The sequence below is a fragment of the Drosophila innubila genome, assembly GCF_004354385.1.
Source record: "Drosophila innubila isolate TH190305 chromosome 2R unlocalized genomic scaffold, UK_Dinn_1.0 1_C_2R, whole genome shotgun sequence".
NCBI lineage: Eukaryota > Metazoa > Arthropoda > Insecta > Diptera > Drosophilidae > Drosophila > Drosophila innubila.
The window spans coordinates 10,095,917-10,237,180 of record NW_022995374.1 but is presented as its reverse complement, the minus strand read 5'-3'; the positions used below and the strand labels follow the sequence as shown (position 1 = coordinate 10,237,180).

Here is a 141,264-nt window from a genome sequence, read left to right as displayed (position 1 = left end):
GAAATTAATACATTGCTTGCCTAAATGCATACATTTTTTACTATTGCTATTAAGAGTACAGCTGTAGTCTTAACTAATAAGTATTACAGGTTTCATGAGGATTCTTTTTAAATATTTTGTTTTCTGAAAATGTTAAGACAATAAGGAAAAATGCAAGTAATGAAAAATTAAATGTTCATACAGTCAAGTCAAGTGTTCTTAAGGTCTTACAGTCTATTTTAATGAAATGTTGCATCGCGACAAAAATGTTTAGTTTTGTGACAAAAATGTAAACTTTAACTCCTATCTTATATATATATTTTTTTTTGTTTTGGTTGTTTTATTTTACCCATATTAAATAGTAACTCTGCTCTTTAGTCCGTTTATATTCAATTACTTGTAAATATGCAGAGATGACATAAAATTCCCTTGCTCTAAAGGACATCAAAATGTTTAGGAATGTGGGAGAAATATATGGTTATCTTGGATTATCATTTGTCACTTCCGCTGACCCACACAGAAATTGTTTTGGTTAGCTGATTTATGCCGCATCATGCTCTGGCCAAGAGTGCCACCACATTTTGGCGCCAAAAGCAGCAGCAGTCAACAGGCAGCGGGCCAAGAGCAACAGAGCCAGCAGCATAGCCAGTTGGCCAGGCCGACATTGCCTCATTTCATTTCGCCGGCTGAGCTTGAAAGTAAAAGTGGTTTGGCTTTCTTTTGTGGCACACGCTTTTGGCGCTGCTTTCGAAGACGGCGACAAGTTGCCGTTGTTGTTGTTGTTGTTACTGTAACTGTTGCTGTTGCTGCTGTTGTTGAGTCCAAGGTCAAGAGGAAGACTTTGAAAATGCCTCGAATGCGGATGAATAATGCAAAAGCAAACGCAAAAGTCAGGCCGAGACAATCAGCGCCAACTGTAAGAGTAAGAGTGAGAGTGACAGTGAGAGTGAGAGTGACAGAGAGAGTGAGAGTTGGATGTGCTTTTGGGCTTGGAGAGACAATTCGATCTCTGAGCAGCGTATGTACCGTTATGCGCGCCAGTTCCGGTTTATAACTGGTTGGAGCATCTCAAGAAATGTAGTTCATGTAACTGGCACAGCCGCATCAACGAGTTTAGAGTTACGTTCATCTCCATCTCCACATCTCTCTCTCTCTCTCTCTCGCTTCTGCTCGCTCTCCTTCTCTGTCTGTTGTTTATGATTACGCGAAAATGGATTTGACGTGGGTCTCAGTTTCCATTGATTGTGTCCGTATTTATAAATATATTGATGTCTGTACCTGCATCTGTATCTTTCTCTGTCTGTGTATCTGTATCTTTATCTGTCTCTATATCTGCATCTGTTGTCGCCTTGTTTGGGCCTGTTTATGGGCATTTAGTTGTTGGATTTGGCTTTTGACTTTTGTTTAGAGACAACGCATAACACATTTTTCACTCAACTCTTTTGCTTATGCATAATTAAGCACCGTTAACGGAACTGTATTTCATTTATTCATCTTTTTGGAAAATGCGCTTAATGAAATGACTTAGTTTCGGTTTTTGAATACTCGCATTTTGTAATACCCGCACTAAAAAAAAATAAACAAAACCTAAAACTAAAAATGAAAAATATGTAATACTTTGCATAGGTAGTTAAAACAATTAAATGTTTGCTTACGTGCCTCCTTATATAATGGGCCGCCCAGTTATTTAATTGCCACAAAATGTTTTAAACTGCAACTGCTTATGAAATGAGGTTGCCAGTTAGCCATTTGTTGTTGTTGTTTTTTAGACAATTAACTAGCAGCTTTGACTAAACAGATCTTATGGAAATGAGCCAGCAGACAACTAGACAAACTCTATAACTCCTTCAAATTGTAGGCGTCTTTTCCACGTGGGCGATGCCTGACATTTGATATTCCAACTCTGAAAAGTGCCAGAATTGGCGCGCCGTTTAATTGTTGTTTAAATTTGCACTTTAAGCCTGTCAGCAAGTCGACTACAAAGCTGTCTTAAAGCCCACACACACACACAGACACTCCACAGCACACACGCACAACAACAGTCTGAAAAGCGAAAGTTCCTCACTCGACACCTTTTCACTTTCAAGGCCGCGTAATCGATACACAGTTGTCACTAAATGGCCCAAACACACACAAACACATACACACACACACACACACACACACACACACACACACACACACACACATACACATACTCACAAATCCAAAACTAACACACCCAATCCAATCAAAATGCGGACTAGACAAACCTCACGCATGTGACCCGAAAATGCGGAAGACGGACCAAAAGAATTTAAAAAAAAGATATGCAGAAGTTTAAATACCCTTCAACTTAAATATGTAAAGATAAAAAGCTAATTAAAGCAATTATCTATAATTATTTAAATTTTATATTGAACAATCTTGTAAAAATCGTATGTTTCCGTTAAGTAGGTTAATCAATTATTCAAAATAAATTAACAAACTATATGAAAAAAATATTCATTAGTTAAATAAATAAATTATGAAAATTATGAAATGTAAATTATGAAAAAAATAAAAAACTCGCCAGAAAATAAATAATTATGCATAGAAAATTTATAAGCTTTTTTTTTGTAATAATAAATCGTAGAAAATGTAATAAAATGTAATAAAATAAATTGTAATACAAATTACCTAATATACTTCGGAAATTTGAAATTACAATTGGAAATTAGTGAATACAATATATAAATAAATGTATACTTTTATCCCTGAGGTTGATAAAAATTCTTGAATTCATTTTTATATGCCATCAACTGTTCAATAAAGTCGTGGTAGCTCAAGGTAGAGTATACTGAAAGTGAAACATATAAAAATAGTAGAAGCAAACAAATCCGAATTGTGATTGTAAGGCAGAGCACATCGAATTTGAGTGTATTGTGTATGCGATCAATGAGTGGGCATCGAAAGAAGCAGAAGGAGGAAGGGAAGGGAGGAAGGGAAGGGAAAGAGGGACTGATTGATAATGCGCTCGCTACACATTAGAATCATGAATGGGATGTGGGCTATAGTTGAGTGTATAGGATCCAAAATAGACAAACGCTTAGGCAGTGTTACATAACACATGTTTAACTGGCTGACAACTTAGCGAGATGGCTTAGGTCAGTTACGTAAAAGGCGTTAAAAAAAAGGAATGGAAATATAGCTACACAACTGAATACCATACACAGATAAAAACTTGACTTGCCTTCCAGAAATTGCATTTTCAACTGTATTTAAACTAAAATTTATGTTAATCATAAGCAGAATAGACAAAAGATCAAACCCAACAACACTTGCCAGATGATTTTTGGCACTTTAAGACGGAATACGTTTATATATATATATATAGATTATAATACTTGCATTATACGACTGTACATTTTATACTAATTACATTCAAATTTGATGCATTTATTGTTCCATTTTCTTATACATTCTGGCAGCTTCTATTTTATTCATATTGTTCTCTTTTCGTTTTGGCAAGAATGAGATAAGCAGAGGGAAGAGAAAACTGATTTTGGCAGCATTAAATGGGGATGAGAAATGCATCAAAATATCCCAGAGGCAAGTAGATTTATAGCATAATGCTTAAAGCGTGTCATTTTATAAGTATAAAGACTTATAATTCATGGGCCGAGCTGATCAAAGGATGGAAAATACAATAGGTTCAGTTTACGAAATTCTTTAAATTTAAGTGCAGTCAAGTTAAAATTATATGGCTGAGAACAATGGAGAATTAGATAGTTAGATATGATATGTTTGCTCATTGAATTGACCACACAAATTGCTAATGGCCGATTCTATTGGTCTTTCCAATGCTGACCTACTTAACAGTCAGTGTCTGGGCCTTTGAAGAGTTCTAGACAAGAGTAAATGCCTCAAGCAAAGATGCATAGAGATCATGTAAACGAATCCAGACACATTCTGCATTTCAATTCAATATCCAAATATCCATTCGCAAGCCCATTCCCATTTCAAATTCCCAATACCATCTACACGAAATTCTCAATTCCCATTCCCAATTTCATTTCATTTCCCTTGATGCACATGCTCGGTTCTGCCAGTTCTTCTCACCCAGCGGCACCCTAAAAACAAAAATTTCGATTTGATAGTTGGATCTGTTTCTTTCATTTTTTTTTTTTTTTTTTTTTTTTGTTCTTCATTTATGCGTCTATTTTACAGCTGCTGACCTACTTTTAGCTCAAAGTCAAGCGAACTGTATGATATTGTGCTTGTTCTGGTTCATGTTCTCCCCGCCCCCACTTTCCTCTTCTTCCGACACTGTTGTTGTTGTTGTTGTTGTTCGGGACAGTCATTTCTTCTTTCAGTGCGCCCAAATTGAAAGTGAATTCTGCTGTTTTGCTGCACCACAAGCAACCCTCGCCCCTCCCGACCTACTCCCCCTGTTGATCAGTGCCCCCTTCCAGGGCACAGGCAACAACAACTGCAAACAACTCAACAATGCCGCAAAGCAAACAAAAATTAACAACAATTCCAATTTCTTATTATTATTGTTGCTATTGCTCTTGTTGTTGTTATATTCTTTAAGGGAGCTTTTTCTTTATGGCTAGGGCATATTTAGGTTTGTTTGTGTTCCCTCTGTCTGTGTGTGTGTGTGCAGTAAAAAAAAAAATTGTGTTATTTTTTTTTTTGTTGAAAAAAATTGGGTCAATTTGTTGTTGTTTGTGCGTTTGCTTGCTTGCAACAAGTGTCTGGGCTCGCAGCCCTGCGCCCATCTCTTTCCGACGCGTCGGGTCTTGCCCTAAGATAAGTTAACCACTCCACTCCAACCCGCCCCGTCCCGTCCCGCTCTCTCCGCCATCCGTCTCCCTCTGCGCTGGCAGATTGATAAAGTCGGCAGCGACGGCGACTGCGACGCCAACGCGCAGCTGAAAAATGAAAATAGCAGCGCGCGCGCGACTTGTGCGAGTTTTTTGTGTTTTTTTAAGAAGTTTTCAAAAGGGCGCGCTGTAAATTTTGCCGCACCAACACAAACATAAACAAACACACACACACACGCACGTCTTGTTGACTAGCAGCACACACACACACACACACACATACACTTGCATACATTCCATGTGTGTTGGCGTTGAGATTATTTTCTAACATATATATGTTTCTTTTTTTCATTTTTTTATTGTATTTCCTACAGTTTTTTTTTTTTTATTTTGTTGCTCTGTAAGAAAAGTAGGGCAATGGGTCTTTGGGTGAGTGCTTTAGATTTAGTTTAGTTTTTCTTTCTGTCTGTGGCCCATGCCCATGCCCTTGCCAAAAATCAAGTATTACACTTATGCTGTGAAGCTTGACAATAATTAATTCATTCACTTCCGACAGCCATAAATTTGTCAAAACTTAACTGAAGAATTCGCTTTAAAAATATGTTATGAATATTAAAATATGTATACCGGTTAAGCTATTAATAAACAATTATTTCAGCGAACAAATACTAATTTTCTCAACATTTTCGCTCACATATTTTTGAAAATAAAAACACGTAATAAAATTAAAAAACCTTTAATTTTCTTTGTCAATTTCATATTAATTTCTTTTATAAATTGCATTTGAATATTGCCAAGCCGATTTACGACAAAACAAAGGGTATTCAGCGCTTCGTTGAGATTCATAGAAATATTCATAATATTCTATTTGGAGAACTATTTATTTCTCGCGATTTTTGCACCTCAGACATGGAACGGCACAGAGTCCAGGGCCTGATCATAAATTTGTATAGATAGTTTGTATGTATTATGTATCTGAAAGATACATTGAGTCTTTACGCGTATGTTTGGCCCTTTCTATAAAAACAATTGTTGTTTTCGCTTAGCATATAAATAAATTTATATGTTTTTAATTGTGCTGCTGTCGTTGTTGCTGTTGTTTTTTTTGTCGCTGCTGCTCTAACAACTAGATTTAAGTATCTTTTGTTGCTGTTATTGTTATTAACTTTTGTGCCGCCTGACTGAGCCGTAGAGTGAATAAATTCAATCCAGGGGATTGCATTTGATGCCAAATTGCGTAACTTGTCCGAAGGGATAGTCAAGGTATGAAGAAGGGGGGAAGAGCAACGGGGGGGGAAATGAAATAGATGTCTTTATTTTCTGCGTTGACGCTTGATTTATAACGGTGGAAAAATCGTTTAAACAACAGACATTAAAAACGCAAAACAAATTTTTGTAGGCCACGTTAATAAGCGCAACATAACGAACATAATATCTTAACTTGGTCATCAGCCGCACAACAAAAGAAAAGGCATCTTTAACAGCAACAACAGCAACAGAAACAGCAACAACGTCGAGACGATTACATAAGAGGCCCACACTCAGATGCACACTCGGAGACGCAGCAGATCTTTGGGGCCGTCGAAAAGAAAATAGTCAAAGCATTGTTCGGGAAAAAAAAAGAGGTGAACAGAGCAACGCCGTTTACGTTTTTTATACCCTGTACTCATCAAGTGCTCGAGTGAGGTATAGCTGAGAGAAGCTGCATTAAAGTTAACACTTAAATTAGTCACATTATCGCCTTTGCTCTTGCTGCTCGCAGTACTCAAAACGTTATGTTTTGGAAAGTGGCTGCAAATCTTAAAAATGTTTTATGTTCGCTTGTTACGTTTTTAGTGGGTATCCAGCAGTCATGCATACTCCACTAGAGCACTCTTACTTGTTGTAGCTGTTGCTGGATGCTTGCCTCATTGTTGTTGTTGTTTTTCTGCCGCTGCTGTTGGTAGATAGCAAAAGTCAGCGGCATAGAAAGTGAAACCGCGCTTGCCGCAGCAGTTGGCCACACGATCAACGCCAAGAGCCGAGAGCCGAGAGACGAGAGCCGAGTGCCAAGCGGGGATCAAAGGGGGGACTTGAGACGTGGCACGACGCTTGGCTTTAAATATAAGCCAAACAGCAGCAGCAACAGCAACAACAGCAGCAACAGCAAACTATTACTCAATCTGTGCTAAAAAAAACAAAGATAGACCGATAGATGCATAGATGTAATGCTGAGTATGGCTATTGGTATTGGTATCTTGAAAAGCAAGAAAATAAAAATGAAGTAACCCACTTTTTTCCGTTATAGTTTTTATTGTTGTTGCTGCTGCTGTTGCAGCTGAGGCATAAAGAAAAGGCAACAATGATAAAAATGTGTAACAGCCGAAACCGAAACTAAAGTGTAAAAGATAAATGAATGCAGTGGATGCTGCTACTTTTGCTTAAAGTGGAGCATTGATAAGAAACTAAGATATTCAAAGAAACGAATTCGTCACAGCAGATTTAAAAAATCAGAAATCTTAATAATCCTTTGAAAAATTTATTAAATATCAAACTGAAAACTATTTAAAATTTGATTAGTTTCTTATTTAATTTCATTTTAAAAACTGATTCTCTTTGATTCTTGGAAAAAATGAAATTTGATTACATATTTCTAAGCTTACAATTTTCAAGCATTATTTAAAAATCTGTTGCACAAAATTTTCAATTTAAAACCATAAAGACTTGCACAAAAGTCGAATAACAGAATTATACTGAAAACGTATATTGAAATTAGTATGCGAACAATTGTTTTATTTCAGGAAATTATTCAAATAAAAGTATTTATAGCAGTATATTAAAGATAAGAAGACCAAATGTTTCTTTAATGGATTTAATAAATATCAAACCGAAACTTATAAATAATTCGATTCACTTTGGCCTGATATACATTGCCACCGACTTCAAGGAATAACGGTCCATCCAAGGACCCCACCAAATGCTCCGTCTATCCCATGAATTGAACTCGTTAAAATACACTCCATTAAGATTGCTATGAATACAAAGAGAGTTAATAATCAATAGATAGATAGAAAATTTGACAGACTGACTGATTACTCACCTCTCTGTACAATTGTTGTGCCACCAACCACTTTCATAAATCTTAACGCAATTTCCATTAGCTATATTGTCATTATCCCTATCGTATGTGGAGAACTTGGCATTGACGTTGAGCCGTAAGCCGTCCCCGGCATCCCCTGCCTCTCCTAGATACTCGCCCAGCTCAATTAATTTGTATCCCTCCTCCTCGCTGCCTACACGGAAGTTGTCGTAATGGGCTTGAGTAGAGCGACCATCGTAAGCCTCCAGCTCAATGTAGAGCTCATGGGGCTGTGAGTTTGTCAGGCGATATAGTTTCTCCAGGCCAATGAAAAAGCTGCTCTGCAGATCCCCAAAACCCGCCCGATAGCCAGCCCAGTTCTGCTGGAAGCTAGTCCGTTGATCTCTTCGCCTCTGAATCATCATCCAACCAGCATCATAGCAGACAGCACGGAAGGGTCCAATGCCATCTACTTTAACTCTACGGATCACGACACCTAACTCAACATCTAAACAATTGCTGGGATACTCATATTCAACATCCGGATGTTTCTCAATGATTCTTGATTTAGGCACCTTAACTTTAATTTCATGTGTATTATTCGACGGCGCATTCTCATTCTCCGGGTTATTTAAAACTGGTGTGAAATGCCTTTTAGGTTGAGTACTTTCAGCTGATTCTATCTGATTTCTGAGTGCTTCCTCGGATATCTTACACTGAGAGTTGCGTTCTTCATAAACTGCCACTTTTATCTGCAGCTCGGCCAATTTATCCTTGAGCTCGGATATCTCCTGATCCTTGCTATGACACAGAGGTGCCATTTGTAGCAAAGGTTTAACGGCTGCATAGCAATAAGAAGCACAATCCGATTCCGTTCTTTTTGAATCTTGACAAAACTGCGTTTAATTAGATAATTATTAAGTTAGTCTTTAACTTTAACTTACAGACAGAGAATCCGCACTGATTACTGCAAACACTCCAGCTACAATAATGAAAACTGAAACACAAATTTTCATTTTACAGGCAATAACACAAATATTACGTATACGTAAATAAAAAATAAGCTTTAAAGAGTTGCAAAGAATATAGTAGCACTTTGCATGAATAACAAATATAAACTAAAAATGTATTTTCAAATTGAATTCGAAAGTAAGCTAGTATTTTGCTGAAATTTACTGATAAGCTTTCGCACAGAATTTCCCAGTTCTATAACACTTAGTGTAATCAGATAATTAAATCAATGCAAATCAATATAAAAGAGATGTAAGATTATTGATTGAAATTTGTTATTGCCATCCAGTAATAAAAAGTAATTATATTAATTATTTTTTATATGCCAATCAAATGTCTCTGCCTGTTAAATCTTTCTCGTACATATATCAGCACATAATTAACGAACGCAAAATAAAAATAAAATTGAAAATATGCATAATGCAAAATGAATTTATGTGCCGCTTGTTGCAAATTTATCACTTGGCGCTCATAACTCATACGCCGTGTGGTGCGAGTGCGAGTGCGAATACTTGGCGCTTAGTTGAGCAGTAATTGTGCGTCAATTTGTTGGCACAGCAATTGTTCAAGTGGCCAAGGGGCAGGATGAATTGATGCATGTGTCTCTGCGGCAGCATAAATGCTTCTTATGAGCTTGGCTTTAAGCATTTGACAAGGCAGCTGCTTTCACCTAAAGCGGCTTAGAACCCTTATCAAAGTCATGCTTCAACTACAAATGCTGCAAGTTGCAGGCAACGCGAGGGGAATGGGGAGGCAGCGACACCCACATCGACAATTTCACTTTTTGTTGGTTTTTCGGTTTTTTTTTTTTTGTTTCTTTCTAACTGCAATTGGAGGCTGCAATTAGCTGTCATCAATCAAAGTGCCTCATCAATGCAACGCTCTAAAAGCAACTGGACAGAGCAGTGCGGAGTGATGAGGGGTGAGAGGTGAGAGGGGAACTGAAGCGCCTAGACAAATTGTACGCACGCAGCTCAAATGAAAGTTTTATATATATTTTTTTTGTTTTATTTTTTTTTTTTCTTTATAATTTTGGTTTGAGCGCTGCCTCAGGTCTCCAAAAAGGGCTTAGCCCAAAACTTTTTAAGTGATTATCTGCCCGGGGCCGCAATGCATTTCAGTTGTTGTAGCTGTTGTTGTTGTTGTTGCTGCTGTTTGGCTTTCTCTGCGCGTTAATTTGTCTTTTTAGTTGCATTAATTTTGTGCTTGTCGTTTATAAATTTGCTTTTCGTTTCGGGTTTGTCTTACTGTCAAATTGTGTCGACGCCGCCTTGGCAATTGTCTGGGGTCCGTTCTGCACAAGCACGTGCCCCCAAAATGCCCCATCCCCTTGCCACAAGCCCGGGACAGCTTGTCGCCTGCCTGCCAGCCTGCCAGCCCATAGATCGCCCTGTCGCTATCGCCGGCCCATCAACAGACGGCAGTTGCATCTTTTGTGCTTACCGCCTAAATATGGCAGACATTTAATTCAACATTTTTTTGGCAACGCTTTTCATTTCTCTAGCCACCAATTGCGTTGCACCGACTCATTAGCCTCAAAGCGAAGCTCGGCATGGAAAAGTCGACCACATTTTTTAATGAAAAACGGCAGCATTTTTAAATTAAATGCAAATTACTCATATCAACATAATTAAAAAGTTCTGATTATTTTTTTTCTATACAAAGTTTATTAAAATTTATTTATATTTGCTTTACAGTGTGTTTTGTTTCTTTTGTCGTTTAGATTATAAATTAAAATGAGAACATTGCGTTGGCCTTACAAATTAATAGCATTTTCATCTACTTTGCTTACAAGCATTATTATATTTTATTTATATTCTGTTGTTGATGCTGCTGTTGTTGTTGTTCTTCTTCTTGTTGTTGTATGCATTCTCATTAATTTTTGCTAGATAACAATTATATTAATATACAATATTACTTATTTATTTTGGGTATTTTCTTTCTCGTTTCCTGTGCAACAAAAAGCAGTTGAAATTGTTTATTAGGTTAAGCTTAAAGCTAAAGATTTGCTAATAAAAGTTTGTTGTTGTTGTTGTTGTTGTTGTGGTTCAACAATTGGTTGACAACTAAAGCGGGGCGTGGCAGGGGCAAACAGAAGCATAGCGCGAGCTGCACACCAGTGTTGTTGTTGTTGTTTTTGTTGTTTTATATTTTATTACAAACATATAAGTATATATTTAAATAGATTTACATAAATAGTTTTTGTGTGTTTTTGTTTTGTTTTGTTTTGTATTTTTTGTTTTCTTTCCTGCTTGCATTATTTATACATACATACATCGATAATATTTAAACATTTTTATTTTTCTTTGGCTTAACTTATGCCTACTATGTTATATAATTTGTATCAAAATGTGCAAAAGTAATTTACAATTCATTAAAATTAAGTACAAAATAGAAGCAATGATAACAAAACACGCAAAATATAAGAAACGCCCAGCCAAAAAACTAAAGTAATGTACAAATTGAGGAATGCCAGAGGCAGCATTAGAAATAAGTAGTAAAAGAGGTAGAAGTAGTAAAGAACAAAATAAAGTAATAGAAGAAGTAGTAAGAAAGTTAAAACTTATACTAAGCAATAGAGAAATAAATCGAGTTGAATGCCTCAAACTAATTGCATATACATATATACAGTGATGGTGATAAGTCTGTTGATATTATTCACATTATCTTTGTTCAATTAGTTTGATTCATGCGATTCGAATCATTTTGCTTTGCATCCTGAAGCTTAGCTTTTTAAATAGAATCAGTCACACACATACGCACATACGCACACACACACACACACACTTATACACACTCGCGCTCTCTTATACTCTCTTGCACTCTCTTTCAGTCGGCTTCGGAATCACAGCTACAGCGCATGCTCGTTGGTGTTGAGAAAGCTCCGACAGACACGACTCACTTCGGGATTCGTGTGATTCATGAGCTGCATATAGATTTGCTTATGCAGCGAAAGCTCATTGGTCATCTCGCTCAGCTGACGCAGCAGCGCGTCCTTCTCTTTCAGCAGCGACTTGACGCGCTCCTCCACCTCCTTGGAGCGCACTTTTGCCTTCTCGCGACTCTTGCGTACCGCAATATTGTTACGCTCGCGTCGCCTTCGGTATTCCTCGGTGCCCTTGTCCACATGCTTGTTGCTGTGCTTGCGATGTTGCTGGTGTGCGTGCTGCTGCTGTTGCTGTTGCTGTGACTGTTGCAGCTTGCTGTGATGCTTCAGCAATTGCTGTGCGTTCGCCGTTAAATGTGGCAGATTGTGATGGGCCAGGACATTGGCTGTTGTCAGATTGGTGAATTGTGTGGTGTTTGTTGAGTTGTTATTGTTGTTGTTGTTGGCATTGTTGCTGTTGCTGTTGTTGCTGCTGCTGTTGTTGCTGCTGTTGTTGCTCAAGTTGTTGCTCTGATAGGCATTGTACAGCCCATTGCTGTTGTTGATGAACGCTGCTGCCGCCTGGCTGCTCACCGACTCCTGCAGATGCCTGCGATAATCCGGATCGATGGGCTCCTCCTTGATGGTGCTGCTGGAGTCGCTGCCCACGGAGCTGTTCTCATCACTCGAGTGATTGTTGTATGTGGCATTCGAGTGTACGGCTTGTGGCATGTAAGCCAATGCCGCACGTCCGTATGAGTGTTGTTGCTGGCGTGCATTGGCCAGTGATTGCTGCTGCTGCTGCAACACTTTGGCCGCTGCACTCACCATGCCACTGGGTGGCAATGTGGCTGAGAGTCCACCGGGACTGGTTACCATATCACTGAATATGCCCAAGGTTTCTGTATCCCTGAACTGATCGTCTATCAGATGTTGCAAGTCGAGTGTTATCTCCTGTGTGGTCAGTTCATCCAAGTCCGTTTGTGTGCTATATTGTTGCAACATTTGTTTCTGCAGCAAATTGTTGCTGTTGTTGTTGTTGAGCTGCATTTGCTGCATGGCATGTTGCTTAACCAACAATGCTGCATCCTGAACTGTTGCATTGTTATTCGCATCAGTTGTCACCTGTTGCTGCTGCTGTTGCTGCTGCTGTTGTTGCTGCTGCTGCTGTTGTTGCTGCTGCTGCTGCTGCTGCTGTTGCTGCTGTGCAGTGGACATCGCCGTCAGCGTAATCTGGCCAATTGTTGCCTGTTGCGGCAACGGCTGCGGTTGCTTCTTGAGGTCCAGCTGCGCCAGCGTCTGCACCGCATCCGCGTACATCTGAGGCGATTCCATGTTCAGCATTTTGAGTTGGGCGAATGAGGGTAAAATTTTGATGCCTTCTATTTTTTTGCTTTATTTTAACTTTCAATTGAGTTCGCGTTGTGGGTTGGGGTTGGTAATTCTTAATATTCTTAAAAATTTGTTTTTATATTTTTATATTCTCTTTTTGCAGCCACTAAAGCATTTTCAGGGCTCTTCTTTGCGCTTCTTGAGGTAAACTGTTCTTTGGAAATGTTTGCAACAATTTTTAAAATTTTTGTGTACAATTGTTTTGCTTTACATTTTTTAAGCGGCTGCAACCAGCTTTAATTTTACTTCCAAATTGTCACTTTTTGATATTTATTTTATATTCAATCAAAGCACATTTTTAAAAAATTTAGTATTTTTCACAAGAGTTTTTGAAATTATATTTTTGCCGCTTAAATTTGTCACTGCAGCTGCGCGCACTGCTTTGCGTATTATTATTATTGTTGTTGACGTTGTTGTTGCACGTTGTTGTTTTTGTTGTTGTTGTGGTCGCGGAAAGTGTTGCCTCCACGCACGCGATTCAGCGACTGAAGTGTTTCAGCAATGATGCAACAGATTTTATATGCGAGTATTTCTTTATTTACAAGTCGTCAACGCTGACGTCGTCGCTGACGCTGACGCTGGCGTTGACGTTGACGTTGACGCGGACGCTTTGTATTAGAAGGCAGCTCCTGAAGAACCGTTATGCGCTGTGCGCCTTTAGCCGAGCGAGCTTTCTGCTTGTTGCGCGTTCGCGTCCGCTGCTTACAATTGGTAAATTGTAACTGTGACAAAAAGTCTTTAGCGCAGCAGCAGCAGCGCAAAGAAAATGAGACGCAAACGCAACTGCGACGCTAACAGCGCAGGCGACCGAAAAAAATAATAACAACAACAACAATAACAGCAAGAAGCAACTCAAACACATTCACACACACACAAACACGCAAACACAATGAGAGGCAAAGCGCCATAAAAGCCCCAAAATGACTTCGTCGTCTGCGTCGCGTCGCGACGTTGACTGCGCTGCCTTTACAGCAACTACCTGTGGATGTTGGTCAGGCCAAAGCGCAACACAGAGAGACAGAGAGTGAGTGACAGAAAGAGAGGAAGAGGGAGAGCGCGAGCCCAAGAAATTGAGAGCGCATAAAGAGCGAAACTAACATGCGATCGACAGCAAAAGCAAAAGTTTTTCCCAATCACTTTTACTCTCAACGGAACGCCAAAATCCACAGTGGCAGCAACAACAACAAACAAGCAGTGCAAGGCAGTTTACTTAGCATGCAAGTTGTTGCTGTTGTTTTCAACAGCACTGACTTGTTGTATTGTGTGCGGAAAAGTCAAAGTGCTGTGACATAAAATATAAATTTAACAAATGACTAAAAATAATTATAATATATGTGAACAGTTCATTTTTTTTAATGTTGACTCAAATAAATAATATTAAAATGTCTATGCACTTATATGTACATACATACATATGTATAATGTTATATTAAATTAATCTATGAACTAATTCAAAGAGATTATAATCTTGCATGTGATTCATGTCCACACATAAATCATTGTTTGATACAGAGTTGAGCTTTTCTTAGTTCATTACGCTTTGAGCGCTTAATCACTTGATTATTCTATGTCAGCTCTATAAATGACACAGCAATTTGCCTTTCTAAAGTATGTGACGTCACTGCAGTCACAATGCAAAGGCAAAACCAAAAGCAAAACAACGAAGCTGCCGACGTCACGACGTCGCGTCGCTGCGGCCGAAACGACTTTGAGTTTGTGATCGCTCGCTTTCATTTTCGTTTGCTGCTTTGAGAGGAGTGTGGGACCCAGCAACAACAAAAATAACAACAACCAGAAGAAGAGCAGCACCACACCCGCATCATAGTCGCCAACGCACTCCCCCCACCACACCACACCACCTAGCGACTGCCTTGCGCACTTTGATTTGTGTTTAAGCTGCCTGTTGCTTAGAAGAAAATAAAGTTTTGGCTGCACTGCTTTCTTGTTGTTGTTGTTGCTGCTGCTGCGGCTGCTGCTGCGCATGCGTGACTGAGCGCCAGAGAGCGTGAGTGTGAGCTTTCACGTAATAGTATGCAGCATATGAGCTGTTGTTGTTGTCTTTTGCGTTTTATTTAAAATAAAATGCTGTTATGAAATTCATAAAAATTAGCACGCTTCGTAGTTTTGTTGATTTAAATGCAGCGATTTGTAAAAGTAGTCGCTCAGTCTCGCTCACTCACTCGCTCTCTCGTTCTCGCTCTCGTTCACTCTCTCTCCCTGTCGATCTGGCTATTTAGGTCAAGTTGCGTGCTTTTTACTTTTAAGGTGTGCGACTTTAACATTTGTTTATACTTAACGATACTACTCATACAATACGCAGTCGCCGCATTTGCACGATAAGCGTTCATTGCTGCCACAGGCAGCAGGCGAGTCACCTTATCAGTCAAATCATTGATTGCAGCAGAATCAGAAGCAGCCAGAAGACTGAAGACAGAAAAAGACAGCACAAAAGCACAGCACTTAGATATCGATATCGATGACTGCATGTTCAAATTGTGCAAGCTTCTCAGTTGCTTCCTTGTGCGAATTGCACAAATTGCAACAACGAAACTCACCTTTGTGTATTGTTGTAACATTGACAAATGCCAATGATGATTTACCAATCATCAGCAATTGATAAGCGACTGCTTGATAAGCAGTGCAAACTTGCTGCTATTACCATAACAAAGCACAGCTGATGCAATAATCTCACACACCCACATCCACACACACACACACACACATGCACATGTCAATGTTTGCAACTAAATATTAAATATTTACTACCAACAACAAAAACAGCAACAAACAGAACAGTCAGAGTCTGAAATTAACAATTATTAAGTATTATTATACATACTTCTTTTGGCAAATGACAGATAAGTAAACCCAAAACAACAACAACCATTACGCGTGCAAGCTACAACAAAAACAAATACCAGTAAAGCAGTACAGCAAAAAGAACATAATAATAATAATAATAATACGTTAATTGAGCGTTCGTTGCACTCGGCCAAAGCAGAAGCCAAGTTGGCTGACACAGACAAAAATCAGTCTACGATTTTTATTTATTTATAAACATGTCCAAAATACAATTGTTAATTCATAATTCAAATTTATTGTAGATACTAATTAGTAGTAAATATGTACTTAACATATTTCATCAAAAACAACTATTTTGCAGTCATAAATCTAAGATCCAAGTAAGAATTTTAGTAGATGGAAATGTTTAAATATTGCCAAATCATAGTTACAATTATTTTAAAACCAATTACATTTATTACAAAAGCAAGTGGTATTCCGCAGCTTTTAATAAATTAAAAATTGTGTTGGACTTTCTTTCTAATTTTATTAATGATAAATAATAATTAAAATTAATTTGTATTCCTAAAATTATAAATCGATGTTTTAGTTTTTAGAATATTTGAATTGTAATATTTTTTTAAGTTAAATTTTATTATCATAAATGCTAATAAGTCTCAAATCAAGTAATAATTCCAATAAAATGTTGAAATATGGCTAAATCATATTCAAACTATGCTTCCAAATTAAAAGAGTAACTGCTAGTCGAATAGTATTCTACTTGCATTCTAATTGGTTTTCCGCTATTCTAGGCAATTTGTTTTATTTTTTGTTTTTGTTTTGCTTTTTTTATACAATGTTAGTCACCGATAAGCGACGAGTTTTGTGTTTTGTGTTTTGGTTACTTCCTTAAATTCGAACTGGTCGCATTGAACCCGATGCGGGGCATTCATATGAGTATAGTACATATACGTATATCGCATATCTGGAGCTGTTAAAATTCTCACGGCACTGCAACTCGACGACTTTCGATTGAAAAATTGTTTTCAATTTGATTTTCGTCGGGCAGCAGCGAAAACTTTTCGCCGAACCGAGCGAACAGACAACAAACTTTCATTGTATAATCCCGTAGAATCAGCAGTAAAAATTCGGCGTCATCAGGTAGAAAAGCTACGGGAACGTGCTGCCTGTCTTCTTCCATGGAAGAAGCTCTGCAAATGCAAAAAGAACAAAACGCCGCTAAGAGTTCGACGAACCTTTCCATTTATTGGTGTTAAATACACTGCAATTAATGAGAAATTATTGATATATGGCACATTTTCATTATTTATACAACTTAATCATTCGAATTAAAATAAAATTATACCTTACGCGAACAGTTAATATAATTGATAATACATATCTGAATAACTATTATTTGGTGTATTAGAATTATTCAAACAATATACCTTTTTTTATAATTAATAATAAATTGTATTCTAAAACGGCGCCAAAAAACCTAATTTGTTTTACGACCAAAAAGCGCCATCTATTCCCTATTTATATCTTGAAAGCAGTTTGTCAAATCGTTGCACTGCCTTCCGTGCTGAGCTGCTTGCCTGTTGAACTGCTTATCAGACAAGCAGTGCTGTGTATATAAGCCGCCATCTATTGTTCAATTCTTAACTTAAGGCAGAAACCTGCTTGTGGTTACACTTATACAACAAGCAGGGCAAGCTATACACTGCTTTACTGACTCGTACACTACAAGCAGTTCATTGCTAAGCGGGCGCTGAATTTAAAATGTACAATTTGTAAACAACGTTTTAAAATGAATTTTTCTAATTGATGATTTATTAAAAGTTTTTGAGACATGCCACAGCTGTTACTTAAAATAATAAAATTTTGTAAAAATATTTGTTGCATAAAAATAATAAAACTTAAATACCCAACGAACTTACAGAACGAATCATGATTAATATGACATTCTGTTTCAAAATCGGTCCAGTTTTGACAAAGTTATGAAAGTTTGAAGTGGGTCTTGCTTTTGACCTATCAACTTTACAAGCAAAATTTTTTGTCCAATTTCCCATTATTTTTACAAGACAATGAAACGTCCCAGAATCAAGTTTAAAGTGTTGTTTTATACTAATTACGATATAAGGAGTTCCTTAAAAGTGAAAACTTGAGATTTAAAATTTTGAATTTTCGAAATTTCAAAGGGGGGACCCTTAGCATCGAAATCGAATCTTGGTCGAAAATAATAAAATTTGAATGCAGATTGAATTAAAATGCCAAATCATGATCAAAATGACATTCCGCTTACAAATCGGTTCAGTTTTGATCAAGTTATGACAGTTTGAAGTTGGTCAGACTGCGGATTTAGCCACTTTACAAGTTAAAATTTGCGTCCAATTTCCCCATGATTCTTAACAAGACAATGAAACGTCCTAGAATCAAGTTATAAGTGTTGTTTAATACTAATTATGATTGATTGCAAGTGAAAACTTGAGATTTAAAAATTATACAAATTTTAAAAGGGCTTACCCCTACCATATAAATTTAATTTGGGCGAAACCCGTCGAAAAATATAGTTACACATCAATTCATAGTACAAATTAGTTTTCAATTAGAAATGTAATATTTATAATTAGATATTCATGTATTTCATGAAAAGTATAAGATATTTTTGGATCTGAACGAAAAGCCGAAACTATTGCATGCGATAGAAAGAGAGTGAGAGAGAGAGAGAGTGAGAAAGGGATAGAAAGAAGAGCATTCAACTGATTCCCGAACGAACGCATTGATTGAAATAGTTTATTTGCAGCTTCGATCTGGAGCTGGACGTGAAGCTGTCTGTCTGTCAGTCAGTCCGTCAGTCAGTCAGTCAGTCCGAGGCAATTGTTTTTGTTTTTATTTATTTATTTTCTTTTTGTTTTTTTTTTTTGTGTTATTGCATTTGTTTTGTGTTCTTTTTATATTATTTGCGATGTTGGCAGCGCAGAGATAATGATGACGAGCTGCCAGCCAAGCAGTGAGGCAGTGAGGCTGCCTGCAACCAGAGGTTGCCACAGCACAGCACAGTCTGGCTCGGTTTGGTCCGCCTCTCTGTGCCTTACCTGAAACGCCATAGAGTGCCTACGACTGATTGGGATGCCTTGTGAAGCGACGTGCACAGAATGACATTTTGTGTGCGCACAGTGGGCGCGATAAGGTCGCTAACAGTGCACAGTGCACAGTCCACAGTGGATGATGGTTAGTGGCAAGTATCTTGTATCTCAACCCCATTCTCATTCCCATTCCCATTGCCATTCCCAGGTCTCCGAGTCACAGAGGTTTTGCTCTGATTTCAGCCAAAGTGCAGCACAAATTAAAAATCGACCGCAATTGCAGCGATCGATCGAACGATCGAATCGAATCGTATCGAATCGTATCGACAGCTTTGCTGTGGAATTTTCATATGAGCGCTTGATTTCAGCAAAATTACATACTTGTAATTTTAAAATGCTGCCGAGTGCCGAGTGCTGAGTTGCTACTGCAACAAAACAAAACAACAGAAAAAAACAAAAAAAAACTCAAAGAATTTTAACCCCAACTCATGGAGTCTTCTGCAACGTCTTCCACTGATCACTTACGCACATTTTATCACAGCCAGGCTGGAGACATCGCTCAGCTTCAGCTTCTGTCTCAGTCTTAGTCTCAGTCTCAAACTCAGCTCGGATTCAGCTACAGCCTCAGCTCCATCGCTTGACAATAAGTGGAAAAAAATAAGTTACCGTTCTACGCGCTGAAATTTGTTGCGCGATCGACGATCCTCCTTCTTTCTGTGTTTGCTACACGCAGTGTTGCCACTTAAGAAAGCCGCTAAAACAGGCAGAAGTAGCTAAAATTTGATACAAATAGATCACTTTTAAAAATGTTTAAAAATGAGCATTTACTAGGCTTTCCTAGGCATTTAGGATTTAGAAATTCATGACTTGAAAAAAAAAGAAAAGAAGAAAACGGAAAACTGAGAAATATATTATTTAAACTGAATAATAATATCATAATTAGCTTATCAACACTCAATTTAAAAAACTTTACTAAGCTTAGACATACTTAGATATATGTAAAATGTAATGCAATGGAATATATATAAAAAAAATGTAAAAATGTAAATAAATCGTTAGCTTAAATTGATGTAAGATTTATTTAAATTGACAACTAATAAACAAACCAAAATAAGATTTATTACTTGCAATTATTTATTTAAAGCCAGATATAAAGAAAAATTTGTTTGGTGTCGTTAAAATCTTCACTAACATTTTAAAAATAAAAAAAAAGGATTGAAAGTCTGCAATTTAATATATTAAAAAAGTTCTAACGACCTTCCAGCCCAGCAATAAACCCTTGGGGCCCCGGCAAGTCTCCCTTGGAGAAGATTCAATAAATAAAGGCAATGAAAAGAAAAAAAAAGTTATAATCTAGATTAAAATTGTATGCGTTAATTCTTCCCTCTTAATTTCCTTGAAAATTTAACTAAAAAGATAAGATAATAAACGATTAAGAGACGTCTTACTATATTTATTATGGCAGAAATCTTTAAATTTTAAAATAACCGCTAAATATGGCGGGAAAAAGCGAGTTGGCGACAGCACTGCTTGATTGGAACTGCCTTGTGGCCTGTCGTTGTCTTCTGTCCTGACGATCGTCGTTGTCGTTGTCGTCTGCAGTTCTTGTCAGTTTTTGCTCAGCAACAGTAGCAGCAACAACAACAACAACAACTATCGATCACTGGCAATCGATCAAGTATTTCGCGTACATTATCCGAGATGCGTGGGATAATTCTGTTCTAATTTGTAGCCCAAGCAGAGCTCAAACCCCAGCTGAGCAATGAGTGGGAAAGACAAGAGAGAAGAGCAGAAGAAGGAGGAGGAGGATGAATTGATAGTGTGTTTTGTTATCGTTATCATTAGCCATGTGGCATGCAAAGCACGTGCAACACATGCGAGTACGCAGCACAAAGACACACTCGTATAATTGACCACTTAAAATGCTGAAGGAAGTTCTAACTGATCGGTCGGAAGAGCATGAAGAGTGGGGCATAAGGCAGCCGAGTGATGGGTGTGAGGGAGTCAGTTGAACTTCCGTTTGCTGCCACTTGCCACTTACCAGCTATCACTTGTCGCTTCGCTTTCCTCCTGACTCCAAGCTCATGGTCAACGGCGATTGCATGCAAATGAGTTTCGGGCCGTTTGGTAATCAGGTGAAATGGTCACGACCTGTTAATCGTTTTATGATTGTAGCGGTGCTTTTGTTTCCTGTAAGCAGTGCAACGGTAAATCCGGTAACAACAACACAACAACACAACTTGCCACAACACAGACTCGCTTTAAAGAAAAACCCTTTTCCTTTTCTTTTCTTTTTCTGTTCCTTTTGTTTTGGCCACATTTTATTTAAATTGTAACGCGTCGAGAGACAATTGGACAGACGGACAAACAGACAGACGGACAGACGGACAGAACTGATGACAAAGAGCTGAAACCGATGCCGATCGCAATCCCAAGTCCGAGTCCGAGTTCCAGTCCAAGTCCAATCCGTATCCCAATCCTGCAACTTATGTGTTATTCATGAGACGCGACTTTGCGTCTCTCAACCAATTGGCAATTGGTACAACTTTTGACTTTGTCTTTTCTTTGGCATTGAGTTTGACTCTGATTTTGACTTTGGCATGGCGTTGGCGTTGGCGTTTCGACTGCCAACTTGCAACATGCAACTTGCAACTGCTTAAGTGGTTCATTGTCACCCCCAGCGCCCAATTAGACACCTGAGCAGTGCCTGCAGTTTACCTGTCTCGATTTCCTCTGCATTTGTTAGTCGATTAGATCGTGTGGCATCAACACATTCTTCATAACGATCTCTTTATCTCTCATGAATCTTCGCTTAAGATTAGCGATTATATTATTAAAATTACCCAATAAAATCATAGCAGAAATGCAAAGTTTTTATTTAAAACAGGATTAAATTGATCTAGTTCTTTTTTTTGTTTTTTTATTCTAAGTCCCTCCAAGTTTTTCGACTTCAGATCACTTTTAAATGCTTCTATATCTAATTTCTAAGATATATTTTAAATACGTTGGGCCCAAACAGCTCTATAAATACTCAAACTACTACCAGTTCCAAAAAAAATCAAATTAAAAATGTTCGAAATCTAAATGGAACAAACATTTGCAGCCAGCTAAAAATAATATAATGTTGCATCTACAAATATAATGTGTCTCTCTCTCACTCTCTCTCTTTCTATCTGCAGTTTTGAAGGTGAACTTTGTGGATTTGGTTGCGATTGCGATTGCATAAGTGGAGCAAGAGACGGAATCGTACAATACCATCTAATAGCTGGAATAAACGCACGTAAAACGCTAGCAAATCGCGCACAAATAATTAAGTATTAGAAATGCTGAGAAATTCCTAGGAAAATGCAACACGCAGCAAGCGACAGCAAAAAAAACAAAGTCGTTCCCAGTTGAGACGGGAAAAACACGGAGGCATATGGTTGAGTTTCAGGCCAGACTAGCTGACGTTCAGTTAGAAATACAGCCGGACTGGAGCCAGCTGCAGTTCCTGGCAACTTCAGAACATGGGCGTAGTCTGAAGGGGTTTACCTTTAAGATTCTTCTCATAAGCTTTGTTAACAGTTTACAAAAACAGCTTAGCTAGTAACAAAAATCTATGTATTTGTAATTGCTGTGAGCAGGAAAATAAATTATTTGTTATCAGCGTCTCTACTCGAAGCAAAATATGTGCTGTGTATTGTTTTTTTTTAAATTATTTTTGACAGGTTCATAAATTTTTTGTCTGCAGCGCCGAAGGACAACGAAGGCGACGATAAAGCTGCCAATTTGTAAAACATAACGATTCGAGTTTCGTGAGCAAATTGAGCAACTGACATGTTTAAATCCAGGCAGCAAATCTACAACTTGGTTTGATTTCTCGAGCTATAAAGCATATTATCAGCTCGATGTTTATTTATTTTTATTCAATTTTTATATACACTTTACCTTGATATATGATATTTTTTCCGAAGCGAGGGATTATTTTTTAATTGGAATTCTTTTCGGGTTCGAAACAAAAGAATATTTAAGATTTGATGAAGACACTTTTCTTATTAAATTTCCTTATTTATTTTGAACTTCTTAAACAGTGTTTGGTTAGCAGTCTGTGCCAGGTTAAGTCTTAGTTAGCCCTGGTCTACGCCCATGGCTGGATCCTCAGACAATACCAATTAGTAAGCGCTGCACAGCGCACATCCATACAATTGTGAGAACCTTGTGGCCAGCGTGTGAGTATGATGAAATGTCAGATGAGGCAACGGATTGGAGTTGCAGTTGCCGACGTAGACGAAGACGGAGACGGAGTTGGAGATGGGTATGGAGTTGGAGCTGAGTCTGGTGCACCCGCTGCGGGGTCGAGCCATATAGAGCCTGGCGAGCAGGCAGCGTTCTATTTTGACAGTCATTATGATTAATTTAAATCATTAGGCAGCCCAGGCAGGTAGAGAAGGCACGTTGTCCAGTTTGAGTTGAAGATGTGTAGCTGGATTTTAATTAAATGCAGTCAGTGGCATCACTTGCTTCGACTCTAGCTATTGCCAATCCTATTCCTATTCCTATTGCTGTTGCTGTTGCTGTTGCTATTGCTATTCCGCGGAAGAGACATGCTGGCGACAACGTCTGAGCAGAGTTTTGAGTCAGGCTGCTGTTTTGCTGTTGTTGGTATCTGGAAAAGGCAATGCTTGCCATTTGCAGCGGGGAACGAGCCAGGAATGCGTCGATGTTGCTGCTGTTGCTGATGTTGCTGCTGCTGTTGTCGTCTCGATTATCAACTGGGAGCAATAACTGGCCGCAGTATCGATGGATGGATTGTTTGGCAGCTCGACTGTATCTGTTAGTCACTGCACGTGGCCAGCGCGCTGGTGCAGCGTTTTCTTGCGAACGGCTATTTAAGGACATTGCACAAATACTCGAGACTCGGCCACAAGCAGCAAGTGAGCAGCAGGGATTGGAAAGAACAACTGCAACATCAGCAACATCAGCAGCAGCAACATCAGCAGCAGCAACTGCAACAACGCCACCGCCACCACCACGCAAATCCTCTAGAGCATTTGCTGACCATATTGGCCCTCGCCAGCTGAATTCCTGGCATAGTTTAAGTGTATCGCTTTTTGTAGGCCTAGGGGGACTGCCAACGGTCAATGCAGCGATTCCGTCTGGCGATGTTTGCTCAAAATAACAAATTAACTTAATCAGTGCTGATAAGCAAACACACACATTAACAAAATGGCTGCCATTGGCTTGTTTAATTAAAAACTCAATCACGCAATCATTGAAACAACAAAATTGTCTCTTGTCGATAATAACGATAATAACAATTACAACGATACGTCAACAACAGCAACAACTACAAAGTGGGCGGAGTTGGCAGCTCCAATGCGATCTATGCGTCTGCGCAGCCAATCAAATGAACGCAAATGGCAGATGTTTGCACAAATGAGTGTAGTAAATTATGCATAAACAGTCACAGACAGCGAGAGAGAGAGATAGAGAGAGAGAGAGTGAGCGAACACACACACACACACTCAGTGTTAACTGCTATGTACACTGAGGTTTAATTAATTAAGCCATAAAGCTGTCGCAACAACAAAAAAAGCTATAGCTCTTTATATACTAAGCGCTCTCTTTGCAATAGAGCCATAAAGAGCGCCTTTGCATGCACGCTCTTTCCTGCTCTCTCTCGCTCGCTCGCTCGCTCTTGCTGTCGCTCTCTGTCGCTCTCTTGGGGGGCAGCAACCGGTTGTGTGGGCAACTGTGCTCCAAGTTTGGAGCGCACTTTGAACGCCGCTGCGCCGTCGCTTGCCATACGCGTGCTTTGTTATTAGGTATTTGCACGCCATCTGAAGCACAACGAAGGCAACAATCGATCGCAAAGTTAGCTCGAGACCGTCAGACGCACCAAATATAACAACAACGACAAAAATCTACAGCAGCGGCAGCAGCAGCAACAACAACAACAACAACCACACTCACGCGCAGTTCACAACGTTTCGAATTTGGCAGTACGACATTAAATCTGCAAATAAAGCAAAAAAGACCAAAACAAGTGACAAGCATCTCTCTAGCGCGACAAATAAGTCAATTCAAACAAAACCAAATAAATAAATACAACAACAACAACAGCAACAGCAGCAACAATAAACAGTTATACATTTGTCATGTGCAATTTATAATATTGCATTTGCAAACGCAACTTTAACGAAATTCCACATTTGCATTTGCAAATTCAAATTGTGGCGCGCACACACTCTCGCAAATTGTGCAACACTGTGCGACTGTTAAGGAACTGTTAAGCGCACTGTTAGCTAGCAGCACGAATTGTCAGTTTTTCTTGTGTGCTTGCGCCGCGTGTGTGTGTGCGTGTGGTGCTGCAACTAAAATTCGCGGATTTATTTGTTAATAATAATACAAAGATCAATCAAAACGCATTATTATTATTCAATAGAAGTTGCGACGCGGGCGACATAGGCGAAAAGTGAAAATAACTGCAGCGCCGCCAACGGCAAACAGCGTAAACAGCTGACGGCCAGCGCCAACGCCAGCGGCAAAAGCAAAGCAACAACAACAGCAGCTCGCGTCTGTGTGCGTGTGCTCGTGTGTGTGCGTGTGTTTGTTTGTGTGTGCGTGTTTTTTTGTGTTTATTTTTGGAATTAAAAAGCTAGCAGGCGATTTGTGAGTGTTTTGGGGGGCACAACTAAAGCTAAAACCCAAAATCGAAATCTGAAAAAAGTGTGCCGCAGCGGCAATAATAGACGCGCGTGGTGCCTTGGATTTATTGTACGGCTCCACGGTGGAGAACTTTTATCTGAGAATGGATCCAGCGCGCGGTGACTCGCGCTATAACCTAAACTACTCGATGAGTAGTATAGGTTTAAGTCTCGCCGATCAGGCGGACATGTATGGCAATCCCGCTGTAGCGGCACTTGGCGCTCGTCCGCCCAGCGGCGGTCTGCTCCAAAGCATGGGCAGCGGCGTCGGCGGCGGCGTCGGCGTTGGTCTTGCCATGCAGCGTCCCAATCCAGCGGCGGCAGCAGCAGCGGCGCAACAGCAACAACAGCAGCAGCAGCAGCAGCAACAACAACAGTGCCAAACGCTGGGCAACAGTCAAACGCACAGTCCACAACACCAGCAGCAGCAACAACAACAACAGCAGCAACAACAACAACAGCAGCAGCAGCAGCAACAACAGCAACAACAACAGCAATCACGCGGTCTTAAGCGCAGCGGCAGCGATTGCTATGAAGATCATCGTTCCAGCGGCGGCGGCATGACGCTGCAGGGTCTGGAAAGCTGCGCCGCTGGCAGCGTCGCTGTCGCCGGCGTTGACGTTGACGGCGTCGATGGCTACAATGCGCTGCCCAATAAGAAATCACCGCCCGCCAATGGCAAAAAGACAAAGGGACGCGTCAAAATCAAAATGGAGTACATTGACAACAAGCTGCGTCGCTACACAACGTTCTCCAAGCGCAAAACGGGCATCATGAAGAAGGTAAGCAGCAGCCACCCAACGCCCACAAAACCCCCCTACAGTTTACACTGCAAAAAACTGGTGTTAATCCCTTTAAATATTAACTGTCTCTTAATACACCTTGTATTATTTTTAGGTCTTCCCAAAAAACACCTACGAAATATTTATTTCTATTCATTTTCATTTGTTTTTTTTGAGACGTTTGCTTTTTAGAACAATAAATTTGTTCTTTGACTTTTCACTTTATTATTATCGTTAGTATGAGTTTGTATGGAGGGAAAAGTTTAAATTAAATATTGCATTATATTTGGTCACTTCATATAAAAAATTGTATTTTTTTGTTGTCTTTTTTTAGATGAATTTCATTTTCAAAAATATTTAGTTCTTTGACTTTTCACATTATTTTTTTTGTTAATATGAGTTTGTATGGAGTGAAAAGTTTAAATTAAATATTTCATTATTTTTAGTCTGCTCATTTACGAAATATTTATTTATATTCATTTTCCTTTGTATTTTTTTTTAGAACAATCAATTTTCAAAAAGATTTAGTTCCTTGACTTTTCAGTAGTAAACAGGAGTAAACATTTTAAATTACATTTTTTTATATTTTTAGTAAATTTACCTAAGAAATATTTATTTCTATAAATTTTCCTTCTTTTATCTTAGACTTTTTCATTTTAGAACAATACATATTTGAAAAGATTTTATCTTTGACTTTTCACATTTTTACTAGCCCTAATCTTTGATTAGCATGAGTTTGCATGGAGTGAAATGTTGAAATTAAATAATTGCTTTCTTTTCGGGCAAATAATTTTGCGAGTGAAGAATTCTTCAAGTGTGGAGCACGTTTTGAGCGCATGTGCAATTAATAAATGCTACCGAATTCTCAATTCTCCCGATCCTTGGCATTGTTCTGTGTTCTGTGCCTCGAGTGCTTTATCGTTGTGTTACCATCGTGCCCAACCTGTGCGGCATGCCCCCGTCACACCCCCCCGCCCCTGTTTAGGGACAACTGTTGCATTTGCTTTGGCGGCAACGGCGCTGTGTAAGCGCGGTAGCCACGATTCCGATTCCGATTTCAATTCCGAATTTCCCTTTGTTTTCGGCTTCATAAAATGTTAATTTGCCGGCCCCGCAATTGCATTCAAAGAACAGTCCAATCCCCATCCCAATCCCAATCCCGATGCCATTTCCAATCCCAATCCCAACCCCGAAAGCTGTGTGGCAGTTGCAGTTGCGTGCTGCCTGATCTCATTGTCATGCGAAGATGCCACAGCCTTTGCTTTTACCTTTACCTTTGCTTTTACCTTTGCCTGTTGCCTCCTTCTGGGATAGTATATTCGTTTTTCTTTGGTTTTTCTGCATCAAATGACCAATTTTCACACGCAAACTTACATAATGCGCCGCTCGGTTAGGCTCGGCATATGAAATGCTTAACATTTTTAAATAGACTTCTTTGGCCTCAAAGTCGCTGCGATCAAAAAATAAAATAAAGACAAAAAAACGCCAACTGCAGCGCTAAATCACGATCTCAGCACGATCTTAACTACAGCAACAACAAATCTTATGAAATATTTTGTCTAAAAATCGACACAAAATAACAAAATAAAAGGAAAAACTTCAAGTTGGCCTCGAAGCATTTTATACCCTTGCTAAAATGTGGATGTGGGTGGAATCACAACTAAACGATCTTAATTAAATAGTATTAGATGGCTTTATTTGATTATTATGCCAACATTTTTTATGAAAATATTTTTATCGACTAAGGGAATGTCTTAGTAACAAGAATCAGGAATCTAAGCCAAAGCACTAATATCGCAACTCTGGTTATAATACTAGTTGACTTTAGAACAGTTTTCTTTTTCTTGGTAGTATTTTTTTTATGTTTTAACTGAAAATCGTATTGTAAATACATCTACCATTTTTCCTAGAGCTTTTAAAAAATTTTTAAATTTAGAACCATTCTGAAAATCAAGTAAACTAAATCTAAAAGAAGGTTCTTTATTTAATCAGCAGATTTGTCCATTTCTTTCAAATCCACTTTACAGCTTAGATTGGACTAAAATCCATATACGCCTAGAACTATATGGAATTTGTCATTCTCTTTGTTTTTCAAGTTTTTGTATACTTAGCAAATTGAATTGTTTTTTTTTAGAGAACTTGATAGTATGAAATAAAGTATGAAAGCCATACATTTAAACAGGTTTAATTATTTATATGTTCACACACATTTATATATGTTTATATAGCTAAGTAATTGGTTAAATTAAAAAAAAAAGACGGTTCCTAAAAATGATTGGTCTTTTATATCATTCTTTTAAGTTCATTTGCTATTCCTATGTAACTTTTGGAATTTAGGAATAGATATTCCAAAAGTTACATTCTCGAATTCATTGCAAGTTGCATGAAAAAGTATCGACATTTTCGTTGAGCGTATCACAAAAATATTTGACCCCAGAGACATAAGTTTCTCTGTTGGTTTCTTTGCTACTTCAGTTGTTGTTGTTGTTGCTGTTGTTGCTGTTGTTGCTGTTGTTGTTGTTTTGGGGCTTTGGGGCCCTACTTATGACAGGCGCGCGCCTGTTGACAGGGACAAAACTTTTGTTATATATTTTTAGTGACTTTGATGTGGCCCTCATCGATGTCCGCAACGTGGACAGTTGACAGGCACACAATGGATTCGCTTGGCGCTACACACACACACATATAGACACACACACATGCGTACGCACACACGCACTGTCCTACAGGCTACAAATTGCGGTTATTGAACTTGATCGGTTTGTGGCAGATGCCGTGGCAGAAGCCGTGGCAGAGCAGCAGACGCCACACAACCTGTCCGCTTGTGCTCTGTGCTTTCCACTCTCCAATTTTGGGCATTTCGCAAAAAGCAACTCAAAAATCTGCTCGCTGTCTCCGTTGGGCGTGGGCGCGATCGCGATCGCTTGAAGTCGCTTGGACCCGGGCCCCGAAAAAGGGCAAAAGTGAAAAGTGAGCTAATGTCAACGCAATGATCTCATTTGTAGGCCTGGCCTAATTGCGTAGGCTGTGAAGCGTTGTTGTTGTTGTAGCTGCTGCTTCTTCACTTTGAATGTCTGCATAAATGCATGGACACATGTGGCATACACACACACACACACACACAAACACACACATGACTGTCTGTCTGTCTGCTTTTTTGCCATGTAAAACGGTTCAACAATGGGGCACCGCCACAAGCCGCAGGCTGCAAGCTGCAAGCTGCAAGCTGTTGTTGTTGCACAGGCGCAAAATGCCGCCAAAAGGTGTTAAATTGAAATCACGAGGCCTGAGACCTGAGGCCAAGCTGGGGGCCAAGCGTTTGGCTTTGGCTTTAGCTTTAGCTTTAACTTTGGCTTTGACTTGGCTTGGGAATTGTTTGCGTCTTGTGGCCAGCACGGAAGCGTATTGATACCCGAACAGCGGCAGATTGTGCACAGATAAGACAAGAGCAACCAGCCGGCAACCAAGTGGAAGCCCGAGCTGCAGGCCGACAGTTTGGCTGCCTTGTCGACGCGTCGGCTCGCCTTTTGGCCACATGCAACATACAACACACAACACACAACATACAGCAACAGCAACAATCGCCTTCTAACAAATGACTCTTGCCTCGCTGCGGTCTCTGGGGCTTGTCCTGTCAACGTTTCCTTCCCTGTGCCTGTGCCTGTGTCTGTGTCGTGTCCTTTTGTCTTTGTGTTCGAAATTCAAATTGACATGAATTGTTGGACTGGCTGACTGCCTCTGCCTCTGTCTCTGCCTCTGTCTCTGCCTAGTTGCTGGCCCAGCATCAGCTCCCAGCTCCCAGGGAAGACAACAACGACACCTACTCAGTGGCCCGGGCCGTGTCAATTGTTTGCATTTACACATGTTACACATAAAATTGGCAGCCAGGCAACTGGCAACTTGCAACGGCCAACGGGCAACGTGCAACAGCAGCCGCCTCAGTCTCTCAGTCTCTGTGTCTCAGTAGTCACAGTCTCATGCTCATTCTCATTCTCAATCTGAGTGCCAGTCACAACAATGTGTACAACAATTTCATTAATATTAATAAATGCTTTGTGCGCGCGCGTTTTATGCGCGTTTCTTGCGCGATTTTCGCTCAATCTCGCACAAGTTATTTATGCGCTGAGCCATTGGCTGCTCCAATCTGCTCCAATCTGCCCCTCTACCCCGCTCACCGCTCCCGTGCTCTGCTCTACACGCCATCACACAGCAACTTTATCGCTTTAGAGTAATTACGAGCTGTTGATAGGCAGCTTTAGCTACCGTCGATGGCCTAGAGGGTGTTTATGTCTATCCGCATTAGAGAAGAGAGCGTGATTGAACATTTATTGCTGAAATTATATTTAATATATTTTAAAAAAATATTATTTTATCTCTATCTTATTTGCAATTGCATAAATTCAAAACATGAGCATTAATAAACAAATTATAATATCAGATTAAGAAATGGATATTTATTAAATAAAAAATATGTTTTTATTTAAATGTACATTAAAACTATTTTAAAAGTTAACTATCGTCAACTGGATATCGTATCCATATATCAATCATATACAATGGATTTCAAAATGATCAATTTTATACTGATTCGAGTTGTTGGAGTAATATAACTTCTAAATCGTAGGCGCTGCAAAAAGAAAAAAAGGGTAATCAAATTCCCAAAAAAAATATTGATTTACACTATTTTAAATGTGTCTTAATTTGTCATTGCAGAATTTTAAATATTTGTTAGAGAAACTTATAATTAAAATATAAATTCCAGCATTAAAGATAGTATTGATCCACTAAATATAAATTTCTTAAGCTCAATATTAAATGTTTATTTTAAATTTGCAGTTGTATTATTTCAAAGTAGTAGAATCAACTAATATAGCAAAAAGAGAAAACTTCGGTTATATTTACAATTTATGAACTATCAAATAGATTGCAATTATCTAATCCTAAGTCACGTTGCCATCTCTAACAATTTGGAAGCTCTGCAAAGCATTTGCCTCCGTCTGTTATCGGTGCAACATAATCGCATAGTTTACTTGCGAATTTATGTGCCGCTTTTAGCTAAAGCACAGCATTGAGTATGTGTAGTTAACACAACTTTAACCACGCTTCTCTCTCTTTCTCCCCCTCTCTCTCTCTCGCTGTCCGTCTCATTGCAGGCCTACGAGCTGTCGACGCTGACTGGAACCCAGGTGATGCTGTTGGTGGCCAGTGAGACGGGTCACGTCTACACATTTGCCACGCGCAAGCTGCAGCCGATGATTACCTCGGAGGCGGGCAAGCAGCTCATACAGACGTGCCTCAACTCACCGGATCCGCCAAGTGTTGGCGGCGGAGATCAGCGCATGTCCGCCACGGGCTTCGAGGAGACGGAGCTTAGCTACAACATCGCCGATGAGGACTCCAAAGTAAGACAATTGATTTACGGCCATCATGGGCACGCTCATCTCGCACATCCGCAGGCGCCGCCCTCGCACTACAGCCTCGAACAGAGCCTGATGCAGTCCGGCTATAGTGGAGGTCAGGCCTCGCCCCTCTCCCATGCTCAGGCATACGGCGGACATGCGCATCATGCGCATGTGCCACACGTGCCACCGCCGCACTCCACACACTCTCACATGTCGCACACGCATGCGCAGCGTTAGGTCAATAGGTATATATATAGCAGATATGTATGTGTGCGAGTGTGTTTAACATAAGTAGATCCAAAGTGCAGCATTTTGGCCATGCATTGTCATTGATTAGATTCGATCATGGCCAATAGACGATCTCGCCGCTCGTTTTGTTGTTAGCGTAGTGGGCGTGGCAGCTCATAGCTCATTTTAAACAATATTTTGTTTATACTAGTCAAAACTCTTACTTAAAGGCGACTGTGCCATAGCAAAGCTACAGCTCTCATATATTTTAATATACCCCATAGTAATATCAATAGCCATATAACTACAGTGAACGACCCGAAACGAAACGAAACGAACTGTAGCTTACCGTACCGAACCCAGTGCCATTCTACATTCTACATCGTATCTACAGAATACATATGTATGTATACATATCTCGTACAGAACTCACATAAGACACACCGAAACACAAAGCCGAGACTGCTTTAGTTAGTCCTTAAACATAAGTGCAATAAAAGTACTGCAAGAACAGGATATATACACAGAGAAACCACTCTAAAAACAAATAAGAAAGGATAAATGATTTGCTGCGCAGAGTCTACATTTTAGTTATGATCTTAACTGTGTTTATTTTATTTTATTATCGTTTAGCAAATGTGTTTTTTTAACAGGGCTGCGTCTGTTGGCCTTTTGTGCGATGAGCGTGCTCAATCCGAACCTAAAATCTAATTTATATAGTTGCAAACTACATCATAAATATATATATATATATACAAATCAATTTCTATATATAAATACATATATATATATATATATTATTTGTTATTTTGTGAAGAACTCATCATCGTTTTAGCTTAATCTTAGCGCTATTTATAATTTATAGTTATGTTTATTTGATTTTCTCTATCAATTTGATTGACTTAATTCATTCAATTGATTTGCTCGCTGGGCACACAAAACGCTACTGAAATTCTCAATTTGCATAATGATAATTAATTAATGATAATCATTAGCTATGTTTATGCTAATGGCATATGTAATAATGCAAAGAATATGATTAGAAATAAATTTATATCGCAAATTAATCATGCCACGCATAATCTTGACAATTTCAGTGCCTTAAAATTCCCAACTAGCAAATCACACAAAATGTACTTACCCTTTGAGCTGCCTGCTTCCTTCTACTAATATTTATTGTATATTTTAATTAAAAATTAAATCAATACCAAATTAAAAGCAGCTCAAAGCTATTTCTTCTTATATGTGGCATGACAACAAATTAAAACAAAGCAAAATGACAAAATACGTAATTTCCCAGCAATTTAATATTATTTTATAATTTAAAACATATTTAAATGATAATTTCAAGCTAATTTAGTGCAGTTTGCATTTCTGTTAAACAGAAAAAACAAAATAAAAAACACAATTCTTTATTAACAATTTAAAAACAAATTACCCATAGTTATATTAATTTTAAATGCTTTGTGCAATTAGCTAAACAAATGCAAATACTTTTAAAAAGAAATACACAAAAAATAACAAAACCAATAGTATGATAAGTGAAAAGACATATGTTTAAAACTCAACAATATAGTAACTATATAAATGCATATACATATATATATATTAAAATATACATATATTTTATTTAGCGCAATATTATAAATAATAATAAAAACAAAACATGAAGAAAATTATGTGATTACGCGACCTCCTTTAGAATCCTGCCCACAAATTGGCCAAAAAAAACAAAAAAAAAAGATCAACAAAGTTGTTAACTAGTTTTCAGGGGTTTTCAAGAGCAAGGTTAAGAGCTTTACATAACCAGCCACACGAGCTGCCAGTTTCTTGTTAACCTACACTTGAAAAAAAAAAGAGAAAAAGAAAAAAATATTATCCATATAGTGTGTGTATAGAGTGGGCAGCTCCCTGAATGAATTTGTATCTTTTAGCTGTTTGCTCTTATTGTATCTGTATCTGTATCTGTAGCTCTATCTCTATTTCTACTTCATCATTGCGTTGTAAAAGCTTCCGCTTCTACTATGTGGAGTGTCTACTAGTAGAGTGGGGGGGGATTGTGAGAGAAGGGGTAACGAACAATAGACCCGTTGATAACTGCATGTGGGTTTTGCGTGTCACTTGTGACGTCATGAACGCTCGCAACGAGTTCATAAATCGATCAACAACAATTGGCTCGTCCAACAGCCAAGTCATGCCTCAGCAGTTAGTTACCTACTCCCCATGTCCCCCCCCCCTCCCCAACCACCAGGTTGATTCCCCATGCTTCAGATCTTGGCATGCAAATCGCGCGCGGCATTTTCAATGCCAGACCAGCTGCCAGTCGCGTAGGCTTCATCGCATCTCTTTCTGCTGCCCGATGACGTGTGCCACTGAAGCCACTCTTTTTCGACGACTGCGACTGCGACTGAGAACGCGACCAGCTGTCGTTTCATTCAGCTGGAGACGATGAATGAACCGCCAAGCGGCAACAGCAACAAGAACAACAACAACAACAACGGCAGCCACCACGCAAATGTTGTGGGTGTGACACCAACGCCGCTTCAGGTCACATCAAAGAAGTAGGTGTGCTGCTAGTGCTGCTGATAAACACAGAGATACCCTGTTTTGATTTTGCAGCTCTGACTATTTCCACGACCACTCACATTTGCCACATTTGCTCACATTTGAATGTGGCTCATATTTGGCTTTCCACGACCAAATGTTAAAACTGTTAAGACACCCAATAGCAAATCAGCTGTTCGGTTTCTGTGCACAAATTATAAAAAGCTGACAATAACAACATTTTAATATTTATTTTGATATTATAATTGGCGCAAATTTAATGCCTACCGTTTTTATTGAAGAAAACAGCTTGTTAAGGTGATAATTGCTTTTTTTCTCGAGTTTATCGATAAACATCGCGTGTTCGATAAAAAAAATACTGAAATTCGCCGGGGCAAATGGTAAAAAATCTTCACATTCATTATGAATGAGTCGAAATGATCATTCGGATTTTGTACTGAAATGAAGTCCACATTTGGGCCAAATGATGGAAATGGAATGAGCCAAATGAGCCAAATGTGCTGTCGTGGAAATAGGCTATTAATGATTTTCTCAGCTCTTTCAGTATACCCCATTTCACTTGTTGCCTTTCGCTACAGGGTATGCGGCAGATACGTCATCAGCTTTTTGTTGCTATTACTGCCAGTTTGCCCAGCTGACTGATAAACTTCAAAGCTTGTTGTTGACTGTTTGGCTGCTGTAGGTCGTTCTCTGGCAGCGCCGCCAACTCCAAGTCCAGCCAAGGTTAATTGTTCACATTGCAGTGGGTTGTCTCTATCTCTTGTTGCTGTTGTTGTTGTTGTTGGGCAACTTTGCGCCACATTATACAATACTTATGTATAGCAAACTCTCATATCCATATTGTATCTCTTAGCTGCGCGGGTGTTTTGACTATATAGCATTACCTTCTTTGGTCGCTCACCTGCGCATCTCAAACGCCCACGCCCCCCTCTTTAAAAATGTATAAAAATATATATAAGTTAAAGAAATACACAAATTTCAGTTTGTTGGCTTCAGTTTAGTTTTTATTTGAATATTTTATGTGTGCTGTGACCCCCTAGACTTTCCTTTTTTTAAATCGCACTTTGGTACAGTTTTTGCTTAGATTAAAAAATACAATTTAAATTAGACAGTTAAATATAGCACAACATGTTTGTTCTGGACTATTTTCTAAATGTAGGTTTTTTTTAAAAGTGTTTGATTTTATGTTATAAAATTAACTTGTTCCAACTGGTTGAAAAAATATTTGTGTTCTTTTCACGATATTTCACTTATAGGCTTTGAAATCTCTTCTATTAGGATATTTTTGGGATAATTCAGAAAAAATTCGGACATCTATTCTTTTAAATTATTAAAATTTCCTATGATATCTGCTCTCTCATATGAGTGTATTTTGATTTAAAAACTTTCTGGATGTTTCAAAAATACTGAAGTCTCTTCTCTCATATTATAATATACTGAAACCTTTTAGGGTATTTCATTATAGATTGTTCATTCTGTTCTTCATAAATTAGTATTTCAGCTACAGATTGTTAAATATATTCTCTTATAATGTTGTAATTTGTTTGAAACCTTCTTTTTTATTCTTATTTGTTTTAAAACTTTTTAGGATATTTTGTTTATAGACTTTGAAATCTGTGACTTGTTCTTCGGATTTTACACTCTGACTTTTTAATTTTTCTGAAATCTGCCCTGTAACATTATAGTTATTTGCTTAGAAGCCTTTCGTTAAATTGCACGATATTTCTTTTATAGATCTTAAAATTTTTCAACTTTTTATACCTTTTCAAGATATTTGAATCATTGATCCTTAAATATGTTCTGTTCTGATTAAAAATAATTTGCGTCGAGCTGCAACAAATCACAAAGTTTAACTTGTAGTTAACTTCAGTTGCTGGCCAACTGGTAGCTTCAAGCGATTCCTCCTACTCCTCAGTTTTTTTTTGGTGTTGTCCACACACACACGTTCTGTTTCCCCTTTGTGCCCTCTGCTCCTCCTTGGTTGACCACAGTCGAGGCACACTAAGTACATATCAGTTTGAGAAATTAAAAGCATTTTGCGGTTCGGCTGACTATCGAAGCCGCGTGCCGCTCGAGCCTCTAACGACATTTCAATGATTTGCTGCTGTTGTTGTTGCTGTTGTTGCTGTTGCTGCTGTTGTTTTTGGGGCCAAGCGTCACCAAGTTGGCCACGTGCGCAGCACAAGGCAGTGAGACAGGCAAACAGACGGCACAAAAGCATTTGCAATGTGCTCGCCGATTACGTACGAGGGCGACCTCTGTCAGTGGGCATCGGGCATCGAGAGTTGAGAGTCGCCACCAACAACGCAGCAACGCAAAGAATCTTGCGTGGCATGAACCAACTGGACTCTCTGCTCTGCTCTGGTCCAGCCTGAACTGAACTGGACTGGCTGGATGGTTGGTTGGCTGGATGTTTGGCCATTGGATTTTGTGTTTAAGCCGCCGCCGCGCGTTGAGTTCTAACCACATGCCGCCACAATGTCCTCTTAATTTCCTAGGCCGCAGCTGCGCGATGATATCGTCGCTACTTGTCCTCGCTCTTTCTCTCCCTCTCGCTCTCCCTCTCTTTTTCTCTGCCGCTGCCGCTCTCTCGCTCCCTGTGCTTGCCTCTGTCTGTGGTGGGCTCGTTTTTTAATTCAACTGATTGTACTGCAGCTTCTGGAATTCGGCATTTCTTAAAGCCGCACATTGTGCGCGTCGGCAACATCTTGAACTGCCACTGCCACTGCCACTGCCACAGTGTAGGTACCTGGTTGCAACTTCTTGTGGCCGTTGCCGCCTGCCGCTTGCCGCCTTCGCAATCTGCAAAACAAAACGAAAAACAAAACAAAAGTTTAAGAAATGACAATTTGTGAGCTTCTTTTTGCTGTTGCTGTTGCTGTTGCTGTTGTTTTTTTGTGTATTGTTTTTGCTTGACTTGTCTGCTTGTGCCGTTTGTGCCTCTTGCTTTCATTGTGATTATTTAAAGGCCAAAACCCGCCAGCCAGCCAATACGTTCGTCTTTCCATCCGTCCGTCTGTCCGTCTGTCCGTCCGTTTGTCCGTCTGTCCTGCGAGGCTGGCGGCCTTAACGAGGCGCTTGTGCCTTTCAGAACGTCCTGGCGCATTTAGTTAAGCAATTATTGTTGGCAATGCAAACAAATAATGCGTACATTGTATGCAACTGTCTAAGCAGCGATTGTGCAACCTTTCCTACTGTGCAACAACAACAACAACAACAGCACAACATACGAGTACACCCCCGTCCGTTGCCGCTCCCTTTGATTTTGGTTTTTTGCTGTTGCTTTTGCTTTTTCGTTGCTGACTTACTCCAATGATTTTCCAAGTTAATCAAAATTCTTTGCTATCGACTATGAAATCTCAACGACCTTACCCCCCAGGCATGCCGTCTGCCTTTTACTAGCGCCATGTGGCATCAGACAGAGCCGTCCCCGTGTCACGCCCAAAACGCTGCCACTGAAGCGTGGCAGAGGCGGCAACGTCGAGTCGCGTCGCGTCGCGTCTCAGACGTTGCCAACACACGGCAACTAACAGACATTCGCATTTCCACTCGCTTCACTGCGCATTTTATGGCTGAGAATTATACAATTTACCTCTTTTCATTTTTTTGGAGTGGCTACTTCCATTCCCCATAGATTAGATTTATTGAGATGTTTTCTTCTCAATTTATGAGGTGAATGCTTGATGATCTTTCATAATTTACAACGATTATATCATTCCTTGAAAACAAATTGTTGGTAAACATTTAAAAAATTTAAGCGCATGTTTTTAATGTCTAGTTAGGGGCTCAGTTAAAAATTTAAAGATATTTTGACTTCAAGGACATTCAAATTAACAATAAATAAATACCATTAGTTGGAATCGCTAGAAGAGAAATACACAAAGGATGTTTACAATGTATAACGAATCAAATGCAAGTGACAGCAGAAAATATATTGTAGATGCAGAAGAATTAAGGTCACGCTAATTTTTAAAAGAATCTTTGTGTATTTCAAATTTAGCACATTCAAAAGGGCATTTAAAATAAATTTCTACAGATCTTTGATTTTCTAATTTTAAGTATTGCAGCTTAATAAGATATGCCAAATTAATTTAACAGTATAGTAATCATTTAGTTAAACAAAAAAGATTCTGTTAGCATAGAAATATTTAAACATTGGATTGAAATTAATTTGGAGTTGATGTTCCTGTCATTTTTATAGCTTATTATATTATTGTTATACAAATTTGTAAGGCCTGGTTTTTATGAAAGCACCAGTTTGAATATTACTTTCTACTTTCAGTTATTCTCAGTTGGTTTTACTTTTTATATACAACTTTTTGAGGTTAATTGAATTATTTCTTTCAATACATACAAAGCAAAAAATTTTCTAAGTTATTTAATTTTTTTGCTATATAAAAATTGAGTCGGTTTCAACATTTCATTTAATTGTGGGCAGGAAATGAGCCATTGAGCTCTTGTTTGTTTCAGTGTCGATGTTTTGTGTTGTAGCTTTAACCCCGTACTGGGTACTGAGTATTGGCGACAGGGAACTTGGAACTGGCAACTTGGAACTGTAGGCAGCAGCGGTTCGGATTGTCTATATGTGTGTGGGAAGTCCGCGCGCTTCATTATATAATGAATTGGATGGCACAAGTGTGCGACGGCGTTGGTGCGCTTAGAATTTATTACCGAAGATGTTTTGTCACTGTTGCTAATACCAACAGTTGTTAAATTGTTCAATTCGTTTTGTCAAAAATAAATAAATAAATAAACGTTAAGAAGTTAGGGTATGATTGAAAGAACGAGCAATGTTGTCTGAATTTTGACAGTTAATATAAACTAAATTTGAAAAGAGTAAAATTATTCAAAAAAAAGAACAAAGAAATACAAAAAAAAAATGTATTTTAAAAAGGCAAAGCTTTAATGCATAAATAAAATGTAATAAGATTTATTGTATTAGTTTTTTGTTTAAAAAAAAATCGTAACCTTGCAATCTGTAGACTAAAAAATACTCTCTATATTTCAATACCGGTTTTTTTTTTTAACTTTTGCTAATTTTATAGAAATTATAAGTATTTTTTTAATTCTTTGTACAAATTTTAAATAGTAGTCACTTCCCAGGATTTAATTCTCTACTCCATACAAAACTATCGTCATCAGTTGGTCATAATATTCTTTAATTCCTGCGCAATTCCACTTGATGAAAGTGTCATAAATTTTCAAACTTTTAAACTTTTATGCTTCTGCTGAGATTTTGACAAAGTTCTTAAAGCAGTCGCGACGACTTGTCTAGACGGTGATAATGAAAACCGCCAAACGATGATGATGAAGATAATGGCGAGAAAGACCCAACCCTAGTTTTATTGGCGCCGATTAGGCAATCCAGTCGGAGTTTGCATAATGTTCGAGAGGAGGCACTGACTGCAATTATTTGTGAATTAACATTTATAACACTTGATCCTGTGCGTATCCGATGGATCGGTGGATGGATCGTTGCTTGCAGTTTACAGGTTGCGGGTTGCACGTTGCACGTTGTAAGCAGAAGGTAGAAAGCGACCCGTTTGACGCTTCGCTGCATTTAAAAAGTATTTTTCGTGCCTTGTTGCAGCAACAGCGAGAAATATTTGCAGCAGCAGCAGCAGCAGCAACACTTGATTGTCTGTCCAATTGGACATTTGTCCATTTGGTTGTATGTCTGTTATGCGGATTCATTGCAACCGCAGCCACTTGTTCAACTTGCCACTCGCCGCTTGATGCTTGTTGCAGCTACTGTTGCTGCTGTTGTTGTTGTAGCTGCTGCTGTTGCTGTTGTGCTAAATTTCACACCAACAATGAGCGCGCGCCACAATGAATGAAAATGAGTGACGAACCACAAGCCAAGTTTCAATGGACTTTGCCTCTGTTAGCCTGGCTAAATCGATACCTTAATTCAAAGGCACGCCAGACCGCATTTTTGGATAATCAACTGGCCGCTGGCTGCTTCATCCGCTGCGCAGTTTGTGGCACGCGTGAGATTTCCTGTCACAGGTCTCAAGTTGCAAGTAGCCAAAAAAAAAAACAAAAAACAAAAAAAAATAACCCAATACCAAATTCGTATATCATTTTAACTTCTCTTTTTTTTTTTTTGGCGCTTCCGATGGCTTATCTGCCACATGGGCCTGGGAATTGTGGCAGAGCGAGGTTAAGTGAAGCGTGTGTGGTTGCTGTTGTTGTTGTTGTGTTGTTGTTGCTGTGGTTCTTGTTGTGCAATTGCCTTTAAAAAGCTGTTAACATGCGTTGTCATCGCTGCCATATGTTGCACGACGCGACACGACGCGACTCGACTCGAGCTTAAATTCGACTCGTAGTCGTCTCGAAGTCGACGCGAAGTCAACGACGTGAATTCGACTCCTGGTCGCCATTGGATTCAATTGTCGCCACCTGGCACAACTGAACCCATTTTGCGATGCTTGGATCAACGCGTGAAGCTGCAGTTTGTCAGCATGCGTTGATTTCCATTGAAATCTATGCGAAAGTGCAAAGCCCACAGATTTGCGTAGCTCACAGCGCTAGTTATAGCTTCCTCAGTTCACATGTGCCGTCCCTTATTTGGAAGCTTGTGCGCACCGCAACAAAAAAAAATAAATAATAAAAAAAATACAGAATAACAAAACCAGCACAACAACAACTACAACAACAACTACAACAACTACAACAACAGCAACAGCAGCGTCGGCGGCCGAGTCACACAACAGCAGCACTGAGCCATAGAGTGAGAGAGAGGAAGTGTGAGAGTGAGACAGGCATAAACTGAGCCGAGTGCAACGTGGTCGCCACATTGGCTGACTTATGACGAAAATAATTGCGGCTATCGCGACTGGCGATCGCGTCATCGTCATCGACATCGACATCGTCAGCGTTGCTTGTAGAAAGCTCATCGAAACTGTTGTCGGTGTTGTCCCTGTTTGCAACACACTATACCCTGTAACACGCATATCACAGAGCATATTCACAATGCAGTAAATAAAAATAATAATTACAAGTAATAATAATATTCAAATCTTTAAATAAATCTGATAATCTGATAAACTGATAATCTCGCTAGCTATTTTAATCAATAAATATGAATACATACAGCCATAAAAATATCATAAATATAGAAAATATGCTTTAGCTATATGTCCCTTTAAATTTACCTTATTGGCTTTCTGTAAATATTTTGATTTTTAAAACTAAACCTTATACATTTTAATCTATACCTTTATAAACTAAACTTTTTTCCATTGTCACGATTAAATAAATAAATTTTTGTTTCTGCAACTTGTAGGGCAACATTTACTTTAATATTTTCTTGTAATCTAAAGAGCATCTCACAGTCGTGCACTCTGATCAGCTGCATTTTAAGTACGTTTTTGTTTTGAATTTTTTTTTTGCTTTTCTTCCTTCAGCCGTTTTACGCTGCGTATGAGTAATCAATAATAATTTTATCGCCCGTTTTCTAGTCAGCTTGTGTGGTCGGCGCATTTAATTTTCATAATGTTTTAAGACGCACAATCGATTGCCATAATAATTTCACGCAAATATAGCACGAATTGGAACAGAGAAGTGCGATAAGGATGGAAGAGGGTAGAGGGGAGAGAGCGAGACACGAAGACACGCGTCGGCCCCAACGACAATTTCACATATTGTAATTTAGTTAATTCGCATCGTTCGGCGTACGCAAATTCGCCAACATTGTCTATGCATTAGCTACATGTTGTAGTTGTAGTTGTTGTAGTTGTAGTTGTTGTTGTTGCTGTTGTTGTGGTTGTTGTCGTATCGAAGGCGACTGTGCGGCGTCTGTTGTTGACTGCGTTTGATATGCAAATTTTCTTGCCATTTGCTTCAGAAGGCACAGATACAGATACAGATACAAACTATAACCGTAGACACAGTCATAGTTACAGATACAGATACATGCAAATGTGAATATCGCTCGCATTCGCTTGGTTTAAATCGCCAAACGGCATCAGCAAAGTTTTTGTTTGCCAATGAAATTATAGTTCTACGTATCGCAGCACACACAAATTGCATTTATATTGTTGAATATGGCCAGAATGGGGTCGATAAAAGACACTTGTATTATCCTTTAAGCTGCCCGTTTATTGCTCTGTTAAAGAAAGCTATAAAAGAAAGAAACAGAGTATGACCTCAGATAGTTTGAGCACAGACTGGCACGAACTTCAATAAAAACTCAATTTATTTACACAGGAAAAAAACGCGGGATTTCAGGATATAATCAATTTTGGTGCCAAAAAACTTAGGTGATTTCTGGTTTTCTTAAATTGAGCGCAAAATACTTGTGATTATCGGAACATCACATATTCTAGGCTTATTTGCATAATTTAATACAGAGTCATTGTCTTATTAAATCCATAATATCAACAATTATGTCCTGAATACATACTTAAAAAAGTTAGGAATTTTTCAACCTGAATTTTAGAATGATTATTTTGCTGTGTAGTCCACAAACAATTTACTGATTCGCCAAATAAACGCTGTGGACGCGTTCTTAACATTTTCGGCGCTTCATTTGTCGCATTTTATTTGCCAATTGTTGCTGATTGACTGCGAACAACTGCAATTGCAGCGACAGCGACAGTGGCAGTGGCAGCAGTGGCAACACATGGCGTATGCGCAATATTTGCAAACAGGCAACGGCCCAGCGACAGCTTCAGCTTAAGTTGCCACTTACGCGACGCCTTGACATGCCCACACGTAGCAACAACACAGCAACACAGCAGCAACAAACACCCAACAACTTTGCAACATGCCACGAAACTTTTTGGAATTTATGTTGCGCCGCTTTTTTCCTTTATTTACTTACACATATATATATATTTTTTTTTTTTCAATTTTATTTTATTTATTTTTTGAACGGGCGGCGTGTGAGAATTTCTTTTGAAATGCAGCGTGCAACGCGTGTTTAGAGACAGCATTGAACCCTTAATAAGCTGCTGCTGCTGCTGCTGCTGTTGGTCTGCCCAGTGTAAATTTATAATGTGGCACGCAATTAATTCACTGCCACAACAACTGCCAGAAGCTGTAGAAGGCGCAAAAATTATCACACCATTCAAATGACGCTCACGATGGCGGTCCATGTGTTGTTGTTGTTGCTTGTTGCTGTTGTTGTTATTGCCAGTTGTCTTTGGCGGCAAAACATTTAACAAGCTCAGCTGTCCAGTTAGCCAAGTTAGCCAGTAGTCGGTAGTCAGTAGTCAGTAGCCAGCTTGGCCGCAGATGCGGCATGCCACCTAGAAAGCGCACGCTAGGCGTCCAATTGGCTGGCCAAGCGTCAGCTCGAACTGCAGCTCCAACTCCAAGTAGTCCAAGTGAGGGGGACAATGGACACTGGCTGACCGCTGGCTGGTGGTCCTTTGTCAAAGCGCGCGCTGTCAACGCTAATTTGTGGCCAAAAGCATGTGGCCTGTGGCCATTGGCAAGTACAAGTTGCAGCCGCAGCCTGTTGCCAATTCTCGCGAAAAAATATAGCCATAAATGTTTAGCACTTGCAGTCGAAGTTGTACTTGTTGCAGTTGATCAATAAAAATCTGCATGTTCTTAATGCCGGCAACGTGCTAGTTTTACAAATTACAAAACAGTGGCCCATTTCAGTAAATGTACACGTTGTCTGCTTTTGTAGAGGAGCATCAAGTATTTTCCCACGTCTCATTAAAGCTGCAGTTTAAATGCTGCCAAGGAGCAACCACAGAGTCTCATCTCATCTCTGTTCTTTTACTTTCTATCGCTGCATTCAGCATCATCCCATGTCCAATGTCCAATGTCCGACGTCCAACGTCCGACGTCCTCATCGTCATTATTGTCAACTCTCAACGAGTTGCCAATCGTCTGTCTGTCCAACTGTCTCTTTCTCTCTGTCTCTCCGTCCGTCTGTCTGTCTGTCTGACTATCTTTCAGTTTCTGCCTGCCGTTCTAGATTGATGTCTACAGTCAGCAGGCAGAGCATCAACGACATCAGAGATTCGAGCTTCTTGGCACAGTTTGCGCACTTTGGCATTTTTAATACATACACGAAAAGTGACTCTCCACTTGGGCTAATACCACTTGGCCATATTGACCCGCAGAGGACTTAAACTATATACAGTTTCAATTCTAACATTTGTGTAAATCGTATCGATTAGATAATTTGAAAACAATTACAAGTTGATCGAATAAAAATCCAAACATATTTTTATGCAACCATTTTTCATGAACTTATTAATTCTGTGCCTTTGACACTTATCCAGAAACTTAAAACTGTCATAACTTTGTCAAATTTTAACCGATTTCCTTGCGGATTGTCAATTTTATCATTATTTGGCCTATATTCTAGTTCTGCATCAAAATTGGAAAATGGAATTTTTTTCCATCACTGTCCATTTTTCCATACTTTCCCCTTGACGGTTTTTAAAAAACTTCAAACGGCCATAACTTTGTCAATTTTTAACCGATTTCCTTGCGGAATGTCAATTTTATCATTATTTGACCTATATTCTAGTTCTGCATCAAAATTTGAAAATGGAATTTTTTTCCACCACTGTCCATTTTTCCATACTTTTCCATACTTCCATACACTTTTCCATACTTCCCCTTGACGGTTTTTAAAGAACTTCAAACGGCCATAACTTTGTCAATTTTTAACCGATTTCCTTGCGGAATGTCAATTTTATCATTATTTTGCCTATATTCTAGTTCTGCATCAAAATTGGAAAATGGAATTTTTTTCCATCACTGTCCATTTTTCCATACTTTCCCCTTGACGGTTTTTAAAAAACTTCAAACTGTCATAACTTTGTCAATTTTTAACCGATTTCCTTGCGGAATGTCAATTTTATCATTATTTGACCTATATTCTAGTTCTGCATCAAAATTGGAAAATTGAGTTTTTTTCCACCACTGTCCATTTTTCCATACTTTCCCCTTGCCGGCTTTTAAAAAACTTCAAACGGTCATAACTTTGTCAATTTTTAACCGATTTCCTTGCGGAATGTCAATTTTATCATTATTTGGCCTATATTCTAGTTCCGAATCAAAATTGGAAAATGGAATTTTTTTCCACCACTGTCCATTTTTCCATACTTTCCCCTTGACGGTTTTTAAAAAACTTCAAACGGCCATAACTTTGTCAATTTTTAACCGATTTCCTTGCGGAATGTCAATTTTATCATTATTTGGCCTATATTCTAGTTCTGCATCAAAATTGGAAAATGGAGTTTTTTTCCACCACTGTCCATTTTTCCATACTTTCCCCTTGACGGTTTTTAAAAAACTTCAAACGGCCATAACTTTGTCAATTTTTAACCGATTTCCTTGCGGAATGTCAATTTTATCATTATTTGGCCTATATTCTAGTTCTGCATCAAAATTGGAAAATGGAATTTTTTTCCACCACTGTCCATTTTTCCATACTTTAACCTTGACGGTTTTTAAAAAACTTCAAACGGTCATAACTTTGTCAAATTTTAACCGATTTCCCTGCGGACTGTCAATTTTATCATTATTTGGCCTATATTCTAGTTCTGCATCAAAATTGGAAAATGGAATTTTTTTCCACCACTGTCCATTTTTCCCTTGTCGGTATTTAAACAACTTCAAACTACTTGGGGTAAGAGTGTTCTTAATATAGGGTATACTTAGACATACCCTACATTTGTCACTTGAAAAATATAATGTATTTTGTTGTAACACTGATGTCTGCCCACTCTCGAGTCGTCAACTTGATTGTTTTGCCGTTGTTATTGTGCTTTAATGTACATTCGATTCTTGTATATAAGTGTATCAGAGTAAATATACGTGTATATATACATTTATACATATATAAACATAAGCATGTGCGCCTTAATTAAAAGTTGTGTGCTCGTAGGAGTTAATTAGACTGCGGAGGTGTACGGCCCCAGTCTCTTGGGTTCTCGGGCCCGGGTCTCTCACTATGTCTCTGTGTCTGAGAGTCTGAATCTGTCTCTGGTCATTTCGTTCGCTTTCAAGTCAAGTTTCAGCTATTAGTCGCTCAATATTACGCGTTTTGCTGCTGTGCAACAACAGATTGTATTATTATTGTTGTTGTTGCTGTTCTTGTTGTTGGTGTTGTGGTGATCTTGAGTTCTTGGACGATACGTACCGAGCCCGGGGCCGTTCGGTCTGCTCTGTTCACACGCTGCTCATCAACAATTGCTGTCACGAATTTTCCACTCGGCGCTTTTTGCGCGCGCTACTTGTTTGTATTTTAAAATTTATTTATTTGTGCAGCATCCACACACATCCACACATATACACTAACATTAAGAGAAATACAGAGTCGATGAGTGTGCAGTGGCTGGTGAGGCAGCAAACAACAGTAGCCTCAGAGTAGAGTCCTCCTGGAGCGCACCAAAGAATGCATTTGATCAGATAATGTAATTCGCATTTTAAATTGAGGCGCATTCCCAGTTAGACTTCTTCTCACATGCATTTACCGTGTGCTCGCTTGCTGCGTAGGCATCCTTCAGGCCTCAGTGGACTCCCTGGTCTGGTCTGGTCTGTTCTGGCCTGGTCTTTTCTGTTCTGTAGTGTTCTGGCCTCTCCTCTTGGTCTTGGCCATTCCAGCGTTGCGGGCGTTGCATTATTACGCACAAGTAAATCATCGAAGACGTCGTCGTCGTCGTCGTCGTCGTTGTTGTCGTTGTCTTCCAGCAGCAGCCTCAGCGGCTTGTTAAGTAATTTAGTTGGCTTTTTTCCGTCTTTTCTTTATAATATCATATGTATTATTTGCTGCCTTTTTTCAGTTTCTTTTATATTGTTTTGGCATATTTGTTTTTAGCGACATTTTGTTATTGTTTATATGCCATAAATTGGTATTCAATTAGCCAAAGGTGTTTGCCAATTAGATGTCAAACATAGATTTTGTGAAAACCCCAAATTATATTACATATTCCATTTAATAACTTTCATACAGGAAAAATCTTTAATAATTTGTGCACTACGCTCGATTCTCGCCTTTTAAGGAAATTTGCAATTAATCAATCATTTCATCGTCTATTTCTTAATTTATTCAATTCCATTTTGCTTTGCGATCACCGACTTCTCAGAGCAAGTCTTAACTCGAATGCTCCCAGTATCATTTGCAATACCTTTTAAGGTCATATGACGATCAGTAAGTTAATAAACTTTTAGTTTCGATTCTCTACAACTGAATTTTGTTTAAGTTGTTGTGGCTAATTATAAATAAGATCTTAACTTGTTACTATTTAATTGAGAAATGTTTTGTTTTATTTAATTCGTAGCTTTTAATATTAATTATGACATGTTAACAATGAAAACATTGTGAAAACTAACTTATAATGAGGAAATAATAGTTTTCTTGTACTATCATGTTGGAAAAATCATTAAAGTTTCTTTCATTTAGATATTTCGCTGATATCTGATTGTCGGCTTTGGTAAATTGAATACAACTGATTAAAGGCTGCTTATCATAAGCCAAACTTTTCTCTTTCTAAAGCAACAACTGCAGATCAGTTGAGATCTGCGATCCGAAGAGAATTGGGATTGCGACTTGATATTTGCATATCTCTGTATAGATCAATAACTCTAACTGCAGCTGGACTCCTTCCCAGACAATTTGAATGTCAAACTGTTGTTGTGGCTGGCCAGCAGCCTGATCAGATCAGACGGACGGACAGACGGATGGATGGATGGATGGATCGCTCATAGGATCATAGTCTAACGATTGAATTTTGATATTTGTGACACGCAGATTTTCCATCAGTGTCAACAAGGCATTGTTTGGCCCCATCAACGTGGTTGGTCCTCCGGCTCACTGGGTTGACAGGACAGGACAGACAGACAGACAGACAGTCGGCTTGGCTGACTGACTGACTGACTGAATGACAGAGTTGATCGTCGATTTTTCAACATCAGCCCCAAAATGCAAAACGAACACAACGCGTACATTTGCATAGACACAAAATTACGAATATAAGAACCGGATCGATAACAACAACCACAACAACAACACTACAAAAGAGAAAAAAAATACGTAAGCTTCCTGGTGTCCCGTTGCCGTGCGATGTCTTTGGTGAATTTATGTACCCACACAATGGAGACTGAGAGTTGGTTTGGCCTGGCTTAGCCTGACTTGGCTTGGTCCGATCTGGCCAAGTGTTGGTAGAGACACCATTCTAGCGGTTAGCCAGCTTGTTGTTTATTGGCATGAAAATCTATCAAAAATGCATCATGCATTTATATTTATTATACGTAAACACAAAAATAATGTGCTTGACATTTGACCCGGCCCACAACGACAACGACAACGACAACGTGGCCAACATGTTGCCACGTCTTTTAGGCTGATTATGAAACGGCTCTTACTGTCTGTCTGTCTGTCTGTCTACATCTCGGCCATCTCGGCGGCTTTTGTCGGTGTCTAGCCAACCAGCCTGTCTGCCATTTGCCATTGTCTTTGGCCTGATCACAGTCCGTTTGCGAGTCTCTTGTGGTATTTTGCATTCTAACACAAATCAAACAAGGCCCCCACTCAACACTCGCCACTTAAACGCTCGTTTATAATGTTGTTAAAATACAATAAATAGCCAGGATTCGCAGCAGGCGGCAACGCAGAGATCTCTCTACACATGCTGATTTATGAAATGTGGACGCCGACTTGGCGGCCAACCAAAGGCCAACCCCCCAGTTCCTCAGTTCCCCAGCCCCACAATCTTCCCTTACACCACGCACCCCGCACTCTAGACCAGAGCTTAGACCAACTGCTGTTTGTGTGTGATTGCAATTCTTTGATTGAGATGTCGTGCTGCCAGGCTACTGTTTCCATAGAGCCTGAGGTACTTGAAGGATTGGATAGTGCTCATAGAGCATTTGTATAAACAAAACTGTCTAACATTCATTTATTAAAGCCATAGTTAAGCTATGTGTACGCTTTTTATATATTATAAAGTATCAGCTGATTCGATTTCTATATTTCTGGCAATTTATAAATATAAATATACAGTGATATAAAAGGCTGGTTTTTAAATCAAAAATATTTGCCATAAATATTGTAATTTTAAGACAAAAAATATAAAATACAAAAGTAGTTTGTATTTTTAATATTTAATTAATTTTAAAATTTACGCACGCATTTTTCCCAAATATTTTTGGATTTGAGAAAAATATCTAGATATTCTATCTAAATCTTTGTTTTTAAATCAGTGTATTTGATCACTTTATAAATTGAATATAAAATGTATTTAAAGTAAGCAAGTTAACTATTTAAGATAATACATACCCCGTCTGTGATAAGGTCTCTTAAGCAATTTGTTGTTAGTTAGTCTTTCTTTCTTTTATAACTTTTACACACAATCTGCAGAGTTCTGATTGTCACACACTTGCCGAACATTTTGTCGATCGGTCAGTTTTCTTAACGTCGTTTACTCAAATGCACTTTAACTGCCAGACACGATCAATGGATCGATCGTTCGCTGATTCGTGGATCGTCGTGCGACTCACGCAGTTGCTCACAGACTGAAAACGCAATCGGGGCTGTTGCGACTCTTGAGCCGCTTCGTCATGATCTCTGAGAAAACTCGTTTCGTTTCAAGCACTGCGATCAGTCTTAAGAGCACGATCGCCACACAGATGTATGAGAGTGACTGCAATGACGCATATTGCGTAACCACTCGCACATCTTAAGTCACTCTCTTTGTTCGCTCTCTTAAGTTGAAGTGCTTGCTCAGTTTTTATTAGGCACTTTTATATATTTTTATGGTACATAGGTAGAGCTGTGGGCGTGACTTGTGGCCAGGCTGTGTGCGTATTAGATTTTATAGACTCGCTTTTGACTTGCTTACATGTCCATTTTGGGTTGGGCCTTATGTACATTGGCCGTCGCGACAAATGAGCAAGCAAATGAGCGACAATTTATGAGTTTCTTTCTCCTTTGAAAATTTAATTTACACGAATTTGTTAAAAAATCACGTATGCATCTATCTTATACATACGTATACTATAAATATATTTAAAATATATGTATCTGTGTATCTACATTTCGCTGGGTGTAACCAGTTTTTCAGTTCTCTAAAATATGAAATCAGCTTTGATTTTGTGGGCGTGAGCACGAGACGCGACTTTTATGTTTGGTTTTTTGCTCATTTTTGTCGAATGACACAATTTAATGAAATCTTTGAAAATCTCTGACTTGACTTGTCTAATGATCGTAGCAGTTTCAACGTTTTTATTTCCTTTTTTTATGAAGAAATACTTAATTAGTTGCGCTCTCTAAGAATTTAATGAAGCTGTATCCGAAGACTGATCAGAAACTATTTTAAAGCTATGATATAAGTTCAAAAGTAATTGATAGTTGGAAATGTTAGGTTTATGTTTTTATTTTTTATGTAATTTAAATAAAAAACATAGTTTAGAAAAAGAATTGTCTGTGTTTAATAATTTTTATAGCTTTTTACCTATCATGAATTTAGAATAAGCTTAACTAGCAATAATTCAATACTTGTACTCTTCTATAGATCCAACTGATTTGGAATAAATGCCAAGTTCTAATCGCTGTCAGTGTAGAGATTGCATAGCTAGTTAGGGTTAACTAAATGCACCCACGACTAACATATACACAAACAGATGCTCGAATCTTGGAATAATTGCAATTTCCATTCAACTGTTCAACTGTTTGTTTGCTGTTTGCTGGCCAAGTTCATTTCATTTGTTTGGCTTCGTTTAAGCCGTTGTTAGTGGCCATCATAAATTTGCGGAAAGTGGGCGCCTTGCCAAACGCCAGGCTAATCGGTGGCGTTTCATCTGACTGTGCCCATTGCCTGTTCCTGTATCTGTATCTCTACCTGTACCTGTACCTGTACCTGTCCTAGCCTGTCCTGTTCCTGTCCTGTCCTGTCCCAGTCTTAGCCGATAAGTTGTCGTTGTCGCTGGCTTGTTCTGTTTGCCGGCGCACGCATAATTAGGCCTGACTCTCTAGGACCTGCGTCTGCAGGTTGCTATCGACCCATACAATTTAGCCAAATAATTGCTGACTGAGAACAATAAGCCGACTGCTGAGCTCGTTGCTCTTAGCCAGAAGCAGAGACATAGCCGGGAACCGTGCTCCAGGCCAATCGTGGCATCTTAATGCGCGCTGACATTTAAATAGATGCTAATTCTCATCATAACTGCAATAACTGAAGACTCTGAAGACTAAGTCTTAGAGTTCGAACTAATAAATGGATTTTGCTCAATCTCAAATTGAGCTGCTCACGATGTTCGCTTTCTTGTGCTCATCTTGGGAGCTATTGGAGCACTTCCTGCTGGCCGCTTTCTTTGCGCGTGAATCCGTGTAACCGCAAACTGTGATTTGACCAAAAACAGAAAGCCAGCCGCCAAGCTTGCGGATATAAACGCTTTAAAGTGCATGTTGTTGGCCCGGATGCGACCGACCGACCGAACGAATGAAACCAACGAAACTTCAACTGACAATGTCTACGCAGTGTTGTCTCTGTCTACTTGTTGTTGTTGCTGTTGTTGTTGTTGTTGTTGTTGTTGTAGATGTTGTTGTAGCTGTTGCTGTTGTTTCGTGTCAACTCTCTTTGGCTTTGGCTTTGACTTTGGCTTTGTTCGCCAGCCGCCCCATTTTGCCTGGCCTGTTGCAGCCCGTCTTGGCCTGGCCATAACATTTGCTTAACGTTTCCTGTTGAACTCTTCTCCCTGCTTCACTTGTCGTCGCTTTTGCGGGTTGTGATTCCGCCTACCCACACCACAGTGGTCAACACTCTAATTCAAATGAAGTTGATAAAGTTCTATCAATTAACTTTAAGTTTCTGCTTCACTAAATGTGATTTTATTTATTAAAAGCGGTTGTTATGATAAAGAGATATTTTCAAATTTGACATTGATTTGAATGCGACTTACGTTAAAATATCTCTCCAGTACTTGGTTATTAAACTCCCTAACTAGACATGAGAAAAATTGTTTTTAAGTTTATAGAAAAGTTTATTTAACAGGGCATTAGCTATAAAAAACAAATATAATAATATATTTGATGGATTGCATTTGGTTATTTGTTTTTAATTTTTATAAACTAAACTAGATTAAAGTTAATTAGCTTTTAAAAATATTAAGGTATTCATTGCTTTTGGTTTCATGATTCAATAAATGTGATTTGATTTATTAAATGCTTTAAAATATTTTAACATAAATTGATTAGGTTTTTTTTTGTAAATAGTTTGATGAGCTCATCTTGTGGCTTCACGCATTAAAGTTATTTTAACAAACCTCTGATTAATGCATTTGGATTTGATTTATACATAAAATAATCTATAGTTAACTATTTAGAAATAGAGCTTTATATTATTTGATTGTTTCTTTTTCTGCTGTTTTATTTGTTTAATTATATTTATTTAATATGGTTAACTTTGTAGTAGAAAGAGATTCCAAGTCTCTCTAATTTCTAAAACTTTCAACTGTTGCTGAAAGGTTTTGGAACCACTGTTGTGCCATGTTGTTGCTGTTGTTGTGGTTGTACTCTTGCAATTGTGCGTTAGATTTAAGTGCTTTCGTTGTGAGGCTTCATTTGCATTTTTATTTTTATGTTTTCATTGAAAGCGCCAGCATCAATGGATCCCGCAACTGGGCGCACACATTTGGCTATTCCTTTGTTATTTCGCGGCGGCTGCTATCAGTGTCGGTAGATGCACACGGCATCAACGGTAGCAGCGGTAGCAACAACAGCAGAAACAACAGCAACAATAGACTAGTAAGCACAACGACAACAACAGTAACATGCAAATGCAAATGTTTATTGCCCAAAATGCTGAAAGGGGCAAACACGAGCTGGAGAATTGAAGTTTTGGAGCTGCAGTTGAAGTTGAAGTTGAAGTTAAGCGGGTGCTGACTGTCAACAGGCAGCTGGCAAGCTGGCAAAACTGTTGGCAACTGTTGTCGCCATCGGCTTTGGCATCACCATCACCATCACCATCACCATCGCCATCGCGATCGCTGTGGCATATCGCAGTGGCCATTTTGGTAAAAACAACTAATCAATCCAAAAGCAAATGTGCCATCCGTCAATCATTGGCTGGTGTAGGTCACACGACACCAAGCCAACGAATTGAATTGAATCGCATTCACTTTGGTCTAAAGCAAATGCCACCTTGGCTGTGTGAATGTCAGTTGGCCAATTTGGTAAAGGAGAATTCATTCATACTCGCACTGAGTACTTGTAATCGTACTCATACATGAGTATTCATTTGCTGACGAACTGACTGAACTGACAGACAGACAAGCAGACTGGCGGACAGCCGGACAGTCGCATTTATTATTAGCCTTTCCCAAATTGACTATTTTTGGCGCTGCCGATGGCCACACAACAGCAACAGCACAACTGCAACATGCCGCACATATCACAGCAAGACAAATTTCTATATAATTGCATTTGTTGCAGGCTCCAGTCGAGGCCAGCAAAAAAAAAAAAAAATACAAAAAAAAAACACAATGCTGCATTATTTTTATATAAATTGCATGCCACTGACCGTGCATTCCACGTTGCAATGCTGCCTGCCTGCAACTTGCCACCACTCTCGTCTTGGGTTCGATTGGGTTGGGCCGGGTTGGGTTGTGTATCCATTTTACTCAGTCCAGCCTCAGTTCAAGCTCAACTCTAATTGTCATTTAATGAGACACGCTCGGCATTTGCGCACGACACACGACTATCAATTTGGCGAGTTGCTCGCATCGATTCTCCAACTCTATTGCACTTGGACTTGCACTTCACTTGGACACTTGGACACTCCAGCAGCAGCATGTCCTTGTGAAATAAATTCTCATTTTTGGTAAATTAATTTGTTTTCGCTGTTTGAGTTGGAGTCGCAATTGGAATGGAACATTTAATTTGATAAAAGAGAAAAAAAAGAACTGTACTTAATTTTTTGCATTTATTAATAATTAGATATCTTTAGATCTAGTTAATAATAGTAAAATCAATATAAGTCGAATTATTTAAGGAAAGAAATTTATTATTTTACTTTAGTATTATTCAGCAATTGTTTACTTAATGAGTCATTACTGTTGAGGGAAGAATGAAAAGTGAAAAGCTTGATAATGTGACATAAAATAAATGATCTTCTAGGAATGATACGGCATGACACAAAATTAATTAAGCTAATACTATTTATAGCATATAACTAGCTTTAGCTTTTTATTGTACTTGTTTCTTTATTTTTTTTAATTGCTAATCTTATTGTATGCCTTATCATATTTGTCTTTTCAATACTTTCCCTCTGAAATTTGTATTAATAACATTGTTCTCTAAGTATACATTGAGAATTTAGCCGCCCGAGTATCAGGTGCCTCCGTGGCGCAATTGGTTAGCGCGTTCGGCTGTTAACCGAAAGGTTGGTGGTTCGAGTCCACCCGGGGGCGAATAATATTTTTTAAATTTTTTGTCCTCATTATATTTCACTATTATATACTTTTTTCTTAATTTTTGAAATTATTAACAAAAACAATTGCTTAGGTAAGGTAAATGGATTCTCTCTTACCTAAGTCGGTATTATTATTATTATTTCTATAGATATCATCGTTTCCTAAGTAGACATAGAGTATTACGTCGGCCGAGGAACAGCTGCCTCCGTGGCGCAATTGGTTAGCGCGTTCGGCTGTTAACCGAAAGGTTGGTGGTTCGAGTCCACCCGGGGGCGCATAGTTTTTTTTTTAAGTTCGTATTATTCAAAATTATGTTACTTGAATAATGGTAGATTATTTTTAAAAATTATTATAATTTTCTAAACTATTTTGAAGGTTTAAAAAAATATGTAAGGTGTATAATTTTTATATATTTTTTCTTGTTTGAACCTAGAAACCTTTTTTAATGTTTTGAAGGCTCAGTCTTGGTTTCTAGATAAAGTTTTAAAACTGTATTTGAAAGGCTTAGGAAATTTCAATTGATAGTATCGGTCTCTAAGTAAAAATTGAGTATTTAGCCGGCCGAGAATGAAGTGCCTCCGTGGCGCAATTGGTTAGCGCGTTCGGCTGTTAACCGAAAGGTTGGTGGTTCGAGTCCACCCGGGGGCGAAAGAATTTTTTTTAGTTCATGTTTTTAAATATTTATTTTTATTTAAGTTTCATTTTTTTTTTTTAAGTATTTTTAATATTATTCAAATTATAAAATAGAAAAAGAACAAAAAATATCTTTAATATTTTCACACTTAAGTCAATTACAAGTTGTATACATATATTTTGTATAATTAAATTATAAACTTTATTAGTAGTAATAATTTGTTTTGTAATTGTGTGTAAACAGAGTTGCTTTTACACATTAGACAAAACTCATACGCTATTTAACTCCAAAGACGCTCAGCCAAGCAATCTGGTCTTCATCTTTGTGGCAGCGAGTCTTCTGTTGTATTTGGTTGCAAGTTGCAACTGAAAACCGCGAGCGTAACAGCAGTTGCACACTTGCTCAGTTGGCTCAGTTGGCTCAGTTGTTGCGATGCCAAAAGTAACTTGCCAGACTTAGAGACAGTTTGTCAATGTGGTTGTTGTCGTTGTGTTGTTGCTAATTAAAATGTCTTGGTGCTGTCACTCAAAAGGCAGTCGGTCGAACCACTCAGCGTTCCACTGGCCGGCCGGCAGACGTCAAGAGCAACAGACGACGACGCCCATTTTGGTCTCAGTTGCCGGTGGCAGTGGCAACAATGCAATTTAGCCATACGCGTTGCTGCTACAATTTCATTGGAAGCTGCTGCTGCTGCGGCTATTGCTGTTGGCATGGGGCATGACGTGGCAGCGCTCGCGCACTCGGCGTATGCGCAATGCCACAAAATGGCGAACGCATTGTTACAGTTTGCAATTATTTTTACCTGGGGGCACTAATCAAAATTAAAATGATGCGATACAGAGACGATGATGAGCGAGTTAATGTCACTGTCGACGGTCGCTGTCGCTGTCCCTGCACGTTCAGTTACAGAGCCAGAAATCAATATTCTAAATTCTTTAACGCGTGTGCACATTTAAGGCAACGAGTTGTGCTCTCTTGGCTCATTGAAATGCGTGCCGGCGTGCAACGCGGCCAGCACTTATACGCAATTTCGCGCCATATTTGGTGCAAGCATATTGCTTTTTTCTGATGCTTTTGTGGCCCAGACACACACACACACATACACATGCATACTGGCACTTGGCTGGCATATAGAACAGTCTATCCCAGTCAGCCAGGCAACAGGCTAAGATCAGCTCAGCTTAGGTTTAAGATCAGACCAGACTGTTTGGCTGCAGCATCTCTAATCTTTCTCTCACTCACTCACATTTTCTCTCACTCTCTCTGTGTCTCCCTCTTTATTGCAGGATGATCGCTCGCCAACATCGTCGGGCAATGAATCGGATGATTCTTCGGATGTGGAGATGCCAATGCCGACTGATGCCGAGGTTGCCAAATTAGCGCCTCAGGAGTTCAAATCAGAGACAGCAACAACCTCCTCATCAGCGGCTGCCACAGCTGCCTGCCCCAAGCCAATGCCAGCAGCATTGAACTATCAGACTGAGACTGGACCATCCACATCCTCTGCAGCATCAGCAACAGCAGCAGCAGCAGCAGCAACAACAGCAGCAACATCATCGGATAACAAATATATTTATCCAGCCACGTCGTTTGCCAACATACCGCCGGATATGCTGAGACAACTTATACAATCGGGACAGTTGCAAGTTCATGCAGAAGAGGGTGAGTATCATGTTTAAGGCAATTTGGAGGCAAATCAATAGAGAAGACTCTGATATTCCAAACTCATGTCATTCGAAAGACTTTAACTTATTTTACAAATTGATATATTTTTTTCTATTTGTAAAATAAATTTATATATATTTATAATAACTAAAAAAAAGGGATAAAGTTACATATTCTAATGTTATATAATGTAATGTATGACGACATTATTAGATATTATATTTAAGTTTAAAAATTAAAAAGCTTAATCCTTTGATATACAATAATAATAAAATTATAATTTTAAATAAATCCCCGCGGGATCTGATATTTACTGGAATTAATTAAAAAGAATAACTTAATTAAAATAATAATAATAAAATTATAATTTTAAATAAGTCCCTGCGAGATCAGATATTTACTGGAATTAATTAAAAAGAATAACTTAATTAAAATAATAAAATTATAACTTTAAATAAGTCCCTGCGTGATCAGATATTTACTGGAATTAATTAAAAATCATAACTTAATTAAAATAACTCTTTGCCCAAGTTATAAAAATTGATTTTTAGATTTAAAAATTGTTGATCTTAACTTTCACATATTCTGCTTTAAAATATACTGAATATATATTTTCTTTACAGATGGCAATCAGTATGTGACCATACCTCTGAGCTCCACAGTCGCCAGTTACATCAAGGGCAAATCCGCAGCGGCTGTGACAGTTAACACCACTCCCAATCCAAAGTCTGAGAAGAATGCCGAGAAAACGCTATCAATTAAACAGGAATACGATTAGCCTTTCTATAGCCTATCGGATCGGCCTAGTTGTAAATTGCTTTTATGACAACATTTGAATACATGTAAATCCACAATCAGATTATAATCAAGCGAACCAAGCAAAAAAAAAAAAATACAAAACAAAGCACACACACAGAAGTCTAACCATAGTTTACATGCGATCCTTTCATATATAATAATGTTGATCAACTGCTGATCAAGCACCAAGTCATAAATTCATATATACGTATATCATATTTATATAGACTATTTTTATACCTATATAAAACCCCGAACTGACTAGACACTGGCTAGCTGATTTGGGATCTGCCTCAGGCTGTCAGAGGCAGATGATAATAATTACATAAGTTATACAGTTTGCAAGTTTGAGATTGAAAAGCAGAGATCAGATGATAATGATGATGATAATAATGTTTGGCAGAATGATGTTCCTAAGCTGCAGATATAAAGTTGCTTTGTTAATAGTTTATATTGTTTTATTATATTATACAGATAAACCATTTTTTTGCATACAACAAAATGAAAATGTTTCTAAATTGTATTTTTAAATAAACTGAAAACTGAAATTAAAATTCAAGCAAACACATTCGTTATCATTTCAAAGAATTTAAAAACTAAAGTGAAGGGCAAGCTTAAATTGCCTTTTGGTATCTAGGTATTGATTGATTGATTGACGACATAATCTTATTGACACTTAACCTAATTAGACGTCGCTCGGTGCTTAGTTGCTTATCATGGTGACAGCATTGGGCGGAGGGGGGAAAGGAGCACCTGTTGTTGTACCTCTTTATCCGTTTCGTTTATTTTTGTTTGTCTTGAGGGCATTAAGTCTGCTGGGGGAGGGGTTGGCAGGTAAGGGGCTGCGACTGGTTCGCTTCCGTTCGAAGCACTTTGCATGCCGAGAGCGGCCACTTGACCACGACCACAAAGACGCAACGTGTGGCACATACATAATGGATATGTGAACGCCCTGGGCGGTGCTTGGCACGCGCCTTAGCTTCCGTACAAACGATTGACGACTGACGATTGACGGCAGCAGGTTCTTGGCCAGCTTTCAAGCCGGAAGCCGTTGGGGTTTGGGCCAAGGCTTTTATGGCAATCCGACAACATTGACAATGGCCAAACTGTAAAAATCAAAAGCCCATTGCGACTCTCGCACTCTGGTCAAAGTTGAGTGGGTCACTAAACTTTACCAGGCCATGCCACACTGCTGTTGCATATGTGTACATATGTATGTGTGTGCAAATGAAACCACAATTAACGTTGATTATGGCCACGAGCTGGAGTTGATTGACATTGGTCTGCGGGACAGTGTCCACTTGCAGGTTACTCAGTGACTAGGAGTCTCGTTGTCGTTGTCTGCCTCTGTTTGTGTTTGTTTGACTGCCTTTATTAACCACACCCACGCAACTACACTGACCAAATAAGTGTAACTAAACCAAGTCTAATACTGCTACATCGATAGACCTTACAATTTGTATACTTAAAACAGACGCCAGGACAAACTTATATTCATAATAATTAATAAAAAAAAGTAGCTTTCATTAGACATTACGATTTTTAAATTTCCTTATCAAAAATGTTGTGGCAAATCTTTGTCAAGAAACCCATAAAACCAGCATTCTTATTTTAGTGAGTATAATTCAAAAATTTGTTTTTCTTTCATCAGAAAATATCGATTCGAAACACATTTCTGGTCATCTAAAAATTTTTACTTTTATAATTTTATGGGAAAGTCAATCGAAAATTGACCAGAAAAAATTATATATTTTATATATACTATTAATTTAAACTGTACTAGTATATCATTTATAAAACATTTTTTATAATTTTGTATATTTAAAATTTGTCGTTAAAGGAAGTTAAATTTTATATATGCCATAATTAAAACTATACTAGTATATCTTTTATGAAACATTTTTTATAATTTTGTATATTTAAAATTTGTTGTTAAATGAAATATTTTTATTCACACAAGATTTTTTTTCAGTGTATGTAGGTGCGAAATAAAACAACAATAAGCCAACACACATATGAGTATTGATCCTGTGAGCGTACAATTGTCCAGCGAAGGGTTCCGACGATTATTATTAATGACTCCTGCAAAACTTTGCATTGCAATTTCTGTTTCAGTTCCAATTGCGACGCGCTGTCAGTTGGAAGTGTGTCTCCTGGATGTCCTGCACAACAGCCACACACATACTCATCAGTGGCAAAATCAATATTAATGAGCCATTAAACGCTGTCTCAAGCTGCGTCTAATGATTGCAGTGTCAGCTGCCTGGGAACGGAAATTGAATAGCCGCAACGTTGAAGGAATCTCAGCGGAAGTACGCAGCAGGAAATCGCATTAGCATTAGCATTAGCATCAGCATTAGCGCGCTCAACTGATTCCGTTCAAAAGTCAGAGACCCAGACCCCAAAGCCTGAAGTCCCGGACCCGTGCTCAAACCCGGAACGGAAGTCTTAGCGTAATGCTTTGCGCCTGAGCTCCTTCACCTGAGCATGGGCTGTTCCAGTTCCAAGACCACGACAGCAATTGACGACAGCAAAGCAGCAGCGACAGCGCCAACTACAGAAAAAAAGGATATTAAAATGGAATACCGTAAGTAGAGAGCCGTAATTAGTTGTAGTCCCTTGCCTCCTTCCACAAATAATAACCTGATGTTATAGCGGCATCCGAGGCATTTACCATTCCCCTCGATGACGTGGCCGATGAGACAGACCAATTGAATGACACACTGCGTCAGCCGCCCAAACGTCTGCAGCAGCTAATGCAACAAGCCGCCGAGACGGAGCCCCCCACCCTCCTGGAGCTGGAGGATAAACAGCAGCGGGCCGAACAAAGACGACAGGAGCTGATGCAACAGAAAATCGAGAGCATTCAGAAAAATACACAAATGTTAATGCGTGAACATGGCGAACAGGGCGACGAGGAACTGGAGGAGCAGGCACAGAAACTACAGCACTCTACAATGGATTAGGGCACACTTACACTCTATTCTGTTAGCATTAAGCTCTATTCCCCTAAACACCATAAGAAATTCATTCAAAAATTCAAGTGAAAAATTCATGTATTTTTTGATAAATTCAGATTATGCGGTTGAAATGGCAATGACCTATAATAGAAAATAGCCCTAAAATATTTGACTTAAATGACCCCGACTATTTAAATATGAGAACAAAATGAAAAAATTAACTTCAACAACTCGACTTAAGAATATCCTAAATTATCAGCACCTTTTGAAATTTTTCATATCACGGAATCATAAAAGTGTTTTTTTTCTAAATCTACTCATATTACTAATATAAACAACAAATGATTTGAACTCAGTTCCGACTAATACTTAAAATGCATAAATTTGGAAATAGACTACTTACCTTTTTCAAAGATTCATATCTTATCCTCCGAATCAAAAGAGGACTGACTGTCATTGGACTACATTTACAACTATCTTTCAACTTTTCATTCACATTGTTTTATTGTTAGTTTTAATTCATATATGTAATATTAATTTTATTATTATTATTATGTACTGTAGTATATATCCAAACAATTAGATTGTATGCAATAAATCTCATTTCATATCAATATGCCGAATGCGTTCTTCTTCTTCGTGTTTTTTTGTATTTGTTGTCAAAACTTTTTGCGCTGACATTTTGTGATCGATATAATTATACTTTGTATTTTAATTTGGGTTTGTTGACAGTTTGCAAGGATATATAGTTTCTATATAGTTTCATTATTGGATGTGTGCGTGGTTGTAAATCATGTCTTTGGTTGTTTGGTTTTCTTTTTCTTCATTTGTTAAATTTTTATACTTTTCGATATAAATCTATGCATACATTTATATCTATTTATAATATATATTCGAGGTGTGCCATTGAGACTACAAATGATGCTTTGATTTCAGCTTTGTTGTATTCTTGAATAAGTTAACTACACATTGATAAAAAGGTTTGTTTTGTTCATTGCGCTGCTCACATTATCTTTAGTATGTATCGTTAATCGTTAGTATATGTATTTGAGTGTGTCTGCCTTTTGTGTATTAAGTACTCTATGTATTTTAATTCTCATATGCTTTATATATATGTTTGTATTGTATGCTTTTGCTTTATTTTCTCATTTACTTGACTTGGTGCAGTTTTGAAAATTGTTATTAAATTACTATGACAAGTTGTTCATTCGGTATGTTTAGTTTGGTTTGGGCAGTCGATGCAATCCCTTTCCCTATATGACCTAATCTTTAAACCATTGCCTGAAAAGCTCATCTATTCCTTCCATTAACGGCACAACCTTCTTTGCTTAGTAATGCTAACTATTTGGTTATGGCTTTAACATGATCTATTTAACGTTGTCTATTGTGCAGGTATCTCTGTTCGTTCATTCAAATATTTGATCTCTATTTCCAATTCCATCGACTGCCCTATTTGGAATGCGATTTGATATTGCCTTTAGCCAACTGGCATCTTTGTATCATTAGTTCATTTGGGTTTTTCTTTTCTTTCGTTAAGTTTTTCATTTTCTTTTTTTTGCTTACAAAGTTTTAATCAACAGTTACAAAAGTTTTGTTCTTAGTTGTTGAACTATGGTGGGTTACGTTCTTAAGTAATACTCGTACAAATACTTTATTTTGCTTTTAATTCTTGTTGAAGTATTACTACAATTTTGCTTTGTTTACTCATAGTTAATTTTGGTACTTATGAACTTTATATTTGGCTAACAAACTTAAAAAATTATAATTATCAAAAAAGCGAGCAGTACAATCACATTTGCCCCATTGTCTGCATTTCACAAGTCACTCGTAATCAAAATGATAACTTTCTGGTTATACAGATTCAATATCAATCAATCCTCCGTAACATAATCTTTGTAGTTTGAACTGTATTAAAGCTTTTCCTTTTCGGTTTATGCGTACGCCAACAACTTAAGCTTAACAATAGGTATATTTGCTTTCTGTATAATAATATAATATAATATAATATAATATAATTTATATATATTTATATAATGTATTCCAAATCGTAATCCTTTATATTTGTATTAAATTCATGTTGCATGGAGCACGTGCCTACCTAAAAGTAAACGCCTAACAAAATGGATTCTCATACTTATAATGTGGGTTGCTTTAACTAGATGCTACGAGGGCTGCTCATTAAATTCCCCATATGCCATTTTAATGAGGGAAATGTCGGTTCGTAAGTTATTTTAATGTTGTCTATCAGTTCTTTAAAACGAAATTACTTTTTCACGGAGGAATTTATGTTCTGACATTTGAAAGGAAATATTAAAATTGATTATACAGATGGAAGACGATGTTTTAGCTCTCTTTGTGATTTCTAAAGACTGTTCGAAATCAGTTTGAAAATAAACGAACTTCTCTGATAGATCTTTGGCAGGATATTTTAGGAAATGCTCGTAGCTTTGTTAAATCTCCATTTCATTTATATTGCTGTCTCTTGGCATATCGGAAATTTAATGGGCAATTCTCTCATTGTAATTTTATATATGTATGTATATATGTAATTATTATATTTGGGGGCTAGACATCAAAAATCAGTACTGCTTGTCAAAGTGTTATCCTAATCCTAGTTTTGGTTTTTGCTTTTCGCTAACAACTTTTTTGGTTTTAGTTTTGCACACAACATTTATTGCAACTATTTATTATGAACTCAAGGTATTCCTGGGATGTGGATGTGGAAGTGGTTGGGTGACCTAGTTGTACACGCCCCTGACCATGCCCTCGCGATTGCGGGTGTGCCATTTGCAGGTGAGTATACGGATGTAGGTGCGTCGGAATGAGGCATTGCAGAGGGCATAGCACATGGGATTTATGGTCGAGTTGATGTAGCACAAGGCATAGAAGAAGTCCCACAGCTCGGTGGGTATGCAGTCCGAGCAGGTGGTCAATGGCTTGATCAGCACCAGAATATTGTACGGTGTCCACGTGATGATGAAACTCAGCAGAATGGCCGACAGCGTTTTGGCCGCTTTCGATTCCTGCCGTTTCTCCTGTGACTTTTTCTTCTTCTTGGCCGCATTGCGAGCATTGAGCAGGGCGTGTTGACCACCCGCCTTGCCCAGTTGCTTGGGTATGACCTTGGCATTGAGCAGACGTACATCCTGCGGTGCATGCGATATTCGCCTGCCCAGTGGCAGACTGAACTCCGAGTCGCGTGAGGGCAAAGGTCGTCGCGTGGGCGGTGCTGCTGTTACCACGCTCACACCAACATTCGATGCCGTCGACACATCTTCGTGGATCATCTTGATGGATGGCGCACAGTCCGCATGATTGCTGGCGGCTCCCACACCGCTGCTGGCACCACCCACACCACTGCCATTAGCTGCACTGGCGCCATCTGGCGGCAAGCGGATGAGTATGGTATAAACCGAATCCTGGCTAACAGAACGTGAACCAATGCGATTGCCAACGGGCAATGCGTTGCGTGAATCACGCAATGTGCTCGAATTGGGATTGCTGTTGCCACCTCCTGCCACTCCCACTCCCACAGGCACTCCCACTCCCACTGCTCCTCCTCCGTTCAGGTTGTTGTTGTTGCTATTGCTATTGGTGTTGTTGGCAACAACAGTTGCACTGGCGATGTTAATGTTGCCATTGCCATTGCCATTCCCGTTCCCGTTGCCATTCCCTGTGACGTTGTTGCCGCTATTGCCGGCCGCATTCATTTCCTGCATTTGCGAAATGGAATTGAGTGGCGGACGCATCGGCGTCGGCGACACATCCGCCAGCATTATGCTCGGTGGCCGCACTCCGCTGACGCTGCCCCCTATCGAGTAGTTATCCCGCATCACGTTCATCGAAGTGCATCTGTGGACGACAAAAAAAAGGACACAAAACGATGTCGCTCTTAAGTATTCGCTCTGTATTTGTTTTCTGCTCTTTTTTTTTTTGCAGTGCTTTACATTGACAGGACTTTACAGTTGACAGACTACCACAACAACAACAACAACAATGAAAATAACAAAAAGGATGCAAACTGTCCATCCAACTGGCAACTCACACACATACATATACACATACACAAACAGTTGAATTTTACACAGAAATGCATACATAATTTGGGAATTGCAATTGGACTTTTGGGCTCAACTGAAATGCAATCAATCATTTTTTATTTGCATTTCATTTTCATACAAATGTAAAATAAATATTGATTATTCAATAAAATAACTTCATGAACATATTTGTCGCATCAAATCGTTAAAAATTATTTCATATTTATTCTACGTACAATTATTTATAAATTGCATTTTCGGAACTGTATTTATATGTAGTTTGTTGGAGAATACTAATTAAGTTGGGAAAAAATTACTCAAAGCATAAAATAGTCTTGTTATATACAATTTTAAAATAAATTTTGTTATTGCAACTGCAAAGAAGATTATTGCTGAATTTTTACTATGTTAAAAACAAATTCCCAAACAGATGCAAGTTTTTTGCCTCAGAAAAATTGGTTTGTGTGCATAGATGTTTTTTTAAATGAATGTACAGATCATTTTTAATTTTAATTTAATACAAAATGCAAAATATGCTAATAATACATAAATTTAAATTAACTTAAAAGAATAGTACTTTGGAAATTATTATATGTGCATTTTTCCTTCATTTTAAAATCCGTTAAAAATACTTTTGTGATGTTTAAATAGTTAATATGAATTCCTCCTGCCATTAAAACTTGATTAAGCCGTTTAAGCATTGAGTCCGTTAAGTTTTCCAATGAGGAAAATTTCCAATTAGCTTAACAGTTTAATGGGGTTAATCTGTCGACTATTTTCAGAAAAGCCAGCTGAAAGAATTTCCCAGAGGCTCTTAATTGGGTTAAGCACAGAACTTAGACTGGCCACTCCATAACTGCTATTTTTTCTCGAATAAAAAAATGCCTCTATGCAAATATAATTATTTCCCTGACGTATGCTCACAAAAACGAAAAAGATTACAAAACAATATGAACTGAGGAATATTTTAAAGCTATGAAAAAAGTTTGGAAATGCTGTAGTCCGAAAAAAAAACAGAAGCAAAACAAAAACTCAATTAAAAAGGGTTTTCCAACAACGAGAAGAGTTTCAAATGTGCCACAAATTAAGTTTACGTAAGGGAATTGCTGTGCATTTAGCTGTGTAACTGTAGCACGAGGCAACTACTTTTTTGGTGCACTGTGCGTCATTTGATGGCTGTGCAAGTGCAAGATGAGACAGTTGTGTGATGCCAAGTGAAATTTCATTTTTGTTTTTTTGCGTTTTCCCTGGGGGAATACGAATCGAATTTTTTGTTCAGATGCAAGTGCTTTGGGTGCAGTAGAGATGTGAGAGATACACAAGCACACACACTAGCACACTCACACTCACACAAACACAAACACACACACACACACGCACACAGTCAGTAAGAGGCTGTTGAGGACGGTGTGCATTAGTGGGCGTGTGTGGTTTGTGTGTGTGTGTGTGTGTGTTGTGTGCGGTGTTTGCTAACTCGAAATAAGACGATTAAAAAAGAGCTGCTTTTTTTGTACTACCTGGAGACGGAGCTTTGTAAAGGAGTTTCAATTGTTACTGGTGTTGCATACCCTAAATCAGATGGCTCCTCCTGTTCGTAGGCAAAATCATCGGAATCCTCACGCCCCGAATGCCACCACGCGATGCACCACTCCTTGATGCTGCCAAAGCATGAATATGGCTTTTTGATTGTATTCGTGCTCTTAATCTGTGTGTAACAATTAATTTAAACAATTAAAATGGCTTCTGGTAATGGGAGATTCCCAACTTACGCTTGACTTGCGCGAATGCATGCCATGATATCCCGAATCGATGACCATGTTGGTCATATAAACGCTTTCCGCATCCGCTGAGCTCTCGGAGCGCGGTCGACGCCAGGTATCATGATCATTTCCTCCCAGTTGGGCAAAGGCCAGCAAACCTCCAGCTGTGTGATTAACCACAGTATTTTCCTCACTGAAACAACAGCAGCAAATCAATTGGATTATTTATTTCAATTTTTATTAACGACAAAAGCAATCATCATAAATAAAATAAAAATATTGTTGAATGTAATGACTAATACAAAATTAATTTATGCCATAAAACAACTACATAAATCTAAGGTTTATTTATTAAATGAAAATCAATTTTATTTCAAATAAGTTGTATTAATATTTGATTTTACTGGTAAGTTTAATGCTAAAACTTGAATACTATTAAAATATAAACTTTTAAATATTGTTAATCAGGTGTGTTCTAGAAATCTCTAGAGATTGTAAAGAGAATTGCTTTTAAAAAACAAACGTTCGAAACCGTTTTTTTTTAAAAAGATTTTTTGTGTATTTTTATTCAATTTAAAAATTAATTTAATTAAATTCAATAAATCTATAATTTTGTCAAATCTCTCAACAATTTTTTTGACATTTGAAAGCAATGCTTGGTTGTTTTCAGAAATACTAACAATTGCTTTTGAGCTGCTTTGGCGCTTTTAGAGATTTGTAAAACACCTCTGAATATAATCATTTCAATGTTCAAGATTTGCTCTTTTATTTGACGCTCAATAAAGAAATAATTAAATTGCATTGAAATAATTAATTTAAATTAAATATTAACAAATTGTTACTTTAAATATTTGAACATTGATTTATTTCTGATCCTTCCAATCAATTAGTTATCACATGTGCTTTCAATTTTAATTTTGACAGCGCTTAAAAGTATGCTACACTTTTTTGGAGTAGTAAACTCACCTGCTGTTGGAGCGTTTGCTGGAATCCTTTTTGCCAGCCTGCAAATTGGGCAAATCCTTTTGCCGTTTCTTTGTCTCACGCCAAATGCGAAAGTAGAGGAAGCACATGATCGTCACGGGGAAATAGAATGCAGCGATTGCCGTGCCAAATGTAATATAATGATTTGTCTCAATAAACTGTATGTAGCACTCGTCCTTGGGCACAGTGCGCTTGCCCTCGATGTAGGGCCAGCTGTAGATCCAAGGTGGCCAGAGCAGCAAACTGACGCCCCAAGCGGCACCAATCATCACAGCCGCTCTGTTGGTCGTGCGCTTGGCGCGATAGGTGAGCGGCCGTGTGACACTAAAATATCGATCGAAACTGATTATCAATAGATTCAGCACCGAGGCATTCGAGGCCAAATAGTCGAGGGCCAGCCAAGTGTCGCAGACATGTGGTCCCAATGGCCAATAGCCCAGTATTGTGGTGACTGCAAATAGTGGCATCGAAATGGCACCAATTGCAAAATCCGCTATCGCCAGCGAGAACAGAAAATAATTGCTTATCGTTTGCAGCTGCTTATCGATCTTGAACGAGATCATCACCATGACATTGCCAGCAACTGTTAACGTGCTCAGAATCGCCGCTACGAAGCCCATAACCACCATTGAGGCGAGTGAATATCTCGGTCCCTTTGTCTCAAATCCCAGCGTGCTATTCGTTTGATTGCCATACGGATCATAGTATCCACTCGCTGCCGTTGATGTTAGATTCTCCAGTATTGCCGTTAGCAGTGTGGTGCTTGTGGTGGGGCTAATTGTGGGATTGCTGCTGCTGCTGCTTGTTGTTGCAGCCGTGCTTGTTGTTGTTGTGGTTGTGCTCGTAGTGACGGTTTTAAACAACGGCTCCAGTATGCTGGGCGGCCCATGGGCGGCCAATGCCAAACTCATAACTGGCTCCATGGCGTATGATTGATATATTATTTGATTTGCTCAACAAATAAACGAATAAACGAGTATATTTATTGTTGGCTTGTAAGTATTCTGTCTTATTTCTTGCTTTGCGATTTTATTGTTGTGCTTGTATTGTGACTTCTAAATGGCAGGCTGTTGCTGACGCTTGTTCTGTTGCTGCTGTTGCTGTTGCTGCTGTTGCTGTTGCTGCTGGTGATGTTGATGCTTATCCTTGTTGCACCCACGCAGCGTTGGCGCCTTCCTTGTGCGCATTTTTGCAGTGGCCCTGCAAGCGGACAAAATAAAAGCTGAGAATTATGAGCTGTCGCAGGCCTTTGATACATCTACCAAAGAGACCAGAATGAGTTCTCTCCCCATCAAACACACACACACAAACACATTGAAAATCGCCTGCAGCTACATCGCTTTGTCCTTTTTTGCAAATGACATTTTCTGTCTGATTTGTTTTAATGAAAATGTAAATGAAAAACTGCTTGAATGCGTTTCCTTGGCAGTCGCACACTCACAGATAAACATGCCACGCCCACGCTTAGCTATTTGCTGTTGCTGTTGTTGTGCTCGTTGTTGGTATTGTGCCAACAATGGACTAACATGCAACAGTCAGTGGAGAAAGAACTTGGCTGGCAACTCAAACAGCTTCAGCTTCTCAACACGCCCCCAGGACACTTTGGCACGGAAATGTTCAAGGCGGCTTCCTCTGACACTTTTCAAAACTATTGATGTTGTCATTGGCTATATACATACATATGTGTGTCTGTATATATCTATATAGACTATTTATATATGTATACGTATATGTAATTGTGTTGAGTGTGCATTGTGTTTTGATTTGGAAAGTTCTTTAATAAGTTACGCATACGCCACGTAATGCAGAGCTGCCTTTCAACTGCCACAGCGATGAATATGACATGATATGCGTCATGATTGATCCGCATTGGGTCCATTGGAAGTTGTGTACCATTATTCTCAGCATTGACAGCATCCCATGCCATCTCAGCATTGTTCGAATGTTTCAATGAAATCTCTCAATGCTCACATTGTCCGTGTGTTACGCTTTTCCGCAGCACAAATCACGACACAAATGTGTCAAAAGGTTTTACGTACACAGCTTGCAAAAATGATAAATGGAAACAAAAAAAGAAACTAGATAGAAAATGGTGAATGGAAAAACACATAAGTTTATAATTGAATTATGGGATTTTAAGCTCTGGACGAAACAGATTTATTTGTGTGCACAATAAATGTATAAATGAATTAACTGACAGTGAAAAGCTTTTAGCGCACCGAAATTAATGTAGCTGGTCTTAAAGATAACAAATTTTGCGATTTATTTAAATGATTTTCCACAATTTATTTAGCTGATAATAACTATGAAAATTATGTTAATTTTTGAGGCGGCTTTTTTAGTCGACTATTTTTAGTTGTTGCTAAACAAATAAATAAATAAAATAGGAAAACTGTTTATGCCTCAATTTAAAAGGCATTGAAAGCAGCTATTAAATCTTAAATTTATTTATTTATAAATGTATGTATAATTTATTTTAAATTGATAGTTAAAATCAGATTTCGCAGTTTTATTTTGTATTTTAAATTACTTCTGGTTCAACTGCTGTCAGTTGACGTTGAATAATTGAATAAATAAATAAGCTCTCTTTAAGAATATGACAAAGATAACTATAACATACGAGTCGGGGAACTACTATAGACCATTTTTAAGGAAGAATTTATTTATTAAAATATATTTTCAATGTAGGAAAATGGCAACCATTTATTGGTTTAGTTGAAAGTTGAGTAACGTTAAGAGATTGCCAAACAAGGTGTGACCGATGGGATTCAGTGCACAAAATAAACATTTCTAAGAGCAAACAACAGAAGAACAACACAAGAAATATAAGGAATTCACTAGGACAAAACTCTTCTCACATCATTCGATTTCGTGCTGAATTCATTTTAATTTTTAACAAAAAATTTCATGTGGAAAAGTATGTGGCGAATTGAGAGAACTTTTTCAACAAAAGTATTTTTGCAACGCGAGCAGAGTATGAGCTAAACTTTTTATAATGCGTGTACCTAAAGCTAATGTCAGACAAGCTCGGAAAAATGTGACAGAGAAAGTATTTAGAAAGTATGCAATGGGGCAGCAATTTTAATAATATGTAACAAGTGCATATTACAACAAGGAGACATTCTTATATTGTAGAGAATTAGTAGAATTCCCGAGTATTTTATAAGTTTGACAAGTGCTTAACTTTTCACCATTTAAATGCCTGTCAAATAATTTGAAAATAAGTTTTAATTGAAATCCGGCGAAATGTTAACCTTCCGGAGCTGAAGGTCGTCTAACGGAAGGGGTTAATCACATTAAATCGGCGGCCAATTAAACGCGCACGCCAGTTAATAAATCAATCTAAAACCGAATATTTATCTCAATTGCTGTCTGGCACAAACACACGCATAAATCAAGGCCGGGAAAGGGAAAAGTGGAAATTCGGCAAAACAACAAACAAACAGTCAGCCATAAATTGGAACCTAACAATGGCAACAACAACAAGAACACACCAAAAAAAAATGGCCAAAACCAAAAGTAAATTCAAGTAGCTGCTGCTGCTGTTTTGCGAGTGTCTGTGTGTGTGTGTGGGTGAATTTGTGTGTTAATACAGAATAGCTGGCAAGTGCCAAACCTTTGGCCACGTCAGCTTATGTTGGGCAAGGCCAGCCAACAGCGGCAATCTTGGCCAACTGTCGGCTTAGCGTTACATTCAAATTTGTTAGCGTCGATTCTTGGCAAATAATCGAATTGCCTGCCGCGCCCGTAAAAAACGGATTTATGGATTTATTATGAAAAGCGACAACACACAGACACACACACACACATACACATACATGTAGCACATGAGCAACCTGCGGCTACGCGCGGAATTTCATTTGCCAATTTATTACGCTATTTTTATGACAGCCACAAACACATATACACGCATAAGTCTGTTTGTGTGTGCTTAGGCATATGTATATAGGAGTATGATCAGCTCATCAGCAGCTGCCTTAATTTTATCTACGCTTTTATGTACAATTTTTAGGCGCTTAATGCGGGCGCTGTCAGCTCAGTTAGACTGTAACACACACACCCACACAAAGACAATCACTGGGATCTTGAGCTTTTGGCAAAAATATAATAAAGAGAAAAAAATAGCTGCCTACTTTTGTGCGCTGCTGCTGATGCTTAGCTTTTATGTTAATTTCTTTGCGCGAGTTTAATTGCTGGCTCTCGGCGTTGGCCTTTGCTTGTTTGCGGAAATTGAATTGCTGCCTGCTGCTGATGCTGGTGGTGCTGCTGTTGCTGGTGGTTACACCTTATGGCCGAGACAGGCCAACTCTAAGCATATTGCAAACAGTTGCCGCGCCCCACCGAATCCAAACCGACGACCCATTCGCAAGTTTAATCAAAACGAGAGCACTGGAAACACAGAAACAGCAGCAGCAGCAGCAGCAACAACAACAATAGCAAACGGCGTTGCTACGCACACACACACACACACACACATATATACACATAAGGTTACGCATACAACTCTCTCGACACTTACACAGGATTACGTTACAGCGCAAGCTCTCTTTTACACTCTCTCTCTCTCTCTCTCCCTCTCTCACTCTCACTCTCTCTATCGCTCTGTGTCTTTCTGCGTTCGTTGCTGTGGGGTTGTGTTACTCCCACCACTGTGTAGCTTATTTGTGCACGCTCAGCATCAGTTGTAGCGTTGACATTGTTGTTGCTTCAGTTCGCTGCTGCTGTCGCTGTCGCTGCTTCTGCTGGTTCGGTTGCTGCTGCTGCTGCTGTTGATTTTGGCCATTTGCCGCTCCCAAAAGTACGCTTTGCAATTTTTTGTATTGTGCGCGCACATCTTTACTGGCATATCAGCCTCAGCGTCGGCGTCAGCGTCGCTGCTTTGGCTTCAATTCATTCCGCCTTTTTTCGCAAATTTTATTATACACAATGCGGGCCGCTGCGTCAACGCCAACGCTGACGACAACGCTGACGACGACGTCGACGCCGACGTCAATGCTTTGACGCGCTTCGCGTGTGTGTTGCCCCAAAGTTTTTACATTCGGCCTGCGCTTAACATTGTAATCAAATTTATGCTTTTGTGTTATAGATACAGATACAAATCGCGATTTTCGTATGTTCTATGCGAATATTACAGCAATTACAATTTTTAACGTTTACACAATAACACGACAAGCTCAACTCAACTGTTTAATTAATTTTTCTGTTTTTTTTATCGTTTTAATAATAATAATTACTTGTAATAGCGTGTATTTTATTGCAAATCATTTAAAATCGTTATTTTTTTTTGTTGCCTTCCACGTTGCGCGCTGCACGCGTTCGTTGTCAGCTGGAGAGCTGTTGATGAGGCCAAGCGCACGTTGCTAAATCTCGTCCGGGACTGAAGCTGAAAAGCTTCAAGCACATACCTTAACGGTACCTTTGGCGCGAGAGCAGCACAGCCCAACACGAGCGCTCTCACTCGAGTGCTCTCTCTATCTTTTACACTCTCTCCCTCTCTCGGCAGAACGGACTCTCGGCTGTGGCCAGTCAGGAAGCTGTGTGCTTGTGTGTGCGTGTGCGTGTGAGTGTGCATGTGTGTGCGTGAGTGTGTCAAAGCTGTTATCTTTCGCTTTGTGCTGGAATTTGTGTTTGTTGGGCAACATGGCGAGCATCCTCAGCAACACCCTCAATAATGGCCAAAGCCTGGGCTAATGTGTGCCTGTGTGTGGGTGTTGGCAGTAAAAGCGGAAAAACTGTTACAATACATGAGCCAAAGTTTGTGTGTGTGTGTGTGAGTTCCTGCACTGAGCGAGTTTATCCTGCTTATTTCAAAAAAAAGGAGAAAAAAAACAGTTAAACAGAGTGTGTTAACAGTGATGTCTATAAAAGTGTACATGTCTTACAGTGGTGATCAAGTCTAAGATCACACTACAGTGACGTCCATATAAGAATGTATACAAATATATATAATGAAATTAAATAATTTGGGCAGCCATTTTTAATTTATTCAGTCACCGCAAATTTTGTCAAGTGTATGTGTGTTAAGCTGCAACAGCAACAGCAGCAGTAGAAATAGCAACAGAAACAAAAACACAACACATAACTAAATGGATGAATATGAATGAAAGAGCCGCAAACAGGCAAGTGCAGAGTCCAACTGCTCGACAGCTGTGCGGTGAGGAGGGGCGGGGCGGTATGAGTTTGCTTGTGCCCCAAGGGGACATTGGCTCAAGCATGCTTCTGCTTAACTGTAGCACAGTTGCTGTTTGTGCTCTTCATCAGCCTGAACAGGCAACAGAAAAAGCAACAGCAACAGCAGTGGCAACTTTTGCCTGTGAATGGGACTCGCAGGATGATAAAATGACGATGACTATGATGATGATGATGATGGTGGTGGTGGTAGGCATTGGCATGGGGTTTCAAGTGGTCGCTGGAAAAGCGCATTCTCACATTTCAATTAAATAACACCAAGAGCGTATTTGAATTTTTTATTTCTTTTCGCTTGTTTTGGTTTTTTTGCCTTGGCTTTTATTAATAGCAACTCGTGTCAAGTTCAAACTGTACAACAATGGGCAAGGCGCGGACCACAGACCGTGAGATAATGCGAGCCGGCAACTGACATCGCCAGTGGTCATCAAAAGCCCATGGGCACAATCCTAGAGTCGGCACACGCACATACACACACACATCTTTATTGTCTTTCCAAGTATTTTTATCAAAATGGCCAAAGTCAGCATTTATGCAGAGTAAACCGGACTGTAAGTTACCCTTTAGAAATTATAAATTGATTATCATTGATAAAAACATAAAAGGGTGGTTTTGGTCGTTTTCATTATTTATTTTAAATTATTCATATTTTTTTGTTGTTGATTTGATTTTCTTGGTATTAAATTTAAATTTATATATGTATATATAAAATATATAAGCATAAACGTTTACAAATATAAATATCTTTTATCATTCTCCTGCGGCATGCAAGGCCGTCTCTCTCACATTTCTCACACGCTTTATTCATTGGAATCGCCATCATCTAACATAATCGTAATTCAAATGTGCCACATTAACTTTTGCTAAACACTTTCTCTCCTACTATCTTTCTCGTTTCTGATGTTCTGTCATATGACAACATCATAATCATCATCATTTACTTAAGTTTTGTATGTCTGTATTGTTAAGTATACGCATAGTTGCTGGTTGGGTTATTCATAATTTATGAATATTATTCACGTATGTGTAAGTTTATATTTACAATAGCGATAAAGTCAACAAAAGATCTGTGTGTTGTTGTGTTTACTGTGTATTGTTTTTGTCTATTTGTTTGTTTGTTTAACAATTAATATATACTTATGTGTATACATATGTGTATAGAATATAATATATTAAGTAGATTGTTTGATGCTGCTCTTGATGTTCGTCTGCTGAGCAAGTTATAATTGATAGATAGATAGATAGATCGATATATATATGTTGTATATATACATATATAAATAGTTGCCAGTGTTGTATAACATTTAGACAGGACATTTACATAGTTATAGTATGAGTAATAGAATAATAAGTATGTAGGCTAAAATACAATGCAAAATAATAAAATTACGTCTTATGCTTAAGGTTAACGACGACACAAAAATATAGCTGGATTCGACGACGCGCTGCTTGGCATTCTCTATATATATATATATACTTATACGTATATATGCATATATGTATATTTAATATGTATATGTGAATTGGGGGAGGAAGGGGTCGTTAGCCTTAATGGATGGCTGACAATTGTTGCATAGCTGCTCCTGCTGCTGCCGCATTCGCTTTGACGGCTGTGTTCAACCCTCGGAATAGGAGCTGAGACTGCTGCGCGTCGAGCCCGTGAAATGATCGCGCTGCAATGTATCCGATGGCATAGAAACGATCAAGGCGCCGCCATACAAGGTTTCCATTTCATCCAGTTGCTGTGCAAATGTCTCCTCCAGACGCTGTTGCCAAATGAAATAGTCGGCAAATATAGTAAAAAAATAATTTGAGTTTAGTAATTTAAGAAATTCTTAATTAAATCAAAACATATTTAACAAAATACTTTAAAGCACACAACATCTAATGTGTCTACATAGTAAGTAAATAAGTATTTATTTATATTTAATATTTAGCATGCAAGTCGATAGTAAGTATATAGATAGATTTATATATAAATTATATTAAAGATAGATTGATAGATAGAGTTAAGAGCACTTTAGACTCATAGACTAACCTCTTGTTGCAGCCGCTGTTGTAGTTGCTTTACGAATAGAAGAAGTGCCGGCAAGAAAAGGTTTTTGAACATAATTTTGATTGGTTTGTGTTTTGTTTTATATGAAAGCAGCGCGTGGTTGGCATAGATGTTGTTGTTGTATGTGTATATGCGTGTGTACAGTGAAGCATTATGGAAGTGAATATTTTATCAATGTATACATATATATAATGTATGATTGTAGCAGTTAAGTGAATGCTTTGCATTTTGGCTAAGTATTATAATGTGTATATATTTTAATACTTTTTATCTTTCTTTAATAACTTTTTGAAATCTAAGTACTTTTCTGTATAATACTGCTAAATGGAATGCGATGGCTGCGGAGTTTGGCTTACCAAAAACAATTAAGCATTTGGCATTAATAAATAATTAAACAATTTATTTATTTATTTTTTAATAAACAAAAAAAAAAAGAATAAAGGTAATAAAACTTTGGCAAACAATTTGTAATGGCAATTTACAGCGTTTCGAAACGTGTTGAAATTAAATTGAAAATATCGATTAGTCAGAGAAATGTAGGGATAGTATAAAGTATTAGATTAGAAATGTGATATGTGTGATTAAGCACCGAAATGCACCAAAATCAAAGGGGAAATTATGAAGCGCAGTTTAGTTGTGTTAGTCAAAGTGTTTAGGAGACGCTGCTTAAATGAGGCGAGTGCGTAGAGTTAATAGAGTTTTAAGTATGCGTTAATCGCTGCTGAAGTGTGGCAAGTGTTGGAGCTTAGCATAGTTGTCCATCTATCTAGACTGGTGATATATCCTCATCCAGGCTAAGTTGCCGCTGCGAAATGCGAGGCAGCCTGTACTTGGCCGCATACAAATCATGATAGAAATCATCTGTGCTGGCAGATGCATTTGTCACACTCCCATTGCCGTTGTGACTGACGAGTGTGGGCTTCACCGTGGAGCGCAACTGTGGCTGCACCTCGTCCAGCAGAGCGGCAGCTTTGCGTCCGGCATCGAATATCAATTCCGCATCGCTGCAGTAACGTGTTGAGGTGCTCAGCTCATGCATATTGTACATGGACTGGGCACTGCTCAGCGAGGAGCGTCCGCTGCTGCGGCTGGCCAGCGAGGGACGCTTTATGGCAAAGGATGTAGAGTGCAACAGACGTTGCGTGTGGGCCGTGAGCACGGGACCCTCGTGTATGCGCAGCTCGACAGTGTCGTTGGCATCCGAACGCCCAAAGCGATTGCTCACCAGACCAAGCTCTTCGGGCGTCTTCGGAACTGGCGGTGTGCTCTGCCTGAATGTACTCATCGCTGGCTTGGCATTGGACTCCTCGGCGCTATTCAGTTGTGGTGTGCTTGTTACCACCTTGACCAGCTCATTGGGTGCCGGCATTTGGGTGATTAAACGCAGTTGACCCGCTCTTGGCATTGTGGCAACACTGGCACGTTTCATTTGCTCCTCGTTGCTGTTATCATCCTCCTCCTGCAGCACCAGATCGCTTCTCATCTGTGCTCGCTGCTGCCTGTGCAGGATCGGAGTGCTTGGCACACTGCGGCTCAGATCCGGCGCCGAGCCACGGAAATTGGATTTGCCACTGCCACTGCCACTGCCAAGCATTAAAAGCGATGAACGCGAACGCGGCAGCTGCTGCACATCGATGAATGTATTGCGTGGCAACAATCGCGCGGATCGTTCATTGAAGATGCCACGCAGACGCAACGGCAGCTCCACCTCAAGATTCTCAAACTCGGCGCGATTTGCAACCAGGCCATGACGCTTCTCGTGCTCATCTATAGCAGCGCTTATCAGGACATTCAGTCGCTGATTTCATTCGATTTGATTTTGATTTCGATTTGAGTTAAATTCAGTTGGTTAGCACATGCAAACCCGAGACCAGCCAAATTGGCCGATTTATTTGATTTTGTTAGTAGTTGGAAAGCACAGCGGTAAGCATTTGATTTGATTTTTAAACATTTGAATTAATTCGTTATATCGATTTTTTTTTTTTAGTTTTGTAGGTAGTATTTGAGTAGGTACAGTAGTAGGCCACCAAAGTGTATGCATTTGCGTGGGGTGTAAAGAGAGAGAAAAAGTTGATCAAAATATATAATTTGATTTAGTTGAGCGCGTTCATTGATTGGGTTCCTGCTTACTCACAACGTTCCACACAATAACCATAATCGCTTAATAGTTATTCTTTTTCACAAAGTAATTATATCGAAAAAAAGGAACACCTAATATGTATTTAATACAATAATTTAGGGGCAGATTTTTTTTTTTTCTAATGTATTGAAGTATTTTCTTTTTAAATTTTTATTTTATATCTTTAAAACTTCAATTGATGACAATAAATACATTTACTTCAGCTAATTGGATAGAAACTATATTAACTTGCAACCTGATTACTTTACTGATAAAAAGTCTATAAAAAAAATTGCTGATAACAGAGGAAATGCCAACTTTCAACTGATAACGTTCACTTCTTTTGACTGAGCAAACTTCTCGGTTATCATACTTTATCTTTACTGCAATCGCAAGACAAAACTGTTAGCCTAAATTTGTCTATTATTGCTCATCGCGTTAAGTGTGGGCGTTGTGAGATTTAGCGGAACGGGCGGGGCAGGGTCTGGTTTTGGAGTGGGGAGCACAAGACACCAATAATCACCACCGTTAACCAAAGAAATGTATAATTACAATCGTATTAAAATTAACTTAAAATCAATCAAATCTACGCACAACTGTACAAAAACACAAAAACACCAACAAAATGATGCGGATAGCTTTTGAGAAAACCAGCCTTGGGTTGGTTCGGAGGCTCAATGGAGGGGGAGGGAGGGGGGTCAGGAGCGGGTTGCGGATAAGTGAAAGCGTCACCTAACACTTTATAGGATACACACCTGTTTGCGTGGCACAAGCTGTTCGCGCCAATCTCTCAGCTCCGCCTTGAGACGTTCATCGATCTCCGAGAGCTTAGCATGCTCATGCTCCACAAGCGCCTTTCGTTTCTCATTCTGCAGCTGCTCCAGTTCTCTGTAAAGTCAAAAAAGAGGTAGGGAGAACGATAAGACAAAGTGCTACTTAGCTATCATGGACTGGAAGCTCACCTTATGGCGCTATCACGTGTGGCGCGAAGTTCCTCCAATTGTTTTTGATGCTTGACCTCAAAGCGACGCTCCTCCTGCATATAGCGTTTCTTCTCCTGCTCCTGGAACTGTTTCAGGAGATATAAATTTGTAAGACTTACTAAAGGCTGTTACTAAGTTTTGCACGCACCTTCTTTAAGCGATCACGCTCGATTTCTGGATCCAGATTTGTTGATATGCGCAACGATTCACGGAACATGAGGTCACGTGCCTTGCGTTCGGCTCGAATGCGCTTGGGAAGAGCACGCTTCTCGAGGGTCTGCTTCTTGAGCAGATCCTCCTCCTTGCGCAGTAACATGCGCTTGACTTGATCGAGCTCCTTTTCATGGCGTATAATCATCTGATGGCGCTGCATGAAGCACAGCTCCTTGACATGTCGCTTCGATAGTTGATGACGCTCGTGCAGCTGCTTCTCCTCCAGCTCCCAGAGCAACGCCTCACGCGTACGCATCGCATTCTGTTTCTGCTGCAAGAAATTGCGATTGATGGTGGCCAAATGATCGCGATGCTTCTCGCTGAGGCGACGCAGCAGCAGCTCATGTCGTTCCTTTAGCGAATCAAGGAAGGCGCGCTCCTTCTCCTCATGATCCAACTCCATGGCGGTGCGTCGCTGCTTGAACTCATCCTTGCGCTTGTCTTTGGGAAACAAATCAACCTCCTGCTTGAGCAGTCGAATCTCTTGCTTAAGATTCTCGCGGAATATCTTAAGCTCCTGCTCCTGCTCGGATCGTATGCGTTTCGAGGAGCTTCGCAGCTCATTCTCCTGCGTCTGCTCGGTCTTCTCAATCAACTGTTTGTGTTGTCGAGCCAGCGTATCCATATCGGCCTCATATGTTTTCTCTAATGAGACGCGCTCCTGCTCAAAACGACGATCTTGTTGCTCCTTGGCCAGCTGCTCCTTAACATACAGTTCAGTTTGTTGTTTTTTCTCCTGCTTCTGCAACATTTTGAGTTCGCGCAGCTCTTGTTTGCGGAAATCGTGATCATCATAGATGCGGCCATTCTCCTCATCGCCATAGATGACACGACTGGTCGTCGTCGTCATCTGCACCCCATCAATCTCAAATTTACGGGTACGTTTACGCGTCTTCTTACGCAAATTGCGCAGCTCGATCTCCTCCTTCGTGAGTCCACCAACAGCTGATGGCTTTACACGCGGCTTCTGACGTATAACAACCACGTCCGCCTCCTCCTCTTCATCGATGGCCTGCGGCTGATTATGATGATGATGATAATGGTTGCTGTTGTTGACCATAGAGGGAGGCGGTGGGGGCATCATTGACTGCTGCTTGTTATCCACCTCGTTGCGACTGTCCTGACTAGTGTTGGTGCCAATGCTGTCCGCATCGCCACCTCCGCTGCCGCCTGTGATCTGCACTTCCACTCCACGTCGTCCCCGCACGGATCCATTGTCACTTGAACCGGAACCAAGGCTGATGTCTGGTGAGATGCGTTTCTCTTGCTCTTGTCCTGGCTTGAAGCGATTCACAATGATGTTGACATCCTCAGGCACAATGCCATTAAGCTGCTGTCGTTTGCTGCCGCCACTGGGCTGTTGATGGCTGCTATCTTTCACCTTAATGACCTCATCCCCGACTGTAACCACAGAGACGTGGCTGGTGTCCATCAGCAGCAGTTGATCGCTGTGATCGTGACTTCCAGATGCAGTATTATAAGCCGAATCGTCATCCGCATACGAAGGACTCACAATCAATACTTCGCTTTCGTCCAGCTTGCGTGCATGGACAGCAGCGGATGCAGCGCCTTCTTGGCGCTCATTTACAGTCAGTATCATTGATGATTGCTTCACTTGATCTCCCAGACTGTCGTCCAGCGAGGGGAAGTCATCGTCCGTGGATGACTCATGCAGATGTGTGCTCTTATTCAAGTCATTTGACACAATGATGACCTCATTCTGTGCCGACTGCTGCGAGTTGTCAATAATCACTGGCGGATGCGTGCTCGTCACGACTGTGATTTGACTAACCGATTCCAGACTATTCGGCAGCACCAAATGCTGTGCAGACGATGGTGGTGCCGGTGGTGCACATGGCTGCTGCTGCTGACGCAATCTCGGAGATGCATCGCTGCTGTTGATGGTTATCAGCGAGGTGCTCGAGCTCAACACAGCGCCTGTTGCGCTACTCGAGCTGCTGCTCGATGCAACAGACTGTACAGATATAATGGATGAAGCTGTAGGCGATGGCGGCTGTGGTTTTGTCTCCACAATGTCCTGGCCAATGCTCACTTCAATGGCTGCTGTAGGCTCTGTTAATTTCTTGGGCGATGCTGGCTCAACATCCTGTGGCTGCTTTGCGATAGCAGCGGTTGCAGCAGCGACAACCGAAGGCGGTGGAGGCGCTTTGCCCTTTTCCTTTTTGACAAAGTGCTGCTGAAAATGACGGGAGTGAATTTAGGAATATACAAAAATTTATTTAGTGAAAACTCACCTTTTTGTCTGCATCCGACTTATCGCTTGTTTCTGTTGCAGCAACATCTTCAGTTGCCTTTGGTTGCGGCACAGCAGCTGCTTGTGGTACTTGCTGTGGTTGTGTTGGCTGTTGTTGTTGTTGTGGTTGTTGTTGCTGCTGTGGCGCTGGTGGTGACGGCGGCGCAGGAGCGGGCACTTTGGTATGTGGCGCTGTTGGTTCGGCCACTCCTGGCGCATTGTCCTCCTTGCTGTGGTTTGGTTTGTCTGGTGTTGTTGCTTTAGTAGTTGCTGTTGCTGTTGTTGTTGTAGTTGCAGCAGCTGCTGCTGCTGCTGTTGGTAGACTACTACTTGGATGGGATTGCTCTTTGGAATCCCGCGATATGGATGTAGGTGTACCTGGAACTGTTGATACAAAAAGATTTATACAAATATCACTTAACTTTCTGATTAGTTACTTACGTTTGTCAATGTCTTGGCTCTGCAGCGAAGCAGAGTCATCGTCCAGGTCGAGCTGGAGCGCCGAGTTGCGGGGTTCCTGTTTAAAAGACACAAAATACCAAGATTAGCATATAACTTAATAAGTTCTATATATTATTTATAGCTGAAAAGCTATCAGCTTAATTAATAACTGTGACATAAACAAAATACCAAATCAATATTTGTTGTAAACTTTTGCTGAATGAGTCACAATCCCAATAGACAAAGATAAGAACGTAGAACGTCAAATAATCTATTGTTCATAAAAAGGGCATACAAAAATGTTGTCAATAATTGTTGAAAATCAATCAAACTAAATACAAAAGCGGCTTAAATAATTCTCTTTATGACTGATAAACTATACTGGATTAAAATATCAAACACATCATCATTAAAGAAACTTATAAACATTTAAGAAATTCATTAAAAATAGATTGATAAACGAAGATAGTTAAAATAGATTAATCAATGAAGATAACGATTGATAAAGAAGTTTCATAGTAAACCGTTTTTATGATGTAATAAAAACCATATTATATTTATACTTTGTATTTTGCAATGTGATTGTGACCTATGAAAAAGCAAACACAATTAAAAAATGTCCACTTGAATATGAATTTATATTAAAAAGCAAGATAAACATTTGGCAATGCTGATAAAAAAATAAGTCGAATAACTTTGGAGCGTGCAACGGATGGGGGGATCGAGGGGTTTCTTTGCTGTAGAACGACTTACCAACCCTCTGATAGAGCGAGCGCCGCTTCACTTGGCGTTTAAGCTTCTAAATCAATTGCAGATAAACACACACAGAACAAAACAAAAATATACACAAAAGTATACAAAAGAAATGATAAGAACGCAAAATGGCCGACAATTGAAGGAGAGTTAAACAAATAAATAAATATAAAAAAGATTTATCACATTGTGCAGAATTTGTTGTTGGTTTTGTTTAAATTTGTATTTTTTTGTTTTTTTTTTTTTGGGCATATAAGACGGGGCGAGGAGGCAGCGTGTAATAGAGAAATATACAAAATATAGAGTTAGTGTCAATCTCTAGCTCTGGCTGTTTTACAGGTGCACTGTGCCGACAACAGGGAAAGTGGAGAGAGAGAGAGAATGTAGAGAATTTATAGCATACCTCAGCCTCATCATCGACGACCTCCTCGACAACCTCGGCCTTGTACTCGAGCAGCAGATCCTTAATGGGTTTGGCATCCAAATTGCTGTTTATAAAACCATGTTGCAGCAGCATTTCCGTTGAAGGACGCTGCTGTGGATCCTGTACATAATAGGTTAAGATTTAGTTTGGAATTACTTAAAGTAAGATATAACTGCGCACCTTGACTAAAGACTTTTTAAGAAAATCATTAAACTCCTTGCTCCATCTGCTCGGCTGCTCTAGTTTGGGCGGTTCGCTCTTTTGGATTTTGAGCAGGACACGCATTGGCGACATTTCGCTATTGGGCGGCTCCATCTGGGCCAACTCGATGAGAGTTATGCCGAGTGACCAAATATCCACCTTGTGATCATACGGATTATCTCGAAACGTTTCGCACAGCACCAGTTCGGGTGCCATCCAATAGGGTGTGCCAATGAATGTGTCGTGCTTCTGCATCGTGTGTTTATTTTTGGCTGACACACCAAAATCAGCTGGAAAAATAGTAAATGCAATTAGTTGGAATCCGACTAATTAATAGAATAGTGCTTACCCAGCTTGACGCCACCCTCCATGGTTAGCAATACATTGCCCGCCTTCAGATCCCGATGGATGACCTTGTTCTTGTGCAGAAATGTTAGGCCCTCGGTCATGTGCTTGCACACATAGGCAATTTGTGGCTCTGTCAGTGGCTTCTCCAGTTCCACCATGATGCTGTCCAAGGCACCGCCGTCACAGTACTCAATAAGCATCTAAAGATGGCAATAATAAAATTAATTAATTAAAATTTAAGTTAAATTTAATTATTACAAGTGCAACTCAATGAGCTTTGGAAAGGGGGGAACCCCGCTCATAAATCGTGACTTGTGAATGATTAGAAGTATACATACAGATATAAACAAATATTTGATACATGACTCACCCAAAGTTTGTCATCTAACGAGAACGCCTCATACAGCTCAACAATATTTGAGTGCTTTATCTCAGAGAGTATATCAATTTCGACCATGTGATCACTCAGATTCTCCTCATCCTCAAGAGTACACATTTTGGCAGCCGCAAATCGTTTATGCTCCTTGTGCTGGGCTTTGTAGACCTTGCCAAAGGCGCCATCACCCAATTCACCGACCATTTCCCAATAATCCGCCGGATCGGTGTCCATTTTGATGTTGTTGTAGAGACGTTTCTTTTTGGCCTCCCCGCCACCACCCAGGTGGAAGATCTTCTTCATGTTCGTTATGAAGGACATTTTGGGGCTTCTTCAACTTTCTTCTTCTGTTTCTTCGGCTTCAACTTGCACAAATATTTGAATGTATTTCTTGTGTACTTTGTTCTACATGCTGCAAGGAGCAGCGGCCACCGCCAGGTTAAACTAGATTTGTATTTGGTGAAAGCTGCATGAAAACAACAACAAGAAGAAGAACGACAACAGCAACAAACACATGCATCATTGATTGAGATTGAGCTTCATTGATTGATTGAGCTTTGTTAGCTTATTTCTTTTGATTTTTTTTTTTTTAATTTCTATTTAAACTCTCTTGTCTCTCACCTGCTTCTTCTCCTTCTTATTAGTATAAATGGAAATGGGCCAAAGCAAAGCAGCGAGTTTTTGGGTCGTGGGTTTGGCTTTGACTCGACTCTGCTTGGACTCGGACTCTGGCTCTGTCTCTGCTCGTCAACTGCTCGACGACCGCTTAACGCTTCTGTATGTTTATAATTTAATTAGCAGCTCTCGAGCTCTAATATTTGTACACCACATAGAAAGAAACACATACGAATGGCTGGAAAATGATTACAAACGAGAAAAGTAAAAGACGTAGACACAAAAAAAGAGCGTAAAACGACTGTCTGTGTAAGCATGCATGTTTGTGTATGTGTCTCTATGTGTGTGTGTATGTTTGCGTGTGCATTTGCATGTATGCGTGTGTCTACGAGCTGAATTTGAGTTGAGACTTGGGCTCTACTTTTTTTTCTTTGACACTTTTTTGGCACAGCCAGCGGCGTAGAGTAGCCCGAAAGGCAGCGTAATTAAAACAGTGCAACACAATTTGTAAACAACACGCGCACTCAAAGCCTCAGCCTCGTTTTATAGTTGCTCATTGATGATTACGCCGCGGCCGCCCATCAAACTGGGCGTGTGTGTGAAACTGTAGACGAACGCAGCAAGCGACGGCAGCAAAAACAATTACCTCATCGTCTAATCACATTCATTCTATCGTATCAGCTTGGCTACACAATACAAACGACAAACGCGCCCAGCAATTTTTAAAGCATTACTAAACTTTTCGCGTAGATAAAAAACGTTTTGCACTCAAATTGCTAATTGCTTCGGATATTTTGTCAATTTCTCTCGCGCATCACCAACTTAGCTACCTAAAGGTTGCCACCCTGTGCAAAGGCTGCCACCCTGCAAAATTTTCCGATCTGGCAGCACGTACTATTTTAATCAAATTTCAAAGTCAGTTGCAACTAGGAAAATTTACCTTTTAACTGAAATGGCAGCACTCGGTTTAAGGACGCTGCGGTGAAAAACAACGACACTTTTCGTTCACTGAACGAACTATATTAGGATTCTACTCACTGAACTAAATGACAGATTTAGTTCGTTCGCTCACTTTAATGATTAGTTCAATAGAACTTAATCCGAACGATTTGATACAACTCTCACGTCAAAGGCAAACGTCAAAGAAGAAGATTTTTTTGCTTGTCATTTCGGTGTTTCGCTCAATTTGTTATCCGCAACAAATAATATTTGTTGCAATTGTCGCAAGCACATAAAAAAGAACAGTCGAGCATAGTACGCTGTGCGTAGCAATTATTCAACACTTTTCAAATAAAGCCACAAATTCAAAATGCCGTCGCTGGAGGTAAGCGTAAACAAAGTGATTGTTCACCCGCTAGTTTTGTTATCGGTTGTGGATCACTTCAATCGCATGGGCAAAATTGGTAATCAAAAGCGCGTCGTTGGCGTTTTGCTTGGCTGCTGGCGCTCCAAGGGCGTATTAGATGTGTCCAACAGTTTTGCGGGTAAGCTAATAAAGTACAATAAAAGAAAAACACAAATTTAAATTGGTATATTTGTAGTTCCATTTGATGAGGATGACAAGGACAAATCAGTGTGGTTTTTGGATCACGATTACCTGGAAAACATGTATGGCATGTTCAAAAAGGTGAACGCACGCGAGCGTGTTGTGGGCTGGTATCACACTGGACCGAAACTGCATCAAAACGATATAGCCATCAACGAGCTGATTCGCCGCTATTGTCCAAACTCGGTGCTGGTCATCATTGATGCCAAGCCAAAGGATCTGGGTCTACCTACTGAGGCCTATATATCCGTCGAGGAGGTGCACGATGATGGCTCACCCACAAGCAAAACATTCGAGCATGTGCCCAGCGAAATTGGTGCCGAAGAAGCCGAGGAAGTGGGCGTGGAGCATTTGTTGCGCGACATCAAGGACACAACGGTGGGCAGTCTGTCGCAGAAAATCACCAACCAACTGATGGGACTGAAAGGACTTAATGCACAACTGCGCGACATTAAACAGTATCTGGCACGCGTGGGTGACGGAAAGATGCCCATTAACCATCAGATTGTCTACCAGCTGCAGGATATTTTCAATCTGCTGCCGGACATTACCAGCGATCAGTTCACCGGCACCATGTATGTCAAGACCAACGATCAGATGCTGGTCGTTTATCTGGCGTCCATGGTTCGCTCAATCATAGCGCTCCACAATTTAATAAACAACAAACTGGCGAATCGTGATGCTGAAGAGGGTAAGAAGACCATCGACGATAAGGATGTAAAGGATAAGAATAAGGATAGCAAGGATAAGGAGAACAAGGACACTAAGGATGCCAGCAAGGATAAAAAGGCAGATGAGAAGTCCGACAAGAGCAAGGACGATGGCGGTAAGAGTGCCAAAAAATAGGAGCGAAAGAAAAAACGGAAATCACGTCGCAAACGAAAGAAACCGCCGCCAGAGCCATAACAGCAGCAACAACAACAACAGTAACATAAGCGACAACAATAATATAAACAACTTTTGGCCAGCCTAAGCGGATCATGTTAAACATAACAACAAAATGATAGCATACAGATTTCTCTTCATAACACATACATGAATATCGTACATAGTTATTTATATATGGATAAACGCAGCGAAATCCTCCTTTCAATATTTTGTGTCGCTAACAATTATCAGCAAGTTGATGTAATTAAAATTTAATTAATTTAAAACTAAAATCGAAACTTTTACTTCAAAATGGAACCACTAATAGTAATTAATATCCAATATCCCCAAATTGAAAGAATATGTTTTTGTTTTTCTTATTTTTTTTTTTTTGGTTCTACCAAAATTATAATATTAAATTAGAAAAACAATTGTAAATGGCTGTTCTACAATTGTTTTTCGGAAGGTAACAAAAATGAGTAGAGTAGACTATTACATTGTACAGGGTATTTTAAACATCTTATGAAAACATATATCTTACGATAATGCTATTAAAAAGCATTTTTACCAATTTAGTTTCACAATATACATGACATTCGTATATGTCTGGGTACGTATTTAATTTTACATTGAAATAGAGCAGCTTGTTTTATATTTTGGAAAACTTCAATACCTAATTCATATTTGTTTGCAACGAATAGCAATTGAATATGGAAAATATTTGTTTAGGTATTATTAGTTTGCCGGTAATACATATGAATTATTAGATAGTTAGAAAGATTAGACGAGTATTTAAGCTAGTACAAACAATGAGTTTGGCAATTGTGCACTAACAATCAGTATATGATATTACAATTACGATAACTCTATAAGATAAATACTTGTAGTAAGAAAAAAAAACAAATGGTGAGTAATTGGCTTAAGTTTGTCCAAGTGAAAGCACTGCAAATGGCTGATTGCAGAGCTTTCTATTATCTTTTAACGGACAGCATTTCAAACCAACCACTCACTGGCCAGCGGGAACTTGAGCGGTTTGCAGCTGCTGATCCTCAGGGCGCAGTTATTTTCCTCGGCAGCAGTTGTTGGATTGCTTTGGGAGCTTTTCTCGTTGACCGAGCCGAGACTTAAACTATGGCTAAGACTAGCACTAGCACTATATGTAATAATATCATTCCCATTCCGTATGCCCGTGTGCGACATTGCATTCATATCCTTCTTGTTCAATTCCTCCTCTTCTGCCTCCATATAGCTAAGATTATTTGTGTGGTAAGCGTAGTAACTGTTGAAATCCATCATTTTATTACTGCAAATTTCAGTAATAGTTCCTTTAGTTGTTGTAGTAGTTGTTGGTGAAAAACGTTTACAATTTAAATTATAGGTATGGTTAGTGTGTCTATTCGAATGCATAGCATTGTCATGTCACACCGAAGTGCCCTGCTGACCCGGCACCACCGAACCACAGTCATTTTCGGGCTCAAATGACTCTTTCAATCGCTGCTTACAATTACCCTTGGAGACGATACAAAACTTGTATATCATATACAATGGTATACACATGACCGACGAACAGGTGACCGCCCAGCCGACCTGAAAGCTCCACGCCGGATAATAGTACTCTTCGCCCAGCATCTCCTTGTAGCCCAGTATTGAGAATATGAAAATAGTCTGCAAATAAAGTTCATTTTAAATAAAATTTCATGTTGCATCGAATCTTCCACTTACCAGCAGAAACACTGGACTAATGTAGGTCCAGCAGATGCGCCAGAATATACCCGGCTTAGAGCCCAGCATCTGCTCCACATCCGAGCTGAATCGGTCAACGCCATAGAACCAAAATACGCCTGCTGCCTCGACAAATACCACAAAAAGTATGGCCAGTCCGGGTCCATAGACATTCAAGAAGTTGACCAAAACAACGCCGCCCTGAAAATCACATGAATTTAATTAAAAATGCATATTTTGTATAATCAGCACTGATTAAAATAGACGCTTGCAAATAAAAAATTTATTTAAAACTTTTTAGTTCGAATTTAATCCCAAATCTTATCAGCAAGTCTTCCTTCCACTTTTAAGTTTGGCATTTTTTATTCCGAAATATTTTATTTCAATTATTATTATTTGTTTTTTCACATTTCTTTTCGTGTTAAAATAAAAAAGTATTAAAAAATGTGAACCACAGAAAACGACGTAATAAACCCCAAATGTTTGTCTATTGCCCCAAAATAAAATAGATGCAGTTATCTGCGTTGATTAATGCTACAGATAGAGTTCCGGTTAAGGTATTCATAGAAAACAGAAATGGAATAGCTTGATCCATTGACCGATACAGCGAGCTGAGTGAAATATAGAAGATACTAAATTACAATTTCAAATGTAATCAGACAAAGTGGCAAATGGGTGGCTAACCTGGCCGACAAGTGTTTGGCCAATAGCAATGGCAATAACAACACACAAAAGCCAATGGCAATTTAGTGGTGTGTGTGTGTGGGTGTGTGAGAGTGTGTGTGCTCCTTGTCCTGGCCAAAGCAAACAAGTGACCAACTGACAGGTGATAAAAATGCAGAAGAAAGCATAGAAAGAAGGGAGAGAGGGGAAGCGAGAAGGGGAACCCATTCGAGTTGAGTTGAGTAAGTATGTGAGATTAACTGAAGGAACGATAAAAAGCACTTAACATGGCAATCCATCGTTTTTTGCTTCAACTAAACTGGCATATTTAAACAGGTGTCTGTCTGTCTGTCCAGATCCAAGTCCAAGGCAGCCTCAAGACAATCGCAAGTCATGTTAGAGGAGCTGCGTTTAATGAGGCATGCAACACATTCCACATGCATATGAAGGAGTTCCTGCCACACTCACACCCTGCCACCCTGCCACCCTGCCACACTTAACAGTTAATTAAACGAATCACGCCAGCTGAAAGATAAGCGATAGATGGACAGGCGAATAGTTACTTACATAGGTCATTGTGGGCAAGGCGCAAAGGAAGATGAAGGCGAGCAGGAGGAGAACGAAGAGCTCACGACGCCTGCCAATGGCACGAGGATACTCATCGCACAAGGCTGTTATCATCGCCTCCAGACCGCCAAAGGTGCTGTCCAATCCCAGGGTGATGAGCATTAGGAAAAAGATGATGCTCCAGAAGACAGAACCGCTCATCGTGGCTATTGCCTCCGGATAGACAATAAAGACCAGGCCCGGTCCCTCTAGGCCAACCTTATCAATAGACGTCTTCTGCACATAGGCCATGTAGCTGGAAAGTATTATCTATAGAGAGAGATACTCATATTTTTATTTACAGCTCAACTTACCCCAGCACTGAGAAGATGACAAATCCAGCCAAGAAACTGGTTAGACAATTAATGCTGCTGGTTATCAGCGCATCCCTATAGCAATTATTATTAAACTTATTATAGCTGGACAAGGCCAAGAGTGTGCCGAAACCAGGACCCAGTGAGAAAAAGATCTGTGAGGCCGCATCAATCCACACCTTGGAGTTCTTCAGCTTATGCCATTCGGGTGTCAGATAATACTTGATACCCTCATCGGCGCCAGGCAACGAAACTCCACGCACCAACAATATGATGAGCACCACATATGGAGCCAGTGCCGTTACCCAGACGACCTTGCCAGCACTACGAACTCCCTTCCATAGGGAGAAATAGACGAGCACAAATACGCCAAATACGCAGAGAGCCAATGTGGGCTTAACTGGACCCATAAAGTCCAAGCCATTGGCCTTGTAACTCTCCAAAACTCTACGTCTGCATTGTAATTACATATTTAGTGAACCTAGAAGCTGATGATTTGATTTCAGATTTGAAACTTACTCAAAAAACTCCTTGGCTGGCGATGTGGCCAGCTCGGTGAAGTTCTCGCTGGTGACTGGCATACAGTTTAGCGTGTTCCATGGATTGTCACACGACGTCCATGGCAATTTTGAGGTAAATGAGGCGAATAGATAATAAACAGCCCAGCCTATAATCGTGTTATAGTACATGCCCATATAAATGTCGATAAGGCAAATCGCATAGCCAACACCTGAGAACATTACAAAAAAAGACTCTCTTAGATTTCTATAAAATACAATCGAATTTCTATCGCTCATTTAACTTAAGACTTTTATTAAAAAGAACGATTTTCGAGATAACCTGTTAAATTTTGCCAAACATTTTATATTCATATATTGAAAGATTTCATATTTTTACTGTAAGAACAGAAAACTTTAAACGCATTTATTGCAAAAATTTATATTTTTTTTTATAATGAGAGTCCTGATTATTACCATTTTATAACTACTATATTATAATTCAGACATCTAAATTAAACTTTGTACATATCCTTTACATATTTAACCTATTTTTTGCTTTCTTTTACCTTAGACAAAATTTTAAACTATACACGATTTTATTACTGAATGGAATTTGTATTGTTTTTTGAAATCCTTCATAACTTTTTACCTCAGAAACTACAATATCTAGAGATATTAATCTTAAATATCTGCATTTTCCATTTAAAGTGCAATAGTTTAGGGCAGTTTGAAATACCTACAAAATTCCCATTCCTCTGTCAACAGGTAGTCATAAAGTGTGTGTTGTTTTGTGTGTGTGTGTGAGTGTTTCTGATTGTGTGTGTGAGTGCAACATGGGAATGCCAATCTCTGATTGATAGCGATGAGAAAAATTATCATCAACTTCAAATATTCCCACGTGACATATTACACATTTTTGCTTATTGTCACGGACAGACGGACGGACTATGGAAGGAATAACTGCGATGTCTTTGGAGGCGACTAAATGCGAGCAAACATACACCTGTCCCCCCTCATCCTTCTGTTTCACCTTCTCGACTTTTGCCACAGTTTTTCTTGATGATGCCAATAAGACACGTCACGTGATTTTGAGTCGGTTTGCCGTTCAGATTTTCCCTTTTTGCTCACAGATACGGGTACGAGAAATTTTCTTAGCATTTTCCATTTTGTTCAGATTGCTATTCATTTTAATCGCCTGGCAGAAAGTTGGCGCAAAGGTTTTTCCAAGAGCAAACACTTGTTGAGCAAATGATGACTGCCACAAAGTGATGTTTGCTGTTCAGCTGGCAATGAAGGGGATGAGGGGTAGGTCCCTGAAAAGCGGCCACTGACTCAGCAAACTTAACTAAATCAGCCCCAGTTGTGGGGCAAGTTTAAAGCGCTGTCAGCCGCAGGATAAATCTCGTATACTCGTATCTATAGATTTTATATGTGTATATGTTATATTTTCATTTGGCAGCAAAAGCTGAACGAACCCATTTTGTTTGCCATTTAATAAAATTATCAACTTGATACACAAACTTTGAGACTTCTTGTTCATCCGCCTATCGAGATAAGTCAATTTTAGGAGACGCCTTGTTGACAATTTAATTACGAGTTCATATTGCGCCTGATTTGTTCGCTATTCAAAAACAAATTTCACTTGAATGCGGCATTAATTGTTGCAACATTTTGACTTGGCTTATCTCGACTGAGCCAACGGTCTCTGTCTATTTTCTGTATCCTTTTCAGGTCCACTGATAATGTCGCCAACACAAGAGCAGCAAAACAATAGAAGCAACGCTTTGAGACAACTGTTGACCACAGGCTGCGGGTCGCCTAACTCCGTATAAACCAAATGGACAAGGCAGAGATTTGTTTTGAGCTGTATTCAGCTATTATCACAGTTTAAGCATCAGAAACAAGCACTCAACATGAAACATAAAAATTTGTTGCATAATGGCTTCATCATGTGTACGTATACGTAATATTTAAAGTGCTTATATACGAGTATATAAATATTATTACATTTAGCTGCTGGCATTTGACTCTGCAAATATTAAACGTTTATTGCCTGCTTAATAGATTTCAATATGCAATTACATTTTATAGCTTTTTTTCTCTCGCGATTTTAATTCAATATTTGTGATTCATTTATCTGAGTTTATGAAAGCTGTAATCATGAAAATCAGGTGGGAAAGACAGGTTGCCTTAAGGTATTTTGTGTGTATATTATTAGCAAAAATAAATGTGCCCATATTAATTTATAACTTGAAAAAATGACACAAAACTACAATGAAATTTTACTCACCTTTTAACGCCGGACAAATGCGCTTCCAAATGCTGAGACAACCGCAGCGATGAAACTGTCCCAGGGCCAACTCCATATAGAATAGGGGCAGACCGCCGAAGATAAGGAAGATGCAGTAGGGCACCAGAAAGGCGCCTCCTCCGTTCTGATAGCAGATGTAGGGAAAACGCCAAACGTTGCCCAAGTCCACGGCAAATCCGATGACGGCCAACAGAAACTCGGCCTTTTGGCCCCAAGTCTCACGTTGTCGCTCCGTCACGGAAACAACCAAAACGCGCTGCAACAATGAAAGGCAGAAGGAACCTTTTAAAGTTGCACTTTGATGGAACAGAAGAGGAAATGAAATGGTCTTTAACTTACCTCATTGTTGGCTAAACGTGGCGCCAGCGGATCGGTGACTTTGGCAGGTGTCGCATTGTCGCCGTCATCCTCGTTGGAGTCGTCCTCGTTATTTGGTGACTCCTTGTTGTTGCCCCAGGGCGTGGCCTTCGATGTTGCCGCCATCGATGCCGCCGCATTGTGGCCAAACTCGGAGCTATTGTTCTTGCTGCTGCTGCGATCCATCTTAACACTGAGCGTTCGAGTCTCTGCTTGTGCCGCTTGTGGGGTCGTCGGGACCGAGTACGCCGATCGTGGCACTAGCCTTGTCAGCCGTACACTGCCCTGCACCACGGGATACGTTTGCGACTGTGCCAGAGCCAGAGCCAATCTCGGGCTCCCGCTCCCCTATTAGCCACTCTCTCGTTCTCGGTATCTGTCCGCTTTTCCGGCCTCCTCTAACGTCGTCTGAGCGTAAAAAATTGCATTTCCTGCTCACTGTTTACATAATGGCTGATACATCGTTGTAGCGCCTGACCTTCAAACTGCAATTGCGATTGCCATTAACTGAAAGCGGTTAAGGAATTACTCGTGACTTCAAACGGTAGATACACGTGTACAACTAATGAGGCTCCTCCCAACTGCTGTTCACAAACAGAAACAAGGAGCTCACTTTGCCACTGGCATTACATGTGCTTGAAATTCTTATTTTAGGGAGCGAAAGCGGAGCGGTAATATTAGGGTGTATCAAGGAATTAATAAGAAATTATTTCAATATTCATTTACAAAGTGGTGTGGCGAAAAATATAGGTATGCTTATGAATTCTTATTCGATGCAGAGAGAGTAATATAAAGATGTATTCAAAGATAATTTTTTTTTGTTATTAATTCAATAAGTTAATTTACTATGCCAAAAGATAATCATATTTCGTCTAGAGGCAATAATATTACGCAGTATCAAAAAATTACAATAATATACAAAAAAATTTATTTTTGGTTAGGTAATCGGTAGTACTCGTATTAATTTGAAGAAGTATCTGTACAATTTACATGAACCAATTTAAATAATTCATTAAATTTATTAACCCGACATTTATTATAGAATCGCTTTTTCATATGTTCCTACTACAGTTACTATCAAAAAGATATACGTTGTTTTTTATATATTTTTTAATTTTTTGACTTCTGTCCGCAAGGAGTTAAGGGTCCTTTCGAGACAACTATTCTCACAACAATAACATATTATTTTAAATAACCGCTTTGTCCTCTGATTCACTACAGAAGTTTTTAGAATCATACTTCATTTATGATAATCTAGTAAATAACATAACATATAATTTTAAATAGGAAGTTATTTTTTTGTAGTTAGTTAAACCACCAATTTTAATATTTTTGAGTTGCCATTGAGTGCCCCTGCCCAGACGTAGGCATAATACGCACATATGGGCAACATGTATTTGTTTTCTCGGTCGCATCGGATTCCCCGAGGTGTCCTTTGTCTGGTAATCTATGGCTCAGCGACTGGGCCAAAACGCGTTGGCCAACGGCAGCCAATTGGTGCGCATCGCTGCATTCTCCCTTTGACCAAATTGACGACGTTCAATGTCAATGTTGTGAATCCTTATGGGTTGTCCTCGTATGGAATGTATGGATATTGTTCGGCTTTTATCAGTTACAGTTACGATGCGTGCACAGCCTCCGGCGGGGATTTCTGAATTTTTTTTTTCTTTTTTAAACTATTGTGTATTGAAATGTTACTTTTAATGTTTATTTTGATTGCAGCGATTTAAATTGCCTGCTGATGGAATTTTTAAGCTCTGCCAATGTTTGCATAGGACGAAATTCAAACCTGTCTGAAATTGAATGCTAATTTCAAAGATGTTTTCCACATGAATTGCTAGGTGAGTCGCAGTAATACTCGCATTTGTTATTGCCTTTGACTTTTTAATTACAATTTAATGGCATGAATGTTTTGCACCTGTCGCATTTGCCGCAGATAGAATATGAAAGTAAATGTTGAAGCTGCTTCATTGGAAATGCTGATAAGGCGACAAACAGCACAACGCAAATTCTAATTTCAAAATAATTAAATGTCACTTCGAGATACGGAACAAATTTCACATGTGAATTGCAAATTAATTATCAATTTTAATTGTAGATATCAGGCAAACAATTAAAAGAATAACAAGTTAAAATAAATCAAAAAGATAAGCGTAAAGATAAAAATTGTATCTTAATCAAAATAATTATTTAATGAACAAATAGAGATTTGATTTTATTTAAAATATATATCTCACCTAATTTTAGTTTAAAAATATGTTTATTAACTTTTTTTACACAATTTACAATATCCACAAGTGTTTTAAAGCCAGCATTATGCAACACTATAGTCTTGTATTTTAAATAAAATTAACTTGATAAAATGTATTTATACTTCACTATCACTATTTTACTATTACTCTTGAATTCAGCAAACTTGAGTGGCGCGCGCCGCTTCGCTGTGGCGACTGGTGCAAATGCTAGCGAGGCGTCTCCTTTTATACGCAAGATGCGCAGCCCGAGAAGACATCGTCGATTCGGCAGGACGACAGGACCGAGCCGAGTCCTTGTCGTAAGTCGGTTAAATATGCGGGCTTTGTGGTACTCTGAGCTGGACAGGTGAAAACTGTAACTTAAATTGCAACAAACTGTTGCTTGCCACAGTTGATAGAACGAGACAGGGGCAACTCAGAGGGCGGCAGCGTGCTAGTTCGTGTGTCAAATTGACTGTTGGTATCTTGTGCAAAGGTAACTTTTGAATAATAATAGCAAAAATATATTATAAAACAGATCAATCGCGTTGCTTAAATTTGTTTTCATAAAATATCGACAACTCAAGTCTAATATGATTCTGCATATAAATTCGAAACGCATTTTCAAAATCTTCAAACTAGCATAATTGTTAAATTTCATCCAATTTCCATGCGGAATGTCAATTTAATCATTATTTGATCTCTATTTTGATTTTGCATCAAAATTGGAAATTTCAATTTTTTTACCATCACTGTCCATTTTTTCCATACTTTCCCTTTGACACTTTTTCAAAAACTTCAAACTGGCATAACTTTGTCAAATTTCATCCGATTTTCAAGCGGAATGTCAAATTTATCATTATCTGATCTCTATTTTGATTCTGCATCAAAATTGGAAATTTCAATTTTTTTACATCACTTCCCATTTTTTTTCCATACTTTCCCTTTGATGCATTTTCAAAAACTTCAAACTGTCATAACTTTGTCAAATTTCGTCCAATTTCCATGCGGAAGGTCAATTTTATCATTATTTGATCTCTATTTTGATTCTGCATCAAAATTGGAAATTTCAATTTTTTTACCATCACTGTCCATTTTTTCCATACTTTCCCTTTGACACTTTTTCAAAAACTTCAAACTGGCATAACTTTGTCAAAGGTCATCCGATTTCCATGCGGAATGTCAATTTTATCATTATTTGATCTCTTTTTTGATTCTGCATCAAAATTGGAATTTTCAATTTTTTTACATTACTGTCCATTTTTTCCATACTTTCCCTTTGACGCTTTTTCAAAAACTTCAAACTGACATAACTTTGTCAAATTTCGTCCAATTTCCATGCGGAAGGTCAATTTTATCGTTATTTGATCTCTATTTTGATTCTGCATCAAAATTGGAAATTTCATTTTTTTTACATCACTGTCCATTTTTTCCATACTTTCCCTTAGGCGTTTTTTAAAAAACTTCAAACTGGCATAACTTTGTCAAATTTCATCCGATTTCAATGCGGAATGTCAATTTGATCATTATTTGAGCTCTATTTTGATTCTGCATCAAAGTTGTAAAATTCATTTTTTTTTCATTTTGCACACTTTTTCCGTGCCAAGAAAGTCTCCAATTGGATTTGTAAACTTAAAATTTTTCCAGTGTACTTTTACTAAGTATATTATAAATAGCAGTTCGAATTTATCTATATAAGCCACTTTTCTCACAAATTATTATCTTTGTATTAATAACAGTATTAATCACTTTCATAAATTGATAGATGGTTGAACTTATAATTTCTATAAATTTTAATTATAGAACAGAACATTTACTTTTTGATTTAAGCGTTAGATTTGTTTGGTTGACTTTGGCTTACATCGGAATTGCCTTATCACATGTCTTCCAAGAATAAACTCTTTACCATTCACAAGCAAAAACAATAAACTTTGTTAATTGGTTTTTAATTCATTATACGTGTATCTTCATTTATAACAATGCGAATTTTCGGAATGTATAATTATTCACTAGTAAATATTGAGAACACGCGCAGCAGCTCTTTAAACTATCTCGACATGCAAATCAGTTTAATTACTGTTGCATTATGTAGAGTAGGGAAAAGAGCGACACGGAACGACGACTACGGATGCGGTATCTGAGAGATACTGATTGCGCGCGAACTGTGCAACGCACGTTTTATGTGGTTGAGGTAGGTGAGATCCACAGTGAGAGGATCTTCAGGTTACCCTCGAAAGCACTTGCTCTCCCACTTTTGCTCTCTGAAGCTTTCAACCATCGACTAAGCTTAAAGCTGTGACGTCACGCTCACTGCGCTTTTTTACTTTCGCTGGAACAATCTTTTATTCATTCCAACATTATTCAGAACTTCGCAAATGACGATGATGTTATTGTTGGTTGCTGATCTCGATGTGGGATGCGATTAGACATTGTATCTGTCAATGGGCATTAAGAGCGCAGTTTTAATAACTTGAACACAAGCCGTTTCTCATTGACGATTGTTGTGCTTGTACCAAGATGTGCCGCGTCATCGTCTGTGCCTTTAAGTCTGTTCATTTAAGAGCTATTTCACGCCCCGAAACTTGTATGTATAACAGTAATCCGATATAGAATTTCCTAGCCAGCATCAACGACCACAAACAACTTATGTACATACGTCATCGGTGGGAAGGTAGCTCACGAAGATTAACAGAAGCAGTTGCTGCAGCCCCGTCTTACATGTTGTTGAAATTATACGCAAAGACAATTTACATTCCACTTGCTAATTAAGAGTCACAAATACATTTCTAGTTTGGGAATGTATAGATTACATTCTACATTTTTGTGTTTTTTAATTCGAGTTTCAATAATGGCGCCATATAAGAGTAGCCTTCAAACTGTATGTAAAGTTAACATTGATAGTTAAGCATAACAGAGCCATTTTGAGTATTACAGAAACAGCTCCTGACTTGCCCATGCTATAGATGTTGCCACACTGTTGCGACCAGCTCGGCGCGCGTTTTAAATTTACAAGAAACAATTGTTAAAAAAAAGCAATGAAACGGCAACTTTTTTCGATGAAAATTAATAAATTTGATGAATACCCATTTTCGGAAATGTACTTATTTTTTTAAGTGTAAAAAATAGAGGCAGGTCCAAAAGATGTTGCTGGGTGGCAGCCTTTGAACAGGATGGCAGCACTGTGAGTGAGAGAGAGAGTCTGGTTGTTGCATTTTTGTAAACAAACTCAAAAAACATTTTGGTTTAGATTAGCTGAAAATTATTAACAATTTGGTAATTATGCGTATTACCAGACACTTTTCGCAGTTGTGGGAGAAAGGCACCCCAACCGCTAGGCACTTGAACACGTATTTCTTCTTTGCGCTGCTGCGCTTGGTGTTGGTATTTGTGCCCCAATTGGGTTACGTGCATCCAGATGAGTTTTTCCAGAGCGTAGAAGTGATGACAGGTAAGTGCTTTTGCTACATGTGTATTTAGAAAATGACTTGAGCAATTTGTATGCCCATAAGGTGACCACTTTCGGCTGGAACACACGCGCACCTGGGAGTTCAACAACACGATGCCGGTGCGGAGCATAACGCTTCCCTGGGCGCTGCTCCGGGTGCCATGGAGTTTTTATGAGTTTGCGGCATTGTATGCGCGCAGCTGGTGGCAGGTGGAGCTGATTAATAGCTATGCGTATTTGGTATTTCCACGCCTGATCTACACGCTAATCTCGTACAGCAACGACTGGTGCCTGTATCGCATTTGTCGCCTCTATGGACTACGCCATGAGATCCGCCTGCTGGCACTGGGCAGCAGCTGGGTGTTGCTGGTCTTTGGCACACGCACCTTTTCCAATACCCTGGAGCTGGCCATGTGTGCCTGGCTGCTCTGCCTCGTTGCCGAGTGTATGCTGAGAACCAACACAGTGGTCTATAAGAAGGAGTATCTGGAGGAGAGGTATGACAAGGCTGCGTCGATCAGTGAGCGTGTGAAGATCTGGAAGCTGAAGAACGCTCTGCCGGCACACAATTTACAATATTTGTTCGCCATGTCCAGTATTTGTGTCGCCGGCGTCTTCAATCGACCCACATTTCTGCTCTTTGGCGCACCCATGGTATTCTTTTGGCTGCTCCGCGGCATGGGCACTCGGAGTGTGAGCTTTCGGGACTTCAATCTGCGCATTGGACTCTTCTGCTTGTGTGCATTGCCGGCGCTGATGCTGTTCATCTTCTGTGATTCACTGTACTATCAGCACCTGACGGTGGGAGAGTTGCACATGCTTCAACTGGGCATTGAGAACTTTGTGTTCACGCCCTGGAATTTCATCAAATACAATCTGGACTCGGCACAGACGGCCACACATGGCGTGCATCCTTGTTACGTTCATCTGCTGGTCAACATGCCGCTGCTCTTCAATGTGCTCGGTCTCGCCGCTCTGGTGGCCTTTGCCCAGCTACTCCTGCGTTTCTTCTGCGCCGAGTATCAACTCCTGCCGCGCTTTCAGAGTATTGTATCGCTGATGTCGGGAGCTATCTTTGTGCCCCTCTTCTTTCTGTCGCTTATTAATCACCAGGAGCCGCGATTCCTCATCCCTCTCACATTTCCTCTGCTGCTGCTGCATGCGCCCAAGCTAGTCACCGGATTCAGCGCCACATACCCCTTCCAAACGCGGCATCCTCTGCTGCGATGGCTCTACGAACGCGTCCTGTCCAGCAAAGCCTCCGCCCCGCATCTTCTGCGCATCTGGTATGTGTGTAATGTTGTGCTGACGCTCTTCTTCGGCTTCATTCATCAGGCGGGCATCTTTCCTCTGGCCCAACGGATGGCTCATGTGGTGGCCACAAAACCCTCTGCCACCCACGTCCATCTGCTCACCTCGCACACGTACAATCTGCCGTTGCATCTGGTCAACGTGCCCAGCTCTCGAGTGCTGCACTTTAATCCACAGACACATCAACGCTATCGACACCAGCGCGACTTCTTTTTGTATGAATATGGCGGCCTGGAGCTGGACAAGCTCATGCACAAGGTGAAGCTCATTTCCGGCAACTGTGAGCTGAAGCGCAATGGAGCGAATCGACTGCGCTATAAACTGTACCTGGCTCTGCCCGCCTCGCTTAGTGGTGAACTGCACGAGGCACTGCAGCGCTCCAATGCCAGCAGCTATCTGCACTTCGAGCTGCTGTCCGTCTTCTATCCGCATCTGTCGACAGAGGCATTTCCACGGTTGCAGGGCCGTCATCCCTGCGATGTGGATGCACCCCATTGGACGCATGATGATCTGCGCGGCACCTGTGCCGTGGAACAACCGCCCACGTTCAGTTTATCGTATCTGAGTCGACAATTCAGCTCCATTGTGCATCAGTTTGGCCTGGCGCTCTACGAGATTGATGTGCGACGCAAGCAGCCGCGTCAAGAGACGCATATGCTGGATCTGGACACAAAGCCAGCGACATCGCTACCCGAATCTTCAGCGTAATGAAAGGCAATGACTTCGGTTTGCAATTCCTGTCCAAAGTGTGTCTTATACCAAAGATTAGGCTAAGCATTAAGTCGAATCAATTGTTGGAATCACATATTTGCTACTCTAGTCACAATATCTTAAGCACTATTCCATTTAAATGACAACATTCCAGCTAATTTATCCATAATCTTTTCTAATTATGCAAAGTATTGTTTTTTTTTGTAATTTAAATGGTTTACTTTAGATTAATTAAAATTTATGTTTGTTAAACTATTCACAGTATCTATTTGACTGTATCATAATAATAACACTTTTTTCATAAAAATCTTTACTTTTCAATAAAAATATAAATATTAATCAAACATTTGTTTCTTTAGAAAAACTAGAATTCAATTAGATAACATAAACTATCAATTTATTGGTAATATTTAATAATATAACTATAATAATAACTCTCAGTCAATCTCTGTTGTTATTTATTTATAAATTTCAGTTGTCACCAGACCCGAAAACATGAATTGGGAAATATTAATCCATTTGACACGCCATTGATCGACAAACATTTCGGTCTATAGTTCTGTACAAGGTGCGGCATCCGCGTTCATTGAACGTTACGTAGCATAAAATGAGGAAAAAAGACAAAAATAAATATATTTCTCATTGTGTTCTAATTTATTTTGATTTGGGGCTGGCTTAAGCCTTAAGCTGTAAACTCGTTTGAGGGCGTCCAAATGTAAGAGTCAAGCAATTGACAATTTGGCTATAAAACCATTGCGTTAATTGGCTAAAAGCATCAGTCGCTGTACTCAAGTCAAGCAACCAAACCAACAATATGAAGGTAAGTGCAGAATCTTCACCAGAAATTGTTCATATTTTCTAATCCTTAATATCCTTTGCAGTTCCTCATCTGCTTTGCTCTCTTCGTTGCCGTCGCCCAGGCTGGCTTCATCGCATCTCCAGTGGCCACCTATGCCGCTGCTCCCAGCTATGCTGCCACCTATGCCGCTGCTCCCAGCTATGCTGCCACCTATGCCGCCGCCGCTCCAGTAACCACCTATTCGGCCGCCGCTGTGCCCGCCGCCTACTCCACCTATGCCGCTCCAGCCTACACTGCCTCCGTCTACAGTGCTCCGGCCTACACCGCACCCGTGGCAACCTATGCCGCACCTGCTTATACTGCTCCTGTGGCCACCTATGCCGCCCCAGCTGTCATCAGCCCCTTTCTGAAGAAGAAGTAAATTCTCTGACCATGTACTGTAACTAATTTCCCTTCATTCGATCAACTGAAAACTGAATAAACTGTCCAGATGACAAAAAATTTATGTCTTTTTTTACTGTTCAACAGATTTCAGATTTATAAGAACTATATATAACAATATTTACTGTCTTCTGAGACTTTATACATTTTATTTCATTATTAAAATAATTATATTGTTGCCTATAAAATTCCCAACATTTCAGAATTTAGTTTTGTGTGCAAAGTTTCTTCAGTAATTTGAATAAAAAAGCTTGTTATCGTCTTGTATATATAGTATGTTTGTTGCTCCATTCTTTATTTGTGATTTGGTTACAACTTTAAATGCTTAAGAAATATTAAATCGTTTGATGCTACAATTCTCTGATTAGACTACATTTATCCTAAGAGCTCTAAATTATTATAATCCAAATACAAAACAAATATATCTCTTAGGCTTAACTAAATAATAAGCTGGGACCTCAATGGCGTTTTGGATTCGGTGAGTCAGCATCCTCGAAGACAAAGTCCTCCACTTCGTTCCAGCGCACAGAGCGTTCTCCACTGCATCTGTATTGGGATTATTAGATAATGCCATTTTTGTTGGGATCGGTTGGTGGTATGAGAAAAAAAGGTTAAGTTCAGAATATATAGAGTTTGTCGCTGTGAACACATAAGAATTTGTGTGTGATTGGATTGGTAATCTTGTCAAGAGCACAATATTCGATTACAAATCAAAAACCAAAAGAAACCAAAAAGCAAAACTCATTCGATAAATAACGTTCAATAACGTTGGTAGAACCTGTTCATCCCAGTTGCCGGCGGAGGGGGAGGCGGAGGAGCGCCGCGTGGCGGAGTACGGCGTGCACTGAAATCGGAAATGAAGTAAATTTACAATAAAATTCTCAGTTTCGACGGCTCTTAACTTACGCAGCGACAGCTTCCACGTCCAGATGTGCTCCAGTACCGTAGGTATCGCTCTCATCCAGGTCAAATTCATCGGTACCAGTACGTTGGCTGCTAAAGAAGTGTTAGGTAAGTCAATTGATATATATAGTTCTTAACTAATTCTTCATAATATCATATCAAAGTTTTCGAAATTAATTTAATTTAATTTTTAGCTTTTCGACTTGGTTTCATGTCATATTAATAACACATTTTAGAATTAATTTGATATCACAAATTAAAACTAAGGAATAAAATAAAGAAAAAAATCAATACAGAAATAATACTTTAAAATATCTGCTTGAGAAATGTAAGATATAATTTTTTCCTAAAAAGTGTTAAGATATGAGATTTTAAAAAAACTGAGTAAAGTTGTATTTTTGGCAAGTCAAAATCCGATTCATCAAATACTTAAGTGGAGCAGAGCTTAAATGGATGACAGCACTGGAAATGGGTGAATCTGAGGAGTGAATTGGCTCTTGGAATGTTGCTATCCTTCCAATTAACTGCTCCATGTTGCTGCCGGTTAATTAAGGATTGGCACTTGGAATAACTCACAGGCGTTGACTCTGCTTGTTGACAATATCCTGCACGGCTCGGGCTGTCAATGAGACCTTGCTCCTCAAACGCATCGGCGTTCGGGGCAGGGGCACAGCAGCGGGTACATCGGGATTCACGCTCAGAACAGGCGTAACCGGACGCCGAGCAACTTGGCTGCTAGCTCTATCCACATTGGTACTACGTCTTGAATGAAGAATCATGTCACTACAGGCTGACAATTAATGGAGTACATGGGGTGGTTAGGAGCAGCACTCGCTGGAACACTTACAGCTTGGGCTTAGTACGCTGTTGGGCTCGATTTTCCGACCGACGATTGTCGTACTGCCGTTGCTCGGGACTGGCGCTGTTCTTGGCACGCCAGCCGCTGTCCTGCGGCGCCTCATCCTCAAAGTCTAGCTCCTCAGTGCCCTGGCGGCGACTGACAGAGAATGGTCAGAGAGAGAGAGAGAGAGAGTGGAGAGAGGGGACCTTCTCTTAACTTACAGTGTTGGCTTGCTCTTATTTCTGGACTGCCAAATGTTGGTTATCTTTCTAGACTGACTGCTCTCACGCTCATTGGAGTTGGCTCTACTTGGCGCACTGGATGAACCCCAATTGTCATCCTCGGGCATTGGGTCAGCTCGACGCCTGATCGCGGGTCAAAGATGAAATGTGATGAGCTGAAGCTGGTGAAGCTGAAGCTGCTTAGCCAAGTTCATTTGGTGTATCTACTCACAGCTGCTGGCGACTGCGGACTGGAGTATTGATGGTCGCCATTTCCCGTCCACGGCTCAGCTCACGCTCTCGACTGCGCTGCTCACGATCCCGATCACGATCACGGTCACGCACTCGCTCACGATCCAGCTCACGTTGTTCCGACTCCTGTCGCCTCTGTTGTTGTTGTTGCTGCTGCTGCTGCTGCTGATGTTGATGTTGCACTTGTCTCGCTGGGCTTGAGTCTTCATCAGCTAGGTCCAAGGTTTCCTCAGTGGCAGTGCGTCGTCTGGGAAAGAGATTTATACAATTAGACCACTATCAAAGTAGTTTTTAGAATTAAAAGTTCAAACACAATGATATGAATAAAAGGGCTGCAAGCCACAAAAATTTTGTTAAAGGTTCGGTTCGGCGGTTCGAACCATACAGCAAGACTTAGGCTTGGTTCGCGAAACGGTTTATGTACCCCCTTTGGGTTCGAAACTCGGTTCAATTTAATGCGAAGAAATATTTTTATTGCTTGAACTTTTTCTTGACTTTTTTTAACCCTTTAAATTTCGAATTAAAAAAAGTTATAATTTTGATAAAAATGTAAATTTATTTAAAGATTTTAATAAGACTTGTCTTTATCCGAAGCCTAAAATATGTGAGTTATATTAGAAAAGTATAAAATTTTTTTTTTCCGAACCGAACCATTTATTAATTGGTTTGGTTCAGGTTCGATGGGTAAATAATTTCAAGGGTTCGGTTCATAGTCCGGTTCACGCTGGCTTAAAACCCGAACCGAACCGGTTCTGCGTGGTTCGGATCAGAACCGGTTCGTAGTCTTGATGAATAATAATATTAATGAAGCGAAAGGATCATGCTGGCTTAAAACCCGAACCGAACCGGTTCTGCCAGGTTCGGATCAGAACCGGTTCGTTGTCTTGATGAATAATAATAATAATGAAGCGAAAGGATCAAGCTGGCTTAAAACCCGAAACGAACCGGTTCTGCGAGGTTCGGTTCAGAACCGGTTTGCAGCCTTGATGAATAATAATAATAATGATGCGAAAGGATTACGGTCTTCCAGCTACTCACAGTGGAGGTCTGATCCGTGCCGTGCTGCTGGTGCTCCGATCCCGTTGCTGTTCCCGTTTTCCTGCGCTGCTCGAGCGTTGCTTCTGGCGTCCACGGGACTCACCACGTTGCTCCCGCTCGCTGCTACGGTCGCTCCTCCGCTGTTTTCCCTTGCTACGCTTCTGCGCCCGCTGCATGACATTGAGACGCGTCTGTATGTTGATTAGATTGAGGCCGACAGGAGTGCCAATGGCCCAGAGCAGCAGCGTCAAGAAGACAAAGAACCACAGGCCATTGACAAAGTCAACCAGATTGCGGCACAGAAATATGCGACTTGCATCAAATGTATCGAAGAACGGACGACACTTGGTTGTGGTATCACCCAGCTGGGACTCCATGGTGGCTCGACTGCTGGTCAGATAGGTTTTCAGGCTGTCAAAGCAGATGAAACAATAAGTAATTCAATCAGTTCAATTAGTTGAACAAGTGTTTGGCTGAAAAGGTTTTGCTGAAAAGGCTTTCAACAAGCTTCAATGCATCCTTCAACAATTTGCTCTTGAAATCGCTGCATTTGTTTAAGTTGTTTAAGTTTTAAGTGCGAATTTCAAGTTGTACTTCATTTCGAAGTACAAAAGCAGTGGAGATGAAATGCAATCATGACACTTGGCAAACTTAATCAAACGATTACGACTTTCAATTATCTGATAAAACTACAAAACTATGCAGCAGTTGCCAAGAGTTGAGTTGAGTTGAGTTGAGTTTGAATGGTTTGCTCGTTTGTTGGTCTGTTGTTTTGCCTGTCGTTGAAAGAGCAACACAACTGCACATAAACACACATGGAATCACACATGCACACACACAGATACACACACTTTTTCTACACACTGAAGCTGGGCAGCCACAGGCGAGACGAAATGAGTGTGGATTCAACTGTGACTACTCCATAGAAAATCACTCACACATTTCAATGCAATTAACTTGCCAATGTTCAAGTGTATGTGGGAATTTGCTTGTGTGTGTGGCATGCAACATTGGCCATGTACTCGTTTTGGCCACTTACCGTTCCGTATAGACGCGCGTCAGATTGTGACAAATCTCACCAGCCTTGTTCTCCAAATATCCTTGAATGTTCTTCAAATGATTGAGCGTCTGATTGACCTGCTTTGCCCAGGGATCCCTTTGCAGCTCCAATGCTGTCAGATGGTAAAGTATCTCATTCTGTAAGTTCTCCAGTGGTTGCAGTATCGAGGCTTGCAATCGTTTCGATCGGCTGCCCAGAGTTGTCATGCGAGACGAAGTGGCCACGTCTTGGATCTGGAGGGATTATAATGTATAAATGGGCTATTTCTACACTCATTTTTAATGGTTAAATGTACTAGACATTAAAACTGATCTTTTCTTTACAAAATTTACATTTGCTGAAATCAAGGGAATCAAATCGAAAATAATATCGATTCTATTAGGTAAAGGTTCCATTTAGGTTCTGTCTTTTCGGTTATGGTCTCAGTATATTTTATGTACAATTTAAAAATGTTAAAGTGTTGTTTTTAAGATATTGATTAAAAGTAAAAGATTGAATTTGAATTGAAATCAAGCTGAATACAGAAGAAAAAAAAAATTGCTTATCAAACTTAATTAAGTTTGAATGTAAAATGAATTTATTGGCCAAACCATGATCAAAATGGCATTCCACTTGAAAATCGGTCGAGATTCAACAAATTAATGAAAGTCTGCAGTTGCTCCTAGTTTACAAGTCAAAATTTTTGTTCAATTTGGCATTTTTGTTCAAGTTTAAAGTGCTGTGTTATACTAATTACGATGTAAGGAGTTTAATAAAGGTGAAAAATTAAGATTTAAAAATTCTTAAATATCAAAATTCCAAAGGGGGGACCCTTTGCATCAAAATCAGTATCTGGATACAGAAGGAACAATAATTTTTTTTATAATTCAAATTAATTAAGTTTGAATGCAGAGTAAATTTTTAAAATTTTAAAACAAAAATATATTAATAAATATGTACACACAAATGCATGTAGTATTTTATCGAAATAAACTTAATTGAAAATGATTTTTTGGATGTAATCTAGTGATACCTGGGAGCAAAAGCACAGCTCCAATTTAATTTCTTAACATTAAGAGTGACCCATCAAAGGTTTTTATTTTGTGGATAAATCTAATAACCAGAATTTTTAGATAATTTAATTTAAAAACCAGGAGCTCTTTGTTTAACAAAATGGCAAGTGAAACATTTGGAAGAAAGCGCAGTGATGTGAATACAGTGGAATTGCTCACCTGGAGGGCAACGCGTTGCATTTGATCAATGAAGGTTGCCAGATCCTTTTCGGGCGTGGGAGCACCAACGCTGTTCCGATATGTGGTCAGATTGAATGCGGATGTGTGCAGCATGTTCTCCAATATGTTCTGAATCGATTGGGTGAGCGAGAGAAGAGTTCGTTCCGATACCGAAATGGAATCGATGGCTGTTGATACTTTCGGGAATTGTTTTAAATCGGCTATTTTTGTGGTATTAACGAATGCATCCAATTGAAAGACATTGTACGATGCTTGATTTTGTTCGCAGCCCCTGTTACAAGTACGTTACGTATACGCCGTGTTATGTTTGCCATCATTTATATGGTTGTGATTGTAATTGTAATTGTGATTGGTGTGCGTAAGTTGTTCAAAAAGAAGTGTAAAGAGATTTTTGGTTTACTTTTCAGTTTCCGTTCAGTTTGGGTTACTTTCGAACCTAAAACCCAGACACACACACACACAAAGTTGCAGCTGTTGACAGAGGTGTAGGGTGTGTTGAGTGTGTTGAGGGTGTAGTGGGTGTAGAGGGGGGTTATTGCGGTCATGCATATTCTGCATTGCTCGCATGCATGCTCATTTGTATCTGTGCTGATAATTGGAATCGGGCATAAAATTTGTGGCTACAAGTGCTGGTGCTGTGGTGCAGTGGTTGAGTGGGTGGGCTGCGGTGGTGCAACGTGGTATTCTGCGTAAAATTGAGTGCCGTATGGCTAGCAAATTTCACAGGGCTTTCAAAACTTTGCGGCTTAGCTGACTGAACGGATACGAGTCTCAAAAGTCTGAAGTCTGCAGATGCAGATGCAGAGAGTGTGTTGCGGTTGGAATAGTAAGTGTTCTGGCAGTGACAAGATTTGATTGCTGGTCATCTCTACTTGAGGGCAATTGGCTAGTGCAAACTTCTGATAGTACTCGAAGAGCTCTTTGCCAAGTTCTGGGTAATTAAATGTGGCTGACAAGTGAGCTTGCCACACTTTCCACACGTTGCAAGGAATTGACCATTGACATCTTGCAAGTACTTACTTAAATGCAATTGCTTAGTTTCCTAAAGGTTCGACTATCAGGTGCATTGGAGTCTAGGGAGCTATCAAAATTACAGGCACGTACAGTATCAAAGTAATTGGATAACAAAATTCGTTACTTGTTGGTTTATTGAGCTTTTTGGGTAATCTAAATACACATTGATTAGTGGACACAGTTAGCTATGAAACACGACTCACCTGAGGGCTGTGCCCAGATTGACATTGACCACGGATCGGTTGACGCCAGCGGGACGCATTAGCTCTCCAATGATGCCGGTTTGTGGCTCTCCAGCATAGACATAGCCGGGCTTATCGAATAGCTTACCCAGCATATCGTAGTTGTTGTCGTACAGAGAGCGGCAGAGAAAGACCTCAGTGTTGCCACCAATTGCCAGAGAGAAGACTCCATAGAAGGTGAGGCCAATGCTGCCCAGGCAGATGATCAGGACGGCAATAAAGAAGACAACGCCGGACTTGGTATTCGACTCACAAAGGAAGCAACAGTAGGACATTAGCATAAAGAGCATCACCCAAACTATAACCATGGCTGCTATCCAGCCAATGCTCCAGTACGTGTTGGCCCAGTCCTTAAGCTTGTTGTAAGACGGCTCCACAGCTGGCCAAGTTCTCTGCAGACGCTCCAGCAATGCATTAATTGTCGATGTTAACATCTGGGCATTGGCCGTCGTCCTGTGCCTTATGCTCGCCAACTGTTCCAGCGTATCTGTGAATCAATAGTGTTTTGGCCAATTCAATTAGTGTACGAGTGTTGTGTGCTGTCCCCATTGACAGTAATTAATATTGTGTTTAACTTGTCCTATCTCCTCCCATTTTCTCTATCTGTTTAACCGTGACGAACGTTACTTGGTCCGAAATGTGTCGTGTGTGTTATTGATTGAGTTGTACATTTTAATTGAGGCTATAATCGAATTTGAGCATGGATTTTATGAAATTACAACACACTAATACCGATTGGTTATTAAGAAATAGAAGCTGACACAAAATCTGTGAAACACTTAACTCAATTTATCTATTTTGCAATTTTCTACAATGTTTTCATTTGTTCGAGTCTTGATTAAACTTACAGTTTCGCTCATATGCCGTGTCGTGTTTAACTTGTTGCGGGAAATTGCTGAAAATGGAACGTGAGACGCCAACTTCCGATGTCAGGTTCTTGACAGTGGAACCAAATTCAATTTCGCCCAAGTAGCGCATGCGAAAAATGCTCTGGTCTTCTTGCAACTGACAAATTGTTAGAAAATAGAATGCATGGCACAAAAATTAAGGAAATTGTATGAAAGAGAAAATAATAAAGAGTACCAATCAAGGGAAACTTTGACCAGTTCACAGCTCACCGTTTTGAGTGCATCCACTACGCCGTTCTCCTCGAAGCTGCGTATACGCAATGTGTCACAAAGCGGACGATCCCGGTACGTGCATTGGCGCTGCAGCACGGATAACTGTATCTGCAGCTCCTCCATGCGGGCGGCTGCCTCCTGGGATAATTTCAAAGCTCGTCCCACCGTCTCTTGGAGCATGAGGACGCGGTAGATGAGCTCCGCATTGGCTGCGACACATCCATGAAAATATTATTGTAGCATACTTATTTGGGACGGGTTCGGAGTTCTAGGCAATAGTCCTACTCTAAATTACACATTGTGTGAGAATATAATGCAGTTGTCGTGCTGTGCTTGTGTCAACTTGTCACCGGATGTGAATGCCGCTCTCTTCTCCCTCCCTGCCCCTGCCTCCTACTCAACTTCAGATTTCGGAGCACACGACATCCTCTCGAGTCTTTCATTCTCATAATGAAATTGGGCGCAAACAATTGCTTTTCTTAGTGCACTTCGATATGTTTACCATTGGCAGAGTGCATTATATATGTGTGTACAAGAGTGGAATATTATTTTGAGTGTTTGTTGTATCACAATATCAATTTTATATTTTGTATCCCTTTCAGCTGACTTCAACTTTGCTATTTAATCTATTCTTTCGTCTAGGCCCGGCCATAATCACAACAATAAAATCAAATGAAATTTGGGTCAAGTCTGCAGTCAACGCATTGAGGCAAACAATCGAAATGTAGAAGCACTTAACCCTAAGACTTACCCAGGCTAAGTGTCGTCAATGAATCATATGCCAGCTCGAGGCCAGTGTGTGCAGATATTTCCGCTTGAATTGGTTCGCCAAGGAGAACATCCACGTCTAGAATGAATACAGACTCAAATTGAGAGCAGATGTGAAAGAGGAGCGAGACAATAACTGCAATAACTCAGAATGCATAAAGTTTTAGCATATAATACATGAATCGAAAACCATAAAAATACGACGGGAATGGCAATAAAGTTTGCATAGAGAAAACTTTCTTTTTTTGTAAGGGTTGCACCCACTGACCTTCCAAGTCTTTGACGACTTTCTCAACGGAAACATGAAAGCCATTATCCAGTTTGTGTTTGATTTGTAGATGCGTATCCTTTAGAAAGACCTCCACATCGTGCACCGCTGACTTGACCATCTCCGGCGTCATCTCAATCCCCGCCGACAGTCGACTATTCGCATAAAATATGCTAAAGTCGCTCAGCCTGCAAAATGCCCTCAAATTGAGTCAACTTTATATGTCTAACTTTCCACAACACCTACGTGAGCAGTATAAATACAATCCAGAGTGTGACCACCGCCGCACTCTTGCGACACCGCAGATTCTCCTCCAACGACTCGTCCCTTATATGAACTGGCGCATTCCGTATGAGATCCAGCTCGTCCTGTGCGCTTCGACGACTACAGCACCAGGCACAGGTGGCAATCAATGGCACTAGGGCCAGTATGGCGAATATGCTCATCAGCGCAATGAAACCAGATTCGATTTTAATGGCCTACAGTTAATAAAAGATAATAGAAATATACTCGCAAAGGGGCTATTAAATTTAATCTACAAATCTTAATAGGAAACTCCTCATTTGATTATTGATTATCGATTCATTTTATTATAATTATTCGTAATTCTGACTATATTATTAAATTTAATCTACAAATCTTAAGAGGAAACTCCTTATTTGATTATTAATTATTGATTCAATTTATTATAATTATTAGTTATGCTGGCTATATTATTTTGTAAACCATTTTGTAGTATTTTTTTCTACGTATACTCTATTATATATTGCATTCATATGTAGTTAAATATGTTGTTTACTTACGTTGGCGGCAAAGTCGACCAGGCTAACATTCTTATGAAGCACATCGCGTATGGAATCTGTCAATAGTCAAGTTATTATTGAATTATTTATATACAAAATAAATCAAATTAGTAAGACTGTTGACTATATACCACTCACACACACACAGATATATAAAAACACTATAGGCGATTGAGGCTATTTACGTATACGTAATATTTTATAAGATTGGATCTATACAAAAATAAAATTAACCTAGAGCTGTCTATGGCTTAGTAAGCTTATAACAAAATCTCTAGTTGTTTTTGTCTTGGAGATCGTCTAAAATACAGACGTATGCGTAATATTTTATAAGATTGGATCTATACAAAAATAAGATTAGCCTAGAGCTATCTATAGCTTAGTAAGCTTATATCAAAATCTCTAGTTATTTTTGTCTTAGGGATCGTCTAAAATACAGACGTATACGTAATATTTTATAAGACTGGATCTATAGAAAAATAAGATTAACCTTGAGCTGTCTATGGCTTAGTAAGCTTATATCAAAATCTCTAGTTATTTTTGTCTTAGAGATCGTCTAAAAAACAGACGTATACGTAATATTTTATAAGATTGGATCTACAGAAAAATAAGATTAACCTTGAGCTGTCTATGGCTTAGAAAGTTTATATCAAAATCAATAGTTATTTTTGTCTTAGGGATCGTCTGAGATACAGATACTGATACTCAAATGGAATATATAAATTCTTCTAAATTAAACACTCTCACTGTCGCATAAACTTGCACTGAATTAACATTTGACAGAGTTTTAGGCTATTGACAGAGCACCACAATATTATATTGGTAATTTGTAGCAAATAGATATAACATATTTTTCAAACAGCTATAAAAGATTTCACTCAGTCAACTGTTCTGCGTCCTCGTTGATGTGTTGGATGACCACCACATTGAGCAGATCCGCCTCGGCCAAGGTACGGGCGTCGTCCTCGAGGAGTTGGTGACGGGGAAATGCGGTCAGGAGCATAAAGTTCTCACTGGAATATTGAGGTCTCGCTATACGCACATATCTGTAGAGATCGGCGACTTGGTGGGTGCAATTAAAGTTGGCGGCAATGCGGCTTCCATTGGCCAGACGGAATTGTATTGTGGTTACCCTCATCTGTCCATTCAGGGACAAAGCCTGCTCGGCAGCCTGTTCCTGTTGTTGCTGCAGCTCCTGTGGCGACTGCACGGGGGTTGACTGTGCGACGGGGTCAAGAGGTGACGCAGGTGTGCCCAGAGGACGACCCGAGCCCATGAATTGTTTGCGAGATAATTGACGATACGACTCATTTGTGTGATCCTGAACACTGAGCTCGATGCGTTGGCCTAGCTCCTGCATCTCATAGGGGAAATCACCACGCATGATGGCACGCAGGAAGCGCTCGTTCTCGGGCACCTCGTAGAGACGCAGTGATCCGTCGTCTAGGGAGAAGCCCTCGGACCACAGATGCAGCACCACAACCATATGCTCGTTCTCCTCCAGCTCCGAGTCCGTATCCTGCTCAGCATCGCGTGCTGGCGGCGGATTAATAGGATGAGCACTGCCCAGTCGAACCCCATGACCCCAGGTGCGCAGACTGCGATCACTGTCTACTGTGGTCAGTGCCGGAGTTGAGTCATCAATTTGCACCCGCTTCGACATCTGCGGAGCATCCAGACGCTGATGAGAGCTGTCCGAGGCACCGGCAAAGTAGCCCTCGGGCTCATCCTCCCTGGCACGCGTTTGACGACTCAACAGGCTCTGGAGTGAGTGCAATGTCTGGGTCGTAATGGTCGTAATGCCCGAGCTGCTCGGCACCTTGGCCTTATCGGCCTCATATCGATTGCCTGCCTGCTCCAGGGCCCAATTGTTCTCAGTTAGATATTGACGTGCTATCTCCTCGGGCACACCATACTTATTCATAAAGCTGGTCAGCTTTTGCTCATCGGACATCTGCTCCTCCTTCCACTGCCAACAAGTTGACTAATTTTCATAAATAATATTTTCAATGATTCATTTTGTTTTCAAAACTGTGCTCTGTCTAGGCTGACTTTGCTTTAATTTAACTACAAATAGTTGTTCATCTATTTTTACTTGATTCCTTTCGTAATCCTTTTTTTTTTTTTTCTTATGGGTTTGTGGCGAAATGACTTGCATATTTGATAAGGACAATCGTGTAGTACACGGTTTAATATATGTAAGAGCCATAAAACATACGCCAACTGAATTTAGTGTCATAATTTAATCCAATGTCGAGCACTGTGTGGCATTCCCAATGGTTCCTTGGACGAGACAACTACGCAAAATCATTTACACTTTATACGTGACCAGCAAACTTTTGCTATCAATGTAAAAGTATTGTCTGCAACTAAATATAATTAATTAATATAGTAGTAAAAGATACACTGCTGAGTATCCAATGTGAATGATATAAATGTGTGGTCTGCACTCAACTTGGCATTCAATTCCCTTTCACTGTTGGCAGCCAGACAAAACTAGATACTCACACATACACACACACATACAGTCACCCTGACCCCTTCCCTTTCCATGTCTGCTTCTTCTTCTGCTGGCATACCCTAGACTTACCAAGGGGCAATTCTTCGGGCGTGATAAGCGATAAAAATTCACTAACGTAGGTGAATATAAATGGTCCCGGCGCGATGTCCATGCCTGGTATGCTGTATGTAAAAAATGTGCCTGTCCCAGTTGTTGTTGTTGTTGTGGTTGTTGTTGTCGGTGCTATTGTTGTTGCTGTGCCACTAGACATCGCAGCGGCTAAGGCTGCTGTTGTTGCTGTTGACGAGGACATAATTGTTGTTGCGACTGGCGTTGGCAGTGTTAGATTACGTATACGTAGGTCCATCTTCAGCTGGTCGCCTTGAGTTAAGTTGAGTGTGTGTGTGTGTCTGTGTGTGTTACTGAAATGAATAAATGGTAAAAGAGCACAATGAATGCCTGGCAACACACCAAGCATTTATGTATATGGACCACACACACACAGAGGGTGGCAATGTTGTAAAATATTTTCGGAATTTTATGTTCCAATTATGCATTCATATTTATGCTCAGCCAACCCCATGTGACACATACGTATATAAATTAATAAATATTGCGCTCGTGCGACATTTTCACATATTTTTCTTCGAAATTAATATGCTGCTAAAGTTGTTGATATTTTTTTTTTTTACTTTAATGGACTTGCGAAATCTCAAACATATTTTTACTTAAGCATATTTCAAGGAGCTCGGTTTTATAAGTTCTCTATAAAGCGATGGCAATATTTACAAATAAAATCGTAGCGAATTCATTAAAACTTCAGTATAAAGGCAGCTTAACGCTTCTTATAAAATTGATTATTCTCAATCTATGTATCTTATGTAAAATCCCTTGCTTGACCAAGTTAGTCACTTGTCTTTTAAACTGTTTATTCTTCACACCTTTCCAAGGTGTTGTCCCAAATTGTCAGCGTGTTTATTTAATTGTTTGCACAATGTGCGATGTGTTGTCCCTGAATTGTGGACGCCTTGAATTAAATTTCACAGATACGTTAATTCTATTAATTTCATTTTTCATTTATTTGTATTTGCTTTGTTGCCATTTCTATTTGTTGTATTTGTGTTTTGCTGTCTTTGGCCTCTCAACTGTTGTCGTCGCGTCGTTTGACTCTTGCAGACTTTTTGCTTTTACACCTTTCATTGCTGTGCAACAACTGTGCAACATTTTCTGCTTTTTTTTCCACATATTGTTTTGTCTGAGTTCTCGCTTGTTGTTTAGGGTGCTGAGAGTACGCCAACCCATTGGCTGTTGTTCTAGCCGCTGGTGAAGCCCCTCAAGCTCTTTGCAACTCTTTCAGTTTCCTTGACAATATGCGGCACAGTACTTGCCAATGGCCAAACTAATTGCTTTGCCTCTGGGATTTACAGCGTGCTGAATTAGAGCAAACCAATACGAGCAAAATTTAAATAGTCTTGAGCTCAAAAGTAGGTCATTAAAATGCGATACCCAGTGGTGGCTTTGGGTTGAGTCTCACTTAGCTACAATCTCTTTTTGTTGTCTCTGTCTCTGTCTATGCATCTTGCTTTATCTCTGTCTCTGTGTCTATGTGCGATTATGTGAGCTCAATGGACACGAGTCAAGGCGCTTGAATTGCTGGCCAAGCTCTTTTGAAGGCAACTCGATACGCAATGTGTTGTTGTGGTTGTTAGGAGCATATTAGTGAAAGCCGTTTTATGATAACTACAGGTATAGTGGCATAAGGTGGCAGAGTTCATGCCTGAGGTTAGATCTTTATTTAAGTACTAACAACACATAGCTGAGCTCTTTAAAATGCAAATTTTCTCGTTAATGGACCCACATGCCGTATACTTGATTTCATGTAACACATTTCCCAACTCGAATTGTGCAATTTAGTAATTGAAGTTCGTCATCTATTTGAAATGTTTGACTAGTGATCAAAGTATTCTTTTATGGTGATGAGTTAATGTGTAAAATGGAGTCAATGAGTTTGATTTGAATTACGCATTACGCTCCATATGTTGTCAATGCGCAAAAATCTACTAATTAATAAAATATTCACTGAGTAAATTTACCTCGTTTGCAATTTTAATTGATTGATTTATTTGCGTGCCTCTCTGTCACACTTGAAACGCTCTCTCTCTCTCTCTCTCTCACTCTATCCTTTTTAATTTTATTGCCTGTTAAACGTTGTCTGACACTCCACATACGAAATTTAATTGAAAATCATAAAAACATAATTGGCAACAAAAACGTTTTGATGTGTCGATTTATTTGGACACATTTTGCTTTATCTATTTTCTGTTTTCCGTTTTCAGCTTATATTTATTTAAAATTATCGTAAATGAATGTGCCGACTAGTTTAAATGTTTCACATATTTGCAGCCATATGTAGAAGTTTTTAATTGTACATGTTTGCTTTTCACAAAATTTGCTGGCCTGTCAATTGTATTGATTTTATTCGCATAACACCGAGATATTCAACATTTATTTTTAGATACACCAATTTACATCCAATTAATTGTTTTACTTATTTATTCAATTTATTTCATGTAGTTATTAAACTGCCTAAGCACCCCATAGGAGTATCCTGGCATACATATTATATTAATGGTATGATTATTTTTAATGAACTGAAGCTCGACACGTTTTGTAAATTCAAACGCCCTCACAAGACTGAATTGTCAGCCGCTTGAAGCCCAAATAATCGCCAAAGAATACTTAGAAATTCTCTTTATTTCGTTTTGTGGCAACAGGCATATAAAGACCGGCAGAGAAGTATGGTATGATTGCCTATAAACAGTGGTGAATTCTTGATTCTTTTGTATTCTATTTGACCAGCACGTGCGACTTGAACAATTGGCGGGAAGACTCACAGAAAAGGGAGATTAAACTGAATTTATTCGTACAGAAAAACAATTGCCAAATGCATTAACTAGTTGATTATTCAAATTTTTATAAATTGCTGACATTTAAATATTTTTAATAAATTAAGCAAGTTCAATTTGATATGGAAATATGAAAAAACTAATGAAATATATAAAAATTCAGTTGCCGCGTTGATTGATCAACCATTTTATAAACTACTGATTTATAAGCAAATTATTTATAATTTCTATGAATAATAAAGGAAGTATGCATCGCTTGATCTATGAACTCGTTAATTATACTTTGTGGCATTGTTTTAGTTGAAGCTTTTTTTTAACTGTTTGTGTGTCGTGCGTCTTTTGCATAAAGTAGATTTTATTTTTAAAGCCCCATCATCGCCAAGCCAGACAAAGTTTTTGCCATGCGTATGCGCCTGCGGGGGGCCTGGGCTGTTTGGCAGGATAGTAGATATGTAGATGGGTAGATGCTAGAAAGGATTTTTTTCCCATGCCGGCTCTAACATATTGTCACAGGCTCACAGCATGTCGTCGAGGACAACGAGAACGACAACGTTGCGCTTCATAGTATGCAATGCCTTTCATAGCTAAAATTCAATTTTCCTTTGATTTATGCATTTTGTAGTTTGGGATTTGCACGGCAGCCTCCAAGCAGACTTCTTCTGCAACTCACTTGTTAAATTTAAAACTTAAATTCTGAAATTGTATCAAACGAAATTGACAACATCTGTTGCAGTTGCCGCATGTCGCAAGTTGCAAGTTGCAGCTTACGTCAAGTCCCAGAGCATTTCCCGAATTGACATGGGCACTTTGCACTTTGAGAATATCTCAACAGCTCTTAGTGCTTATATTCCCCAGATCCGCAAAATGCAAATGTGCCTAACGTGTTTTGGGTTTCTGAGTTGCAGCTGTCTCAGCGTCTTCCCTGAAAACATGTAGAATGTGCGGCAATGGTAATCAGAGTTCAACTCAATAAACTGATTAAGAAGGAAAATTATTAATTAAAGCACACAGATCTTCTGGTTAAAAGGGAAACCTTCAGTTGAACTAAAGAGCTTTAATGTGGCTTTTGACTAAACGCTAGTTATCCAACAAGCAATTAGACTAAGTACAGTGAAACTGTCGCAATGTCCCCCAAGCGTCATTTACACCATGTGGACACATCCCAGAGGAGTGTGCAGTGGTCGCACCCAGTCGGCTTGGTCGGCTATAAAGCCACTGGTCGCATTACGGAACAGCTTAGTTGAGGCAGCGACGTTTGTGGTGTGGCATGCAACATGGCAGCAACTGTGGTGCAAGACGAAAAGCCGTGCTGTGTCTTACCGGGTCCCGAACTGTTGGCCATACCCGGCTTTGACTATCAGCGGGCGAGCATCACATCAGCAGCTCTGAGTGATGTGCCCAGTGATGTGATTATTAAATCTCGGATTAGATACGGCAGTCGGCTGTCCGCTTGCAAAGGACTCTTGCTGGAGTACTCCAAGAGCACCACAATACACGGCATCCGTTACATTTTCGAGGTGCATCGCCCCATCTATGAGAAGTGAGTGTGTGTGTGTGTTCCTGTCCAACTTCCACCCTAATACGCTTTGAGCCAACCACAGATTGTATTGGCTGGTTTTGACATGCACTTCGGTGTACTTTGCGGTATCACTCATTTGGGCCACTTACTTGAAGTGGCAGGATTCACCGGTGATTATGGGCTTCGATGAGACTCTGGTGCCGGTGCATAAGATTCCCTTTCCCACCATCACCATTTGTCCTGAAATCAAAATGGAACGCGATGTCTTTGACTATGCGAATATATCACAGCGGATTTGGGATGACTTTAAGCGAAACAGCGAATTCTCCAGCGTCGATGATGAAGAGTTGAGTACTCGTAACTGCTCCAAAGTAAGTTGAAATAATACCAATTTAATTGCTTATTTACAGCTTGGAGCGCTTGGCTGCCACGATGCACATTTGTGACTCGGATGTGGCCGCCAGATTTGCTCCGTTGCTGGCAAAGCTGAGACCTGGAACCCCGTCGCAGGGAGTGTCTGAAACACTTGTGGAACTGAGCATATCAAAGAACGTGACGGGTCCATTTTGCAGATGGAATCAACGCTTCTATTTCTGCGATAAAATATTCGACTTTGTGGCCACGGATGAGGGCATCTGCTATCAGTTCAATGGACTGCGACCCAAGGATATTTATCGTGACGAGAAGTTTATCAGCTTCGTTGATCCAGATGTGGTTGACTTTCAGAATTACTTTGACAAGACTTTGCCGAGGCTCAACGAGATTAGCGGCAACTGGTCCTTGGATTCGGGATATGTCAATCAGGGATTGAACTCGTATCCACAGCGAACGGTTGTGTCGTCGGTGCGTAATGGATTCTTTGCCTTTTTGCAGGGTCAGGAGCATAACTATGACTACGACTGTCGCAGTTTCAAGCAGGGCTATAAGGTGCGTAATTATACCGCATTACGTATACGTCATGGCGACCAGTCCAAGGGTGTGTATCTCTTTGTCCTTGCAGGTCTTTCTCAACTCTCCGGAGAGCGTGCCGCTCACCTCCAACAATTACATACTGGTTCCCCATGGTCATGAAGTCATGGTTAGCGTGCTGCCCAACTATGTCGTGTCTACGGACAATTTGCATGAAATTAGCGCCGAAAAGTGAGCACATCACTGGTCATTACATATGCAAATGCATTTCTTAACATTCACAATATTCCACAGGCGTCAGTGTTACTTTGATGATGAGCGATCCCTGCGCTTCTTTCGCAGCTATTCGCAGAGCAATTGCCAGACCGAATGCCTGGCCAACTTTACCATATCCAAGTGTGGCTGCGCCAAGTTCTGGATGCCCAGTAAGTGACAATTATGGATAATAATTGTATCCTTTTAGAGCGTATTCTAAGCACACCCTGTGTCCATAAACAGTAGTAACAGCCGAATCAAATTAGTCCTGTCCGTCCGTCTGCCTATATAAACACGTTGATCTCAGAGACTAGAAGAGCAAGATACTTTTAATTTAATTTCTAGGTTTTTTTTAATTTATTTTTATTTTTGAATCGGATGACTGTATCATATAGCTGTCATAGCAACAATTAATCGATAACACTAGGCAACAGCCCAAAAATTAAACAAATGAAACCCACTCTTTTGGATAGATTTTGGGCCACAAACGACGAAAAACATTTTTTTTTTCCTTTGGCAAAGTTTTTTTTTTTTTTAGAATTTTTTAAAAATCTCTCTTTTTTTTTTCTTACTTTTTTTTTAGAGGAAACGGAATTTCAAAAGCTTTACTTTTTCTAAAAGCTAATGAATATATCTATATCATTCATACACAGTCTTAGATTTAGTAGTTTTAGAGCTATCAAATGTTTGAATTAAGAAAATTATAATTTTTTGCTTAGCTTTTTTTTTAGCTTTTATTTTTTAAAATTCAAGGAAAACTGGAAAAAAATTAATTAAATTTTCGTTTCTATCTATGGCGAAACGGCGATATAAATTTTTTTCATATGTATCTATGTTTATTTCGATTTTTATGACTTTCTCATGGAGCAGCATGACCTTTTGTATGAAAATTTTTTGTGTTTTTTAAGAAATCTTAACCAATCTCACACAATATCAATTTAATTTGATAATAAATCTTCAGTGTGTCGAATATAAGCTGTCTTTCTTTATTTTATTTCATTTTATTTTATTCGCACAATATTATCTTGCAGAGCCTTTGGATGTTCCGGTTTGCGGAGTGAGCGATATTGCCTGTTACACTGCCGCACAGGATGAGTTGAACGCCTTGCTGCAGAATCAGACCATTCAGCAGAGCCTAAATCCCAATCTCAAGGTCATGTGCCATTGTATGCCCGCCTGCACCTCCCTCGAATACAACTTTGAGATATCGCGAGCTGTCTACAGAGTGGAGAAAACAATTAAAGCCTTTCGTGAGGTTTACGAGCTCACGGAGTGAGTATAATATCGGGATCTGGACTATAACCTGCTAATTCTGCTGATTTACAGTGTTATTGGCTCTCGGTTGACTGTCTACTTCAAGGAGCATCAGTTTACGGCCATTAAGCGTACAATTCTATTTGGAGTATCTACTTTAATATCCAATTGTGGCGGCATCTTTGGCTTGTTTATGGGCATCTCTAGCTTGAGTTTTATTGAACTTGTCTATTTCTTCTCAATGCGCATTTGTGGCAGTTGCAGCCAGCGTCGCAAGCACAAGCAGATATTTCCACAGGATCAAGAGGAACAGGATAAAGTCAACCTGCAGCCGTAAGGATATCGATTATCAGCTTAGCTGAAATGCACTTCTTCGTAGTTGCACTTTATAATCAGCCATATTGAACAAAATTGAACAAAACCACACTTAAGGCTTGGAAATGAAATACAAAATTATTTCATTCATTTTTCTGCTGTCCACAAAACTGAAAGAAAACTAAAGAAATTATTTAAAGCATTTAAATAAATATTTTCAAAAGCACATTTACTAGGAAAAGTATGTACTATATGTTACATGTTGATGCTTAGAGGCAGACGGACTAGAGGACATAGTGAACATTTTTTATTTGAATTCCAGCGACGATGCGCAAATATCTAATAGCTGACAGGCGTTGAAATCACCCGACGGACAGAAATAATGCAATTTTGTGGCCGCGCAGAAATTAAATTCAAATTGTGAGGATGCAAGTTTCATGAAATGTAGACAGGGGCAATGAAACCAGCAGCCAGACCGAAACCAAAACCAAACATAACAGCAAAAATGAAAACCCAAACGAGACCATAACCAAAACCATAACCAAAACCGAACATCAGGGAAAAGCACAATAACCGAAATTAAGTCTCACTAATGAGCAGTGACAAAACCGAAAGAGTGCGCAGATGAGGTAACAAGCGGACTTGACAGGATTTAGTAGGCGTGGTGACCACAGGCGGCAGCTCCACTCCGCCAGCATCCAACATCATGCAAAGTGATTTTGGCCAAAGTTAAAGAGCTTTTTCACCGTTGCCTGCAGCTGCAAGAGCCATACAAAATCCCCATGACAAAATGGACAGAAAAGTCACGTTTCGTACGGGCTGCATAGAAAAGCTTTGCAAATTTTAATTCGAGAAAATCTAGCTGCAAATGATGTTATTCCACAGCACAACACAACACACACACACACATGCACAACAGTAACTCCCGTTAATTGTGTGGAAATTAAGTACTTAAGTGTTGCATACAACAAGCTATACTATACACTGGCTAACAGCCAAAAAATACGAAAATTATATAATTGTGGCTTGTTAACCTTAGTTTTTATTAACTTACTAAGTACAGTATTTAAAAACTAAACAACCAGTTATTTTTTTTTACACTATTTTACTCATTAGCTTAAGTTTATTGGTGCTGAATTAAATAAGTAAATCCTCTTAGAAAATTAATTTATCTGCAAACTGACAAAAACATAGTTCAGAGTTAGTTTTTTACACTATTTTACCCATAAGCTTAAGTTTATTGGCGCTGAATTAATTAAGTAAATTCCCTTTAGAAAATTAATTTATCTCCAAACTGATAAAAACAAAGTTCAGCGTATCAAATTTTGCTTCAAAACTTAGATTTTTCATCTTTAACATTTATAACATTCTTATCATAAAAATACTTAAAATTATATAATCATTAAGATGTTTTGAAGTTAAAAGCATGAAACTGAACATATAATTTGAATATATCATTCTTAAAATGAAATCAATCTTTAAAAGTCGTGGAAAACAATCCCATGACAGTACTCTCAAATTAAAACATTATTAATTTTTATTATTAAACATAATTTAAGAACGTGTACACGATTTATAGGCCTTTTGAATTATGTCTGTGAGCCTTACACCAAAATATCTGATACTCTGCGACTCATTAGAAACTACAATGCAATATTTAAATACATCGACTACAACAGATGAGTTGAGAATTAGCGATTAGGATTCCTCCACTGAAATTGTCGGTCGTCGATGGGTTAGTTCAGTCACAGGCATATAACCTGTATCGCCCAGGCAACGGATCGTCACATAGCCAGTGGGCCAGATAGTCAGCCAGGTGATGGAGCCATGGTTGAGGCTAAATCGAGTCCAGGCATCTGGTGGGAATTGCAGGGCGCGGCAAACTAAATAGCGTATGACATTGGCGTGTCCAATGATCAGCAAGTAGGAGTCATCCTTCTGCTCTGGGGAGGCGCGAAAGAAGTAACGTCGAAAGGCGGCCTCAATACGTGGTCCGTCCCTACGATAAGCCTGCTCCACGTGGCAGGCGCTGCGGTTCTGTGGCGGATCCGCTGGACATGGTGTGCCCTCCGGCAAGAGTTCGCAGCGCTTCATCTTGAGGGGATCAAAGTTGATTTGCTTCAGTATAATCATAGCCGTCTCCTGTGCCCGCGTCATTGTCGAGGCCACCACATGATCCCAGGCAATGCCCATTTCAAGCAGTCGCTGCCCGGTGCGATGTGCCTGAAGTCGCCCCAGATCCGTCAGACGATTGCCATCTGGCGTTGATTTATATTCCCCATGCCGCACCAGGACAATGTGACGCAGGGCAACTGGTTCCTCGGCTCCTGCCGCTAACTGACCACTGTCCACATTGGACGTCTGATACTCACGCCGGTCCCAGTTATGACACCAATGTCCCTTGCCCAAGGAATCCTCCACGTGCTGGTGCTCCGTGTGCGCCTGTCGTCGATCAAGCAGCTTTAAGCTGACATAGGTTGCGAGGGAGCCACAGCTGAGTGCTCCCAATGAATGCCAGATGCCATATAGTTTCATTAAATTCAAAAGGAATTTTCTATCAAAAAACTATTCGACTTGATAAACTCTAAAATAAATCTGAATAAGCTATCAGTGTTGCCATTTCAGCTTATATATGGCTAGATCTAGCATATTTCAGATAATTAAAATTCATACAAATAAAAATACTAAAGCACCAAAATAGTTTTATTTAAGATTAACCTTTTGTAGGACATTTATTGTTTTTATTTAGCTACTTTTACTTATTTTTCAAATCAAACTTTTTTTTCAGTCAATTCTGTCAACACTGTCGATTTAGAAAAGAAATGGAAAAGTTGACAAGTTCGTGCAGATTGCTAGTGATGACAATTGTTGGATTTGCAATCGATTGTTCATGCACTTCAAAATAGTTCTGCACTTTTGCATTTGGAACTTGATGCAGATGTAACTGTCGTTCCATCGAACCCACAGTTGATTAGCATGTAAAAGTGGGCCTTGGGATTCTTAGAAGACTTTGCTTGCCAAGTTGATGTCAAAGTTATTTTACCCTTGGCAAAATACTTATGAACAACTTTGGAGCGGCAAACTTTGCGCCCGGCACAATCAGCAATGTGAAGCTGCACAAGTTCGTAAGGTAGGACAAGATGTGGTATAGGAGCAGAAAAAGGAACAGAGACACTGGAAAATGTAATGTTGATTATGGTATGCTCTTTTGTTTTAAGTTAAACCAAACTCACTTCTTTTCACATTAAATGCGAAGAAATTGACTGTAAAAGCGACTTGAATTAAGTATTTCTATTCTCACAAACTTGTTCATATAGCGAATATACTGTATTTTGTGAGTTACTCACCGCTGTGGGTCATAAAAAGTCAAAGGCCTATCATCAACATTTTGACTGGTTAAAATACTTTCACCAAGTTTCTGCTTCATTTAATTTCACAAAATTTTGCAAAAGAACTTGAGTCTTGGCATTCAACGTCGCCATGGCAATAGGAATAGCCGTAAGAAATCAGACATATCCACAAGTGGCTGGCCGTGAAGGGTTTCCGTTTCTGTTTCTCTTTCTCGCTCAGTTGCCTCGTCAGATTTGGATTAATGAAGTTCCAGGAACTTTGACATGCTGTCCGGGTTCGGCAAGGGCCAGTTCATCGAAAATGAAATTAAACGAATGACTTGACAGCCAACGAAACTTGGTCGGCGTCTCTGGATCACCCTGGTGAATTGAATTTTGGCTGCATAATAAGCGCATAAGCCAGACTTATAGACGTGCATAAAAGTCGCATCAATGACAAGGTGTTGCAGTCTCTGGTTTTCACTGTCGCAGTGCTCTTATGCGGGTAGTACACACATACATATTCAGATTCACACTCGGCTTCTACATGATGAATACTCGTATATATAGTTTCTCAGGTAATTTTTTTGTGCGGTTGTTAAAGTAAAGCCACTAGAGGTGGTCATAAAACATATCCCACATTGTTCGTCCTTTGTATGACCTAGAAAGGTAAATCTTATAAGATCCGAATGACAGTGTGAATGCCCGTGTGCATGTGGGTGTGAATATGTGAGTGTGAGTGTGAGTGTGAATGCCAGGCAAGTCAATTTAAAGTTGTAATTCGACTTGAGAACTCGTTGAGACTCTGGTAAATGCATCTGAGATATGCATTTATTTAATTACATTTGCCCAACAAATTCTGTAGATAACTACAGTTGAGTTCCAAGAACAAAGTAAGTGAAATTCAGTTAACTTTATGACAAGAAATATTTCGGTATATAGCACACAGTTTCTTCATCAATCTACTTTTCTTCTTAATGGTTTTTCACTAAAGTGTCAAAGTAAATAATGGAAATATTTAATATACAAATTAATAATTTACACTTAATTGCTCGACGATGATTTTATTGAATCATAGGCAATCGACCATAACAAATTCATTTCAATTTGAAATCATTTATCATTTGTATTGTTTAGCTCTTGGCAAATAATCACACCACACTTTGGTTATGCTCCGCGGTCGATAAGCCTGTCAGCATATCCTTAAGAGTTTAAACTGCTGAAAGCTGCCTTTTATTGGCAATTTGTGTGAGTTTTTGCTTTTGTAAACAAATCAGAAAGTCGGCAAAGGGAAAAGCAATGAAAGTTAAACAATGTTTGCTGCGTTGTTTTCCTTTTCCGCAATAATTTCTCGAATTTGCCGCCAAAAGGCAGCCCCGGGCGTTGTGTCCTTGACACAATTTAAGGCCGCTCCTTTCTAACTGACACGCCCATTCCCCTTGCCCCCCAGAGCAGTACGACAGAGCCACATAAAAGCGCAAAAACTTTTGATTTTCCTAACAGATAATTTCGCCGAGTCGAGTCGAGTCGAGCCGAGCAATCGCTGGTGCGGCAAGAGTCAAGTGAGGATGCAGGAGAAGGGTGTAGATGCCACTTAAAGTAATGCAATGTTGGCAGATAAAGTGCAAAAGGCAAATGAATGCAAAACGCGACAAGGCAAATAAGGAAATCAAAATGGCAAAAGCAAAATAAGAGGCAAGCGAAAATTGAACATCCTGCTGCAGGATGTACTGGACGAAGGAAGCACACGAAGGACGTGTCGCGGTCGCCAACTGCCACTGGGAGCCTTCCGAGATACATCGCTGACTCTTGCTTTGCCTTTGCCTCTGCCACAAAGTGCGTCATAATTATGGGCGACCGCGATAAGCGAATGGCAACAAGACGCACAGCTTGTAAAGGACTATAAATTTCTGTTAGATGGAAGGCACAATTGATGCCAAGGACTCGGGCAAGCATTGTTCACAGGGTGAACCATAGTGAACTGACCAACAACAGCTGCTGCACTTCAACTTATCCAGTCACCCTGTATCCAGTTGAATGTCCTGCGCCACTTTGCGCAATGAGAAATTTCCGTTTTGTCCAACAATATTTTCTATTTCTCTTCGTTTTTGTTCTGTTTTGCCTGAGAGATGACATCTTTGCAAATTGCCATCATAATAATAATCAAATTCGTGTAAATTTGCGCAAATTCAAGAGGGAAATGGTGCCACGCCCCACACTCCACAAAGTCCTTCATCCCTAATTCTTCTCCTTCTCGCCTTCTCTCTCTCTCTCTCTGGCATCCATTTGGGAACTCGCAGTTGCATTTCCAGTTAATAGCTTTTCGTTTTAGTTTATGTTGATGGAATAGGAAACATAAACGAAACTTCCTTTTCAACATTTGAATGCCCTTCACACCAGCAATTATGGAAAGTGAAAAATTCAACAAACCAAATAACACCAACTTTTTAATTTAAAATAACTGCAAATCGCTTAAAAGCTTAATAAAGTTTTGTTTATGAATCCCGGCAGCTAAATGCCTATAATAAGTATCTATAAAAAGTATTATATTGTATTAAAAAAAATGTATAAATTAAAATAGGCAAGCTTTCCGGTTGTGGAACTTTTAAATTATTTAAAATAATTTTATAAATTTACTTTCAGGAAGAGTGTACAAGTCTGTGAGAGACTCCTATAAATTAACGCCGAGCATTTTGAACGGAAATTAAATATTTTGTCAAATGAAATATGAAAACATAAATATTTTATTTCAATAAAATGAGAAAAAGATAGTTAGATTAGTTCTCATTTAAAGAGTAGCAAAGATAAACTGTCTCATGTCTCTAAATGGGTTCAGTTGTTGGCTTAATTCTATTTCCGCTCTTATAATTTTTGTACTTTACATATTATTTTTAATTTTGTGTAGTACATGAACTTTGGATTATTTTTTAGCTAATTCAGAGTTGTAAGGCTGCCTCATCTGCGTCTCAGTCTTTTTTCTCTGTTTGACAAGTTGATCAATTGGGGTTTTCCATTGGGATAATTCAGAAGTTGCTCTGCTCTTTCAAATGGAATCTCCTTTTGTGGCAATAAATCTTTGGATGCATATTTCAGAGGCGACACAATTAGAAATGAAAACTGCTTGCAGTAGCATAAAACTTGCAAAATATGCAACCTGGTCAGGCAACAAGCTTAAATTACAGCTAGACACACTCACATACACCTACACACATACACATGCATATATAAAGTCGCTCGCACATTCGTTCTGACGGGGGGTGCCCAAATGGCACACTTAATAGCTCATACGACATGTTGGCCCTTTGTTGACTGTCCTCGTTTGTTTACGGTTTAGTGGATTAATGCTAGAGAAAAACTTGGAATGGCAGCGGCAACAACAGCATCCAATGCTGTTCAGTTTGTTATTTCTTTTGAAGTTAAACAAATCTGCATAAGGTAGAGCCAAAAAGCCGTTACAATTTATGTGCATAAATGTGGGACACAAACAAACAAACACTTACACGCACATACATTGGCAGGAAGAGGAACAGGATCAAGGCAGGCAACAGCAGGAGCTGAAACAGGACTCTCATTCTGACCGGCCATTGGCCAGAATGCCAGGCAATACAACCGTCTGTCGACTTACGAGTATTCTGCATGTGTTACCATAAATTATTCATTCGTGTTTGCTTTCTGCTTTGGTCCAATTTTGTTTTATGCATTTGTACAATTTTTGTCCATATTAATTTTTATAGTTTTTGTGTACTTTTTTTTCATGTTTCCTTGTTTCTCATTTTTCAGTTTTCATTTGGCTTTCATTTGATTATTTTGCAACAATATATTTATTTATTTAATGCGCCTTGTCTCCCTGCTCAAGCGAGACGCAATAAAATGTTATACAAAATATAATTGCATTATGCTTGCTAACTAATTGCATTTTTCGACGACTCAAGTTTGGTTCCATTTCTTTATGCAGAGTTTCAATTAAAATGCACTCGCTTTGTTGGCAAGAAAATCTTTATGGCATAAAAAGTTTTTCATTATCATTTTGGCTCTCGAAAAGTTTGTACAATTATCAAATCCAAATTTGCCAACACAAACTTTAAAATGCCGCAAACGTTAATATATTAATAGAAATTGCAGTATGATGACCATTATGTAACTCTTTATTCCCAACCCTTTTACCAATGGAAAATATATATTGTAATTTGTCATATATAGACTGAAAGTCATAAAATACTCAATGCTGCTCTATCGCACATACATGCCAGCCAGATCTAAGCACTTCACAACGAAATTGCAATAAATATTCATGTTTAACAATAATAATTCAAAAATATTGCCGTTTAAATCATTTAACAAAAGGGCGCAAAAAGCCAGTACACACACTTTTATGGTCTGCCGATTGAACAATTGTTGAAAGCGGATGTCTGAATAATAGAGAGAGTTAGGGTAAAACATATATATACTCGTGTGTGTGTAGTTACACACACGTTTGTGGGCTATACAATAAAAAGACAATGGAAAAGTGCGGCTGCATTAGACGCACTCTTGTCAGTGGAAAACCCCTGGTTGTATAGAGTGTGTGCTCTCGAATTATGGGGATAATTCTGGAATAATAAAATTATGATTTCCTGACTTTGCATTCAGCTGTGATTTGCAAGCACTGATTTAAATTCAGTCTTTTTTAATGGATTTGTGATAAACGAACTAGTTTCTGAGTAAGCCAAAAGCACCAATAAAAATATATGAAAATTGGTTTGTCGTTGTCAGCCATTACTTGAAGATAATATGGCTTTTCTTTTATCTATTTTCTATGCCCTTTTCTTTTCTATCGACAATTAACCGTCTGAATTCAAAGTATTCAGTTGCTTTTCTTTAAAGATTCTCGCTGTTACTGCACAAAGGCAATGCAATTAGTTTTTGTAGTAATTAAAGGACACAAAAGTTTAGCTTAGTCAGTTTGGAGAATTTTCAAATCTTGACTAGGTCGTCATGACGGCGACCTACGGCAGCAGCAGCTGGAGTCGGAGTTGGGAATCGGCTAGAGTCAGCTGCAGTGTCAGCTACACCATTTAGCCTAGTCACATTATTTTGCTTATCCTTTCTCCGTTTCGCTTTAGGAGCTCTGCACCTAATTGTTGTTGTAATCGCTCTGGTGGCAGTTTCGCCATCGTGGCCACAATTCGCCATTCATTCATTCATGGCTGTCCGCTTCCCTTTCTGCACACAGATTTTAGATTTCTCTCTGCTTTGAACACTTGCCCAGTCGCCTGCATCGTCATCAACAGCAGTTGGCATTGGGAATAGAATGGGCATGGAAGGGGGAATGATTGTCCTCCAAGCCGTTTGGAGTCATCAGCATTATCAGCCCACTGTTCTACCAAAACTACCATTCTCCATGTGCTTTCTCAACTTATACTATACATTGTGTGTGTGTGACACTATGCACTTTATTTTAGTTTCTGTTTCTACTTCTGTTACTGTTTCTCTACAGTTCAGTTCAGTTCAGTTCAGTTCAGCTGAGTTGAGTTCAGTTTAGTTCAGTACAGCTCAGTTCAGCTGAGTTTGGCTTACAGCCTCTGAGATACTTGTACTCGTAGTTGGGCTTTTTGGATGGTTTCCGTCGGTGTTGCTGCTGTCTGTCTGCCTCTTCCAGTGCACTTAGTACTTTGCATCGGATGTTCAATTTCCGTATTTTGGCTATGCTTACATTTTTTTTTCAACTACACGGATTTAACTCGAACATCATGCGGTGCCCATAAAAAGGATTTAAAAAAAGTGTTATCCGAAAAGCTTCATGTATCTTTACCTTTAAATTACATACATCCGTGTTCGACATCTATTTTCCTTGCATTAATATGTTTACTCAATCAATATTTTATCCTTACTAGCCTAGCTAACATTATGCCTACCATATGCGTCATTATTGAACATTTACCAAGTTTAATTTGCAATTCAACGTATGTACATAGAAGTTGATAGCCTTAATTGCACCTGGCTTGTGCCTGTTCCTCTCAACACTCTGCACGAAATGCATAAAATATGCAAATGAAGTCGGTTTAAATTGTGTAAATTTATGTTAAATTGCGTGTCGTCCTTTGTGCCCTGGAAGACACAGTCGCTTAGTCTCCCCACCTCATCAAATTTTCAGAAAGCTCTGTTTCATTTTCCAAAGTGTTGCACATGATGTTGAAAACTGTTATACAAAGCGACGAGGTGGCATACTCTCCGAAGTTAAACCTTAAAATCAGTTGTCAAATGACCAATGAATGCAACGCATGCCACATTTTGTGGCACATATATGCGGAAGAGAATTAAATATTTTCGTATTTACTTTAATTTTTACACGACTTTTCTTCAATTATTAAATATTATTTTCAAGTAATGTATATAAATGTAGTCTTGTTTAGACAAAAAAAAAGTTAGACGCCCGAGCAGGGACTTGAACCCTGGACCCTTGGATTAAAAGTCCAATGCTCTACCGACTGAGCTACCCGGGCAGATGATATTTGGTTAATATATGAAAAAATAATATTTTGAATTTACACAAGTATATATATATGTTAGTTGCCGTTTTAAAATACTCTTATGCAAGCGATTTGATTTAAAAAAATTTAAGTAGCTTTGAATTATAAGTATAATTACCTAATATTTTAATAATTCTCAACAAGATCAGATATATAGTATGTAACAGTAATTATGAATGTTTTAAGTTTTTAGCCAACGCAAGCGCCTAAAAATATGCACTAATTTAAATCAGTTGGAGATTCAAAATTCACAGAAATAATGTTTACATTGAGTAAAGAGTATCGCATCGTCGGCGACTCTTTTTTCTTATGTTCGTAGCATCGTTATATGAATGGCAAATAAATATATGTATATTTAATAATAAAGTACAAATTTAAATATTCATTATGCCAAGTGCAAGTAGCAGCTTATTATGTGGCTCTTTAATATTCATTTTGAACAACTTCACGGGGCGTAAAAAATGAAGGAAATTTGTGTTTTTATTGTGTTTTATTTACACTTTATTCTCGCCGGCACCTTTCCTGCACATTTTGCATTCTGCATTCTCATGCAAATACTTCACACCAACTTATAGCACTTGCAATGCCATCCACAACATTCAGTGGCCGTTTTTCGCTACTTCGTTTCTGCCCTGTGTAGCTCGCTGCCTGTCATTCAGTCCTTAGATTTTGGCCCTGTTTTTTGCTTTATGCATAATGCGCCATGTAGTGCAAATGAAAGTAAAAAATACGTCGGGGAACTTTTGTTTAAATCCAAAGCAGCGGCTCGTTTGCCTTTTGCAACGTCGACCCACTCGCAGGCTGAAGAAGAAGCACTTCGAGCTGTGCTCTCGCATCTTTCAGGTCCCCAAACAATTTGTACGCCTCAGTGCGTGCGCATTTCTGGGCACTTAAGTTTCTATATAAAGCTATAACAAGTACAAAACCTAAGTCGAACACCAAGTCGACACTCATTTTCTACTTATTCTTTCCTTTTTTTTCTCTCTCTTTTTCTCTTTTGTTTTCATTTTTCATTTGGCATTGAACATTTTATAAATTGCGACTGCTTTGCATTTCTCATTAGGAGGGACGCGGAACAGCGTTGATGAGTACAATTAGCAATTTGCATAGTAAAAACTAAAGAAATTTCCCAACATTACCAAAAGGTTGCGAAGGTTGGTAGGCAAAACAATTTTCATAACTTGTAACTAGCTGCCTTGGTGGTCAACTCTTGTTAACAAGACTTTTATGGCTGTCTGTTTTATGGCTTAAATGTGGAGTTAATAAATGCAACTTGATCTCGCGTACTAAATATTGACTTGATGCTGGTGTTCAAATGAAATTATATATCATACTTATGATATTTCATTTGTTTGAACTGTGAACTTTTATCTCAAAAAGAGTCATAAGCTCAGCTATCAGTTGATATTAGTAGAGCAATTCAGTGCTTATTCATATTCACATGCATGTCATCATTATTTCGAGAACAAAACTAAATACTCACATTTTTCTTTTCAGCATTATCCTTCAAGAAAGTAGTTTCTATGGGTAGATACATCAGTTGTCAATGTTTCAGGACTGTAACACTTTGAATGTCATACACGTTTTACGAGGGCATTGTATTATCTTAACTGAGATTTATATACATGCATAGGGCATGTAAATAGGAACAGCTGCAGCGACAACGTAAACTTGTCAAGATATAAATAATTTATGCCCACGTCAGAGAAAAGTCGCTCGTTAAGCACCATAATATTGTAATTATGTGAACAAAGCTGCAGAGTTCTGTTCGAGATTGCGAGCTATTTTAATTTGGTAAGCGGCACAAGTGTCCTCGATGGTCCCGTAATTAACCCGTGAGTTCATTTGCAACCAGCTCTGCATACCGAGGATGCCAACTGTTCGAGAAGACGCGGGGAATGTACAACAATGTGGATGACACCGCAATGGCTACGTTGCATTTTAATTATTTATTATTATTATTATTGTTATTATTGTTGTTGTTGTGTTTACGTCTGGAGCACCTGCAGGCCAGGAGAGAGGCACAAGAGTAAAGGTAGACAGAAACTATGCGACATGCGACTGTGTGAGACTTAAGTAGCTGTAATTAAATCCTCACCCGCAGTTTTTAATTTATTGTACCCTGTAGTGATAACGGATGTAATAAACTTATGCAAATTTAAGTAACAGGTCTTCCACCCGATAAGGAATTACTGTTCTTTAAGTTTAATTCTCCCAAGGGATACATTATAACAATATTCCTGTAACAATTAACAATGGAATCAACATGGCGCTCACGTAGAGACCGCGAAGTGGCCTTAAAACTTCAAGTGAACTTAGCCCAGTGTCGTCGAGGTCAATTTGCATCAAGTAGAAGACACAACTGACAGGTAAATAGCCTTCTGGCTTCTCATAACTCTCAGTCCTGGGCTAACGAGGGCATGGCCAGTTAAAGCACTTACGCCCAAGTTATGGGCAAATGCAAGCAAAGTCGAAATTTAATTACAACTACATATTAGTTACTTGCATAAACAAGAAGCAGGAGGAGTTGAAGTTGAAGCAAGAGCTGCAGGACAAAAAAAAATGTTTGCAATTTAGAACAGACAGCCAAATTGGATAGCAGAATCCTTGACTAGGATCCTTACAGTTCGTACTGTTAGTTTACGTTCACGCTCATATCTCCAACTGCTGTCAGTCTGCTCCTGGCTGACAAACTTGGGCAATTTCATGCTGCTGCCGTTGTTGTTGTTGTTGGTGCTTTCGTTGTTGCTTTTGGTATCAGGCCACAAAAACTGACGTTTATTACTTGGCCGACTCTCTGGGCCCTTTCTTGGGCCATGCCAGCCCTGGAAAGGGCCATAAATTATTAAATTTTAACAAGTTTTTATGCAACGGCAACTTACTGTCTTGTCTTGCCCTATTCTGTCCACAGTCAGCTACTTCTTGGCATCTTTGCATCTTTGGCGCAATTCGAGCAACTTGGCTTACTTTGTCAGTGGCCAATACGTGACCCAACGTCTACTCGGACAGCTTTCCTTCTGACCCTCGCCTTCTGTCCCTTATCGACTACTCACAGTGGCTGCCCTTCAATTTCATATAATCATATTATTAATAGCAAATTACGGCAACACTCAAAAGAGGCGTCTACAATTTTTGTTTCTTAGTTTTTAGTTTCTGTTCTCGCTTGAGCCAATAATTTAAATTATTTTTATCACAAACTAACTTTCATAAACTTTAAAAGCATAGACCCATTTATAGCTATGCAGTTTGCAAACAAACGCAAAACAACTTTTAACGACACACACAAAGCTGAATAGAAAACAAAAGGTTAGAGGGCAATTTTAAAACTAACAAAAAAAAAAGATAAACGAAAGTTGCAATCGAAATACCCTGTACTCAACCCCAAAAACTTTAACTGGTTAGCCTCACAATAATAAAAACTTTAACAATAATGTTTCGTATTTACAATTCAAATTTTACTTATATTATTTCAATATATTAATTTTCTAAAAAGTACGAGTATTAAACATCGGAGATTAATATGCCCGGGTAGCTCAGTCGGTAGAGCATTGGACTTTTAATCCAAGGGTCCAGGGTTCAAGTCCCTGCTCGGGCGATCAATTTTTTTTGCACCGAATTAAATTTTTGAAAAAAGCTGGTAACTCGACCGTTAATTCTGATTAAGATTCAAAAATAATTATTTACTTGTGTTTAAAAATGTTGAAGATTTGTCCCTTATGCCAGCAATATAAATTTATTTAAAATAGTTACACCCCTGTTTTTGCATTTTTAATATGCGCGGGGTATAAACTAAAGCTTTTGACTTTTGTTTTCATTGCTTTTAGCAGATACCACCTGTGGAGAGAAATTTAATTTGGATTATTTTCAAATTCAGCTAAAACCTGGTGACCCTTATTCCACACACGCAAATGAAATATTTTAGCTGTTAATCTTTTCGAAAATAGTTTTTATACCCTGTCATGTAAAAACATTAATCTTAGGGGATAGTGCCATTTTTAAAAGAGACAAACAAAATAGGTTATTTTTTTTGCATTTCAAGATTGTTTACTAAAACTTGAAATTTAAAGTTTTAATGTTTAATTGAAAAATTTCTGTAATTTTTAGGGATTTTTCGGTCATATTCTTGGTATGTAGCAACAGGAATACAAGGATCGCAATTTCTGTAAGAATTTTAATTAAATATCGTTAGTATAATTAATATGCTATATAAGCTACACATACTTAGAAGGTAAATTTGATTTGTAAAAGCCGAAACTTTGTAAATAAACGACGATTGTTCTCTTCTGTTCCTGGCAATATCGGTATAATGTAAAATGAATCGAATAACGTTAGTAAAGTTTGTATTTGTGAAATTCCTTTTACTGCTTTGAAATGAACTCGCATACGGCATTTGTAAACTCAGAGCACTTTGCTTTGCCACCAATGTCTTCAGTGCGGATATCGGTGTCCTTGTAAACGCTTTTAATGGCACATGAGATGGACATGGCATGATTAAAGAGTTTCAACCGGCGTAACATGAGAACTCCAGAGAAGAGCATGCCTGTGGGATTGATCTTATCCTGGCCTGCTAGCTCCTCGCTGGGCTTATTGAGAGTATCGAAGAGACGTCCGTGGGGACTGACACCATAGCCAGGACACATGGCTTTGCTGCCCGTAATGCTGGAGGCCATCATGACTAGTACATCGCCATACATGCTGGACGAGACGAGCACATCGTTGATCTCCGGTTTCATGATCAGATTCAAGCAGGCCGTGTCCATGTAACGCTCCTCAAACAATCGATCATTCATGTGCTTGGCGGCCACCTTTCGCATTTGCTTAAGAAAGTTGCCATCGGTCATCCGCATGATGTTCGCCTTGTGGGCCACGGTGATCTTCTTGCGATCGAATTCAGTTGCATAATCGAATACGTATTGGGCAATGCGTCTGGCACCGGCGGCAGTGCTCACTTTAATTGATTGTAGGACTCCTGGAACTACGTCGTGTTCAATGCCCGAATATTCGCCTTCCATCATGTCGCGTATGACAACGCAATTCAATTTGCCATAGGGATTATCCTGACCCTCCATATTACGGCATACGGCTGTGTAGGCGAAAAGGTCGAATTCTTTGCGCAGATCCTTCATCCACAAGGGATCCTTGATTGGACCCTTGATGCCGACCTTGTTGCGCTTCAATGACTCCAACAGCTCTCGGCTTACTTTATTAGAGCCTGCCATATAGATTTTCGGAATGATCTCAAATTCGACGGGCGCGTTGGCGGCATCAAGGACCGTCCTCAATGACTGAATCAACTCACAGCCCACGCCTTCGCCCTCGATCAGTGTAACCTTTTTAGCATCGTGATTGGTTTTCTTCTCCGGCTTCTTTGGCGCCTCTTTTGAGCAGATACTCTTGGCGCGTAAGTCTGTACACTTCTTGGAGTCGTCACATCCTTTGGTACAAAAACGCAGCAACTGCCTTCCAGCTGTCCTACTGAATCGAAGATTTCGTATAGTGTTCATTTCTGAATTTTGTTCAACTGTTAAACTGACATCGGAATTTCTGTTTACTTCTACTTAAAATAAAAAAATTATATTTTTTGTTGATTGTTCGGCTCAGCATCAACTGCAGTAGAGACGCCTTGGCACCCACTCAAGTGTATCAAAGTGGATAATTCGATAAATTTATTATATGCCTATCTATCTACCTGCGAAAAATGCAAATTAATGCACAGACATACGGAAAATGTTTTCCACACGGAGGCGGACGCAGAGGAAGTGGCGTGATTATGACAAATGACATGTCAACAGTTTTATGCCCCTGACTGTTTAAGACAAATGGCTGTGGGCGTGGCTGCCTGTGTTTTGCCAGTGATTTTTCATACAACAAATAAGTGACCAAGTCATTAGCACAGATGACCATTATGAGCAGACAACGACTACAACAACAGCAACAACAACACAAAAACATGAACATATGTACAGTGTACACCTCGGTGTTGGGCAAAGATCATAAATAAATTTCTACCATCAACGAGGCAGTTGGGGATGCCATTTTACCAAAATTTTATGATTATTTAATTCTTCTAAATATATCATAATGTTACACTTGAGTCTGATATGAATATCGTTGTTTTCAGACCACAAACAGAATAAAGAATTTAATCTTCATGAAAAGTGTTTGATTTTCAAATCTATATCTATTTTTTTTTTTTCAAATTTCTTACAATTATTTTCCTATAAAATAGGTTTTTGTATATTGGGAGAATTATTGTCAACCTGTGCATTTGACAACAACTTCATTTGATTGTCCTCTCGCACTGAAATTGACTTGCCGCTGAGACGGGCGAAAACTTCTTAATACTCTTTCCCATTTTATGCTTTATTTGTAGTACCACCTTGGACTTTATCGTGTGCTTTTCTTTGCCTCGTTGCCTCGACATTAGCAACTCCTTGCACGTACTCGTAAACCCAACAAAGTACAGTTAACTGACAAAGTCGTGCAGTAAATGTTCCGAAATTTAGAAAGCTTTATAAGCTCTGCATTTATGCCAAATGACACATACAATGTTCGAAATGGGGAGTTGAGTTAACGCATATAAATTAAAGACTTTGCCAGAGATATTTGAATGAATTTAAAATATTTGTTTAGTCTATTTTATATTACGTAATTGATAATTAAAGTGCACTACTTAATACAACTACTTTCTCTCTCTTTACCTATTTCTATTGAAATGTTGTATTGCTTAAGAATCGTTTAAAGAAGAAAAGCTATGAACGAGTTAACAACAATGCGAGTACACGACTTATTTACAAATTGTGTGCTCAAGTGCAAATAATGCCTAGGATTTTCCTACATATGTGTGTGTGTGTATGTTGGTTGTATCTGTGTGCGAAGGACATTTCATTCAAAGCTCAGAGAGCAGCCTCATAAAAGTGAATTACATTTAAGCATCTGCGTACTCATTGAAATCCATGGGGTTTGCGATGCATTCAAAATGTGGTTGTGGCGTATTCATGAGTATGATTCGCAAAATGAGTCTATTCAGCGATAACTTTCCTTTTCCCTCAACGGAAAACGGAATCAACATTATCTTGAACATTATTATCAACATCATTCACAGTGAGCTAAGCGTTTTTTCAATGCTTCACATTGACATAAAATAAGCCTTTTGCGCTCTTTCAGTTGAAATTAAACAGAGTCTAGTAAAAAAATTAAATTTGTGTCAAAAATAAGAGAAGCAAAGAGAGAGAGAGAGGTGCAGTCATATGCTACCCTAAAAACCAGGGAACAACACTGGAAGCGGTACCGGAACCGTTAACCGAAACCAACCGTTTCATTTTTAGTACCGGAACTGAAACCGTAACCGAATGAAAAGTCTCTGTCAAGAACCGAATACCGAAACTTTTGTACCGTTACGGTTGTGGTAAAGTTGCTAGGTCAAAGAGCCGTTTAACTTCCAACTGTCATAACTTGATCAAAACTGAACCGATTTGCAAGCGGAATGTCATTTTGTTCATGTTTTGGCCTCTTAATTCATTCTGTATTCAATTTTTGTTCATTTAGAAAATTTAATTATTTTCGACCCAGATTCGATTTTGATGGTAAGGGTCCCCCCTATGATATTTTGAAAATTCAAAATTTTAAATCTCAAGTTTTCACTTTTAATCAACTTCTTATATCGTAATTAGTATAAAACAACACTTTAAACTTGATTCTGAGACCTTTCATTTTTTTGTTAAAAATCATGTGAAATTGAACAAAAATTTGGACTTGTAAGTGGCTAAATCCGCAGTCTGACCAACTTCAAACTGTCATAACTTGATCAAAACTGAACCGATTTTCAAGCGGAATGTCATTTTGATCGTGATTTGGCCTCTTTATTCATTCTGTATTCAAATTTTGTTCATTTAGAAAATTTAATTATTTTCGACCAAGATTCGATTTCGATGCTAAGGGTCCCCCCTATGATATTTAGAAAATTCAAAATTTTAAATCTCAAGTTTTCACTTTTAATCAACTTCTTATATCGTAATTAGTATAAAACAACACTTTAAACTTGATTCTGAGACCTTTCATTTTTTTGTAAAAAATCATGTGAAATTGAACAAAAATTTGGACTTGTAAAGGGCTAAATCCGCAGTCTGACCAACTTCAAACTGTCATAACTTGATCAAAACTCAACCGATTTGCAAGCGGAATGTCATTTTGATCATGATTTGGCCTCTTAATTCATTCTGTATTCAAATTTTGTTCATTTAGAAAATTTAATTATTTTTGACCAAGATTCGATTTCGATGCTAAGGGTCCCCCCTATAATATTTTGAAAATTCAAAATTTTAAATCTCAAGTTTTCACTTTTAATCAATTTCTTATATCGTAATTAGTATAAAACAACACTTTAAACTTGATTCTGAGACCTTTCATTTTTTTGTTAAAAATCATGTGAAATTGAACAAAAATTTGGACTTGTAAGTGGCTAAATCCGCAGTCTGACCAACTTCAAACTGTCATAACTTGATCAAAACTGAACCGATTTGGAAGCCGAATGTCATTTTGATCATGATTTGGCCTCTTAATTCATTCTGTATTCAAATTTTGTTCATTTAGAAAATTTAATTATTTTCGACCAAGATTCGATTTCGATGCTAAGGGTCCCCCCTATGATATTTTGAAAATTCAAAATTTTAAATCTCAAGTTTTCACTTTTAATCACCTTCTTATATCGCAATTAGTATAAAACAACACTTTAAACTTAATTCTGAGACCTTTCATTTTTTTGTTAAAAATCATGTGAAATTGAACAAAAATTTGGACTTGTAAGTGGCTAAATCCGCAGTCTGACCAACTTCAAACTGTCATAACTTGATCAAATCTGAACCGATTTGCAAGCGGAATGTCATTTTGATCATTATTTGGCCTTTTAATTGATTCTGCATTCAAACATTTTTAAATTCATTCATTCATTTCTTAGAAAACAAATTCCAAGTTTTTATATTTTTTGTCTTTATTATTTTTATTGCTCTTAAAAAAATTAAATTGAGCTAAAGAAAGGCATGTACGTATTTGCTTGACAGCTTGTTGTCGTGATCAGAACCCAAAAATCATTTAATCTTGTCTTTCCGAGCTCTCTGCTGACTTGTTTATGCAGTCAAGGGAGCACAAGAACCCTTCGTCAATCCCTGGGGCTGAAATATAATGTCGGGTCATGGAGCTGGCCTTCATTGCTCTCTGACAGTTGATACAAAAAATTACTGTTGCATATTTGATTGTCTCGTTCAATATTTGCATACTTTTTTATTTTCATTTTCATTTTACCTTTCTTTTTTCTTTTTTGTGTATTGTGACCCTTGCGTTGCTACCAATTTTCCACAT

General features: G+C 39.2%; 14 protein-coding genes, 1 long non-coding RNA gene and 5 other non-coding genes across 27 annotated transcripts; 10 read left to right on the top strand and 10 right to left on the bottom strand.

Annotated features, from left to right (window-relative positions):
- Nucleotides 1-7,517: 7,517 nt before the first annotated feature.
- LOC117784062 (angiopoietin-related protein 7-like) lies at nt 7,518-8,851 on the bottom strand. Its single transcript, XM_034621663.1, has 3 exons — nt 8,769-8,851; nt 7,846-8,720; nt 7,518-7,776 (listed from the first exon to the last, which is right to left on the bottom strand). Exons 1-3 carry the CDS (start codon nt 8,838-8,840, stop codon nt 7,656-7,658), a joined length of 1,068 nt encoding a protein of 355 aa, XP_034477554.1. The 5' UTR covers nt 8,841-8,851; the 3' UTR covers nt 7,518-7,655.
- A 2,661-nt stretch (nt 8,852-11,512) lies between these two features.
- LOC117784251 (CCAAT/enhancer-binding protein) lies at nt 11,513-13,312 on the bottom strand. Its single transcript, XM_034621940.1, has one exon. The coding sequence runs from the start codon at nt 13,043-13,045 to the stop codon at nt 11,687-11,689; it is 1,359 nt and encodes a 452-aa protein (XP_034477831.1). The 5' UTR covers nt 13,046-13,312; the 3' UTR covers nt 11,513-11,686.
- Nucleotides 13,313-19,024: 5,712 nt separating this feature from the next.
- Nucleotides 19,025-22,624, top strand: LOC117785260. Its single transcript, XR_004617496.1, has 2 exons — nt 19,025-19,108; nt 22,143-22,624. It is a non-coding gene; the product is annotated as an uncharacterized LOC117785260 (long non-coding RNA).
- Nucleotides 22,625-25,276: 2,652 nt separating this feature from the next.
- On the top strand, nt 25,277-58,192 carry LOC117784284 (serum response factor homolog). Its single transcript, XM_034621980.1, has 4 exons — nt 25,277-26,431; nt 31,585-31,833; nt 56,935-57,310; nt 57,937-58,192. The coding sequence occupies exons 1-4, from the start codon at nt 25,754-25,756 to the stop codon at nt 58,089-58,091; spliced, it is 1,458 nt and encodes a 485-aa protein (XP_034477871.1). The 5' UTR covers nt 25,277-25,753; the 3' UTR covers nt 58,092-58,192.
- Trnan-guu lies at nt 54,938-55,011 on the top strand. The gene has a single exon. It is a non-coding gene; the product is annotated as a tRNA-Asn (tRNA).
- On the top strand, nt 55,216-55,289 carry Trnan-guu. The gene has a single exon. It is a non-coding gene; the product is annotated as a tRNA-Asn (tRNA).
- On the top strand, nt 55,589-55,662 carry Trnan-guu. The gene has a single exon. It is a non-coding gene; the product is annotated as a tRNA-Asn (tRNA).
- Nucleotides 58,193-60,596: 2,404 nt separating the features above from the next.
- Nucleotides 60,597-61,244, top strand: LOC117784711. The gene is made up of 2 exons (XM_034622520.1): nt 60,597-60,698; nt 60,767-61,244. The coding sequence occupies exons 1-2, from the start codon at nt 60,599-60,601 to the stop codon at nt 61,075-61,077; spliced, it is 411 nt and encodes a 136-aa protein (XP_034478411.1). The 5' UTR covers nt 60,597-60,598; the 3' UTR covers nt 61,078-61,244.
- A 2,249-nt stretch (nt 61,245-63,493) lies between these two features.
- LOC117785248 (muscarinic acetylcholine receptor DM1) lies at nt 63,494-68,778 on the bottom strand. 2 transcript variants are annotated; one of them, XM_034623177.1, is made up of 4 exons: nt 67,838-68,778; nt 66,881-67,064; nt 66,629-66,816; nt 63,494-64,923 (listed from the first exon to the last, which is right to left on the bottom strand). In XM_034623177.1, the coding sequence occupies exons 1-4, from the start codon at nt 68,776-68,778 to the stop codon at nt 63,810-63,812; spliced, it is 2,427 nt and encodes an 808-aa protein (XP_034479068.1). In that variant the 3' UTR covers nt 63,494-63,809. The 2 variants fall into 2 exon arrangements, with proteins under 2 accessions (XP_034479068.1, XP_034479069.1); XM_034623178.1 differs by having other exon boundaries at nt 63,810-64,923; nt 66,680-66,816.
- A 6,016-nt stretch (nt 68,779-74,794) lies between these two features.
- On the bottom strand, nt 74,795-85,679 carry LOC117785247 (serine/threonine-protein kinase 10). 6 transcript variants are annotated; one of them, XM_034623172.1, is made up of 13 exons: nt 85,471-85,678; nt 84,831-85,020; nt 84,204-84,675; nt 83,835-84,033; nt 83,465-83,775; nt 83,264-83,404; nt 82,108-82,183; nt 81,668-82,050; nt 79,348-81,609; nt 79,179-79,285; nt 78,972-79,104; nt 76,080-76,106; nt 74,795-75,807 (listed from the first exon to the last, which is right to left on the bottom strand). In XM_034623172.1, exons 3-13 carry the CDS (start codon nt 84,528-84,530, stop codon nt 75,658-75,660), a joined length of 4,116 nt encoding a protein of 1,371 aa, XP_034479063.1. In that variant the 5' UTR covers nt 84,531-84,675; nt 84,831-85,020; nt 85,471-85,678; the 3' UTR covers nt 74,795-75,657. The 6 variants fall into 6 exon arrangements, with proteins under 6 accessions (XP_034479063.1, XP_034479064.1, XP_034479065.1 ...); XM_034623173.1 differs by having other exon boundaries at nt 79,348-81,606; XM_034623174.1 differs by lacking the exon at nt 76,080-76,106.
- A 279-nt stretch (nt 85,680-85,958) lies between these two features.
- LOC117785250 (26S proteasome non-ATPase regulatory subunit 7) lies at nt 85,959-87,530 on the top strand. The gene is made up of 2 exons (XM_034623181.1): nt 85,959-86,308; nt 86,366-87,530. Exons 1-2 carry the CDS (start codon nt 86,134-86,136, stop codon nt 87,214-87,216), a joined length of 1,026 nt encoding a protein of 341 aa, XP_034479072.1. The 5' UTR covers nt 85,959-86,133; the 3' UTR covers nt 87,217-87,530.
- Nucleotides 87,531-88,453: 923 nt separating this feature from the next.
- Nucleotides 88,454-97,826, bottom strand: LOC117785249 (sodium-dependent serotonin transporter). 2 transcript variants are annotated; one of them, XM_034623179.1, is made up of 8 exons: nt 97,803-97,826; nt 93,693-94,217; nt 93,333-93,609; nt 91,062-91,272; nt 90,543-90,995; nt 90,190-90,484; nt 88,960-89,160; nt 88,454-88,902 (listed from the first exon to the last, which is right to left on the bottom strand). In XM_034623179.1, exons 2-8 carry the CDS (start codon nt 93,894-93,896, stop codon nt 88,657-88,659), a joined length of 1,887 nt encoding a protein of 628 aa, XP_034479070.1. In that variant the 5' UTR covers nt 93,897-94,217; nt 97,803-97,826; the 3' UTR covers nt 88,454-88,656. The 2 variants fall into 2 exon arrangements, with proteins under 2 accessions (XP_034479070.1, XP_034479071.1); XM_034623180.1 differs by lacking the exon at nt 97,803-97,826 and having other exon boundaries at nt 93,693-94,227.
- A 1,379-nt stretch (nt 97,827-99,205) lies between these two features.
- Nucleotides 99,206-102,714, top strand: LOC117785435 (GPI mannosyltransferase 4). Its single transcript, XM_034623432.1, is given in 4 exon segments — nt 99,206-99,389; nt 99,451-101,337; nt 102,229-102,281; nt 102,284-102,714. Coding segments are annotated over 4 exon segments (2,454 nt in total). The 5' UTR covers nt 99,206-99,220; the 3' UTR covers nt 102,629-102,714.
- A 194-nt stretch (nt 102,715-102,908) lies between these two features.
- Nucleotides 102,909-117,225, bottom strand: LOC117785100 (prominin-2). Its single transcript, XM_034622999.1, has 19 exons — nt 117,005-117,225; nt 115,002-115,333; nt 112,412-112,467; nt 111,855-112,087; nt 111,609-111,796; nt 111,324-111,419; nt 110,570-110,781; nt 110,300-110,456; nt 109,413-109,938; nt 108,175-108,466; nt 106,943-107,196; nt 105,904-106,314; nt 104,846-105,112; nt 104,614-104,757; nt 104,399-104,548; nt 104,128-104,313; nt 103,555-103,644; nt 103,427-103,492; nt 102,909-103,194 (listed from the first exon to the last, which is right to left on the bottom strand). The coding sequence occupies exons 2-19, from the start codon at nt 115,276-115,278 to the stop codon at nt 103,107-103,109; spliced, it is 3,693 nt and encodes a 1,230-aa protein (XP_034478890.1). The 5' UTR covers nt 115,279-115,333; nt 117,005-117,225; the 3' UTR covers nt 102,909-103,106.
- On the bottom strand, nt 113,197-114,477 carry LOC117785101 (UBX domain-containing protein 2B). Its single transcript, XM_034623000.1, has one exon. It carries the CDS (start codon nt 114,363-114,365, stop codon nt 113,286-113,288), a length of 1,080 nt encoding a protein of 359 aa, XP_034478891.1. The 5' UTR covers nt 114,366-114,477; the 3' UTR covers nt 113,197-113,285.
- Nucleotides 117,226-119,061: 1,836 nt separating the features above from the next.
- LOC117784327 (pickpocket protein 28) lies at nt 119,062-122,297 on the top strand. Its single transcript, XM_034622035.1, has 7 exons — nt 119,062-119,357; nt 119,419-119,682; nt 119,747-120,263; nt 120,337-120,476; nt 120,540-120,670; nt 121,532-121,772; nt 121,827-122,297. Exons 1-7 carry the CDS (start codon nt 119,092-119,094, stop codon nt 122,089-122,091), a joined length of 1,824 nt encoding a protein of 607 aa, XP_034477926.1. The 5' UTR covers nt 119,062-119,091; the 3' UTR covers nt 122,092-122,297.
- A 1,291-nt stretch (nt 122,298-123,588) lies between these two features.
- On the bottom strand, nt 123,589-124,662 carry LOC117784394 (serine/threonine-protein phosphatase Pgam5, mitochondrial). The gene has a single exon (XM_034622119.1). The coding sequence runs from the start codon at nt 124,602-124,604 to the stop codon at nt 123,768-123,770; it is 837 nt and encodes a 278-aa protein (XP_034478010.1). The 5' UTR covers nt 124,605-124,662; the 3' UTR covers nt 123,589-123,767.
- A 7,145-nt stretch (nt 124,663-131,807) lies between these two features.
- Nucleotides 131,808-131,880, bottom strand: Trnak-uuu. The gene has a single exon. It is a non-coding gene; the product is annotated as a tRNA-Lys (tRNA).
- A 3,549-nt stretch (nt 131,881-135,429) lies between these two features.
- Nucleotides 135,430-135,502, top strand: Trnak-uuu. The gene has a single exon. It is a non-coding gene; the product is annotated as a tRNA-Lys (tRNA).
- A 480-nt stretch (nt 135,503-135,982) lies between these two features.
- Nucleotides 135,983-137,438, bottom strand: LOC117784158 (isocitrate dehydrogenase [NAD] subunit alpha, mitochondrial). Its single transcript, XM_034621816.1, has 2 exons — nt 136,129-137,438; nt 135,983-136,067 (listed from the first exon to the last, which is right to left on the bottom strand). The coding sequence occupies exon 1, from the start codon at nt 137,409-137,411 to the stop codon at nt 136,266-136,268; it is 1,146 nt and encodes a 381-aa protein (XP_034477707.1). The 5' UTR covers nt 137,412-137,438; the 3' UTR covers nt 135,983-136,067; nt 136,129-136,265.
- Nucleotides 137,439-141,264: the final 3,826 nt, after the last annotated feature.

Excerpts from the sequence above, each read along its gene's own strand:
- LOC117784394 (XM_034622119.1), bottom strand. The coding sequence starts at position 124,604 with ATGAAACTATATGGCATCTGGCATTCATTGGGAGCACTCAGCTGTGGC.
- LOC117785100 (XM_034622999.1), bottom strand. The coding sequence starts at position 115,278 with ATGGACCTACGTATACGTAATCTAACACTGCCAACGCCAGTCGCAACA. Across the intron at positions 104,549-104,613 it reads AATAAGAGCAAGCCAACACT|TCGCCGCCAGGGCACTGAGG; the intron begins GTAAGTTAAGAG and ends ATTCTCTGTCAG. Across the intron at positions 104,314-104,398 it reads CAGCGTACTAAGCCCAAGCT|ACGTAGTACCAATGTGGATA; the intron begins GTAAGTGTTCCA and ends TCTTCATTCAAG.
- LOC117784251 (XM_034621940.1), bottom strand. The coding sequence starts at position 13,045 with ATGCTGAACATGGAATCGCCTCAGATGTACGCGGATGCGGTGCAGACG.
- LOC117784327 (XM_034622035.1), top strand. The coding sequence starts at position 119,092 with ATGGCAGCAACTGTGGTGCAAGACGAAAAGCCGTGCTGTGTCTTACCG. Across the intron at positions 119,683-119,746 it reads TCCAGCGTCGATGATGAAGA|CTTGGAGCGCTTGGCTGCCA; the intron begins GTTGAGTACTCG and ends GCTTATTTACAG. Across the intron at positions 120,477-120,539 it reads CATGAAATTAGCGCCGAAAA|GCGTCAGTGTTACTTTGATG; the intron begins GTGAGCACATCA and ends AATATTCCACAG.
- LOC117785248 (XM_034623177.1), bottom strand. The coding sequence starts at position 68,778 with ATGGAGCCAGTTATGAGTTTGGCATTGGCCGCCCATGGGCCGCCCAGC. Across the intron at positions 67,065-67,837 it reads AGCAAACGCTCCAACAGCAG|TGAGGAAAATACTGTGGTTA; the intron begins GTGAGTTTACTA and ends CTGTTGTTTCAG. Across the intron at positions 66,817-66,880 it reads TGCATTCGCGCAAGTCAAGC|ATTAAGAGCACGAATACAAT; the intron begins GTAAGTTGGGAA and ends TGTTACACACAG.
- LOC117784711 (XM_034622520.1), top strand. The coding sequence starts at position 60,599 with ATGGGCTGTTCCAGTTCCAAGACCACGACAGCAATTGACGACAGCAAA. Across the intron at positions 60,699-60,766 it reads GGATATTAAAATGGAATACC|CGGCATCCGAGGCATTTACC; the intron begins GTAAGTAGAGAG and ends CTGATGTTATAG.
- LOC117785250 (XM_034623181.1), top strand. The coding sequence starts at position 86,134 with ATGCCGTCGCTGGAGGTAAGCGTAAACAAAGTGATTGTTCACCCGCTA. Across the intron at positions 86,309-86,365 it reads TGTGTCCAACAGTTTTGCGG|TTCCATTTGATGAGGATGAC; the intron begins GTAAGCTAATAA and ends GTATATTTGTAG.
- LOC117785101 (XM_034623000.1), bottom strand. The coding sequence starts at position 114,365 with ATGTCCGATGAGCAAAAGCTGACCAGCTTTATGAATAAGTATGGTGTG.
- LOC117785249 (XM_034623179.1), bottom strand. The coding sequence starts at position 93,896 with ATGGATCGCAGCAGCAGCAAGAACAATAGCTCCGAGTTTGGCCACAAT. Across the intron at positions 90,996-91,061 it reads CCAGCCAAGGAGTTTTTTGA|ACGTAGAGTTTTGGAGAGTT; the intron begins GTAAGTTTCAAA and ends ATTACAATGCAG. Across the intron at positions 90,485-90,542 it reads GTCATCTTCTCAGTGCTGGG|CTACATGGCCTATGTGCAGA; the intron begins GTAAGTTGAGCT and ends AATACTTTCCAG.
- LOC117784158 (XM_034621816.1), bottom strand. The coding sequence starts at position 137,411 with ATGAACACTATACGAAATCTTCGATTCAGTAGGACAGCTGGAAGGCAG.
- LOC117785247 (XM_034623170.1), bottom strand. The coding sequence starts at position 84,530 with ATGTCCTTCATAACGAACATGAAGAAGATCTTCCACCTGGGTGGTGGC. Across the intron at positions 82,184-83,263 it reads TCGTCGATGATGAGGCTGAG|GAACCCCGCAACTCGGCGCT; the intron begins GTATGCTATAAA and ends TCTTTTAAACAG. Across the intron at positions 79,105-79,178 it reads ACACGTGATAGCGCCATAAG|AGAACTGGAGCAGCTGCAGA; the intron begins GTGAGCTTCCAG and ends TTGACTTTACAG.
- LOC117784284 (XM_034621980.1), top strand. The coding sequence starts at position 25,754 with ATGGATCCAGCGCGCGGTGACTCGCGCTATAACCTAAACTACTCGATG. Across the intron at positions 31,834-56,934 it reads TCGCCGATGAGGACTCCAAA|GATGATCGCTCGCCAACATC; the intron begins GTAAGACAATTG and ends TCTTTATTGCAG. Across the intron at positions 57,311-57,936 it reads GCAAGTTCATGCAGAAGAGG|ATGGCAATCAGTATGTGACC; the intron begins GTGAGTATCATG and ends TTTTCTTTACAG.
- LOC117784062 (XM_034621663.1), bottom strand. The coding sequence starts at position 8,840 with ATGAAAATTTGTGTTTCAGTTTTCATTATTGTAGCTGGAGTGTTTGCA. Across the intron at positions 8,721-8,768 it reads TCAGTGCGGATTCTCTGTCT|TTTTGTCAAGATTCAAAAAG; the intron begins GTAAGTTAAAGT and ends AATTAAACGCAG. Across the intron at positions 7,777-7,845 it reads CACAACAATTGTACAGAGAG|CAATCTTAATGGAGTGTATT; the intron begins GTGAGTAATCAG and ends TTGTATTCATAG.